Genomic DNA, 144179 nt, shown 5'->3' on the forward strand with positions numbered 1-144179 from the left:
GCCGAATTCTCGTACAAATGACCCAAGTGGAGACACACACTAAAAACCCCTGGCACTCCACGCGACCAAGAAGTTTACTCTTCAGCACGATACGTGGCCTCCGAGCAATCTCCGTAAAGGTAGCGGCAGAATATCAGCGATCGTGCAGGGTTCGGTCGTATCGATTCGACCCGAAGGGAAATTGGGAGTTCGTTCGAACAATCCGTATGCGTACTACGCACTGCACGATTGTGGACTTGTCAGACCATCCATGCACTCGTCCGAATACTCGTATGAGTGGTATGGATAGAGACGCACACCAAGCCGTTGGTCACGCCACGCTACCAAGTACTATACTCTTCAGCACGATACGTGGCCTTCGAACATATTCCTTGTTGATAGCGGCAGAATGATCACGACCGTGCAAATCCTACCGGAGCAGTTATGGGCATTTCGAACGAGAATCACGAAATTTACGATGACGAAGTGTCCACTCGGTACCACGATTACTACGAACGATTTACCAATTCTAAATAATCCGTGACAACTCCGCGATCGCGGCCACAGAACACAAACTGCGTCTTAATCGTCGGCAATGCCACGGCGCAGTTTGCACCTGTGACTCCTCGGTTTGAGGCGCCTACGCGTCGAGGATAGAACAGTCGGTTTGTCTGTTCTATCGGGTCGGTTTGACCCCTCGATCGCGTACCGTGTTTCGCCGACGGGACACTTCGCGAACGCGTGCGGCTAGAACCGCTTCCAGATGTAGAGTGATCTATCTGCGGCACGCATCGACCTCCTTCGATCGGTATCGAGTGGGGATCGACGCGTGCGCATTGCGACAAGTGTCGCGATATCTCGCGGTCCTTTTCTCCGTCAGGACTCGCGGGTTACGTCACCGAGTGTTACGGTGGGGTTGACATCGACGTTCGATATATGGGGTGTATCGATATGTAACCTATACGGTTACAGTTTGTCTGTTGGTCATTTTGTATTGTGTTTTCTGGGGTAATTATTTGCTGTTCTATTGCTGTTTCGGTAGGTTGTGCAGTGTCAGTTTGGTTAATTTCTCGTTGTTTCACTACGTATCTGGCGAATCTGTAAAAGTATATGTGTGTCTCCTTTTTAACTAGGTCTTTCAGTTCGCATGGCCATTGGGTATTGTGGAATTGTAGGTTCAAGGATAATATTTCGCGCTGGTTTTGGTATATTGGGCAATCGAAGATGACGTACCCAACCGAGTCTACCTGTCCGCAGTTGCATGTGTCTGTGTTGATAATTTTCCGCGCTTTAAGGTAGTTTCTGAGCTTTCCGTGTCCTGATAATAGTTGTAGGCTGTAGTAGTCTATTTTTGCCATTTGGCGTTTAGTCTGTCTCTGATGTGTTTAAAGTAATCGTACGTTGTGCGTCCCTTGTTGGAGTTTGTCCATGTCTCTTGCCATGTGTTTGTAATTTTGTCGCGGATTTTCTGTCCAGTTTCGAGGATTAGCTCTGTACAGGGAGGGGTTTCGTTCGGTGAGAAGGTGAGGCTGTTTATTTTCAAGTGGTGGTTTCTTTTGAGGTTAAAGGGGCCGCTTGTTCTTGGATGATCAGATGTATAGGGTGGGCTGCTGCTAGGTCTGTTAATGCGTCTGTGGAGATTGTTCTATAAACCTGGGTAACTCTTAGGAGGGCGTGACTTTGAGCTTGTTGAAGGGTTCGTCTGTGGTAGTTATTTATTCTGTCATGCCAGCCGGCTGCCGCATATGTGATGTGACGTTGCAAGTTCTGCAGCGTCATGGTCCTACCCGTTGCGAGATAGCGAAGGGACCGGACCGCCGAATTTCGTGATAAGCGACGGCTCGTGAGGTTATGGAGCGCTCCCAGGGGAGCTTCCGTATTGATTATCGATCGACGGCAGAGATTTTTCGCGCGTGCCGAGCCCGGCCGAGTTTCAGGGGCGAGTACGACGCACCGACGGATTCCGGGAGGCCAAGAAGGGCGCCTCGCTACACGGGAATTCCCACGACGAAGTATGGCCTATTCCGAGAAAACTACCAAAGTCCTGTGCACAGGTGACAAGGGGAGAGAACGAAGCACCCGGGCCAAACAACCTGGAGGCGACGACGCAGGACAAGAGGCCCCGTCGAACATCTAATGACGAATTTCGCGGTCCTGCCGCCGCCTTACCCCGCCACTTACCGAGGGGCCTCGGCGTGGGGGGTGTGAGCGTGCCGTCTCCGGGGGAGACCGCAGAACGGACCCTTTTGCTTTTCCCGGCCGCAACAGGCGACCGGAAGGTTTTTTTCGCGTGTGGTCCGGGGCCCAAGGACCTGTCGTGGGCACGGCCCTGTATTCGGAGACTTCCCCGTGCGAAGCGCGCCCCGTAGGAAAAATAAGGACTAAGAATAAGAGTGGGGATAACGAGGAGCCCGTCGTCGCGGATCCGTCGAGCGACGGATCACTGTCGCGAGAGCTACCGTCAGTGGCGATCCGTTACATTTCTTGAGACGCGCCGAAAATTCCGCCTTTTTGCTGGTTTGTTGACCGATGTTGCAATTAACTTCTTTCTCAGTACTTATGCGAAGGAGAGCGGAGGTTTGTTTGCTGTCGATTGCGGTGTGCCGAATTGGTTGACTTTGGTCACAACGCTCTTTACGAGGGCAGTCAGTTTCTCTATTTTCTCTTCTGTTGTGTTTGCGGTGGACGACTTCGTTTCATTTACTCGTTTAAGCGACTTATTTTCCTCCTGTAGGCTGGTGATGCGTTCCTTGAGGGTTTGATATTGTTTTTCCAGTGTATTGTTATACGTAATTGCTGCTTCTATGGTTTGTGTGATGTGTATTTCCTCGCCGGCGGATATATCTTTCTTGAATTTGTGCAGAAGGAGTTCGGTTACTGCAGTAAGTTCTCTAAGAGGTGTTAGTTTAGAGACGAAGTTGGTCGTTTCAGTTTCTCCTCTGTTTAGCATCAGCCGCTTTGTCTCGTCGGTGCGATCTTTGTCATGTTGGTCGTCTTGGATATTGTCTCGCTTCCTTTTTTGCTTCTCACACTCGATTTCCATTTTTGACGTCGTATCAGCGCAGCATGTGCTTTGATGCGGCGTTACTTTTTGGCGGTCAAAATGGCGGCCAAGGTGGCGAGGAGCGTACACAGCACAGTTTTTTACTTATTATTTCACTTGCAAGCACTATTTTGTTAAGATAACTGATAGAAGCTGTTAGTCCACTCGCGTATTGCGCGTATGAGAACGGGTGTAGAGATATGCTCACTGTAGTTCGCGCTTTGGCATTATGAAGTACTTGGATGTTGCCCGGCGAGTGCCGCCCAGGCGATGTCGACGGTTTTCCGGTAATAACTTTTGCGTTTTTAGAGTTTTCCGCACGGTTTTTACACAGAACTGTTTGGGATCACAAGGGCTACACACTAGTTATTGATAAATCATTCTTGAGGCACTTTTAACCACTTTAATGACACTAGAATTACGGAGCGACGTGAAGACGCGTCGTTACTCTGCGCCACCTAGCGGTGAAGTCAGTAGATAGGGACAGGTAGTGTTGTAGATCATGAGTCGGGTTGCCCCGGCTGCGCCGTACCTCGAACATACAGTTCATACCGGCTTCTACTTCATATTCGTCATGGCAGATGTTATGGCTCTACTCTCTCGTCGCCTGCCTTTATGTGTGGAGGGACAAGCAACGTCGATTCCACTGCCACCTCGAGTCCAACCCATTCCAGGAACTCCCGCTATAAGCGGGAGGGGCTTGAATCCCGGCCCAAGGGGTTAAGATCCCGAAGGATCTTAACCGCTGGTGGTGTCCAATCGTTCATGCGTTCAACTTCACTTTAGTTTTAGTACGTCTCGCGCGAAGTTCCGGAAGCTCTTGAAGAAAGCTTCGCTTACCAGGAGTGCTTGCTGCACCGGCCACTGGTGACCTTTAGCAGCAGCCTCCTGGCGTAGGAGTTTTTGCGCTTGATCGTACTGCGGACAAACGTACAAGATGTAGCTAGGTGTTTCCACTTCGCCGCAATCGCAGTGTTCGTCCTTCATTAAAGTGAATTCCTTGAGCTTCGCATGGAAGTCTCCGTGTCCGCTTAGGAATTGTGTGACGTAGTGATCGTTAATTACCCATCGCGCGCGGAGACGGTCTGATAGATCGTTGAAGTATTGGAAGGTAGTCCTTCCCTTCGTCGATGACGACCATCTCCGTTGCCTCACCGCCAGAGCTGCTCGCCTTACCTCAGCTAGTGCATCGGCGGGCGTTACAGCTCCGGAAGCCAGACCGGCTTGACTAATACGACATGTCTCAAATTCGATATTAAGTTCTTTTCGTATCTTGTAGGCGCATATTCGCTCCGCTATCACCAAGTCTATCGGTACCGCGCCGGCGATCACGGGGACCGCGTCCGTCGATACCGTTCTATAGGCCTTGATGCAGCCAAGCAGAGCTCTCCTCTGCGCTTTGATGAGAGTTTCTCTCGATACAAAGGTGAGAAGATCTGCCCAACCCGCAGCAGCGTACGCCACGATTGGGACGAATAGACCACGGTACATAGTACGCATGGCCCGGTGTCCCAATCCCCAGTTCGAACGAGCAATCATTGAAAACGCATTACACGTCTCCATAGACTTAGCACTCACATACGCAACATGGGAGGTAACTCCCAGTTGTTTGTCAAAGTATACGCCGAGGTACCGAATGGTATCCTTTACGGCTATACTTCTGCCATCAATCCTCACCACAGGCGGCCTTTCTCTATGGAGGGAGCCTTTTAGCAAGATCATCTCGGTCTTAGGAGCAGATAGCGATAACTTTTGTGATTTGCACCACGCAGAAATCGCATCTGCTACCTTTTGGCCTCTGAGCCGGAGTTCTTTCCTCGTGTTGCTATTGACAAGTACTCGAACGTCATCCGCATAGGCGATGGGCTCGCAATCGAGCCCGGTGTTCGATAAGAGCTGTAGAACTCCGACAAAGACTAAGTTCCAACAGCTTGGACCGAGAATTGATCCCTGTGGGCAGCCTTTGGTTACGACTTTCCTCACTTCTCCGTGATTGGACACTATGGTCACCACACGGTTGGAGAAATAGTCCACCATTAGCCGATAAAGATTGCGTGGACAACCTCGCCTCCTCAGCTCACTGAGGATGCTCGGCCACCAGACATTGTCAAATGCCCCCGAGATGTCGAAGGCGAGCGCCAGGACATACTTATCTTCGCAGCTGGACACCAGACCCCTCAGCTTTACCACGGCATCTTCCGTGGATCGCCCAGGTCTAAATCCGCATTGCCGGCCAGATGCGTATTCCGGGCTTAGGAACACTTTAGCTAAACGCATCGCGCTTGTTCTGGAGTGTCGCTCTCGGACGAATCGTCCGGGATTAACGCATCCAGTAGCGCGGACGCGGTGGACTCGAAGTCCACCGTGTGTCCTTGATTTGTGCGAATGTTGGACATCACTGTTCCAACATTCAGCTTTCCTTGTGTGATCTTGTAAACAAGACCCCACGGTTCTTTGTTCCCCTGCTCGGTTACAAAGTTTTTCCAACTTTGTAGCCTTGCAGCTCGCACGGCAGCCGTGTAGGCTTTTCTCTGCACGAGATACTCAGCCTTTGGTTCTGCCTTCTCGACCTCCGAACATCTCGGGTTTTGGAAGGCGCGCCTACATTTGTAGACCCGCTTCTTCCGTCTCGTCAAATCTGGTGTCCACCACGGGACAGATTTAGAGTGCCACCGCTTGGATCGCATGGAGGATTCACACTCTTGGATAATCGAGAGTAGATTTTCCGTTGACATCGGCTGCAATCACGACTCAGTTATGGTTTAGCGCCGCAAGCACATTCTCCAGTCGAGCTAGACTGGGTTCAATGTCCTCCGAACATTGAAAGTACTGGCTGACTAGGTAGACGTTTCCAAAATTGCCATTTACGCTTACGCAGGAGAAGTGCGTGTCGCACAGATGCGTGAGTTTGACCACGGTTAGATCCCGGTTTATGACAACTGTTGCTGCCATAGATTGGTCTCCTTCCGTGAACACTCCCGCTGTGCCCAGTCCGGGCAATTTGCTCCACCAGCTGTACGGCTCTTGCGCTAGTAACACATCGGATCTCCTGGTATGCAGCAAAGATATGATTTCATCGGTCACGATCCGAGCGCGCTGCACATTATGCTGCATATTATCTGCCTATGAGATCGTCTATCTTCGGTGTGTCTAACCATAATTGGTTCGAGCTACTACTTGCTGTAACGCGACCTGATAGGACTCGCACAGCTTGTCTCTCGACTTGTGGTCGTGCCGCTTGCCTCGATGTTTACAATTGGAGCAAACGGGTCTGCTCTTCTTGTTTTTGCACGAGGCAAAGGTATGCCCCGATTGGGCGCAGTGACCGCATACATCTTCTTTGTGCTTGCATCGTTAGGCCGTGTGGCCGATCTTCTGGCACTTGAAGCACGGAGTTACCGAGACGTAGTCCTGTACATGACAGCACGACCAGCCCATGTAAACTCAGCCTTCCCCACTTTTCAGGCGTCGGCGAACCTTTGGGCTGACTTCGATGACCCAGTTGGCCACCTCACTGCCCTTGGGACCGACTTGAAAGCCGACCTTCAGGTTAGAGGCGAACTCCTTCTGGGTCATTTTAGAGAGGTTTTGCTTCCAGAGACTGGAAGCAACCTCGTCTCTCGTCAACTCTCGAGGAACATCGTACACAATTAGTGACGGGTTCCTTTTGGTTGGCAAGGAGAAAGAGAGTCCTGCATCCTTAAGGCTGCTACTCCCCGTAAAGGCCTGAAGATCCTCTTTGCGTTCCGTCTCGACGACTATGCCACCGGAGTGGATGCGTCGGACCGACTTCACGCGGATCTTCTCCTTATTGGGTTTCACCAAGGAGAGGACAGTAGGCTTGGTCGCTTCGCTGTGCTGCTTCTTGCCCTTTGGGGGGAAGATCTTCACCACATGCTATGGTGGCTTCACCGCGTCTTGGGAAACGTTTTCGACCTTTACCATATCGGCGTAGGGCGATTGCACGCGCTTACCAGCTTGACCGGTCGGCGTTGACCGCGGGGCAGTCAGCGACACAGTCTTTGCACTCACCGCATCTCGAGTCTTCTCTGCTCTAGCCGCTACGAGCTGCCCTTCCAGGTAGCTCGAAGAATGAGCTCCATCACCAGCTCGTTGAGTGCGTTCGCATGTTCGATAATCTTTTCAGCCATGATCTTTGCAACTCGCGATTTCGCGCTCGTGCAAATCTTCGTGACTGATACGACTTCTTTGAAGACCTCTTCTCTCCCGAGATCGAGGGTCCTTTCTTTGGGCCCGGAAGCCGCCTCCTTCGGCTTCCTTCCCTTTTTCATTTTCTTCACCTTGCCTGGTGCTGGCTCGGTGTCGAGTTTGTTCTTGTTGGAGGGGACCGGTTCCTTATCCCCCCTTGAATATGGTCTTCTTGGCGCTCTAGGTTTTCAACCCCGTTGAGCGCCGTGCCATTTTTGTCAGAGACAAGGTTAACACCTTGCCCCTGACCTTTTGAGCTCTTCCCGGACGAAGAGGAAGAGCCCTTCTTTTTTGACGACTTAGTCGTCTTTTTCTTTTCCTCCTTCTTTGGTTCCGAATTTGGCTTCGGTACATCCTCTTTCTTCCCGTCGGCCTCTTCCTTCACATTCTCTATAAGTGCATCGCACCTCTCGAGGGGCACCCTGGGTACAGCTACGACATCGTCGCCTGCTTCCCCGGCCCTCTCGGTATCGGACACAAGGGTGGGTTGGTTGATAACAACCTCTTCCACCTCTGTTGCGGTGACTTCACCCCCGGCAGTGCCGGGCGCTGGATCCACCGACTTTACTCGCTTATTATTCTTTTTATTACCCATATAGCATAGTGTAATTTCATTCCGCTGCGTGTCCCTGCCTCCTCGGACCCTCAAATGGAACCTGCATCCCGCTAGGTTAGGACTTTACCCGGAATATAGTCCGCGGCTATTGGCGCCGATTACTCGAACACCATCCATTTCCTCGCCCAAGCAGAACACCACTCGCTAATAGCTCATGATATTCCAAGCCGATTGACTAAGCATAGGGTTACTTTTCTCGCTTAGCCGCCCATCTAGTCGAAGCAGATGGCCAAAGGTACGTGTTGGCGACGTCTCTCCCGCAGGAGAGGGCCCCCTCAGATCCCAGGATCCTCTTTTCCGACGACAAGGGTCGCCACGCACAGCAAACACATGGACGACGTGGACTTTGAGTGATTGTCTCCTCCACTCCACTGCGCTTTGTTTAGTTCGCTCGACTCCGAAGAGCCTGCCATCCAACGGGACCACGTGGAGGCGCAAGCGCAGCTAAGGCACTGTGACGTGGCAAATTTATCCACGTCCCTCCGATCAAAGATCGAAAGACCGGGCCGCCCTTTGGCAGCACCGTCGCGATAACGGCTGTCGTGATCGATCTCCCTGGGAGCATCAGAGATCCCAGATTGGAGATTAACGCGGTTTAAATGCCGCGCCACTTGGCGCGACGAGAAGTTGCAGGTCCGTGGCCGGGCCCCAGGGGGGCCCGGATTCTTTTCCCTTCTCCCAGGAGCGCGGAAAATCCGAGGAGAAAAGCTCAGGGGACGGCTACAAGGGACACCCTGCAGAAACACATCGGGAAGGACACCGAGCCCGGGTTTGTCAACCCGGAGGCGCCGCACAGTGGGCAATTTGGACGAAATCGGATTCAAAATCAAGGAACTTTCGATAGGAATGAGGTAGAGCGATGAAATTTTTTTTAAATGAAAGCTGAAACTTAGTAGAATATGGGAAATTAGAGAGATGAGGCGGGATGATAGCAGCTTCAATTCTGACTTCTTCAAGATTCCCAGTTCAACTAGATCTTCGGCCGAACTTCGACTCCATACTCCTCGGCAGGATAGCGTTACTGATGTGTATTTCACATCCGATACTGTTTTGGATCTTCGTTGGGTTCCGTAACGAGGAACCTTTAACTTACGATCGCGAAATGTTCAACAAATAAAGTCGGAATTTGTGGGAGAGCTAATTGATTTATTGTACTTTCACAGCGATTCTCGGAAAAGAGGACGAGGGCTCGACGGATTGCCGTGTATATTGACGCGGCTCTCTCCTCTCGCTGAACACCCCGAACTACTCGGTCCGCCCGAAGTGTGCGGGGAGAGAGAGACACGAACCGCGACGACGGCCGAGTCCTCGATACAAACAAAGTTCGGCAATCGCTAATTTGTTGTGTGTGCGTGCGGACGCACAGCGACACCGTACAGCTGATTGCTCGAACAGATACGTTGTACTTCTTCAGCAGCTCGGCGTGTATCGAGGTTCGGTAGTATTCTTTTTTCCTCTCGTGAGCTACAGTGAGGTCGCTCTGTTCTCCCACAATTTGCGCATCTACTACCAACGCGGTATTATCTTTTGCCGCCCCTAAGTCCGGTTTTCTTAGTCCAACACTGGTTTTTATGTGTGGTTCTTCAAATATTGCATCATATTTCTTTGACAGAGCTCGTTTCACATATGATGCTATTGCGTTATGCATGGCAATTCTTACCCCGTGTGTTCTATGGCATACTTGAAGGATATGGTTTAGTGTTTCCACCTCGTCACATCCAGCTCTGCATAGCCGGCTTTCAGTTCTTCCACGGCTACTTCTGGACTTAGTGGGAAGGGTATTGATGCGCAACTTCACCGTATTCAGGTAATCATTCCCAGAGAGGAATCGGGTGCCATCCACTATCCACTGGTGTTGTTGTGGTACATCCCTCGATCTCTTCAAAGCCATTCCATCGCAGGACGAATGGAGCATCATCGCCCAACGTTTCTCTATTTTGTTCTTGTGGTCAAGATCTTCGTTACCATCTCTCAGTCTCCGCTTCGCTCTCGCTATTTCTTGAGCGATAAATGTTGAGGGGTCTAAGGTTCCCTCCACCATGGCATCCAACCGTTGTTTCCTATGGAGTGGCATGAGCCATCTCATTGACGGGATCGAGAGACCGCCGTCTTTAACGTTGGCATGGAAATAAGCGTTAACCAGGACGTGGGGGAACGCCAACCATTTACGCACTGCTCCCCGCACGAGAGCGTCGATCTTTTTAAGCCTGCCAAGGTTGGTGGAACCCAGCGTTAGCACGTGGTATACGCTAGGCAATACGACCACTCTAAGTGCAAAAACGCTTTGCTGGGGTTTAAGCGGTGCCTTGGTCAACTTCTCCAGTGCTTCCAGCAGCTGTTCTTCTGGCTTACACACTGTGCGTCCTTCTGGCGTGAAGGGAACACCCAGATATTTCCACTCGTCCTGCCTCTTCAGTGCCGGTAATGTCCTTCCAGAGCATTGAAATTTGGTGTTACAGTCTACCACAGACTTCGTTTGGTGCGGCACATTCCTAATCGCCACAGTGAATGATTTATTGGCACTGATGTTTTAGCCACACTGTGCGAGGTACTCTGTAGCGATGTCGAGCGATAGCTGGAGGCCCTGCGGAGTCGAGGCGACAAATATTAAGTCGTCCGCAAATGCGCAGGCGTTGTAGTGTTTCCCAGCTATGGTCATTCCCACTTCCGGGGGTATCCTCCTCCGTAGTCCATCCATTACCAAGTTGAATAGTATCGGCGACAGTGGGTCTCCCTGCTTAACGCCGCACGTCGAGTGGATCTTCTCCGACACCCAGTCACCACAGACCAGAGAGGTGGAGCTGTTTTGGTACACATATTCTATGTACGCCACCATTGGGCTAGGGATACCCTTCGTCTTCAATGTGTCAACAATGATCTGATGAGTGACCGAGTCGAATGCCTTGGCAATGTCCACAGAGGCCAGGTATAACGGCTTGAATGTCTGCCTGTTGTATCTCAGCAACATGTCAAACTGAAACGTGTTCTCGGCACATCCATCTACGGGAACAAAAGCTTTCTGTCGTTGGTCCAGAGCAACAGTACTCAGTATCCTACTTGCTAATACCTTGTGGTAAGTTCGTGTTATAACAGATGAGACCATTATTGGCCTGTATTCACCGGGCTCAGCGGCGTTATCCTTTTTGGGGATCAATACAGTTTTTGAATTCAGGAGCCTCTCAGGTACCTTTCCGCAGATCATAAATAAATTGAATACTCGCGAGAGTATTCCAACAGGGACAGCACGTAGTTGTCTTGCTGTGACCATATCGGGGCCGGGTGCGGTGGTCATTTCAGGAAATGCCCTTCTGATCTATTCATTGCCAATCGGACTCCACAAGCAGCTAAGTACTTCTATGCCTTCGCCAACTCCAGGCGTGCTTGTACACTTTCCGGTCATCACAGCTCTCCAGTATGGTGACATTATTGATTCGTCTGTCGTAACGGTGGCCTCCTTGTCCTTTAGGATGGTCCGTAGACATCCACAAGGGTTTTTACGCCACGCTCGTTGAACTCGGGCATACTCCGCCCTACGCCTTTTGCGATTTGAGAGCGTTCCGTCTGGGGCTTCCTTCCCTGTGTGCCTTCGTGTTACTGTCGGTGGTGGGAAGATCTCCATGATGTAGGTTGAGATTTCTTCAAAGAGAACATTAGTGCTATTAGAACTCCACGTGGAACCCTGCACCTTCGAAACGTTCCATTCTTGCCACTGCTTCCCTGATTCTGTCAGCCAGGGGGGTCCCTCCTCACCCGACTGAAGTTCTCCGTCCGCAGTTGGTTGTTCTTGCGGTAGCGTAGTCAAGGTAAGCTCTTGGATGATATCCGCGACTGCTTGCTTGTGATTTTTATAGCGCCGTTGTCCATTGATCGCCTCTAGTTTTCTATTGGGGAAGAAGGGCAACAGGGCCTGGTTGATAAATCGCTCACCTGCGATGGTAAGGTGAGCTTCCTGCCGTGCAAGGAGCGCAGCTTCCTCAGTAGACCAAGGAGCTTTCTTTGTGGTGATGTTTGCCACTTGTTGTTCGTCGTGCCAGCTCTTGTGTTGTCGCTGCTCATGTACACCCCTCCCTCTAGAGGAAGTAAACGACCTATCGCATCCGGACATCCTACATGCGAATGCTAATGTGGGGTCAGCTTGATCGTAATCTGCTGTACCAGAAGTATTAGTTGGGCCAATTGAGCCTGTGGGCCCACCAGCAATTATTTTATTCATCCGAGGCTTGTTTGTGGTTTCAGGGCCAACTAATTTGCGGCCGAGAGGGCTGGCAACCCGCAAGGCCGTTGATCGCAGAGGCAGTTTTTAGCTTCCTCCGAGGCGGTACTAATTGCGGGAACCAACGAAGAGGCAACTGCTTGCTAAACTATGCCCTCAGAAGCAGTTGCGGCGAGCCTAGCTGCTTAAGGGGGCCGGCAGGCATATGGCCTTGACTGTCACGCTATATTACGCTACTTAGAGATTTAGTGTTCGTATCGAAAAAAAGGCTCTATACAGACGTAGCAAAGACATGTACAAACACGGTGGTATGCATTTTTAATTAATTACTTACTTATTTAAGACGTAAAATGTCTAGGAAAAAAGGCATAGCGTAACATAGCGTGACAGTCAAGGCCAAATGCCTGCCGGCCACCTAAAGAGAATGATGGTTGTTACTCCCGACCGTTAAACCCGGCCAGGAGCAACAGTGCAGACCATCATTGTCCCTGCTTGGGGAGCGCGACATTACGCCGCTCCCCCCACTCTGACGATCCGGTCCTCCACCAGTGATCGCAACGCTTGTGGCTGACGTTCACAGGGGGCAGCCCCCCCCCCCCCCGCTAACCAAAGGGTCGGTCCGGCGTCCTCCCACGAGTGGTGCGCGCTCTTACGTCTGCGGCTTCCGCGACGCGCGGCCCGGCAGGGAATTTCACCCCAGCCGGGGGGATTCGGCGGTGGGTCCACCTTACCCGTTAAACCCTCAGGATAGTCACATGAATGGTGATCTTCCACGGCAATGCCTCTCCTTAAGGCGGTGGCCCCGCCGTGCATCCCCTCCATAACTCCGTACGCGTACACGAGATTTGCAAGGGTACGGGAGGCCCGCTCTCATTTGTTAACAATGCAAAAATAGTACTGTTCTGTAGTCAAAATCGCTAGATAAAAGTTCAATCTAGGGTGGAGAGGTCCTCAGAAGTCCTACTTTTGCGTTTTTTAGCCGTAATTTGCAATATTCAGCAGCATACTGCTTGTCGAGTGACATTATCGTAAATATCGAGAGATTCAGAGCTCGTATGGAGTTCGTAGGACCTTTCCTAAATTACGGCTAAAAAACGCAAAAGTAGGACTTCTGAGGACCTTTCCACCCTAGATTGAACTTTTATCTAGCGATTTTGACTACAGAACAGTACTATTTTTGCATTGTTAACAAATGAGAGCGGGCCTCCCGTACCCTTGCAAATCTCGTGTACGCGTACGGAGTTAGGGAGGGGATGCACGGCGGGGCCACCGCCTTAACCCGTCGCATGGCGTTTACGCCTCTCTTGGGAAACGGTTGCTCTACCCCCATTTGTCATAAGCGAAAGGCAACGTTGAGCCTAACGCCTCAGGGTGAAGTCCGCAACGCAAGCTATGACTCCAGATGTTCGGGAGTCATAGTTACTCCCGCCGTTTACCCGCGCTTATTTTAATTTCTTCACGTTGGCATTTACAGCACTGGGCAGAAATCACATTGCGTCAACACCCGTGGGGGCCATCGCAATGCTTTGTTTTAATTAGACAGTCGGATTCCCCTAGTCCGTGCCAGTTCTGAGCTGAGCGTTGAATGGCGGCCGAAGAGGACGACCGTTCTAGACAGAAGCCTCGCAGCAAGGAAGATCCGCGAGAGGCCAAGGCACGGAACCGAGCTCGGATTTCCATCAATGTGTTCACCTCGCCCAGGCCCGGCACGTCAGCCAGACCTGCTTCCCGACCAAGCCCGACACGCCCCGCTCCTCAGAGCCAATCCTTATTCCGAAGTTACGGATCCAATTTTCCGACTTCCCTTACCTACATTAATCTATCGACTAGAGGCTCTTTATCTTGGAGACCTGATGCGGATATGGGTACGAACCAGCGGACACCTCCACGTGGCCCTCTCCTGGATTTTCAAGGTCCGAGGGGAAGATCCGGACACCGCCGTAACTGCGGTGCTCTTCGCGTTCCAAACCCTATCTCCCTGCTAGAGGTTTCCAGGGAACTCGAACGATTATACAGAAAAGAAAACTTTCCCCACATCTCCCGACGGCGTCTCCAGGTCATTTTGGGTTACCCCGACGAACACTCTTACGAGGGCCCGAATGGTATGCGGTTCTGCTGCCGGGTTCCGGAATAGAAAGCGGATTCCCTTTCGCCCGATGGGTGTGCGTGTTTGTACATTTGCTCTTAGGACACCTCATCTACATAGGATTTCTCTTAGGGCTTAGGATCGACTGACTCGTGTGCAACGGCTGTTCACACGAAACCCTTCTCCACGTGAGTCCTCCAGGGCCTCGCTGGAGTATTTGCTACTACCACCAACATTTGCACCGACGGCGGCTCCAGGCAGGCTCACGCCCATACCCTTCTGCGCACACCGCCGCGACCCTCCTACTCGTCAGAGCTTCAGGGAGGACGTTTACGCAAACAGCGCAAACGTCCAACCCCACTTGCCGCTGACGGCGGAGTATCGGCGCGACGCTTCAGCGCCATCCATTTTCAGGGCTAGTTGCTTCGGCAGGTGAGTTGTTACACACTCCTTAGCGGATCACCATCGTTCGAGTCCCAACGTGTACGCTCTGGGTGCGCCTCTCCTCGCAATGAGAGCGAGACGCCCCGAGAGTGCGAGGCCGCATCGTAACGCGGCCCATCCTCCCTTGGTCGACGCAAAGGTACGACCTTCACTTTCATTGCGTCCGTGTTTCAAGACGGGTCCTGAGAGTACCCAAAGCAGTAGCGTCGCTGACCGGTAATTCGAAGCTTGGCCAGTCCGAGGACACCGCCTGCTAACAGCTGGTTAGGCCCGAAGACGGCACCAGGTCCGTAACCGAGCTTGCGGCGGGGCTAACGCACACACATTCGAGAATGGATTGGTTGCGGCCCGATACCGTCAGAGTACCGTCACGCAGCCGGCCAGGCGATCGAGCGTCTGCCGTGTGCGCACGTAGCGACACGACAGGCATCAACTCGGGCCGTAGACCAACACGCAACGGGTCGCGACGTTCTACTAAGGGAGAAGTGCACGACTACGAGACCGGAACATTTGCCGAAGATGGTGTACCCTCACACTGGAAACCACGAAGGCCCATACGGGGTATCTGCGCACCAACGGAAGCCAGCCTCGTCGACGATGAATCTCCCCATTCGATCTTTTGGGTTTCTCAGGTTTATCCCTAAACGGTTTCACGTACTCTTGAACTCTCTCTTCAAAGTTCTTTTCAACTTTCCCTCACAGTACTTGTTCGCTATCGGTCTCGTGGTCATATTTAGCCTTAGATGGAGTTTACCACCCACTTAGGGCTGCACTCTCAAGCAACCCGACTCTAAGGAGAGGTCCTCCCGAACCGCGTACCGGTCGCTACGGGCCTGGCACCCTCTACGGGTAAAGGGCCCCATTCAAGATGGACTTGGACGCGGTTCGACGTCACGGGATAAATGGACCCTCCTAAACACTACATTTCCCAACGGCGGAACCGCGGGATTCAGTGCTGGGCTCATTCCTGTTCGCTCGCCGCTACTAAGGAAAGCCTTGTTAGTTTCTTTTCCTCCGCTTAGTAATATACTTAAATTCAGCGGGTAATCTCGCCTACTGTGAGGTCGCCAAACATGAAAAATAATGTTTCGTATATTTCACCGAAAGCATTAAAAGTACATGAGAACGTACAGAGGAGCACAAAAAAAAATAAAACAAAACCATATGTCTTATGCGCCACACCAAAGTGCCTTTTCTCTATATAATATATAGAGTGATTTCTTCATTTTGTTCGTCGATCGGAAACTCTCGCTAGACGATCAGCCGGTTAACTTTAACGTCCGTCGAAAAGAACTTCCGGGGACTGGACGACCGACAGATCGCGTGGTCTCGCGATCGACAATGAAGAAAAAAAAGACAGGGGGGGGACCGACAAAGGTTTGTTTCTTCACCTTCTCGTGCTCTGCGTGACAACACGTTGGTGACAACGATGTTCGAAAGCCACTCCATAGAGGAGTATATATATTTTCAACACCCGGTGGGGTTTCTCTACTACACTTGACACACGGGGGTACAGAAACGCTGCACGACGCGATATCATCGATCAAACCAAAGAGACACGAGATCTCGGTCGTCATTCAATTCAACGAACATGGCGATGGAATCCGCAACGGATTTGCGAGGACACCCGACGACGGGGAAATTATTCAACCGGATACAAGTACGTGTGCGCATCCCGCACAATGCCAAATGTTGCTATGTCCATCAGTCATCAAAGCGTTCGTAGAACGAGAGACCTCTCTCTCGCGAACTCTAAGAATATGTTTGTCGAAGTCGCTGGAAACGACAACCCTCCGCCGCAATTATGTGTAGAGAGACACACATACACGCACAGACGTATTTTATTTTATATATCTGCCTGGGGCTTACGTTGTACACCACAGTCGCACACAGATTTTACACGGGTGTCCATATCACTTTCTTTATTTGTGTCCCTTCACTGTAGTCTCTTGAGACTCTTACACCTTTCATATACGCATCATTTAGACGACGTCGGGAGTGCGTAAAATGTTCGATAGTGAAACGCTTCTTCCGCAATGCGAATCGTTCCAGAGAGAAGAGAGAGATTTCGATCATCGGAGCGGTGTTTACGGGCGGTCGTATTGTAAATACGACTCACGACGCCGCAAAATACTCACGCAAGTCCGAATGTGATGCAGTCCATTCTCTTTCCTTCTTCTTACGAAACTGTTAGATTTTCACAGAACCGTGTCAAACGCCGACGAAACGCCCATTGTTCGCTCGTACGTAGCATCTTTGCAACCCGACTCAGAAACGTTCTTTGCGCCCTCCACAATTCGACATGGAGAGGTAAGTGACGGCGGGGACTTACAAGAGCAACGCAAGCAGTATTTGGTTACGTAAACGACCCTCAGCCAGGCGTGGTCCAGGAATTGTATCCGTGGACCGCAATGTGCGTTCGAAATGTCGATGTTCATGTGTCCCGCAGTTCACACGTTCACGCGCAATTAGCTGCGTTCTTCATCGACCCACAAGCCAAGTGATCCACCGTTCAGGGTAATCGTATAATTTGATTTATAATCTACATATAATTATGTCTCTTGTTCTGCGGTTCATAAGAACGCCGATACCTGAAAGCTCCAACCAGTGCGCGAAGGAGATTCGGGCGTCGTTTTTAAGGACGACACGATCATCCGTAGAAACGAAAACCGTCAGAGTACGCGAGGCAATGCACACGTATCCGACGGCCGGGCGGAAAATACATTGAAAAACCTTTAAAGTGGAAAACACAGGAGGAGAATTCAGAAAACGACGGGGATCATAGACAACCCGATACTGGATCCCGACACTTCTCCTCCTCTCTTATTGGAGAATGAACTCGATAACTAGCGGACTTCACAGCCGTCTCTGGCCGTGCGCGATCGTTCGTCCCAAGCTCTTGTGCGCTATACTATCGCCACACAGAGAGTAGAGTGTCAGAATCGCACATAGCTTTACGCGAGCTACGCAGCCGGTCCTCTCTAAACACATTTCCAATTGTGCACGGAGAACGATTATTCGATACTAGCGGACTTCACAACCGACTCTGGTCGTGCGCTATCTCATTCGTTCCAAGCTCTTGTGAGCGGTATATTATCGCCACACAGAGAGTAGGGTGTCAAACATCGCACATAACTTTGAAAAGCAAGCTTCACAGCCGGTCCTCTCGAATATACATGATCGTCAACGAACACGCATGCGGCGACGTTTTGTGCTCTCTGTTATACGCGAACTCGATAAATAGAGCGGGACTCACAGCCGGCTCTGGCAGCGGTCATTCGTCCCAAGCTCGTGTGTGCGCTATCGCCACACAGAGTAGGGTGTCAGACTCACGCAGCTTTAAAAGCGAGCTTCACAGCCGGTCCTTCTCTCATTCTATTTCTCAACGTTCGTGAAAGAACACAACGCGTTCACCGCAAGTTTTCCACAGGCTACCCTGTTGTCCTCTTTTTCTCTAGAGGAGAGACAATACCATCGTTTCCAATGGACGTTTCTCGGACATCACAGGCGAAGACCGAGGAAGCGCGATATGTGGATTCGAATCGACGCTTACATCCCTGTTCTTGCGACCGTAATTGTCCATATAATTGTCGAGAGCCTGCACACAGGCAGACCAAAGGCTTATATTATAATATACACGTCTCTTTGACACGAGGTATTTTTATCAAAAAGAACACGATCCATCAGGTGGCGGGTGAAAAACATCGAATCGTAACGACGGGTATTTCTATATTCGTGGTTAAGCTATAACATGCAGCGTCCGACGGGAAACCGTTCCGTATCGATCGTTCGAGTTTACAATGTGAACGTCGGTGACGATTCCCGAAGACCCGAGATACAGTTCTTCGCTCTCACTCCCCAATACAAGTAAACAATGTGATGCTCCACCTACACACAAGCACCGTCTGTTTCCTCGAGTGTCATTCTCATTGAGATCTTTCGTCCCATTGTCGAAAGAGGGCATATATTATATTGCCGTGTTTGTGCACAAATGGTCTGGCGGGCTCTCTGCGCCTTAATTTTGGCCAACAACGTTGCGCGAACGGACGGGAGAATCGTACGCGTTTAGTAACTATGTACTCCGTGTAAAGTAAGCGCGACGACCTCCACACGTAAGCCGTTGCATGGGGAGTAGTTCGTCGCTATACACATCCCCTACTCTTTATTTTCTCATCATTTATTTTCTCATCATACGATGATTACACAGGAGAGTGAATTCCTTTTATAATATCCTTGTACTCTCCGGTTGGTCTTTTCTGTGTGCTTTGAAAGCATTTTTGTATAAATATATGTCGGAGGCTGGTCGGCAGTATTTTCAAACGGTGCGCTCATTGCTCTGTTCACACGATCGGTTCACAATCACACGAACAAATTCCACCGCGGAGGCACAACTCGATCACACTTTAAACAATATAAAATCTCGCAAAGGACTGAGAGACACGTTAACGAGTCCACGGGTCACTCAGAATATCTACGTCTTTACTTTTATGTCTCTCCGATGCGTATCTGACTCCAAAAAATGCGATGCGACTCCGTACGAGGTTACGAGAAGAATGCCACGAGCATTCAAAACAAACAACGCAACGCCGATCGCTTCTTGATATTGCTCTGGAAACCGAGCATGGCCTGTTACGACTCAAATTCGCTCAGGCTATCAGGAGCGTGTAGAGAGATGTACACGACAACAAAAATACAGAAACTATTCTCAAAAATACAAAGACGCTATTTCGCCAACCGTGGTCACGTTCAACAGGGCTCCAGGCCATATTTCCACGGAACCCTATCTCGCATCTCTCTTTCCGCAATCCGCAAAGAAATAAAACAATAAAACAAATGTTATAAGAGAATATTACAACGAGCATTACACGTCGTTGCCATCGGGCTACGTCGCTGCGCCTCGCCCCGACACGGCCCTCCTGACTGTCACACGTCCTCGTGTGCAATTACAATGACTTTATATATCGTCTGTAAAAGAAATATCATCTATGTTTCCCGTTCGTCCATTCTGACAAAATATTGATTGAGTTCTGATTGCCGTGTTCGCCATATGATCTATGCCAAAGCACCATACAAGAAAACCAATTCCCGATAAACCATAATCAAATAATTCGGTATCACAAAGTGAAACAATTCAGCCAAGCAGTTCTGACGCACAGTGAGCTCAAGTCAACAATACCAAATATTTACTGTATCCACTACTGGACACAGTAAAAGAAAAGGAACAAAGCCAACTCATGTGGCAGCCGACCAACCATGTGGTCACACATATCACAGTCAACTCATATGACTCTCGACCAACCATTTGGTCACACATATCACAGTCAACTCATATGACTCTCGACCAACCATTTGGTCACACATATCACAGTCAACTCATGTGACTCTCAACCAACCATGTGGTCACACATCTCAGTCATCAACATGACCCAAAACATCCATCGTCTGCCGTTACATCGCCCCGCCTCCTTTACCAGCTAAACTGGGTTTGGGAATAATGGCTTACGACTAATAAGCACGACGCATGGATTTTTCACATGTTTCTTTCCTCACTGTTGTCATCCCCGACACTGGCACATTCTGCCAATTCAACGTCACTACAATGATTGCACATATCAAGCTCCATGGGAACAGAACTATCAGGCATCAATCTCAATCGCTCGTGAGCATATTTAAGTATTCTATTGCCATTTACGGGCTTCAAACGGTATCTGTCATTAGGCAAAACTTCGATTATTTTATACGGACCGCGAAATTTAGCATCTAATTTCGTTTGATTTCGTTCGTGATTTTCTATAAGGACGTAATTGCCGACCGAAAATTTAATAATTTTTGCCTTACTACTATCGAATCGAGTTTTGTCTTGCACAGCATTTTGATCGATCGCTTGGGTCGCTTGCTCTCTGATATCCGAAAGATCGAGTTCTTCATCCTCATCATTAATAACTGACAAAGATATTGGCCTGGCAACTTTACCTATAAGTAATTCTAAAGGGCTGTGCTTAGTTATACGATTCATTGTACAATTCAATGCAAGTTGGACATCTTCAAGAGACTCTTGCCAAGACTTTTCATTATTTAATTCTACCGCTGTAAGCATATTTTTAAGAGTGCTCATTATTCTTTCTACCTGACCATTAGCACGACACGTACCCGTAGCAATTAGGTGCAGGTCAATATTGTGGGTCTTGCAGAAGTCACGAAAGTTATTATTCGCAAAGCATCTGCTCTGGTCGGCAATGATTCTAGACGGTGCCCCAAATAGATTTACACAATAATTCAATGCTGTAATAGAACTTGTTGCGTCTATATTTGTGGTATGTCGTAAAATTACAAATTTAGTGAGTGCGTCGATAAACACAAATACGTATTCCTTTAGGTTATTTTTGCCACTAAGTTTTCCCGTAGCATCGACATGAATCGTATGCCACGGTATACTCACCTTTGGGATGGAATGCAATTCAGCTTGCACTTTACCTGAGTGAGACTTTAATAATTTACACGTGACACAATTTTCGACAAATTTACGAACGTACTTAGACATATTAGGAAACCAGTAATGTTGATAAACCTTTTCTAATGTTTTGTTCCAACCAAGATGCATAATAGACTCGTGAATATTATTAATTACGGACCATCGAAAATGTAGCGGAACTATGGGTAAATATTGGCTACGATTATTACGTTGTATTTTCCTACGCAAAACTCCGGATTTCAGCAAATATGTTTTAGCAGTATCAGGGTCCATTTCATTGTTTTCCAATTGAGAAATAATTTTATTTAATTCGTCATCTCGTCTTTGCTCACCCTGTAACCAATTTTCTGATATTTCAGCCAAATTAACCCGCTTCTCTTCGACCCGTTTGTGACTGTTCTTGATCGGTAAAGGGTTTCGCGAGAAGAAATCCGCATGACTCATGCGCTTTCCTTCTCGGTATATTATATCAAAATCGTATGCCTGAAGAAATGCCCACCATCTGTGTACCCGCGGTGTGAGATCAATTTTTGTACGCGAGGCTTTAAGCGAGTTGCAGTCAGTGACAACTAGAAATTGTCTTCCTTGCAAAAAGTGTCGAAAATGCTTTATGGCATTAACTACCGCTAACGTCTCCAACTCATATGAGTGATATCGCGATTCAGCGTCAGTGGTTCTCTTACTGTAGTATGCAACCACATGAGATTTATTGTCTACTTTTTGTATTAAAACAGCACCGTAGCCATCCGAGCTCGCGTCAGTGTGTAGTTCAATTGGATATGACGGGTTGAATAACATTAATACCGGTTCATTTGTTAATTTGCCTATAATGTCCTGCCGGATCTTTTCGTGCTGCGGTTTCCACTCTATCTTTCCTTTTCCCGTAGTCAATTTGTATAACAGGGAAATGACCCGAGAAAACTTAGGTATAAACTGCCTAAAATAAGAAGCAAGGCCAATAAATTGCCTCAGCTGTGTCACCGTTGAAGGAGGAGAAGATTCCGTTAACGCTTTTATTTTCCGTGGGTTTGGCCTGATTTTCCCCGCGGTCACTTCAAAGCCCAAATATTCCACACGCGATTTTAGAAATGCACATTTATTCAAATTGAGTGAGAAACCGGCTAATTTTAATCTTTCCAACACTAATTGTAACCTCTCTAAAGACTGCTGTATAGATTCAGCCGGAATCATGATGTCGTCCAGGTAGCATACTACAAATGTGTTTACTAGTCCAGAAAGGGCTTGATTTATGGCTCTCTGGAATACTGAAGGTGCATTACGTAGTCCGAAGGGCATGGACAAATATTCGTATTGACCATCCGGAGTAACAAATGCAGTCTTCTCTATCGAGTCTTTATGGATAGGGATTTGATGAAAACCCGACGCCATATCTAATGTCGTGAAGTATTGTGATCCGCTTAACCGCTGGATTTGGTCGCTTATGAGCGGTAAGGGGTACCTATCGGGAACTGTATTACTGTTAAGCTCTCGATAATCAACACATAGACGATCAGAGCCATCTTTCTTACTTACAAGAATTATGGTACTGGCAAACGGAGAACAACTATGTCTAATTATTCCAGCCGACAAGAGCTCGTCGATTTTGTCCCTTACGATTTGCCTCTCATCAAGGCTAAGTCGATATGGTCGTCGTTGCACAGTACGATTTGGGTCCATTAACCTTATTTGTAACTCTCCCGAATTTACCCTACCCGTAGGTGTACCGATAACAAATGATTCCGAAAATTTGTTCAATAATTCAATTAGTAATTCTTTATCTGAGCCGACTATATATGTGTCAATACAATTAAAATTATCGATCTTTTTGCCAACATCACAAATATTTATTATTCTTTCCCGCTTTAAAATAAAGTTATTCGCCGAAATTTCAACAGAAAACCCTCGCATGATTAAGTCACGACCAATCAAAGTACCACTACTCAAGTGTTCATCCGGCACAACTTGAAAAAGAATTTCAACACTGTGATCTTGTATGATCACCTGGGACAGTATCTGTAAGCTACTCAACACGTTACCGTTGCCAAGACCAATTAACCTTGTTAAGCATTCAAATCGCTTACCGGAAAATTTATTTGCTACAGATTCTTTTATCAAAGAGCATTCTGCACCCGTATCAAAGCAAAACTTATAGATCTCACCCGACTCCGTAAGTTTTGCAGTTATCGGCGCGATACTGCGCAAGTTGATCCGGCGTTCCGTGAATGTCCTCGGATGTGTTTTTCTATCCTCCTTCTTACACTGCGGGGCAATATGGCCGTCCTCTCCGCACTTAAAGCAGGTAACCGGCTTTTTCGGTGGTTTCCGGTTGCTTTCGCTCGTACCAGGCTTAGGTCCCAACACCTTCATAGCTCCTTGGCGTCGACAACAGTCCGCAGCTTTATGTCCTATCTTGCCACATGTAAAACATGTTAGAACACTCCTCGACTTCTTGCTGTCCGACGATTTTGAGTCTCTTCCGTCGGTGGTAGCTGGCCGCTTACGGAAGTCGAAGGCCATGAGCTCTTTTTGTAATGAAGCCCGTGTATTAATATTTGCTGTGAACGCAAGTCGCTGCAGCCGAGGATCTAACTGTACACAATGTGTCAATGTTGAAGCAACAACAATTTGTTCCATTGACATTGATGCGTACAAATTCGTGAATGCTGCCAGTACTCGGTTTGCATATGAAGACATGCACTCGCCTTCTCTCGGTTTTCCCGCGTTGATCCTCATCATTGCTCCAGCAGGGGTTTCGACGGTATCGTATTGCGCCAGGAAGATTTCTCTGAATTCTTTCCAGTTCATTCCCGCGTAATTAACTTGTGACAACCACGCGGATGCGCCACCTTTCAGTGCTCTACTTAATGCCATAATCAATTCGCTGCCTTGTATCGGCCGCTCCGCGAGGCAAACATCTACAGTTCTGCACCAAGATTTTGCACTGTAATCTCCATTGTCCGGATCAAACTCTGGTAAAAATATCGGGGTTGTTGTTGGTATTGATTGCATCACTGTTGGACCTTGCATCCGTCCCAATAGCATCTCGAACATTAGTTTCCAGTTTGTCCCATCGTTCTCTGGCGTGGAGACTTGCGGAGCTGAGTTTTCCCGCAAGAATCCCACTTCTGATGTCGGAGGCTGGTCGGCAGTATTTTCAAACGGTGCGCTCATTGCTCTGTTCACACGATCGGTTCACAATCACACGAACAAATTCCACCGCGGAGGCACAACTCGATCACACTTTAAACAATATAAAATCTCGCAAAGGACTGAGAGACACGTTAACGAGTCCACGGGTCACTCAGAATATCTACGTCTTTACTTTTATGTCTCTCCGATGCGTATCTGACTCCAAAAAAATGCGATGCGACTCCGTACGAGGTTACGAGAAGAATGCCACGAGCATTCAAAACAAACAACGCAACGCCGATCGCTTCTTGATATTGCTCTGGAAACCGAGCATGGCCTGTTACGACTCAAATTCGCTCAGGCTATCAGGAGCGTGTACAGAGATGTACACGACAACAAAAATACAGAAACTATTCTCAAAAATACAAAGACGCTATTCCGCCACCCGTGGTCACGTTCAACAGGGCTCCAGGCCATATTTCCACGGAACCCTATCTCGCATCTCTCTTTCCGCAATCCGCAAAGAAATAAAACAATAAAACAAATGTTATAAGAGAATATTACAACGAGCATTACACGTCGTTGCCATCGGGCTACGTCGCTGCGCCTCGCCCCGACATATATATATTCATGGATCTGGCAGATGTTTAATTTGTAATGATCCTTCCGCAGGTTCACCTACGGAAACCTTCTTGCGACTTTTACTTCCTCTAAATGATCAAGTTTGGTCATCTTCCCGGCAACATCGGCAATGCCGAAACATTGCCGCGTACTAGTACGAAGTCATCACTAAATCATTCAATCGGTAGTAGCGACGGGCGGTGTGCACAAAGGGCAGGGACGTAATCAACGCGAGCTTATGACTCGCGCTTACTGGGAATTCCTCGTTCATGGGGAATAATTGCAAGCCCCAATCCCTAGCACGAAGGAGGTTCAACCGGTTACCCGGGCCTTTCTGCCAGGGAAAACACGCTGATTCCTTCAGTGTAGCGCGCGTGCGGCCCAGAACATCTAAGGGCATCACATACCTGTTATTGCTCAATCTCGTGCGGCTAGAAGCCGCCTGTCCCTCTAAGAAGATTTGTTTGCACGTTGGTAGTAAACACCCACCGACAGAAGCCGGGGGCCTTCGAGATACCATAAGTTACGTCTACTTAGCAGGCTAGAGTTTCGTTCGTTATCGGAATTAACCAGACAAATCGCTCCACCAACTAAGAACGGACATGCACCACCACCCACCGAATCAAGAAAGAGCTATCAATCTGTCAATCCTTCCGGTGTCCGGGCCTGGTGAGGTTTCCCGTGTTGAGTCAAATTAAGCCGCAGGCTCCACTCCTGGTGGTGCCCTTCCGTCAATTCCTTTAAGTTTCAGCTTTGCAACCATATTTCCCTCGGAACCCAAAAGCTTTGTTTTCCCGGAAGCTGCCCGCCGAGTCATCGTAGGAACTTCGGCGGATCGCTAGCTGGCATCGTTTATGGTTAGAACTAGGGCGATATCTGATCGCCTTCGAACCTCTAACTTTCGTTCTTGATTAATGAAAACATTTTTGGCAAATGCTTTCGCTTCTGTCCGTCTTGCGACGATCCAAGAATTTCACCTCTAACGTCACAATACGAATGCCCCCATCTGTCCCTATTAATCAATACCTCGGGGTTCCGAAAACCAACAAAATAGAACTGAGGTCCTATTCCATTATTCCATGCACACAGTATTCAGGCGAAGATAGCCTGCTTTGAGCACTCTAATTTGTTCGAAGTAAACGTACCGGCCCACCTCGACACTCAGTGAAAAGCACCACGATGGGATATTACTTGGACCGCCCCGTGAAGAGCAAGCCCACCGGTAGGACGTACCACATAAGGCCAGTTAAACATCGCGAGCGGTGAACCGACACTGTGACACACAGATTCAACTACGAGCTTTTTAACCGCAACAACTTTAATATACGCTATTGGAGCTGGAATTACCGCGGCTGCTGGCACCAGACTTGCCCTCCAATGGATCCTCGTTAAAGGATTTAAAGTGTACTCGTTCCGATTACGGGGCCTCGGATGAGTCCCGTATCGTTATTTTTCGTCACTACCTCCCCGTGCCGGGAGTGGGTAATTTGCGCGCCTGCTGCCTTCCTTGGATGTGGTAGCCGTTTCTCAGGCTCCCTCTCCGGAATCGAACCCTGATTCCCCGTTACCCGTTACAACCATGGTAGGCGCAGAATCTACCATCGACAGTTGATAAGGCAGACATTTGAAAGATGCGTCGCCGGTGCTAGTAGACCATGCGATCAGCACAAAGTTATTCAGAGTCACCAAAGCAAACGATGGACGAGCGTAGACGCCCGACACCGATTGGTTTTGATCTAATGAAAGCGTTCCTACCATCTCTGGTCGGAATTCTGTTTTGCATGTATTAGCTCTAGAATTACCACAGTTATCCACGTAAATGTGGGTACCATCTAAGAAACCATAACTGATTTAATGAGCCATTCGCGGTTTCACCTTAATGAGGTACGTACTGAGACATGCATGGCTTAATCTTTGAGACAAGCATATGACTACTGACAGGATCAACCAGGGAGCTTCGACAATTGTTCGAATGTCTTCGCCGCCAGCTCTCTGCGAGACCGGTCGACGACACTTTTTCTTCCAATCATATATATATGTAATGTGTGATTGAATTATTTGTTGAACGTCCAAGGATTGTAGAGAATAACAAACAGAAAAGTTTCACTGTAAAAATACAAGAGTTTTTATTAATTAAACTATTTGCCTAAACTATTTACAATGGTTACAAACCTGTAAAAATACAAGAAACAACATTCAAAGTTTGTTCTTCGCAATCTTGTTCCTCGTATGAACCATTCACTCTATTATAAAAGGAATAACTCGTTGGAGATTATTAAATTGGCAATCTTCACACGTGTCTGCCGAATCATTGTTTTTATTTCTCTGCCGCTACTGCGGGCCCTTACTTATCGACTCACTGTATTGAGCGGGAAGATTTAAATCAATTAAGGAGCGCACTCCTTACATATATATATATATATATTTTATACTCGTGCAAATTCTTAGAGAACCTTTTGCACGAGATACATTGTTCGAAATCGCTGCAGGCGTTACCGAGAATCTTGGTAACGCAAACATCATTTCTCTCGCCATATAGTTTTTGCGACCTAATCCGCAGACGAGCGGCCTCGGTGCGACCGTGTCTCGGCGTTGACAATAGCCAGCTGATCGAGCTCGGCGCCGAGACCGGGTGAACGCACTCAGACGTAAACTTTGTGTTTACGTCTAAACGTTTACTTGTCGCGTGAGCCACCGTTCCCATATTCCAAAATATCAAATCCGTCACCCACCGTCCTTGTTTCCTGTGCAGTAGCGGCCGTTAGGGCATTGCCCTCGTGCTCTAGCTAACGTTCGACACTGCCAAATCCTTTGTCATTTTCAAAAACCCCACTCCTTATTCCTTCCGCCGCCGGCGGCCACGCACAGTATAAATAACCCGCGATAACCGCTAAACGGGGTCTTTTGGCATTCTCGATCGCTCGATCCTAGTCTCGCTCAATTTTCGTTTTCTCGTGCGCTTCACGACTCTATCATCTCCCAAATCGTGCGCTTCACGATTTGTGCGTCGCATCTTCACCTGTCTGTTTTCACCTCTTCTCTTGTACATTCCCCACTTTCTATTAATATATTATTTTGTTATTTCATACAGTCCACTGCTACTTTCTACACCTGTCTCTATCGCATCCTATACCTCTTTCCTCTCGCTATAGTTCCAAACATTATTGGTCCTTCGATCCGGATTTCTTTACGTACCATCTCCTATAAATTCCCAAACTCATTCTCTCACCACCGTATCACTCCATCGTCATGGACGCACTCGTCGCGAATCAACACGTGTTGTTCGGGCGCATGGCTCGCACCGGCGACAACCTGCAGAAGCAAGGAAAGGCGAACCTCACCATCGGACTCCTCCAGAGCACTCTGGCCACCCTGGAGAAAAGATGGCAGCAGTTCGAGGAGCACGACGGCCGAATTCGATCCACGGCCACCCCCGAGGACCAACAGAGCGATTACTTCACCCTGGACATCTTCACGGAAGGCGAACAGGCCTACTCGCTGCAGAAGGGGCAGCTACTCGACGCACTGGCGCGCCTCGCACCCACGTCAACCCCTGCATCGCCGAGCATCCCGCCTCCTGCAGCGTCCGGACCCAGGGCACGGTCCTCGCTCCCGCGCATCGACTTACCGGCCTTCTCGGGTCAGTACAGCGAGTGGACGTGGAGTGACGCCGAGAAATTCCACTACCTGTCCGCCAGCCTCAGCGGAGAAGCCGCATTGCTGATCCATCGCATCCCGATGTCGGCTGATAATTTTCATCGGGCATGGGAGCTGCTGGCGCACAGGTACGAGAACCGCCGGCTCCTTGTCGATGCCCAATTCGACATCCTTTACGAGACGCCCGCCTGCACCACACACACCGCCGGGGGATTGAAGCGGGTCCTCGACACCAGCTGCAACGTGGCATCAGTGTTGAACGGCTTTGACGTTCCCGTCGACGACAAGGCCCACTGGATGGTCCAACACGTCGTCCGGCGCCTGGACGCAGAGACCCTGAAGCACTGGGAGACATCGTTGGGGAGCAGCACGGATCCACCCACGCTCTCCGAGCTGCTGGAGTTCCTGGAAACGACGATCCGCACCCTGGAGGCCTGCGAGAGCCGACATGGACATCTCGTACCCGCACAGCGACCTGCAGCGAAGGGAATCAACGCCGAGACACGGTCGCACCGAGGCCGCTCGTCTGCGGATTAGGTCGCAAAAACTATATGGCGAGAGAAATGATGTTTGCGTTACCGAGATTCTCGGTAACGCCTGCAGCGATTTCGAACATACATATATCTTCTCTATAAATATTCAACCTCGAACAAATTCCTTTTCAAATATACCTCTGTGCGTTCTCGGTTTCTCAATTTTATACGTATATCTTGAACAAGACTCTTATCAATACCTATCTTGTTCAGATATTTTACTTGTTCCAACTTTCTTATAAATAATACCTATTGAAACAAGTTTCATACATTCGTTTCATATATAATAACATGGTTTACCTAATCGTGGAAGCGCGTATAGCTCACGCTGAACATCGATCGCGGAAGCACGTAACCACTGCGCTGGACAAAATCGACACAAGTGCCGATGAAGCGCGGACAGGACGCATGCTGGACTGCGAGAAAACATGTTCTTCCGATCGCGCTAGGCATAATCGAAATAGAACACCTCTACTATTTAACGAATTTTTCTCTCTGTATGCAAACATTTTGTGCATCGCACATCTCTATCTATTCTGTCTTTAAAAGACTTAAAATGTTCTCTTTTTCTCTTATATTCTCTTTTTCAATATCTTAGTTGCTCGGACATAAGAGTTGATACTCAGTTAGTACGAGTAAACACAAAAGTGAATACAAGTCACAAACCTCCACTAGGGAGGCTCGCCACATAAGGGCCATTCAGTCTAGGACACCGACCCGTGGCATTGCTGTGTAGAGAATAATCCGATACGAAGCACGGTACGAAACAGTCAAAACCGAAGTCTCGAGGCGCCCGTGACTGCTTCTCGACCGACATCGTAGAATAACCACAGGCGCGCGCTGCACCGACCGACTCGACCGCAGAGAATCGAAGCAGAATACGTTTATCACGGTTGAGACTTGTAGGAAATAGTAAACATACTATGGTCGTAGTTAAAGTAAACATACTAAGGTCCTTCAATGTTATTCAGCATTCTTATTTACTATCAGTATGTTTCCAAACGCGATTCCACTATGTTATATTCGATGACTGAAAAGTGTGATATGATCACGATTTACTGTGAATGTAGAAAAAATGCAGTGCAGGCCCGACTACTTTATGAAGAAAGGTACCCCGAGCGAAACACTCCTTCTAGACATACTTTCACTAATACGTACAGGTTGTTTCGAAGTACTGGAAGTGTACATGCAAGACAGTACAAACGGAAGAATCCCACGACTAATGAAGACAATGAAATTAATATTTTAGCAGCTATAGCTGTCAATCCTCACGTGAGTACGAGAAAAATTGCCCGGGAAGCAGGCATAAGTCAAAGTAGCGTAATACGAATTCTGGCCCGACATAAATTTCATCCGTTCCACATATCGCTCCATCAAGAATTGCACGGGAATGATTTTCAAAATAGAATTAACTTTTGTCAATGGGGATTGCTTCAAAATCATTCATTTTTTTCTAATGTCTTGTTTACGGACGAAGCAACATTTACTAATCATGGCTCAATTAATCTACGGAACGCCCATTATTGGTCTGTGGATAATCCGCACTGGCTGCGAGAAATTGATCATCAAAGACAATGGAGCGTAAACGTGTGGTGTGGTATTTTGAACGACAAAGTAATTGGACCATATTTCGTTAACGGAATGATGACGGGACAGAAATACGCTCAATTGTTGTAATAAGATCTGCCAATTTTGTTAGAAGATGTCCCTTTACAAAATCGCTACGATATGTGGTACCAACATGACGGTTGTCCTGCTCATTATGCACGAGTAGCAAGAGAAACGTTGGATTCTCGATATGCAAACCGATGGATTGGACGAGGCGGAACAGTTTCATGGCCAGCACGTTCGCCTGATTTAAATCCCCTGGATTTCTTTTTATGGGGTCTGCTAAAAGAGACCGTGTACACGGGTGCTCCAACAACAGTTGAAGATATGCGTCAGCGTATCATCACAGCATGTACGAATATCACGTCGGATACACTTATCAGAGTTCAACATTCCTTCAGAGCTCGTTTACAACAATGTATCGACGCAGACGGTCACCATTTCGAATATTTATAAAGTACAGGCATTCTGCTTCCATATTTTAGTTTTACACGTTTTTTCTGTCCTTGACCTTGAATGACCTTGGACTAATTATAGTCACTGAATTCCTAATGAAAGGGACTATCATTGTAGGTGTTTAAAAAAGGGTGGTTCCATTTAAAAAAGTAGACAAGAGAATAGAGAATAATCCGATACGAAGCACGGTACGAAACAATCAAGACCGAAGTCTCGAGGCGCCCGTGACTGCTTCTCGACCGACATCGTAGAATAGCCACAGACGCGAGCTGCACCGATCTACTCGACCGAACCGTCGACTGTCTTATAGATACAGAACGGCCGGCCGGGACGCCGGCGCCGCGCGGTCAATAGCACGCGCGCTTATGGCCGCAAACCGCCGCGGCAACAGACCAACCGGTGGGGCTGTTGGAACTTAGAGCGAAAAAAGTATGAAAATTTTTATTATAAAATATAATAAATTTTAACATTTCTATGTTATTTTACACAAAATATCCAACTTTTCATACACCTTCACCGAACTCTGAAAATTTTTCTTAGTCCCACCGCTAAGAAGAAACTTTTTCCGTATCGGTCCTAGACGATTTTCGACGTGGTATCACTGTAATATAGACGGTTTCTAACAATATATATCATAACACCAAACTCGCTACTACTATTATTTACCGAGTTATTAGCAAATAATGGACGGATGTACTACTCATTGTAATGTCTGGGCGAACTTCGGTTCTAGCAGTTGTGTTGGCAATTGGCGGTTGTAAATGTTGCTCTGTAGTGCTAGGTAGTTTATCCCTGAACGTCTCTGCGTACCGCGGCGTTGGATTAACGGACTTCCCCCCCCCCCTCTGTCCCTATCTTTTGGGTTCACTCAGAGTCCTGCTGAAGGGAGAAGGAAAAGACGCGAAGGACCCAAAATCATACCGACCCATCTGCCTCCTCTCTGTAGTAGGGAAACTATTCGAGAAACTCCTTAAAAGGAGACTAGACCAGACCGCAATGGCGCCCGGGAGAATTTCAGAACGGCAATTCGGCTTTATGCCTGGAAAGTCGACGGAACTCGCAATCGTAGAGCTCCGTCGCATGGTAGAGACAACAGAGCATCGGAACGCAATAGCACTGCTCTTCGACGTAATCGCAAGTTACTTCGACGACCGCAGAGTAAGCCTCGCAATTGGAACAGAGAGGATCTCCAAGCGCGCCACTAGAGGATGCCCCCAGGGCTCTGTCCTCGGACCGGCGTGCTGGAACCTCATGTTCGATGGTCTCCTGAGGCTGCTCGAAGCCTCAGTTGAGAATAAATTCATAGCGTACGCAGACGATCTACTCGTACTCGTAACCGGCAATAGTAGGAGAGACCTAGAGATCGAAGGTCAACGTATCGTCGACCAGATCCTAGGCTGGTGTAGGGCGGCGAAGCTCGAGTTGTCAGCTCGCAAAACAGAAGCAATTGTGCTTAAGAGCAGCTACATCGAGCTTCAAAGAATAGGAAGACGAGGAGGCACGCGCCCAGACAGGAAACGAAAAACCGTTCGACCTCACAAGGCGAACCTGGCAAGTAGGCCACCGACCATCCGAATAGGGGAAAACGAGCAAGGCATTAAATTCAAGTCCGTCGTGCGGTACCTCGGCGTCCACTTCGACAGGAACATGGGTGTCCAATCCCATTGCAAGTACTTACGCGACAAGGTCGGGTCGCTCTTCAAGAAATTCGGGAGACCCGCGGGACGCCGGTGGGGACTTAGATTCAGCACCCTCTCCGTGATCTACCGTGGTGTCTTCCTACCAGTGGTAACTTATGCTGCCGCTGGGTGGGCGGACCGGTGTAAGGAGAAGGACCTGAGAAGACTCAGGTACGCACAACGAAGAGCACTTGTAGCAGTGACCGGTGCCTATAGATGGGCGTCGTGGGATAGCGTGTGCGTAGTGGCTGGTGCGGTCCAGATCGACATCCTGCTGAGGCAGCGTAGGGCCCTCTTCGACACGCGAAGAGGGAAGGACGCCAGGTTCGGGAACATCGTCGTTCGCGCGAGAGACGACGACGCGAGAACACTGCTGGGGAGCGAGGCGACCAACGTGTGGCAAACTGGGTGGACGTCTTCCCGCCGGGGCCGCACAACATACGCCTTCTTCAGCAGCATCGAGGAGCGAATGGCAGCAGAGTGGATGAGGCCGAGTCACCACGTCACGCAGGTGCTCACTGGTCACGGCGACTTCGGGGCGCGCCTCTTCGCGTACAGAGTCGCCGACAACTGTAGCTGCGTCTGCGGAGACGAGGAGGACACGGTGAGCCACTTCCTCCTCGAATGTCCACTATTCGACCCGCAGAGGGAGGCTCTGCGGGACATCATCCCTGCCGGCGAGTGGAGGTGGCCTGAGGCGGCACAATACTTCGTGTCGTCGCCAGAGGCATTCTCTCTGCTCGTCGATTACTGTCGCGAAGCCCTCTGGCTAAAGGGCTTCATAGGCCACTAGATAGGCCGAACAGGCATGCGAGCGCCTTAGATATAAGATAGACTTCTCGGAGCGTCCACCCGAGCTGCATCGTAGCGCTCGGGCATGGCATGGCAGACCAGCAACGCTTCGCTGGCAACTGCCGTGCCGGACCCCAATAGGACCCCCACTAATGAAAGTCTTACACTTACAGGGTCAGGGTGTGCGTGCGAGCGGCACGCAGCGAGTTCGCCTTCCCGTGGTTCCCCGTGAGCGTAGGTGACTGGACGCGGAGCAATCCACGTCCAGCCATCTGCGGCCAAAGAACTCGTCCACCGCATACGTCTCGGTGGCACTGCTGGATTTTTCCATCGCCCCTTCTGCTCGACAGTGGTGTAGCGAAAAAGTAGATATAAATTTTCTGTTGCGTATGCCTTAAAGGCGAGGTCACATATCCGACGTCACCATCGAGGTGGCCGGATTTACATTAAATGTCCCTATCTTTTGGGTCTTATAAGCGTCAGGGACTTATATCATGGTAAAACCCTGTCGCACCAACCCCTCCTCCACGTGGTAGGACCTGGACACCATCCGGGTGACTAACGGGGCTCTGGTAAAGAGAGCTCATGCGTGAGTCTTCGCCCCGCGACAACCGCAGCTCTGGGAAGAGAGCTCTTGCGGAGTTGTCGCACCGCGAAGACCGCAGCTCTCAGGGAGCTCTGCGTGAGTTGTCGCTCTGCGACAACCGCGGATCTCTCATAAAGAGAGTTCTTGCGGAGTCATCGCTTTGCGATGACCGCGGCTCTCAGGGAGACCATGCGTGTGTTATCGTTCGCGATAACCGCGGCTCTCACCCGGAAGACTTCCCTCTGCCGCGACGACCCACCGGAGACATCCGGTGGTATGTTGCAGAACGGGAGAAACGGGGGGCTTGCCTTAGCCGGTCGGCCCAACGGGGAGGCGAACCCCTTTTTTTTGTTTTTTTTTATCGAGAGGAAATGTTTTATACATACCCCGACTCCCTGGGGGAAGTCGGGGTTATGTGGGATTCTCCCCGGAGGATGAACCCCCGGAGACTACCCACTAAAAACTCACGCCCACCTAAGCTACACGGGAGGTGCCTGGATCACGCGAATACTCAACAGGACACCTCCCAGCTATCATCCTGCCCCGGGGGATGGGTTAACCTCCCCCACTGCCTACGCTATAAGACCCCGGGCGGAGGGACCCGCCCGGTGTCCCCATCCCTAGAGCCTTTGGATTGGGCTTCCCGAGCCCCAGCTCGGTCCACCCACAGCTCCCGGAGTTTTCGTGCCCCGCTCGGAGCCGGTATCCCGAAGGAACCAGCCCCGGCCGAGGCAAGAAGACGCCGCCACCGGAAGGAAGGGCCGTCGGAGGCGTGATCTGGCACGCCCCGACCCTTCCTTTCCTCACAACCCCCCACGTATCCCCCTCCCCAATCGGGGAGGGACGGACCGACACCCCCCTACACCGGGAAACTAACCCGGGGGGTGTCGGCCTATCACGGGGGGAGCTACGCTCCCCCCCCCTCCCGGGGGCCCGGGGCAGCTCACACCCCGAGCCCCCAAGTACACCGCCCCCAGTTGTGGGGGCATAACAGGGCGCGGGGAGACTCCCCGCGCCAGACCCACTCCGCCCCCCACCACCGGGGGCACACGTTGGCGCGGGGGAGACCCCCGCGCCCTCCCTACCCTCTCCGATCCCCCTCCTGGGGGGCACACGTCGGCGCGGGGGTCGTCCCCGCGCCCACACCCTCCTCGCGGTTCCCGGGCCCGCTCGGCGGCCTCCTTCTGGGTCATTACTACCTCACAGAAGGAGGCCACCGCATTCCACGACCCCAGGCTGCCGACCATGTGGTCGACCACGGTCGACAGCGCGAGGTCCCACCCGCCCACTGCGGCTCTCAGGACACGGCGCGGCCCGGCCCAAGCAGGGCACTCCTCCAGAGTGTGCCGCGCCGTGTCGACATCTTCGCCGCAGTGGTGGCACTGCGTAGTCGGCTCCCGCCCCATTCTATGCAGTGTAACCGTACATTCCTCTTTCGACTTCATTGGTTTGATTTATCCCTGTCCCGACAACTCAAGGGTTATTTATATTAAGACACGGGGGCCGGTTACTACCCCCAATTCCCTACGCGTGTAAATTCGAAGGAGATGGATTCGTGCCTCCAGGCACTGGAAAGCGGCGAGGTTTGGACGAGACAAATAAAGCTTGTAGACAAATTACTGGTAAAAGGGCAGTATATTCTTGGAAGAAAAATTTATATTTTGACGAGCAATCTCTCCGGTATGCTCGGCGATGAGCTATTTGTTTACAGGACGTCCCGACGTACGGGGCAATAAATTCCTCTAGGACGACGCGCTGAATACCGCGTATCGGTAATCCGTACCGAGTTCTCGCAACACGTAAACGCGCAATATATGCCGTATTACGACGCACGCAGTTCGCTCGCTTTGCCTCTACACCTGGTTTTAATGAATGAATTTAACGATTTAAACGTGTATCGCGCCTCGCGATATGCGAATTCGTGACCTGTCTAACCAACCGTGCACCCGGCCGCGAATGCGTACGAGTAGTCCGGTTGGAGACACACACTAAAAACCCCTGGCACTCCACGCAACTAAGAAGTTTACTCTTCAGCACGATACGTGGCCTCCGAGCAATCTCCGTATAAGTAGCGGCAGAATGACAAGGATTGTGCAAGGTTCGGTCGTATCGAATCGACCCGAAGAGAAATTGAGTTCGTTCGAACAATCCGTATGCGTACAACGCACTGCACGATTGTGGACTTGTCAGACCGTCCATACACTCGTCCGAATACTCGTACGAGTGGTCTGGATAGAGACGCACACCAAGCCGTAGGTCACGCCACGCTACCAAGGACTACGCTCTTCAGCACGATACGTGGCCTCCGAACGTGTTCCTTGTTGATAGCGGCAGAATGATCACGACCATGCAAATCCTACCGAAGCAGCGATGGGCATTTCGAACGAGAACCACGAAAGTTACGATGACGAAGTGTCCACTCGGTACCACGATTACAACGAAAGATTTATGAATTTTAAATACCCGTGATAATTCCACAGAACACAAACTGCGTCTTAACGGTCGGCAATGCCACAGCGCAGTTTGCACCTGTGACTCCTCGGTTTGAGGCGCTTACGCGTCGAGGATAGAACAGTCGGTTTGCCTGTTCTATCGGGTCGGTTTTGACCCCTCGATCGCGTACCGTGTTTCGCCGACGGGACACTTCGCGAGACGCGTGCGGCTAGAACCGCTTCCAGATGTAGAGTGATCTATCTGCGGCACGCATCGACCTCCTTCGATCGGTATCGAGTGGGGATCGATGCGTGCACATTGCGACAAGTGTCGCGATATCTCGCGGTCCTTTTCTCCGTCAGAACTCGCGGGTTACGTCACGGAGCGTTATGGTGGGGTCGACATTGTAACCGTATCGATTACATGTCGATATGTATCGATCGGGCGACGTGCCGCATGAGCAACGCGGACCCCCACCACGACGTCCCTGGTCGTCCTGTCATCCTTCTCTTAAGGAAGGATCGCAGGATCCCCCACTAATTAGCGTGCGCGCGCATCGATCCCCACGCAATACGGATCGAATGAGGTCGATGCGCGACAGAATTAGGCCACTCTACGTCTGGGCGCGAGCTTGTTCGGGTTCGGGAATTTCGGGCTGTTCGGTACGCAGCGAGCGAGTCAAACCGACTCAGGGGCGATACAGTCAAACCGACTGCGTTCCTTCGTCTCGTGATATCCTCAAACTGAGGAAGTGTCGTATAAACCGCACGACACGGGTCCATAAAGTTCTACGAGCGGCAATCATCGGCCGTAGCGATTAATCGAATAATAACTCCAACGAGACGAGGGAAACAGCATCGGTCTCGAGTCGTACTCTCCACAAAAGGAAGTTAATTCTCAAGTTCGTTCGGGAAATTCGCGATACGGTAATCAGAGTAAGTACGGTTAAAGTCTTTCCACCGATACCGGATAGTCTCCGAACCCACTGACTAGTGACGACGGAGGCGATCCTCAGGGTCGGGTGTCTGACCGACGCCTTGTACGTGTCTTCATTCGGGCACTTTTCCTGCGTCAGCAGCGAGTGCTCGTATGCTACGACGGCTCACGTTCGTTCGGGAAATTCGCGATACGGTAATCAGAGTAAGTACGGTTAAAGTCTTTCCACCGATACCGGATAGTCTCCGAACCCACTGACTAGTGACGACGGAGGCGATCCTCAGGGTCGGGTGTCTGACCGACGCCTTGTACGTGTCGTCATTCGGGCACTTTTCCTGCGTCAGCAGCGAGTGCTCGTATGCTACGACGGCTCACGTTCGTCCGGGAAATTCGCGATACGGTAATACGATTAGAGTATCAGAAAGGGACCCAGACGTGGAGCCAGGATAGGGCTCGGGCAACTGCCTATGCGAAGGCACGATTCTACGAAGTCACGATCGAATAGGCGCGAATTGCGAACAGCATTGATCTCGCAACCGTCGTATTGCGATTACTGTACATATAAAGATTGCGATTACTGTACATATAAAGAATAACAGAATATATCTTACTTCTACCTCCAACATCGTCTCCGAATGATTCGAAGTAGTTTGAACCTCTCCGTCTTCCAGTGCCTGGAGGCACGAACCTTATCTTACTAGGGTTGTAACCGTCCCTATCTATCTAGCGGAAGCTCAACATTGATACGATTTCTCTCACGTGCCTTCTTCGTGTGGAGGCGACAGCGTGCGCGTGGAAAGACACGGCAGGAACACAAAGAAGAAGAAAAAAACGGTTACAACATCGACGTTCGATATATGGGGTGTATCAATATGTAACCTGTACGGTTACAGCAGGTACTCTCCGAAGCAACCGTGGCCGGAGAGCACCTGCGTGAGGCGGAAGGTCAACCTTCCCCGCCTCCTGCACCATATATAAAATATGGGCAGGAGGGCCCGGACAATCGGACGTGTGGAGGGCGCCAACAGCGATAAACTTTCCGTCCGGGCCTGGCGGGAGGCGAACCCCTTGAACAAACCCTTAACCTCTAAGCTGAGAACGCGGCGAGAGAGGACCCGTGTTTTACACGGGCGGTCGGTGGGTCCATCGACCATTAGCGCAAACCTCAGGACACCTGGCGAAATCTTGAGCGGAAAAAGCCTTCTCCCCGGAAAGGGCGTCACCCGGGGAGCGACTGTTGTTCGTCCCAACTCGTGGGAACAATTATGTATAAACTGACCAAAACACTCAACAAAACGAAGAAGGCGGGAGACAAGAAAGGAAAGAAAGGAGGGAAGAAGGCGAAAGTGAAGAAGAAAACGACCCAGTCACCAGAGGACACAGCTAGTGACTGGGATGACGGAATGGAAGATATATATTCAGGCCAAGACATAGACGAATTTTATTCAGACGATGCGTGGGCATGGGAAATTCCCACAAATAGAAAAAGGACCAAGCCCTCAAGTGACTCGGGCGATGAGTCACGAAAGAAGCAGCTGAAAGAGATTAAGATAGAGTTGGAGAGGATAGAAGAAGTGGAAGTGGACACCGAGGATCTTCTCAGAAGGTTCCTCAAGGGGCTTGCAAAGCCCCAACAAAGTAGAGGTGAAGAGCTCCTGAATACCCTAATCAAGGAGTATAAGGAAATGGAGACGGAAGGCAGGCACTTCCGAATCGAGCTCCATAAAGAAAATAAGGCGCTAAAAGCGCAACTAGATGCACAACAGGAGCAGAGCTCCGTACAAGACAGTGCAATAGTAAAAATAACGGAGAAGCTCAATGAGCTATCGGCAAAGATGGACAACCTTATGTCCGAGAGGAGTCGCGGCCAAGAGGTTCAACCCTCCAAACCGCTGCTCTACTCGGACATAATTAAAGCGAACAAAACAACAAGGCAAGTGGCAAAAAAGACAACCGTTAAGGAGTCCAAGCCAGTGGCAGCCATCTACCCTGCAAAGGGTAGCAAAATAAAAACAAGTGAAGAGACCAAGAAGCTCCTGTCGGATTACATTAATCCGACAGAGCAGAAAATAAGGATCCGGAATCTGAGGAAACTCGGAAACTCCGGAATCCTTATCGAAACAGACACAGCTGGGGACCTTGAGCAAGTCCTCAGCAACAAGGAACTACTCAACCAAGTAGATATTGGCCCTCTCCCCAAGAGGAGACCAAAAATTATAATATTTGGAGTCCCCTCGGAGACATCTGAGGAGTACATCCAAAAGGCAATTAAAAACCAGAACTTGGAACTCGACCCAGAGGCAAAGTTAGAAGAGGAGTTTAAACTCCTCTTCAAGACAGGAAGAAAAGATAGAGAAGTCACCAATTGGGTGGCCGAGGTCACACCGAAAACCCGGAAAATCCTGCTGAGCAGGAACCGGGTATTCATTGGATTCCACGCGTACGGACTCAAAGATTACATTGCTGCGAGTCGATGCTTCAAATGTCAATCATTTGGGCACGTCGCAAAGCATTGTAAGGCGAAAATAGATACCTGTGGCCACTGTGGCAAAGACGGGCACCAATACAAGGAGTGCCCGGACAAACAAGAGAAGCCAACCTGCATTAATTGCAAAAGAGCAGGCAAACCAGCCAATCATGGCATAAGAGAGAACAGTTGCCCGGCATATAAGCACGCAATAGAGAGATGCCTCAGTCGCATTGACTTCGGTGACGAGAGGAAAACTTGAACACGGACCAAGACACACAACCCTGACGATGCATCGCAGGTAATACCCAGGTATTCGAGATCGTAGGGTTTAACAGGCAAGTACGGATACCATACCGTCGCCGCAACCTGCTAGAGACCGAGCGCTAAGCTGGTAACTCCGCCTCCTCGTGGCCCCCGCTGGTAACGCTCCTGGGTCGGCGCAAGCTGATTCGGTAGCGGCTAAGCGAGTTACTTCCCGTATGGGACGGTCTACCCTTGTGATGACCCTTAAATGGTGAACGAGGGGTTTTTCCAAGCCCAGTCCACAACATCTAAGGACTTGTCTCCCTTTGCAGCTGTTTCTTAAGGCTAGTACCCAACACCTGCTGTAGTAGGCATAGCCTGGAACGGCAGAGCGAGCCCCGGCTCCTATTAAGCTCAACCTACAATAGATGTCCCTATCTTTTTTCGAAAGGTATCCAGGTCTTACCACGTGGAGGAGGGGTTGGTGTTTACATTAAATGTCCCTATCTTTTTTTGGGTCTTATAAGCGTCAGGGACTTATACCCCTGGCCCCCAACACCTCCTCCACGTGGTGAGACCTGGATACCTTTCGGGTGACTAACGGGGCTCTGGTAAAGAGTGCTCTTGCATGAGTTTTCGCGTTGCGATGACCGCGGAACTCACAAAACCGGAAGATTCCTTCTGCCGCGACGTCCCACCGGAGGCAGCCCGGTGGTATGTTGCAGAATGTGAAAAACGGGTGTCTTACCTTCACCGGTTGGACCAAGGGGAGGTAATCCCCCTTTAACAAACCCCTACCTCTAAGCTGAAGACCGCCGAGAAAGAGGTCACGTGTGTAAGAGATTCGATGCTTTCTGTCTGGGTTTTATTATGCAACTCACGCTGTTCCGTCACGAAGAATAAAACGTTCCGTCGAAAAACAAAACGCTATCGCCAATCGAGCGACATCGACGCGGCTCAGCGTCTCGCGCAGAGAAGCGAAGCCGCTCACGCACACGTGCATCTCGTATTACAGTTCGGCCCTCCTGACATGGTTCGGTCCTGGAACTCGCATTCCCCTAGATCGCGCCTCTCACGCTATATACAAAGCTATCGCATATACACACAAACGTTTATACATACTCAATACTATATTCACACGTGCATTCTCGCTCTCTTTCAAGTTCAGATTTCACGCCAGGGCCGCATATTTTCAGCACTCCACATTCCTTCATACGGTCTAACTGTGCCATCATACTCATCCAGAGATCTAATTACATATCTATCGTTACGCAATACTTTCACAACTTTATACGGTCCTTTCATATATGGAATTAATTTCTTTTGGTGCTCCTAGCTTATTCTCAAAATTTGTAATCATGACATAACTACCTTCCTGAAATTTGTGTGGTTCTTTATAGTGTTTATCAAAATAATCTTTATTATACTCCTGGGAGCGTTCTATATTTTGTGCCGCTTTAGTTCCATCCATCTCAAGATCACGCATTTCTATATTTACATCCGATTCTAAATATTCCGCTATTCCATCGATTATTTTTCCTTATTGTTTCACGCCGAATAACAATTTACTTGGTGTCTGACCTGAGCTCTTATTGATAGTATTATTTATTGCATATTCAAGGTCACTAATAACTTTATACCAACATATGTCTTTTTCACTATCCGTCAGCTTTTATAGCATCGGACCTAGGGTTCGATTAATTCGTTCCACCTGCCCGTTCGCTTTGGGTGTTGCTGTCGCTACTAGAATATGTTCTATATTATTGTCTTTCAAAAAGTCCTTAAATTCTGCCGAACTAAAACATGTTCCTCTGTCTGAAATAATTACGCGTGGTCTACTGTAATTACAAAAGTATTGGCTTAAACAAACGATTGCTTCTTTACGGGTTGTGTTTTTAACCGGATATAATTTTACAAATTTTGTGAATCCATCCACGGCGAGCAAAACATATTGTTTCGACAAACGCTTTTTATCTATCGGTCCATAATGATCTATGTGTAACTGTACGAATGGTTGTTCTCCCTTTGGTATACTGTGAAGTCTGCCTTCACCTTTACCTGTTTTCGGTGAACATGCGATACATGTTAAACAATTACTAATATATTCTTTCACCTTCTGATTTAATTGCGGCATGAAGTAGTTCTGCGATATCAAATTACAAGTTTTTTCCACGCCGACGTGACCAAACTCGTCATGGTATTTGTGCATAATTTGATTTCAGCGGGTACATAAAAACGTAGTTTATCTCTTACTTTACGATACACAATCCCACCGCGCATTTCATATAATTTATCTTCCGATGACTGTAACTTACTTTGTAATTCTTTTATCGCACTGTCTTTTCCTTGGCTCAACGCAAGATTAGTTTCTAACGAATTCGCTTCAACAACAAGTACACTTTGTATCCTACTAAACGCGTCTACATGCTTCATTCGTACGCCTAGTCTGTGTTCCGTTTTATAATCATATGCTAATAGTTCCATAGCCCATCTTTCAATCTTAGGATTTACGTGTCTTTTTACTATTTCGGTCGAACTTATCGGCACTCGGTTTGCCAGAATTATTTTTTCGTGGTAATAGTCGGTAAAGCTTTCATCATACCTCCAAACTCTGTCTTCAAATTTCTTTCTTCTTACCAAGCAATCTGTTTCACGGTCATACATCTTTCTCATCATTCCAAGGAGATCTTCAACTGACTGCTTTAAGTGATCTGTTTCTGAATGAAACCAACGTTGTGCCTTTCCTTTAATTTTTTCACTCATCATCACCTTAGTTTCCTCGTCAGTCAATTTGTATGTGTCTTTCAACAGCTGCACTTGATTCTCCCAGGCTCTGAATGTTTCATGCGTTCCATCGAAATCATTCAACAAATTGAAGATATGGTTCAAGCTTAGTTGTCGGACAGTGTTTCTCTCCCGCGGACCTTGATTGTCATTATTTCCATTTGAATTTGACATTCTCATTCTGGCTATTTCTTCTCTCGCTGCTTGCAGTTCTCGTTTCAATAGTTTTGCTTCACGTCTTGCGATTTCTGCTTCCTATTCTAAGATTTCCTTCTCTCGTTCTAAGATTTCCTTCTCTCGTTTCGTCAGGTTACTGCATTCGTCTTGCTCTTCATCTTCGTCCATGTTTGGGTGGCTTCCAACAGCTTCCATCCACTTTCCTGACGGGTCACTTTCCAGCAATCTGTTGATCAATTCTGTCTTTCGTCCACCGGTTGGTAAATTCATTTCTCGCAATATCTGCTTCAGGGTTGCGAGTTTAAAAGTATGTGGATCACTTATATCCATAGTGAAATCTTTCCGCAATTGTACACTTGCACTTTCTTCGATTCTTGCTGCACTATTCTTTCAACGATCAACAGTAAAATTCTTTCGTCTTTCACCAGCACGCACAATAAATGTATTTTTCTTTTACACTAATCGTTCACAATTGCAAAGATCACAATTGCAAGGGTCACAATGCCGAGGGTCTCGAAGTTCACAACCTCGAAGGTTACTATCCCACTTCTGAAAATTGAAAGAGATTCGATGCTTTCTGTCTGGGTTTTATTGTGCGACTCACGCTGTTCCGTCACGAAGAACAAAACGCTATCGCCAATCGAGCGACATCAACGCGGCTCAACGTCTCGCGCAGAGAAGCGAAGCAGCTCACGCACACGTGCATCTCGTATTACACATGTCTCCATGCGAACACATGGCGGCCGGAGGGCGCATCGGCCACTAGCGACTAACTTCAGGAAACCAGGCGAAAACCTGTAAGTAATAGCCTTCTCCCAGAAAAGGGCGTCACCCGGGGAGCGACTGTCTTTCGTCCCAACTCGTGGGAACAACTATGAATAAACTGACAAATACACAAAACGAAGAAGAAGGGTGTTAAGAAGGGAAAGAAAGGAGAAAGGAAGAAGAAGGCGAAAAATGGAAAGACCCAGGCACAAGGTGACACAGCTAGTGCCTGGGATAACATGATGGACTCAGGCGACTCTCAATCGGAACTAGATTCCAATGAGATCGACCTGAACAACGTTCTCAACATGCTCAGAGAACAAGGCAGAGAGAGCAACTAGTGGAAGACCCAAAAGACCCGCGGGAAGCGGCATAAGCCGGCATTTTCAAGTGACTCGTGTGACGTGTCACACAAGTCCAAATAGCTCAAGGAGATTAAGGCCAAGCTGGACAGTGACGACGACGAAGTCGAACTGGCCCCCCCCCCCCACCGACCGGATGGCATAGTGGTAACAGGGGTTGTAACCGTGTTATTAGATCTATTCCATCTTCTTTCGAGTACGTTAGCTAATTCTATGTCTCTTTCGTTTTTCGAGATTACCTTTACCGTCTCGCAGGGCCGATTACTACCTTAATCTCTCTAAACTCGCAAATTCCCGAGATAGAATGGATTTGTACCAACAGGCACTGGAAAGCGGCGAGGTTTGAACGAGTTAAATAAGATATTAGAGACCCAAATAGAGTAGCAAAAGAAATATATTCTAGAAGGAACTGTATACAAGTTTGTATGGCAATAAATTCCGCCGCGGTGACGCGTAAGACAATGGACGTCGGCCTTCCGTGCCGAAAGTTCGCGACGCGTAAACAGCTCGCTACAAATACGTGACTAATGTTCGCGGTACGCTCGCTCGACTGTACGCCTGGTTTCTGAATCAACTTAGAATGATCACCGAGTATGGATAGCGCTTCGCGATAAAGCAGTACGTGACCCGTGTGACCATCCCTGCACTTGGCCGAATGATCGTACGAGTGGTCAGGATGGAGACATACACATAAAATCGCCGTCACTTCACGCTCCCAAGGAGTCTGCCCTTCGGCACGTTACGTGGCCTCCGAGCAATCTCAGATACAGGAGGCGGCAGAGTGTCAGTGACCGTGCAAAGTCCGATCGCTCTAATCTGACCCGAAATCCGCCATCGAACGACGTCGTACCCGTCAGACCATCCAGGCACTTGGCCGATACTCGTACAAGTGGCCTGGGTGGAGACGCACATTAAACCTTGGTCACTCCACGGGACGCACGAGTCCTACCCTTTGACATGATACATGGCCTCGGAGTGTTCTCGGGTACCGGTCACGGCAGAGTGCCCACGATCGCGCAAGGCTCGATCGTCTCGATTCAGTAGAGACGCACACTAAACCTCGGTTATTCCACGGGACCCATGAGTTCACCCTTTGGCACGATACGTGGCCTCGGAGTGATCTCTGACAAAGGTCACGATGGAATACTCGGGATCGTGCGATGCTCTATAGTACCGATTGGGGGAAGACTCGCACTAAACCTCGGTCGCTCCACGGGACCCAGGAGTCTACCCTTCGGCACGATGTGTGGCCTCGGAGTAATCTCTGATAAGGTCACGACAGAGTAGCCGCGATCGTACGAAGTACAATCGCCTCGAATTTCTGTCGAGACCCACACCAAAACCTCGATGATTTCACGGAACCCAGGAGTCTACCTTTTGGCACGGTGCGTGGCCTCGGAGTAGACTCGATTAAGATCACGACAGAAAAACCGCGATTGCGTGAAATGAAATAGTCCCGATCTGCACGAGACCTACAGAAAACCTCGGCGATTCCTCGGAACCCAGGAGTCTACCCTTTGGCACGAATCGTGGCATTAGAGTACGCTCTGTCGAGGTTTGGAAAGAACAACCGCGATCATGCGATGATTGACTGTCTCGCTTCAATCCGTACGGTACGCACAGTATCTCTCAAACGATACTTCTACGTACATTGTAATTATGCTTTAACCCTGAACGACGAGACGAATTTACTCTGTCTGTTCGGCGCGACGATCATTCGCAACGCGACGCGTTTGTCCTTCCGTGAGCCGCAGTGCTCAAACTTTACAAATTTGTGTCATACGCACACACGGCGCTTTCTACTCGCCGTCGCTTCCCGCCTTCGCGGCTTGCTCGATGAAAGTTACATATATTTACGAATTAAACACTTTTCCTAACTGATTCTCGATATAAACGATTTTCTAATTCAATATTAGAACGTGTGGAAATTGTATAATTGTTTTGACTACTACGCGGTCGCGACCAAGAGTCACGGAGCTTTATAATAACGTTTCGACAGTGCCACGGCGCGGTTTGTGCTCGTGACTCCTCGGTTTGAGGCGCGTACGCATTGAGAGCAGGATGGACGGTTTACCTATCTTTGCCGAGTCGGTTTGACTCCTCTAATGCGTACCGGGTTTCGCCGAACAGACACATTTCGCGAACGCGTGTTTCCCGGACCGCTTCCAGACGTAGAGTGCTGGATCTGCGGCTCGCATCGACCTCCTTCGATCGTTATCGAGTGGGGATCGATGCGTGCGCAACTCGAACAGTATCGCGATATCTCGCGGTCATTCTCTATGTCCGGACTCGCGAGCAACGTAATAGAATATTGTGGTGGGGTCGATATCGCTGTTAGATACACGCGATATATCGATGTGTAACCGACGCGGTTACAAGGCGCTTAACACCTCCGGAAAATTACGAAGGTTCCTCAGATCCTTGGGACTTACCACGTCCCAACTGAGAAACGGCGAAGAGCTCCTTGATACCCTAATCAAGGAGCACGACCTGGAATCGTTGGAGTCGGCCGAGTGTACAGTTGAACTGGCCAGAGAAAATAGAGAATTGAAGGCCAAGTTAAGAGAACGGCAGGAAGAGAATTCCGTAGAGAGAAAGATAAACGAGCTATCTGAAAAAATAGATAGTCTCATGTCTGAGAGGAGTCGCGGCCAGGAGATTCCACCCTCCAAATCGCTGCTCTACTCAGACATCATCAAGGCAAACAAGACAACAAGGCAAGTGGCCAAATAGACTCTCGTTACGAAGTCTAAGCCAGCAGCTGCCATCTACCATATAAAGGGCAGCAAAATCAGGAGTAGCGAGGAAACAAAGCAAGTACTGTCGGATTGCATAAATTCGACAGAACAGAAAATAAGAATCCGGAACCTGAGGAAGCTCGGGAACTCCGGTATTCTTATAGAGACCGAAACAGCTGAGGACCTTGAGCAAGTCCTCAGCAATAGAGAGACATTGGTCCCCTCCCAAGGAGGACACCAAAGATTATAATATTTGAAGTCCCCTATGAAACATCAGAGGAGGACCTCCAACAGGCAATCCTCAGGCAGAACCTCGAGTTGAACTCGGAGGAGGAATTAGAAGAGGAGTTCAAACTCCTCTTCAAAACAGGGAAGAAAGACAGAGAAGTCGCCAACTGGGTGGCCGAGGTCTCTCCAAAGACTACATTGCTGCGAGTCGTTGCTTCAAATTCCAGTCATTCGGGCACGTCGCAAAGCATTGCAGAGCGAAAACTGACACGTGCGGGCACTCTGATAAGGACGGACACGTATATAAGGAATGTCCGTCGAAACATGAGAAGCCTACTTGCATAAACTGCAAGAGAGCAGGCAGACCAGCCAACCATGGGCTGAGAGATAAGAGTTGTGCGGCGTATAAACACGCCTTGGAATTATGCATTAGCAGAATAGACTTTGGCAATGAAGAAAGAAGGCAAAATGAGAGGAAGGCATAAATAACCCTGATGATCCGTCGCAGGTAATACCCCAACATCTGGGTATTCAAGATCGTAGGGTGAAATAGGCACGAGAACGGCTACCACACCGTTGCCGAAACCTGCTAGAGACCGAAGCGCTAAGCTGGTAACTCCGCCTCCTCGTGGCCCCCGCTGGTAACGCTCCTGTGTCGGTCCAAGCTAACACGGTAGCGGCTAAGCGAGTTACTTTCCGTACGGGACGGTCTACCCTTGTGATGATCCTTAAATGGTGAACGAGGGGTTTTTCCAAGTCAAGTCCACAACACCTACGGACTTGTCTCCTTTCGCAGCTGTTTCCAATGGCTAGACCCCAACATCGCCGGTATAAGACGCATATGACGACTTCGGTACGGCAAGAGCGAGCGTGGCTCTAGAAGCTCTATCTGTAGACAATAAATGTCCCTATCTTTTGGGTCCTATAAGCGACAGGGACTAATATTATGGTAAACCCCTGGCCACCAACCCCTCCTCCACGTGGTGGGACCTGGACACCTTCGGGAGACTAACGGTGCTCTGGTACAGAGAGCCTCTGCGTGAGTTTTCGCTTTGCGACAACCACGGCTCTCACAAAACCGGAAGATTCCTTCTGCCGCGACGACCCACCGGAGGCAGCCTGGTCTTACCTTCACCAGTTGGACCAAGGGGAGGTAATCCCCCTTTAACAAACCCCTACCTCTAAGCTGAAGACCGCGGCGAAAGAGGTCCCGTGTCTCCTTGCGAACACGTGGCGGTCGGTGGGCGCACCGGTCACTAGTGGCTAACCTCAGGACACCTGGCGAGGTCTTGATTGTAGAAGCCTTCTCCCCGGAAAGGGCGTCACCCGGGGACCGACTGTCATTCGTCCCAACTCGTCGGAACGAATATGGAAATTCAGAAACATACAAACAAAATGAAGAAGGAAGGAGGGAAGAAGGTAAAGCAAAGTTGAGGAAAAGTGGTGACAAAAGCGAGCAATACAGCAAAGAAACAGCAAGGCCTGGACTTCAAGCAATCAGACGCTGAGTCTGAATGTAACACATACCTCGGCTCTGAACCAGATTATGACGATAACACAGGAGAGATGCGAACAAATCACGACTAAGAGCATGCACAAAAGACACCAAAAAGGCAAGAAGCGGAACAATGAGGAACGCTCCAGTGACTCGGACGAACCGCTCGTGTCGAGGCCCAAGCCTCCAAAAGAACCAAAATGCGTGGTTATCGACGATTCGGAGCACTCGGATGATATGAACACCTCGAACCAAGAACAGGAAAGCACAAGCCACAATCCATGTGACAAACTGCGACGGCTACTCCGCAGTCTGGCCCTGCCAAAGGAACAGCAGCGGGCTGCCGAAAACGTAATCTCAGAAATCGAATCCCAAAACATGGCAGCAATCACCCGGGACCGATCCGAAGTGGCAGACCTAAGAAGGGAATTGGCAAAGAACCGTCTAGAATTGCAGACAGGAGTACAACTACTCCAAAAAGTAAAGACGATGGAAAGCAATTTTAACATGCTATCCGAAAGCTGGATAGCCTGACGGCATCAAGGCAAAACACCGGGCAAAACACCCAAACCAGTATCATATTCGTAAATAAAGAAAACAAACCGCAACACAAGAGCCATCACGAAAAGGACCGAAATAAAACCGGCAAAACCAGTGGCAGCTATCTACCCTGGTAAAGGAAGCAAGATCACCAGCAGCGAAGAGACCAAGAAGGCTCTAACTGACTGAATCAACCCCAAAAAGCAAAAAATCAGAATCCGGAACCTGAGGAAAATCAGGAATTCCGGCATTCTCATACTGTTTGCGCTTGGCGAAGATGCGTGGATAGCTGGAGCTATCCTGACGAGGATATTCAGTGGGAGTGTTCGTAGGAAAGCAGGATCACTGATCACGTATAAAATGTCTTTATTGTGCAAACGGGTCGCGATGCTCACGGATAAAGGGCAAGAGTCCCGCGATAGGCACGAGAACAATAGTTGCCGCAAATTTATAGAGAGCGATTCACAGAACGCGATAGGCGCGGTTACACTGTCGTTCGCGATGATATTCGAGCAAAGAAAAGCGCTTGTCGCCGTTGCGTGTAAACTGGTCGAGGTGTCGATCAAGAATGCCCCGTTATAGTCGACTCGATTCGTAATCGTAACGGTTAGACGTGGCGCTGTTGATCGATACGCATGATCGATGCGTGGATCGAGCCGTGTTTGTATGGTGCGCGAGCTGCCGAAATTTTAACGGCTGATTCCTGAACACATAGGAACAGAGACCCATGAGGACCTTGAGCAAGTCCTCAAAAACGATAAACTCAAAGCAAAAATGGAAATCGGTCCCCTCCCCAAAAGGAGACCAAAAATTATAATATTTGGAGTTCCCTCCGAAACCTCCGAAGCGGAACTCCTAACAGTCATAAAGAGACAAAACCTCGAATACGACACAGATGAAAATGCAGAAAAGGAGTTTAAGCTCCTATTTAAGATAGGTCGAAAGGACAAATACACCATAAACTGGGTGGCTGAAGTATCTCCAGAAACAAGGACGATCCTATTAGGAAGAAACCGAGTCTTCGTGGGGTTCCATGCCTACGGAGTCAAGGACTTCATCACAGCGAGTCGTTGCTACAAATGCCAGTCATTTGGGCACGTCTCCAAACACTGCAAAACTACGATAGACACATACGGCCACTGTGGCCAAGATGAACATATATAGAAAGAATGTCCAAATAAAACAAGTAAGCCCACTTGCATAAATTGCAAGAGAGCGGGCAAGCCAGCAAACCATGGCTCAAGGGAAGAGAGTTGCCCAGCGTACAGGCACACATTAGACTCAAGGGAAGTAACAACGACCCACAAAGTGTGTCAAGAGTCGGATCAAATAGGTAACACACCAAAAAGCCTAACAAAATAAACATTGCTCAAATCAACGCTAGGAACTCTAGAGTTTTCATGGAAAAATTAAGGCATATAGCTGATAAGGAGGAAATTGACCTCCTAGCAATACACGAGCCCTACTCATACACGAACACATATAATATCAACAGCATGGGCAAGAATACCACAGTAGTAATAGACATCAAGCAATTCTCCAAAAATGTCTGAAAGAATACAACAAAAAGCGCAATTATTGTTGTTTGGGATTGGCGGAGCGTGACGTGCGAACGCCGCACGGTCATTGGTTCTTAGCTCGTCTTCGCGAGATCGCGGGTCGATTCTCAGCGCCCCGCGTGATAGGCCGTCACCGTCGGATCGATTATCGACGCGATAATAGATATTCTATTGGCCCGTGTTCAAATTCGGCAAGTAATCGTTCCGGCGGTGCTAGGAAACCGCTCGCCGATCTCCGAAGCATTCATTATTCTATCGTTCTTCAACGCTCTCGCAAGCAGTTCGGTTCGGTTCGGTTTCTCTGTTTTCTAAGGGCTTCGTGCGTCGTGTGACCCGTCCTTAGAAGGGGTTAATCTTAGCGTGATTCTATTCTCGATACAGGGAATAATCAGATTAGCTGTATAATTCATACTGTTTATTTTGTGTACGTATACATTCTGTGTAGAGAACGTTCGTGTTGACGAACCGCGAGCCGGTAAAATAAAGTGTTCTCGTGCAATTCCGAGTTTTCCTCTAACCGTGCCCGCCTACACAGTGGTCCTTCAACCCTTCTATATTAAAGGCTCGATCCCAAACATTTGGTCCTTCGAGCCGGATACAGTGCTGCAGTGTGCTAAAACGAAGGCAAATTAGTTCGTCGTGACCGTTGCTCGCGTTTGAAAATTCGAGAACAACAATGGCTGACCTTCTGGGAAACCAAAGGCTCCTCGCTCATCGGATCGGCCGGATAGTGATCAACATCAAGAAGCGTGGACAAGCCAACATAACGCTTGGATTTTTGGAAGCCGGGATGAGCACTCTGGAGGAACTCTGGAACAATTACCAGCGGGGAGACGCTGCCGTGAGAGCCGCCGCGGAGTCGGACCCTAAATTACGGGAGAGCTCCTACCTTAAGGACGACGAAGCTGAGGAGGTACAAACGACCTTCATGGAGCAATCTGGATTGCTCCGGGAAATGATCTCAGGGCTCAAGGTCGCTGCCGCTATCAAGGAGACCCCGGTTTCAAATCCAACTGCCACCGATGCGAGCTCCTCTAGGTCGCGCGCCGTGTTGCCGAAAATGGCTCTGCCGACCTTCGACGGGCAATACAAGGAGTGGCCCTCCTTCCGCGACTTGTTTACGTCGCTCATAATAAAGGACTCCTCTCTGTCCCCGGTTGAACGGCTCCACTACCTGAAAACATGCATGAGGGGCAGCGCCGCCTCCTTGCTAAAAAATATCCGGACGACGACCGATAACTTCTCCATAGCTTGGGATAAGCTGGAGAGCCGATTCGAAAATCGGCGTCTGCTAGTCCAGTCGCAAATCCGACTGCTGTCACAGATCTCTCCGGTGCGCAAGGAGTCTTCCTCCGAGATGCAGCGCCTATTCGACGAGACCTTCGATGCCGTCGATGCTCTCGCCAATCTCGATCGTCCTGTCACCAACTCCGTCGACTGGATCGTCGAGTTAACCGTCGACCGGCTGGATCGCCAATCGCGCCGGAAGTGGGAGGACTCGGTCAAGTTTTCCAGGGAGATGCCGACTCTGGAACAACTCAAGGAATTCTTAATCGGACGCATTCAGGCCTGCGAGGCTTTAGAGCCCACTCCGTCCGAAGGAGCCTCACCTCGAAAGGGCACTGCGTCCAAGGGCTTCAAGGTGCACCAGGTGTCTCCGGCTAGTGCCGCCAGGCGGTCCTGCAGCCTCTGCCAGGACCAACACTATATTCAAAACTGCAGGCAGTTTCGAGAGAAGACTCCCGCCGAGCGGAAGGCCACGGTCCGAGCGCTGAATCTCTGTTTCAACTGCCTCGGTAACCATTCAGCGCACGACTGCAAATCTACCAAGCGATGTCAGAGGTGCGAGGGCAAGCACCACACTATGATCCACGACGCGGATTCCCCGGCAAGGGAGAGCAGCCCGGCGGGAGCCCTCGTGCAGCAGGTATCTACGCCGGTGAGTAGTCCTTCGGTGATTCTTGGCACCGCTCGCGTCTCGGTTCTAGGCCCCCACGGGCACCGCAGCCTGGCCCGCGTCCTAATCAATCCCGGCAGCGAAGTCTCCCTGGTCTCTGAGGCGCTGGCGCAGCGGCTCGGCCTTCGGAGAAGCCAAGCCCGGATCCCTCTTCGTGGCGTCGGGAGCACCAGGGCGCAGTTCACTCGGGGGAAGACGGAGCTGGTCATCGCCCCGCTTCGAGGACAGGATCGACGATTCCGGGTCCCAGCTTACATTCTCTCCGAGCTCTCCAGCTACCAGCCTCGCAACCTGCCTTCCCCCTGTTCCTGGCCTCATATCCAGGGGTTGAATCTTGCCGACCAAGGTTGGCACCAGTCCGACCCTGTCGATATTCTGCTCGGAGCCGAATCCTATGACCTCGTGCTGCTTGAGGGCGTCAAGAAGGGTCCTCCTCACACTCCAGTCGCGCAGGAAACGCACTTCGGTTGGATACTGACTGGCGGAGCCGGGTGCTTCAATGGCAACGGACCGGGGAGGCGGGTCGAAGCTCCAGTGCATCACTGCAGGGTCGACCGCGAGCTCATGGCCTCGCTCACGAGGTTCTGGGAGCAGGAGGAAGTCGAGGCGTCGATTCCAGGGACCGAGGATGACATCCGAGCCGAAGAGCACTTCACTGCCACGCATCTTCGCTTACCCGATGGTCGCTTCATGGTGCGGTTACCCTTCAAGGCCACACCCGAGCTGGGAGACTCCCGACGTACTGCCGTTCGGACGCTGGAGGGACTGGGCAAGAAGTTCCGGCATTCGACGGAATTCGAACGAGCCTACCGCGACTTCCTGGATGCCTACGAAGCTCTGGGACACATGACAGCGATGAGATCCTCTTCTTCCCGGCACGGCTACTACCTCCCTCACCACGGCGTGCTGCGGGAGAGCAGCACTACCACCAAACTTCGGGTCGTCTTCAACGGTTCTAGGCCGACCACTAACGGGAAGTCGCTCAACGATTTCCTTCTCCGGGGCCCCAACCTTCTGCCCAATCTGGCGGATGTGCTGCTGAGGTGGCGACGGCATCTGTTTGTATTCTCAGCTGACATCGAGAAGATGTACAGGCAGATTCTCGTCCATCCTGAGGATCGGGGGTGGCAGCGGATCGTGTGGCGACCTGAGCAGAAGGAAACCATCAGGGATTACGAGCTCAACACGGTGACGTACGGACTCGCCTGTGCACCGTACCTCACCATCCGGTGCCTGCATCAACTCGCCCAGGTGGGAGAGCAGATCTATCCACGGGGTTCGCAAGCAGTACTGCGGGACGTCTACATGGACGACGTCCTCACTGGAGCTGACTCCCTCCCAGAGGCGCGACTCAAGCAGCGAGAGGTGCGGGAGCTCCTCATGGCGGGCGGATTCCCCCTGCGGAAGTGGGCATCCAACTCTCGGGAACTACTGGAAGGACTCTCCAACGACGAACGGAAGGGAATCGTCGAATGGGACTCGTCTTCGTCTCACAGCGTTCTGGGTATCCGCTGGTGCCCTTCTTCTGACTGTTTTCAGGTCTCTGCGGCTACTTCGATTCGGAGGGATCGACACACCAAGCGAGCTGTGCTCAGTGGGACGGCTCAGCTCTTCGATCCGCTGGGCTGGGTGGCACCTGTAACGATCGTAGCAAAGGTCCTCATGCAGTCGCTGTGGCTTCTAAAAATCGACTGGGACTCACCTCTACCGGACAAGGAGGAGCTTATTTGGCAGAAGTTTCAGCAGCAACTTCCTGCCTTGCGAGCGGTTCGCATTCCTCGATGGTTCGGGATCAACCGCTCCACTCAGACTCTCGAGATCCACGGATTCGCTGACGCCTCTGAGCGCGCTTATGCTGCCGTGGTTTATTCACGCGTGGTCAACGAAGAAGGGGCGGCTACCGTCTCCCTAATCATGGCCAAATCCCGGGTGGCTCCCTTGAAACGAGTGTCTCTACCTAGGTTGGAGCTCTGCGCCGCCTTTCTGCTGGCTCGACTCGTTGAGCACGTCACCAAGGTGCTCGAATTGCGGGATGCCGAAATCCACCTCTGGTCGGACTCATCTGTGGCCCTCAGCTGGATCCAGGGCCATCCCTCCCGCTGGCCGACGTACGTGGCGAACCGGGTTGCCGAAATCCAAAGGACGATGCCTCTCGCCAAGTGGCACCACGTTCGAAGTGCGGAGAACCCTGCTGACTGCGCTTCTCGGGGGCTGTACCCATCTGAGCTATCCAACTTCGACCTATGGTGGCAAGGACCCGAGTGGCTTTCGTCCTCCGGCCACCCCCTCTCAACAAGGGACCAGGAAGCGAGCGACGAGCACCAGGAACTGGAGGTACATCACGTGGTCCGTGAGGTCGAGACGAGCTCGTCGTGTCCCTTAATCGAACGGTTCTCCAACCTGGCTCGCCTGTTCCGAGTCCTGGCATGGTGTCGGCGGTGGAGAGCTGGAAACCAGAACGAGGAATCAACACTCGCTGCCTCAGAAGTGCGAGACTGCCAACTCACCCTGTTGCGGTTGGAGCAGGCTGCGCACTTCGGGGAAGACATCAGGGCACTGCTGGCAAACCAACCGCTACGGGCCAAGAGCAGATTGGCCAAACTCTGTCCATTCCTGGATCCGGACAGAGTACTGCGCGTCGGAGGCCGCCTCCAGGCGTCCAACCTCGCCTACGACGGGAAGCATCCAGCCATCCTACCAGACGACTCTCACTTGGCACGGCTCTGGGTTGACGCGGCGCATCGTCGATGCCTTCACGGGGGGACTCAGTTGACTCTCGCCACTCTTCGTCAGGAGTGCTGGATCCTGAAGGGTCGTCGCCTGGTCAAGTCGTGTATCCGACATTGCACCACGTGTACCCGGTGGAGAGGGCAAACAGTCCAGCCGAAAATGGGAAATCTCCCGTTAACAAGAGTAACGCCTTGTCGTCCATTTTTCAGATCCGGTATTGACTACGCGGGACCGATACAGCTTCGAGCCGGGAAGGGTCGTGGTCAGCGCACCTCGAAGGGTTACATCGCGGTGTTCATCTGCCTCGCCACGAAGGCCGTTCATCTGGAAGCAGCTTCAGACGGTTCCACCGAAACCTTCCTGGCGGCACTACGGAGATTCATGGCTCGGCGAGGTCGCTTCGCCGAGCTCTACAGCGATTGCGGGCGGAATTTCGTAGGAGCGCACAACGAACTACGGGCTCTCCTGCGAGAATCATCGAAGCAGAGCGGAGGTCAGGTCGCCGCCGCCGCCAGGGAGGGCATCACATGGTGATTCAACCCTCCTTCGGCGCCGCACTTTGGTGGCATCTGGGAGGCGGCGGTCAAGTCCGTCAAGCACCACCTTCGCAGGATCATCGGGGAGCAGCGGCTAACCTTCGAGGAGCTGACCACTCTCCTGACCGGCATCGAAGCCTGCTTGAATTCTAGGCCGTTATTACCGTTGTCCGACGACCCTGAGGATCCAGCGGCGCTGAGCCCGGGTCACTTTCTGGTTGGGGAACCCCTCACTGCGATCCCCGAGCCCAGTCTCGAGGACCTCCCCGTCTCTCGATTGTCCCGTTGGCAGTTAATCCAGCAGATGCAGCAACATTTCTGGAGACGCTGGTCGCGGGAGTACTTGAACTCTCTCCAACCTCGAGGCAAATGGCACAAGGACAAAACACCGCTCAAGGCCGGAGTCCTGTGCCTCATTAAGAGCGAAATCCTGCCGCCCACGCAATGGCCTCTCGCTCGCGTCGTACTCGTGCACCCGGGACCAGACTCTTCCGTTCGAGTCGCAACCGTGCGCACCGCCGCGTCGCAAATGCTTCGGCCGGTGCACAAACTCATTCCACTGCACTTGCCGGACGATGAGCGATAAACTGCTGGGGAGGCCTCGAGGCGGGGCCGATTACGCGGATCGTGCCATCCGCGTCTGTAAATTTTGTACATAAATTTAGGTTAAGTTGCTTAGTTGTAAAATCACGGTCTCGTTTCACCACCACATTCATTAGAATACGTTTCACTCACCTCATTATCTCATAACATCAATTGTAAATTCACCTCACGCATCTGGCACTGTACATTCATCACTGTACATTATTCACTCGCGATCATAACTTCGGATACTACGTTGCACTTTTCCCAATTCACTCATTCTTGCTCAGTTTCGTCAATGAATGACGAGGCGGGCGGAATGTTTGGGATTGGCGGAGCGTGACGTGCGAACGCCGCACGGTCATTGGTTCTTAGCTCGTCTTCGCGAGATCGCGGGTCGATTCTCAGCGCCCCGCGTGATAGGCCGTCACCGTCGGATCGATTATCGACGCGATAATAGATATTCTATTGGCCCGTGTTCAAATTCGGCAAGTAATCGTTCCGGCGGTGCTAGGAAACCGCTCGCCGATCTCCGAAGCATTCATTATTCTATCGTTCTTCAACGCTCTCGCAAGCAGTTCGGTTCGGTTCGGTTTCTCTGTTTTCTAAGGGCTTCGTGCGTCGTGTGACCCGTCCTTAGAAGGGGTTAATCTTAGCGTGATTCTATTCTCGATACAGGGAATAATCAGATTAGCTGTATAATTCATACTGTTTATTTTGTGTACGTATACATTCTGTGTAGAGAACGTTCGTGTTGACGAACCGCGAGCCGGTAAAATAAAGTGTTCTCGTGCAATTCCGAGTTTTCCTCTAACCGTGCCCGCCTACACAGTGGTCCTTCAACCCTTCTATATTAAAGGCTCGATCCCAAACAATTGTCTTCAACCCTAATCTCACAGTACTGAAGCTCGAACAGTTCTGTAACACGCACTTCACTTGCGTCGAGGTTACAGCAGACAAGAAGAGGTTCTATTTTATATTATATGTATTATAACCCTACATACACCACTTGGACAACATCTTGCAAAATCTCAAAAGAGAAAGCATTATAGTCCTCGCCGATGTGAACGACAAGTCAGTCCTGTGGCTCAACCCAGAGACTGACAACTGAGGCCTAGACATGGAGGACCTAATAGCCCAACAGAATCTGCACATAGCAAACCTACCGTCAAGAGTCACGACCTTCGACAACGACCGAGGGAAGTCTAATATAGACGTAACCCTCGCTATTCACGCATGCATAAATGACATACATAACTGGCACATCCATGACAGAGTCACGACTAGCGACCATAACCTAATCTCCTTCAAGCTTTACGCGCCAGCAACCACAGAACACACAGCGTAAACAAACCGCTTCAACCTGAAGCGCGCAAACTGGGAGAAATTTGATCGAATCCTTCAGCCCACAGAAATCAACCCAGGCACAGCGGAGTCCACCCCAGAAATGGCAGCCCAACAAACCAACCACCTTGGAAGGAAATTAATCGCCGCTTGTGCCAGATCCATCCCACGAAAAAGCAGATTTAAAAAATCAGTCCCCTGGTGGAACCAAGACCTCGACAAGCTCAAGAAAGAAGTGCGTGAACTCAGACGGAAGCTCCAGCAGTCCAAGTACGCCACACAATAGGACAGACTTAAAAAACAGTACCGAAGCACCAGAAATAAATATAATGCTCAAATCCGGAAGACCAAGCTAAACAGCTGGCGCTCCTTTGTCGCAGCGAAAGGAAACTCAGACCCATGGGGAATCGTGTATAAACTGCAAACAGGCAAAGTCCAGACAGCCAAAGCCTGCAACAGCATAACAGGCAACGGACATCAAACCACCACCTGGGAGCAAACCAACAAACTTCTACTAGACAGCCTTGTTCCAGATGACAACTCAGAGTACGAAACGTTGTGACAACAACAGATCCGAGCTAGTGCCGTGTCTCCTCCAAACACCGAAGACACACCGGCTTTCACGATCTTAGAAACTCGCAATGCAATAGCCAATCTGAAAAACAGAAAAGCCCCAGGATTGGACCTCCTGGAGGCAGAAATTATCGAGAAGGCTTGGCCCAAGCTTCAAAAAGAAATCACTCACCTGTACAACACATGTATCTCCTCTGGCTCCTTCCCAGAAAGATGGAATAAAGGAGTAATCAGGGTTCTCCTCAAAAACGACGACAAAGATGCGTCAGACCACAAGTCATACAGACCTATCTGTCTGCTACCAATTCTGAGTAAAGTCCTGGAGAAGCTGATAGCGACTAGGCTCTCTAACACTCTGGACTCACATCCGCATTCAGCCAAGCAACAATTCGGCTTCCGGAGCGGCCGCTCAGCGGGAGAAGCAATCAGCAAAGTGCGACAGACAGTAACACAATATGATGAAAAATACGCAATAGCCCTACTTTTCGATATATCAGGTGCCTTCGATAATGTATTGTGGCCGACTATACTCCAGCACCTAAAAAAGAGGAAATGCCCACACAACTTATAAAAGCTTACACAAAGCTACCTCTCGAATAGATCGATGCTGATACACGATAAAAACTATAAAATCTCCAAGATAGCCACCAAAGGATGCCCTCAAGGCTCCGTTCTTGGGCCTAAATTCTAGAACCTTATTTTCGATGATCTACTAAACACCATAGCAAGGAACAATATTGACAACGTCGCATATGCAGACGACCTACTAGTGATCATACCCGGGAACTCCAGACTTGAAATTGAAAAACGAGCTAACACCGCAACGAAAATAATCGCTGAATGGTGCAGCAAGCACAAGCTGACGCTGTCTCAGCACAAATCATAAATGATACTCCTAAAAGGACTACTGGATCTTAGAAGGCCACCCACTGTCAGAATCGGAGGCACCTCCATAGCCATGAGAAGTACCGTAAGATACCTAGGTATTCATTTCGGTACAAGATTCAATGTAACACCACACGTACAACATATAACACAGAAAAGCAAAATCATATTTCACCGATTCGCACAAGTAGCGAAGTCCTACTGGGGACTCGACTACAGAACAATGATGACTATGTATAAAGGCGTCTTCTTAGCCATTGTGTGCTACGCAGCCGCTGGTTGGAGCGATAAGCTGAACGTACATCACATTAGAAAACTCCAAACTGCACAGAGATTGCCCTCCTCAGGGCCACAAGAGCCTACAGAACAATCTCCAATGAAGCGCTCAGAATAATAGCAGCCGCTCCACCTATCGACATAGTACTATCAGAAAGGAGAGCGATATAGAACATCAGGAAAGACCTAGAAGCCAAGATTGGGGACCAAGTGTTCAAACCCCCCAGCTCACAGGACCAGGACCTGGGGCAATTGGAGATAAAGAACATAATAACACAGATAAAAAACCACTCAATAGTCCTATGGCAAAACAGAAGGCACCGGGCGCACCTAGGATTGTTCACCAAGGAGTTCTTCCCCCTATGTAATAAGCAGACTGAATGCAATTCATGTGAGCTCAGACTTTTACACCTCACAGCCTCTCTCAGGACATGGGAAGATAAACAGCAAACTGAGGAAACTGAACCTCATAGACTCCAATCTATGCAGTTGTGGTGAACCGGAAACAGTACAACATATCATCTTCCACTGCCCGAACAACAATCAGGAAAGACAAACACTGACAAACGAACTAAACGAGCTTCAGATCACGTAGCCGTGTGACCTTCATAAGTTAATAGACGTTAAGACTTTCAAGCACTTCAGGAGATTCGCAACCGGCACAATGAGATGCAAAGAGTAAAACCAAAAATTTAACGCAAACTGATACCAGAGGCAAACGGGAACAAGACTTGATGAACGATCAAGCTACTTCACCCCGACAGTCACACGCAGGCAATACCCAGGTATTATGACTGTAGGGTGCAATCGGCCCAAGAACGGCTACCATACCGTTGCCGAGCCTGCTAGAGACCGAGCGCTAAGTTGGTAACTCCGCCTCCTCGTGGCCCCCGCTGGTAACGCTCCTGTGTCGGCGCAAACTGACATGGTAGCGGCTAAGCGAGTTACTTTCCGTACGGGACGGTCTACCCTTGTGATGATCCTTAAATGGTGAACGAGGGGTTTTTCCAGGTCAAGTCCATAACACCTACGGACTTCTCCCTTCGCAGCTGTTTCCTTACGGCTAGACCCCAACATCGCCGGTATAAGACGCAATTCTTGCGACTTCGGTACGGCAAGAGCGAGCATGGCTCCCAACTCTCATATGTAGACAATAAACTGACCCTATCTTTTGGGTGGCGGGGACAGCTTTGGGCTTTCTCACGGGTCGATAGGAGCACCTCTGGCAGTCCTAACAGACCGTATTGCACTCACAGAGCTGCCGAAGGTGGACCGGTGGCTATGACCAAGAAGTGAGTACGACCGGCAAAGTCCGGTCGAGACGTAGCGGCGAAAGAAAATCTTTCGGCGTAGCGCGGGCATGAGCGTATACTGTGGTAATAGCGCCACAGACGTTACTATTTCTATTTGGGGAAAAACAACACGCCGCTAGAAATTAGAAGAAGAGAGGCTTTTTACGATGCGCGGGCATGAGCTCGAACTGTGATGTAACCATTGCAGGGATGCTACATGTCCGCGCTATTGCTATTTAAGGGAAAAAGCACTACGCTGCTGGTGCGGGAGGGGGGGGGGGAAGAAAGCTTCTCAGCGAAGCGCGGGCATGAGCATGAACTGTGGTGTACAAGTGCAGGGACGCTACATGTCCTCGCTATTGCTATTTAAGGGAAAAACACGCCGTAAAGTAACACGTCGCCAACATGTCGCCAGCAGGTGTAGCGCGATGAGTGATAGTAATACGTCGCTACAAATGATGCAAAACGAAACGGCACGAAAAAAAAACGAAAATGAAGCAAAACGCCGCTACAAAAACACAAAAACAGCAAGCAATACGCGTCTAAAATACATGCTCAGGGATGGGCTCCGGTCCCCAGAGAAGCCGAAGCTGTAAAGGGACACTAAGTGTCCTAGCTGTGCTTGTGCTTCCACGTGGTCCCGCTGGATGGCAGGCTCTTCGGAGTCGAGCGAACTAAACGAAGCGCAGAGGAGTGGAGGAGACAACCACTCTAAGTCCACGTCTCCCACGTGTTCCACCGTCGTTACGCTCCCAACAGGCGCGAGCACCGGCACCGTGGTCCACGGATGGCTGAAGAACTCAGCCGCAGAGCGGCCGCGGCCTCGAACCCCCTCGCGAGTCAAAAGCAATACGCTGCTGACCGATGTTCGGAGCTCCTGCGGAGCCGCTAAACTACGGTTGAGATAACCTTAGCTGTCCACTGGCTGCCAGGAAATCCCACCTGGCACGCCAGAAACCCTGTCGAAAGCGGACCACCGCTGACCGAGACTCGGAACTCCTGCGGAGTCACTCTGTGACCGCGGTTCCGAACTCTATCGAGAGTCTAGCGGCGGACGGGGCTGAACCGGGCCTGATCATTCATAGCCGAGGCTTGCGGGGTCGCGCTGAGACTGCGGGAAGAGGGCTCCATCGACAGTCATACGACGAGTAGTACTTGGGCTTAAGACCGAGGCTACGGCCTGCTCCAGACAGGAGAAAACCTACCAATACTATCCCCAACCCTATCCCGACCAAACTACCCCAAGCCGACGTACCGCATCCGCCTCCCTCTGGCGTTCCAACGGAACGAAAGAAGGAGACAAGCGTCGAGGCAAAACCCATCGGGACCGGTATCTTTCAAACTCCACTCCTCGAATAGTTGATGAGGTGACGGGACCGGGGGACCCCCCGTGCACTAATGCTTTTCTTTCCTGTTCCAGCCGACCCTGGGAACTGGGGGTTTATCCAGCCACTATAAAAATTTCAAAACATGATGGTTTCTCCAAGTTCAAAAGATTCCGTAGGTAAACTAGACACCCATTCGCATCTGCGGGAGGAGGCTGGACTGGGGGAGACTATCATGGATGCGGTGAGAAGATCTCGGCCGGCAACACGTCGCCCGCCAGAGACACGAGGATAACGTGGGACGCAAACGGTTGCACCACTTGTCGAGACGCGAAACCGTCCGGTGACGCGCTTGATGACCGCTGCTCTCGCGAGTCTTCGACACCGCGAACCCGCTCCCGGGCGGGTCCCCTCCTCATCCGCGCCGACAGTGGTGCGGACCCAACAAGGTCGCAGCCTTCGTGCTGTTCAAGTCCGCCTGGTAAGGTGCGACGATGCGACAAATAGGAAAGTAGAAAGCGTTAGCCCCGCGAATAAGTTGGTGCCCGCGTCGACCAGGGCTTCTATGCCCGCAAACGTTCCGTCTCCGCCCGCGATCGAAGCCCCAACCCACACGAACGTCCCGCAAGGAGAAAGGCTCTTGGAGCCCGCGCCCGCGACAGCGACCACGGGAATTAGGGTGATGGAGCTGAACATGCGACGTTCGGCTGCAGTGACAGGCGAGGTGCGTCAGCTTATTTCCGAAAAGTGACTTGACGTCCTGCTCTTGCAGGAAGTATACGTCAGAAAGCAAGGTACAAGCAGTATCGTTTGTGGCTTAGGAACCGGAGTGAGGATAGCGGCTGTGCACTCGCAAACACCGTGGGCTGCAGTAGCCGTATGTACCCCCCGCTTCGATGTAGTCCTCGTCTCGCAGCTTAGCAACGCCCACTGTATGGGCATTTGGCATGGAAGTTGTGAATGATGCTGCCCAGCCACCGACCTCCTGGACGGCATAAGGTTCGACGTAACCTTGGCGTCGCCTTCCATGTTCCGACTCATCCGGGGATTCAACGTCAGGTGCGATTGGACGACCAGCGATCACAACGCCATGGACATCAGGCTGAGACTCCCGAAGGTCTTAGCGGCAGAGCGGAGCGCCGCGAACAATTGATTCGATGTTCGTCGGGCCGATTGGGAACGGTTCGTCGAGAGCCTGGCCGATCTCTCTCGATCGAGGCTGGACAATTTTAGACTGGAGTCCGCGGACTGCACCGTGTCTATGTCACGGAAGAGAAAATTTAGAAGGTCCAACCAGTGGTGGACAAGAGAGCTTACAAAGCTCAAGAAGGCCGTATACCGGCAAAGACGTGCCTTCCAGCGGGAAAGAGACGAGCCAACTCGGCTCCAGAAAATGCTGGCTTACCGCTCTTCTTTGCGTAAGTACAGCAGGGAGGTGAAGAAGGCGAAGATCGAGAGTTGGCAGAAGTTTGTAACGTCGCACGGGAACTCGGAACCCTGGGGCATCGTGTACAAGCATCAGGCGAAAAAACTCCGAGTTGAGAGCGTGCTTAGCACACTTCGGCAGGGTAATAGATGCACGATAAGTGCAGCAAAGACTGCCAGCCTACTGCTGGTAGCACACGTCCCCGGAGACCGGGAGGAAGCAGACACGCCCGAGCAGCGTGTAGTTAGGAATGGCGCACGAATCGCGCCCAGCACGGAAGACACCTCCTTATTCATCGAGGAGGAGGTCAAGAAGGCTGTATCTACCTTTGGCAATAGAAAAGCACCAGAGCCAGACCTCATTGAAGTCTGTGCGCTGAAGGCAATTGTTGCGACAATCCCCGGTCAGCTGGTACGGCTCTTCAACGGGTGCCTTCAGTGGGGCGTCTTCCCTTCGGCTTCGAAGGAGGGCCCACTCAGAGTCCTGCTGAAATATGAGGGAAAAGACGAGAAGGACCCGAAATTATACCGACCCATCTGCCTCCTCTCCGTCGTAGCAAAACTATTCGAGAAGCTCCTTAAAAGGAGACTAGATCAGACCGCAATGGCGCCCGCGCAGATCTCCGATCGGCAGTTTGGCTTCACGCATGGAAAGTCGACGGAGCTCGCAATCGTGGAGCTGCGTTGCATGGTCGAGGCTACAGAGCACCGGTATGCAATAGCGCTGCTATTCGATATCTCTGGCGCCTTTGACAACGTCTGGTGGACCCTAGTGTTAGACAGTCTCAAGGAGCGAGGCTGCCCGCGGAATGTTTTCGAGGTAATCGCAAGTTACTTCGACGACCGCAGAGTAAGTCTTGCAATTGGAACAGAGAGGATCTCCAAGCGCGCAACTAGAGGATGCCCGCAGGGCTCTGTCCTCAGACCAGCGTGCTGGAACCTCATGTTCGACGGTCTCCTAAGGTTGCTCGAAACCTCTGTCGAGAATAAGTTCATCGCGTACGCAGACGACTTTCTCGTACTCGTCACCGGCGATAGTAGGACAGACCTAGAGATCGAAGGTCAGCGTATCGTTGACCAGATCATAGGCTGGTGTAGGGCGGAGCTTGAGTTGTCAGCTCGCAAAACAGAAGCAATCGTGCTTAAGAGCAGCTACCTCGGGCTGCAAAGAGTAGTAAGGCGAGGGGGTACGCTTCCGGATAGGAAACGTAAGGCCATTCGACCGCACAAGGCGAACTTGGCAAGTAGGCCACCGACCATTCGGATAGTGGAAAACGAACAAGGTGTTAAATTCAAGTCCGTCGTGCGGTACCTCAGCGTCCACTTCGACAGGAACATGGGTGTCCAATCCCATTGCAAGTACTTACGCGACAAGGTCGGGTCGCTCTTCAAGAAATTCGGGAGACCCGCGGGACGCCGGTGGGGACTTAGATTCAGCACCCTCTCCGTGATCTACCGCGGAGTCTTCCTGCCAGTGGTGACTTATGCCGCCGCTGGGTGGGCTGACCGGTGTACGGAGCAGGACCTGAGAAGACTCAGGTACACGCAGCGCAGAGCACTCGTTGCAGTGACCGGTGCCTACAGATGGACATCGTCGGACAGCGTGTGTGTAGTGGCTGGCGCGGTCCCGATCGACATCCTGCTGAGACAGCGCAGGGCCCTCTTCGACACGCGAAGAGGAAAGGACGCCAGGTTCAGGAATATCGTCGTTCGCGCAGGAGACGACAACGCGAGAACACTGTTGGAGAGCGAGGCGATCAACGTGCGGCAAGCCAGGTAGACGTCTTCTCGCCTGGGCCGCACAATATACGCCTTCTTCAGCAGCATCGAGGAGCGAATGGCAGCAGAGTGGATGAGGCCGAGTCACCACGTGACGCAGGTGCTCACTGGTCACGGCGACTTCAAGGCGCGTCTCTTCATGTATAGAGTTGCCGACAGCAGCGCCTGCGTCTGTGGAGACGAGGAGGACACGGTGAGCCATTTCCTCCTCGAGTGTCCACTGTTCGACCCGCAGAGAGGGGTTCTGCATGACAACATCCCTGCCGGCGAGTGGAGGTGGCCGGAGGCGGCACATCGCTTCGTGTCGTCTCCAGAGGCATTCTCTCTAGTCTGTAACCGTACATTCCTTTCTTTCGACTGCGTTGATTTGATTTCTCCCTGTCCCGACGACTCAAGGATTATTTATGCTAAGACACGGGGGCCGGTTACTAACCCCAATTCCCTACGCGTGTCAATTCGCGAAGGATATGGGTTCGTGCCTCCAGGCACTGGAAAGCGGCGAGGTTTGGACGAGAGAAATAAAGCTTGTAGACAAATTACTGGTAAAAGGGCAGTATATTCTTGGAAGAACTATTTCTATTTTGACGAGCAATCTCTTCGGTATGCTCGGAGATGAGCTATTTGTTTACAGGACGACCCGTGATCTCTCCCGACGTACGGGGCAATAAATTCCTTTATAATGACGCGCTGAATACCGCGTATCGGTAATCCGTACCGAATTCTCGTAACACGTAAACACGCAATGTATACCGTGTTACGACGCACGCAGTTCGCTCGCTTAGCCTCTACACCTGGTTTTTCAATGAACGATTTTAACGATTTAAATGTGTATCGCGCCTCGCGATATGCGAATTCGTGACCTGTCTAACCAACCATGCACCCGGCCGCGAATGCGTACGAGTAGTCCGGTTGGAGACACACACTAAAAACCCCTGGCACTCCACGCGACCGAGGAGTTTACTCTTCAGCACGATACGTGGCCTCCGAGCAATCTCCGTATCGGTAGCGGCAGAATGACAAGAATTGTGCACAGTCCGCTCGCTCTAATCCGACCCGTGTGCCTGACGCAGTGACGGTTGAACGACTCGTTTCGACCTCGTAACCGATCGAAGGCGATCCTGTCAGACAACCCAAGTATTTGGCCGAATTCTCGTACAAATGGCCCAAGTGGAGACACACACTAAAAACCCCTGGCACTCCACGCAACTAAGAAGTTTACTCTTCAGCACGATACGTGGCCTCCGAGCAATCTCCGTGTAAGTAGCGGCAGAATGACAAGGATTGTGTTGGGTTCGGTCGTATCGAATCGATCCGAAGGGAAATTGTGAGTTCGTTCGAACAATCCGTATGCGTACTACGCACTGCACGATTGTGGACTTGTCAGACCGTCCATACACTCGTCCGAATACTCGTACGAGTGGTATGGATAGAGACGCACACCAAGCCGTAGGTCACGCCACGCTACCAAGGACTACGCTCTTCAGCACGATACGTGGCCTCCGAACGTATTCCTTGTTGATAGCGGCAGAATGATCACGGCCGTGCGAATCCTACCGAAGCAGTGATGGGCATTTCGAACGAGAACCACGAAATTTACGAAGACGAAGTGTCCACTCGGTACCTCGATTACGACGAAAGAGTTATAAATTTTGAATAACCCGTGATAATTCCACTGAGCACAAACTGCGTCTTAAGGGTCGGCAATGCCACAGCGCAGTTTGCACCTGTGACTCCTCGGTTTGAGGCGCTTACGCGTCGAGGATAGAATAGTCGGTTTGCCTGTTCTATCGGGTCGGTTTTGACCCCTCGATCGCGTACCGTGTTTCGCCGACGGGACACTTCGCGAGACGCGTGCGGCTAGAACCGCTTCCAGATGTAGAGTGATCTATCTGCGGCACATATCGAGTGGGGATCGATGCGTGCGCATTGCGACAAGTGTCGCGATATCTCGCGGTCCTTTTCTCCGTCAGGACTCGCGGGTTACGTCATGGAGCGTTATGGTGGGGTCGACATCGACGTTCGATATATGGGGTGTATCAATATGTAACCTGTACGGTTACAAGTCGTCGCCTACTGTCGCGAAGCCCTATGGCTAAAGGGATTCATCGGCTACTAGGAAATAGCCAGATAGGCATGTGAGCGCCTTAGACTAAGATAGACTTCTCGGAGTGTCCACCCGAGCTGTGTCGTAGCCCTCGGACATGACACGACAGCCCAGCAATACTTCGCTGGTAACTGTCGTGTCGGACCCCACTAATACAAGTATTACATTTCCAGGGCCAGGGTGTGCGTGCGAGCGGCACGCAGCGAGTTCGCCTTCCCGTGGTTCCTCGTGAGCGTAGGTGACTGGGCGAGGAGCTATCCTCTCCCAGCCACCTGCGGCCAAAGAACTCTTCCACCGCATACGTCTCGGTGGCACTGCTGGATTTTTCTATTGCCCCTTCCTCTTGGTGGTGCAGCCGCGAGGAGTAGATACAAATTTATTGTAGCATATGCCTTAAAGGCGAGGGCGCACATCCGCGTCACCGTCGTGGTGGCCGAATTCACATTAAATGTCCCTATCCCCCCCCCCCAATGGAGCGCCACCTTGTCGTGGTGGGGGGGGGGGGCACTAAGCCCGAATGATCTCTGAAGATGTGCCGGCGGGGACTTCGGTCCCTGGCAGGTTCTACCTAGCCGAAGTGGTTTAGAGTGACGGGCCCGTCAGAGAGCGCACCCCTAGTGCCTCGAGCAGCCCAGCTGCTCGGGGCCCTATACCGTAAACCGGTGGTCATGTTTTACCGGAACGGGGGTCTTGCCTTAATCGGCTGGACAAATCCCTAACCCTAAGCTGAGGTGGGTACATCAGCCGCGAGCGTACCAACCTCTGGACACCTGGCTCCAGTTGGATATAGCCTTGCCTGGGTAGTAGGGGCTCTGCCCAGGTCAACATTATTTCCCGCCGTACTCGGGGGATTGGTATGGAGACTAACGGAAACAAAAAAACAAACAAAATAATAAAAGTAGAAGGAGGAAGAAGGGGAAAGGGCTTAATAACGGCTCTAAGAGGCAGAAGATGAATGGAGAGGAAAAAAAGGATGATGGGTCGGATAGAGAACAGTATGTTTAAATTTAAAATTAGTTTAAAATTTAGTGGACAGTGTGAGTGATTTGAGCGTGGGTGATAGTTTATCGGGAGGTTTAGGAAGAGAGGAAGAGGATAGTATGGCTTGTATGGGAATGATTGGTGAAAAATTAAGGAGATGTGTGTTAGCGGAAGCAAATCGTGTGTCTAAGAATGTTTGTGAACAGGTGTTGAATTGTGTGAGTGAATATGAAGAGTGTATGATGAAACTGATCTGCGAGAATGAGAGACTGAAGGGTAGGTTAGAAGCATGTGGGAAACGTGCGACTGTGTTGGATGAACCTCCTCGAACGTATGCGAGAGTGGCTGGTTTAGAGGTAAGGGAAGCGCGAAGAATGAGTTTGGATAGAGTGGAAGTAGTGAAAGATAAGAAGTATGCTATGGTTATTAGGCCCAAAGATGTTAATGTAAAGATGACTAGTGAGCAGGTAAAGGAAAAGGTAATGAAAGAAGTTAGTACGGTATTGGATGTAAGAGTGAGAGCTGTGAGAAGGATTAGGAGTGGGGGTGTGGCAATTGAGACGGTTAGTGAGAAGGAATTGCAGAAGATAAGAGGTTGTGCTAAATTTAATGATGTGGGCTTAAAAGTTGAATTGCCGAGGATAATTGGGCCGAAAATAATTCTATATGATGTGCCTAATGATATGAATGGTGAGGATTTTTTGAATGAGCTGTATGAAAAGAATCTGAGGGAATGTGTGAGTAGGAATGAATTTGCTGAGCGAGTAAAGATTATAAGGAGAATGAACAAGAAGGATGCGGATGTGGGAAATGTGATAGTTGAAATGAATGTGAAAATGAAAAACATGCTTATGGAACAAGGACGTGTGTATGTGAAATGGAGAGCATGCAAATTTAAAGAATTTGTGAGTGTAATGAGGTGCTTTAAGTGTAGCGGATTCGGACATATGGCGAGAGAATGCGAGGAGAAAGAAAATTTGTGTCAGAAATGCTGCGAGAGTGGACATGTGAGATTAAATTGTGTGAGGAATGACTTTGTATGTGGGAACTGCCGGATAAAAGGAAATAAGTGTGACCACTCGGTTATGTCGGATCAATGTCCGGAATATGTGCGTGTGATAGAGAGAGAGAAAATGAGAATTAGTGATGACTGAGTACGTCCTGAATATGATACAGTGTAATTGTCAGCGAGCGTATTCGGTTATGTGCTATTTAGGAGTTGCTATGAGTGAGAGGCGAGTGAGTGTGGCACTGCTACAGGAACCGTATGTAGCGGTGGATGGATGCGTGAAAGTATTACCTAGAGGTATGAGAGTGTTTGCATGTGATGAAGAAGCGGTGAAAGCAATTGTTATTGTGAATGATGTGCAAATTCAGTCTGTATGTGTGAGAGAATGTACGAATGAATATGGAGTATGTGTATGGTTGAAGGAGATTTTGGAGAAATATATGTGGTGTCCATGTACTGCAGGTGTGGCCAAGAGATTGAGCCTTACCTGGAGTACATGGACAAGGTGCGCGAATGTTTAAGAGGAAATAAAATATTGTTTGGGATGGACGCGAACGCGGTGTCCCCCTTGTGGTTTAGTAAGAGTGGCGGCCGCTCAAGGGAAAGTGAAATGCGTGGACGAAAATTAGAGGAATGGGTAATAGTGAATGGAATGGAGGTAGTGAATGAACCGAGTGAGTGGTACACTTTTTCGGGCCCGGTCGGACAGAGTGATATTGATGTGACTTTGGTGAATGATGGATCCTCTAGGTGCCAATTTGAATGGAATGTCGAATGCGAGTGAGGAATTAGTGATCATAATGTTATTAGTATGAAAGTGATGGGTGAAAGGGAATGTACGGAAGCGTTGGATACAGGGAGGAGATGGAGATGTAAGGATGTCGATTGGGACGGGTATATGAGTGATCTGAGGGCAAGTGCAGTAGCGAGTGAACAAAATAGGTTGAATGATATGAATGTGAATGATATAGTGGCAGAGGTGGTCTCATGGATCTATGAAGCTAATGATGGGAGATTGAAGAAATGTAAGAGAATGAATGTGAGATAGATTGTGTGGTGAACGAAAGAACTGGAGAGAATGAAGAAAGAAGTTAGGAGGAAGCGAAAGAGTGTACACAACGCTAAGCGTAGAGGTGAGAGTACGCATTAAAAAGAGTTGGAATATAGGAGATATCTAAGTGGGTATAAGAGAGAAATGTGCAGGGTGAAAGAAGAGAATTGGAAACAATTCGTGAGTAAGGAGAGTAAGATAGATCCATGGGGGTCGGTGTATAAGATCTGTAGAGGCAAGCGTGGAAATGAATGTTTGAACGCGATGAAGGTGGATGGCAGAATGACAACCACATGGCGCGAAAGTGCAAATGTGTTGCTGGATCGTCTCTTTCCCGCTACGGAAATGAATGAGGAGGAAGGCATAGTGGATAATGAGGATGATGTTGTAAATGACAGATGCTTCGAGTTACAGGAGGTGAAAGATGCGGTAAAGGATATGAAGTCGGGGAAAGCGCCAGGGTTGGATGTTGTGAATGCTGAAATGATGAAGAAAGTATGGAGTGCGATACCAGAATGGGTGAAAAAGGTGTATGATATGTGTTCGAAAACAAGTACATTTCCGAATGAATGGAAGAAAGCGTGAGTAATAGTGTTATTAAAATCTCCGGAAAAAGTTAAATCAGATCCTGGGTCATATAGGCCAATAAGTCTGCTGTCGGTGATGGGAAAAGTATTAGAATGTATGATGATTAGGAGATTAGAGAAAAAGACGGAAAGAAGGATGAATGAAGCGCAACATGGATTCAGGAAGGGCCAATCAACGGAGACTGCTTGGGCGAAAGTGAAAGAATACGTGGAACAGAGTGAATGTAAGTATGTTTTAGGTTTATTTGTAGACTTTAAAGGCGCATTTGATAATTTGGAGTGGCGTAGAGTAATTGATAAATTAAGAGAAGTTGAATGTGAAGAGGTTGGGTTATTGATGGTGTGACGTGGCAAAGTTGTCCACGTCCCTCAGATCTTAGATCGAAAGACCGGGCCGTCCTTTGGCAGCATCACCGCGATAACGGTGGTCGTGATCGATCTCCCTGGGAGCGTCCGAGATCCCAGATTGGATATTGACGCGGTTTGAATGCCGCGCCATTTGGCGCGACACGAAGTTGCAGGACCGTGGCCGGGTCCCGGGGGATCCGGATCCTTTTCCCTACTCCCAGGAACGCGGAAAACCCGGAGGGAAAACGTTCGGGGGACGGCTACGGAGGACGCCCTGCAGGAAGTCAACGAGGAGGACACCGAGCCCGGGCCTACCAACCCGGAGGCGCCGCCGAGGAATTACGGGTCTGAGGCGTACATCCTCTCGACCTCGTCGCCGCCTCGTCCCGAAAAGCTACACGCACCCGTCGAGGGAATGGCACGCTGTCTGTCTCCAAGGGAAGCGGCCAATCAACGCGTGTCACCAGGAAAGCGTTAGCCGATAGATCCGTAGCCGAGGGCCCCGTACCGCCGGACGCGGCCCTGACGCGCGAAAGCTAGCGATAGGTTCGAGCGTCGCGCGGGAGCAGGGAAAAGTAGGATAGTGGGGGACGCCTCGCTTCCGCGTTGGCGAGTCTTCGCGAAGTAGGTCACTGTGCTGCCGAAACGAGTCCGGGGTAGTCGCTTTACGAGTGCGTAAATCAGATAGTCATTTTTGAACATCGTCACTGCTGCCGAGACGTAGGGGTTGAAAGAGCTGCCGAATCCCTAGGAATTAAAGCCGCTGAGGAGTCCAGAGCTGCCGTAGAGGGAGACCGAAGCGACTAGGAGACCACGTACCGCGTGGTAAGTGCCGACCAGGTTTTTCCGCACCATTATGATTTTCGCGTTGGCTCGGTAGCGTTTTTGCGAATCGGCCGGACTTCGAGTCGAATTTCAGACGTGACCTCACTCGCCGTGAATCGCGATCGGGATAGAATCGAGAAGGGGGTGAGGCCGTCGGTCGGTGAACGGACGGGGGGCCCGTATCGTTACCGATTTTTGGCGAATCCAATCTGGGGACGTCCCACGGTGGGACGACGCGACGAAAACCGTATCGCCGTTTCCGGCTAATCCCGACGGCCACAGTCATTTCGAATTTGCTGCCGCGTATACCATCGGAACCCGGTCGCTTCTCGACCGGCTAATTGTCAAGAGAGGCTGCCGTACATCGCGCCCGCGATCGAGTTCGACACGTAGGAAAGCATACCCGGGTGCAAAAAGCGCGAGCGACCGTCTACCCGTCGTACAAACTTGTAAAATCGCGCGGGCTTCGATTACACCGCTGCCGGGCGATCCCGGCAGCCCCTTGTAAAGAACCGGGAAGAAATAAATGTTAACTCGAAGCCCCAAACTCGTGTACGCTTCTTTGTGAGAAACCTTTCCGCCGCGGGAAACGTCCCGCATCCCCTCCGCGTAGAATCCTGGCCCAGGCTGCCGCTATTCAGGCCCTCGCGCGGTTCTCGTAGGTTCGGCAGAATAATTAGGGTCTCGCGTTATCTTCGAAATTGTTCGTGTGACACTTGCGAGTGTCTGGCGCCCGTTTCGAGTCCCGAACCCGGTAAAGTCTTCCGTCGGGGAAAAAGTCGAACCTACGGGATACCGTTTGTCACCGGGCGAAACACGTTCCGCGCGGCCGAACGTGCCTAACCCGTCGTGGCCCCGGTTTTCTTCCGTCGGACGGGTCGGAAAACCCGGGCCCCGTGACAATGGACTATTTGAAGGATCGAGTGGTATGTATGACTGGAGTAAATGAGGTGGTATGGACGAGAGTAGAGTGTGGATGTCCGCAGGGTTCGATAAGTGGGCCATTCATATGGAACTTAATGATCGACGATCTGCTGTGGCAGTTGAGCTATGGAGGGTGTAAATGCGTAGCGTACGCGGATGATTTAATTCTTATTCTGGAAGGGCGTAGTCGTGTAGAATTGGAGAGAAAGGGAACAGAATGGATGAAAATAGTGAGTGAATGTTGAAAGAGAATGGGAGTGAGTGTATCTGAGAGTAAGAGTGTACTGATGGTAATGAAAGGAAACTTTGCTATATCTAGAAGCCCGAATGTGCGGATGGATAGGAGTGCCATTGAGAAGGGTGGAAAGTGTGAAATATCTGGGCGTGTGGATGAGTGAGAGATTGCGTTTTGAAGTGGATTTAGTACATTTACAAAACAATTAATTGAGGATTTTCAAGTAATAACTAACTAGAATTTGTTTCTCCGAAAATCAAAAATTTTCGTTATTTATTTTTGTACATTAGGTTACTATTTACACTATATACACGCTCAACTGAAAATCAAAGAAACGACAATTAAAGATAATTAATTTATCTTTCTTTTATCTGTACTCCTAACTTCTTTCTAACGGTTCTACTCTGAGTACTACTAACGGTCAGTTTTTCACACGTGCCCTATTTTATATCCCTCTTCTCTCTATCTCTTTCTAACGGTCGATCTTATAGATTCCCAATTGTTCTACATTCGCACTCGCGGGAGACTCGACACATTCGACTAAAGAAAGTACACTTTCTTTACATATTTAATTAGGAAGATTATTGGTGTGGTTGGGCAAATGAGTAGAGTGTTAATGGGGTATGAGGAAAAGAGGAATGAGAATAATATATAATGGGTTATTTGAAGCGTGTGTGATGTATGAAGCGAGTGTCTGGTATGATGATGTTGTGAAGTTTCAGTACGCAAGGGATTTGATAAATAGATGCCAACGGCTGGTCCTGTATGCTTGTTTGAATGTATGTAGAACTGTTTCAACGGATGCGATGCAGGTCCTTATGGAGAGCAGAAGAAGAGGGATGATGTGGCGCTGGATGAATGGAATGTGTATAGGACAGAATGAACTGGTGAATGATGGAGAAACGGATGGATTGGAAAGGAAAGAGGCTGAACAGTTTATGCGGGGAAAAATTTTTCAAGAATGGCAGAGGAGGTGGCATGGAAGCATGAAAGGGCGTGTTACGTATAATTTCACTACGAATGTAGGTTTTGCATGGAGGAATGTAGATTTTGAGCCTGGATTGTATGCATGTTTTCTTATGACTGGACATGGAAGTATAAATGATTTTTTGTGGAAGAGAGGATTGAGTGAAACTAGGATGTGTGGCTGTGGCGATGAGTATGAGGACTGGACGCATGTGTTGGCTAAGTGTGTTTGCTATGAGGACTTGCGAAACCTGAGTGAGTGTGGTGTGGGAGTGCGCGACGATGGAACTGTGGATGTGAGTGGGGTACTGGGAAGTAAGGCGACGTATGAATGTTTTTGTTTAATGGCGAAAAGTACGTTTACGAGACGTAGGGTGAGAATGAGTGAAAGAATGAATGATGGGTGATGCCTGGTGTGCAGAGGCGCAGGGACGACTCCTGCAGGCTAAAAGGCCGGCTGGGTACGGGCAACCGGATCCAGACGGCTGATTCCTGCATGGGCCTTTGGAGGGTAGCGTCTCCACGAAGCTGAAGCGTGGGCTTACCAGATCCGGGAGTGTAGGTCCCCAAACTGGTATGTAGACGACGCTACGAACGATCCTAACAGTGATCTAAACTGGTACCGCGGGGATCGGGTGCCCCTGGGGCTTATGCCCCAGCCCGGTCGTGGGTTGGCCATCGCGGGGGCAGTGTTCTGAAGCCAAATGTTGGCTAGGAACCCTTGGGGTTCCGGCGGGTGAGCTGCGTCCCAACAACTCGGGTACCGACCTGCTTAGTCGGTAGAGCGGGGAAAGGCGCTCGGCAGCACCGGTTGTCTGCTCTAGAGCCCTACAGCCTAGGAGCATACCGGTAGTTCCGTCCTTGCGACGGAACGCGCTGATTGGGCGTATTCCAATCCCATGCCCATGGGGGCCGGGTGGGTAGACCTTTTGGGCAGGAACCGCCCGTAAAATAAACATCAAGGACTGTCCCTATCTTTTTTTTTTTTTTTTTTTTTTTTTTTTTTTTTTCTTTGCGATAGCATGTATCGCGATGACAAACCACTAGGAAGCGTATTTACCGAGTTATTAGCGATCCGAGTGACACCCGGGCGTACTATATTCTGTTCTACCAGGTTCACGGGTAAATGGCGGTTGTAAATGATGCCGCGTAGTGTTAGGTAGTTTATCCCTGAACGTCTCTGCGCCATTCATTTTTGTATTAACAGTATTCTCACTGTCCGTATGTTTCAGTCTCTACCGACCGCCCGAAGTGAACGGACGTGCGCCGCTCCGCTCCGTGCCCAGGTATAAGACTACCTGCCCGCCGCCACCTTGTGCCGCACACCTGCCACGTACGCGACGCGTCCGAACGTGAATACGAATTCCTTTGTGAATCCTGTGCGAACTCAGTGCTTTCCTTCTAATATTTTTGCAAAATCGTGGACTTTTCTTATAAGCAATCGAGCAAAAATTAGAAATATTGCAGCCTCCTGCAACCGAGCGTCGAAAAATTCACCGCGAGTGAACGAAGTGACGCCCGCCGCGAACATAGAGTGAAACGTGAACTTTTATAAGAGATCGTGAGCTCAAATCTAGTGAAAATAAAGCAGCCTGCAGCCCGAGAGTGACAGCTGCCCCTCCTGATCACCGTGCAGCTGCAGTCAAACGCGCCATGAGCGCACCGCCGCCCACCAAAATGAGCGACAACGACGAGGACTTCATCTTCCCACGACCGGAGAGGAAGAAGAAAAAGAGGAAAAAGAAGCACGAGGATGCAGACCCCTCCAAACGGACGAGAGTCCAGAAAAAATCTGACGATGCTGACTCGTCGGACTGCCCCAGCACGGCAACTGACGCCTGCAGCAAAGTCAGCGGCCCCAGCACAATGAAGCTCAAAAATGTAAGTAAAGTGCATGACACCCCTGCTCCCAACAATACCCAAGTGCCGAAAAGACCTTCGACATCCAACTGCGTCCGTGAAGCTTCTAACCTCGCGGCAGAAATCCTGAACTTCTGCCTCGAAGAAAGGAACAAAATCGGCAAAATACAGATCACCGCAATAATGGAACGCGTCTCAGATCTGAATCGCATCGTCGCGAGTCTGGCCCTTGAGAATAATTTCTTGGCCGGTTCCCTTGAGACTTACCAAACGCTTCAAACGCGCAGTGCCCAGAATCCCCGCGTTCCTCCCCCCACCCCCGCGAACGCTGCCTCTTCTGCCCCCGTTACTTCCTACGCCAGCATTGCTGGCAAAAATTCCCAAGTGAAGCGGCGTACCGACGCCACTAGCTTGGAAATTTCCAACAACTTGGGAATTCCCACCGGCTTGGGAAATTCCCAGGAACCGCGTACCTCTCCCCGCGTGAATGCGGTCCCCGCCCCTCCGCAACCGCTGCTAGCGCCTAACGGCGTAATCCCTCTACCCAAGCCCCGACTCGCGCAGCAGGTCATAACTGCTGCAAAGTCCATGCCGCCCAAGCACCAGGTCATCGTGACCCCCATAAATCCCGTTGCCGGAGACTCCACAGCCGTTAAGCGGCTTATCTTCAACAACGTGGATCTACGAAAAGCCCAGGTTGGGATTAGCTCGGTTCGCCCCACCCGGGATGGTGGTTTTATTATCGAGACCCCCAATGCTAAAGACCTCAAATTATTCACCGAGAATGACGGTCTCCGTAAAGCCGGTTTCAATATCGCGTCCCCCAAATCCGAGCTCCCCAGGATTATCGTTTACGATATCCCTAAAGAGCTCGAAGCTGATGAAATCGCGGAACATATCCGGGCCCAGAATATTCACTCCTCCCCTATCACCGACAAAGCCACGTTGCGTCCCCTCTTCAAGGTAGGACGCAAAGATAAAGAAGGAAACGACTGGGTAGTCGAAGTATCCAGTTGTATCCGCGAAACCCTCCTCCCCAAAGAGAAAATATATGTCTCCTACTCTAACTGCCGAGTGGCTGACTATCTGGTCGCCACTCGTTGCTTCAAATGCCAAAAATATGGCCACGTAGATAAAAATTGTAAAAGCACAGAAATAGTGTGCGCCTTCTGCGCCAAAACCGGGCACTCCACAAAGGAATGCCCCAACAAAGAAACCAGTCCCTCCTGCGCGAACTGCCGAGCCCGTAAGCTCCCCCATAACCACTCGGCAGGTAATAAAAACTGTCCCTCGCGTTCGGCCGCCTTAATACAAAAGGCAACCCGGATAAACTATTCATGAATAGTTATTCCCTCCGTTCCGGTCCGCGTCCCCCACCCGTAACCCCAACCCAACCATCAACCGCTCCGACAGACACGCACACTGCAGAGTGCATCCAGTGCATCCCATTATTAAAAATTGCGCAGATTAACATGCGGCGATCCCGGATAGTGGCATCTGAGATGTCTCACATGCTTAACTCCGGAGAAGTTGACGTTATTCTAGCGCAAGAACCATACAATATCGGTGGAACAATCACGGGATTTGGTCCTCAGAATATCGCGATTATCGGTGCCCCGCGTGGCGGAGGTTCCCAAGCCGCGATAATCACTAAGGGCTCCACCTTCACAATTCTCAAGCTCGCACATCTCTCCGACTCGCATACCGTCGCCGCTGAAATCTCAGGTCCCTTCGGACACCTCTACCTCGTCAGTAGTTATTTTCAATACTCTGACTCCATAGAAACCGGAATCGCGACTGTTCAGAAAGTCCTTGATGCCTTGCACGATAAGCCAATAATCCTGGCCATCGATACTAACGCTAGGTCCCCTCTGTGGGATGATCTGCCCTGGTTCATCCCGAAAAATAGTACCCACAGGTCAAATATCCGTGGCCGTGCCTTCGAACTCTTCATCTCCCAAAACAACCTGAAAATCATAAACACTCCCGGACAACCCCCCACCTTCCGTAATCACAAGGGTGAGTCTAACATAGACGTCACCCTTTTTTTTTTTTTTTTTTTTTTTTATCGTGAGGAAATGTTTTATACATACCCCGACTCCCTGGGGGAAGCCGGGGTTATGTGGGATTCTCCCCGGGGGCGAGCCCCCGGAGCCTACCCACTAAAACCTCACGCCCACCTAAGCTACACGGGAGGTGCCTGGATCACGCGAGTACTCAACAGGACACCCCCCAGCTATCATCATACCCCGGGGGAGGGGTTAACCTCCCCCATTGCCTACGCTATAAGACCCCGGGCGGAGGGACCCGCCCGGTGTCCCCATCCCTGGAGCCTTCGGATTGGGCTTCCCGAGCCCCAGCTCGGTCCACCCACAGCTCCCGGTGTCCTCGTGTCCCGCTCGGGGCCGGTGTCCCGAAGGAACCAGCCCCGGCCGAGACAAGAAGACGCCGCCACCGGAAGGAAGGGCCGTCGAGGCGCGATCCGGCACGCCCCGACCCTTCCTTTCCCCAAACCCTCCACGTATCCCCCTCCCCAATCGGGGAGGGACGGACCGACACCCCCTTACATCGGGAAAATAACCCGGGGGTGTCGGCCTATCACGGGGGCAGCTATGCTCCCCCCCGGGGGCCCGGGTCAGCTCACACCCCGGGCCCCCAAGTACACCGCCCCCAGTTGTGGGGGCGTAACAGGGCGCGGGGAAACTCCCCGCGCCAACCCCACCCCGCCCCCCACCACCGGGGGCACACGTTGACGCGGGGGAGACCCCCGCGCCCTCCCAACCCTCTCCGCCCCCCTCCTGGGGGGCACTCGTCGGCGCGGGGGTCGTCCCCGCGCCCACACCCTCCTCGCGGAGCCCGGGTCCCGCTCCCGGGCCCGCTCGGCGGCCTCCTTCTGCTTCATAACATCCTCGCAGAAGGAGGCCACCGCCTTCCACGACCCCACGCTGCCGACCATGTGGTCGACCACGGTCGGCAGCGCGAGGTCCCACCCTCCCACTGCGGCTCGCAGGACACGGCGCGGCCCGGCCCAAGCAGGGCACTCCTCCATGGTATGCCGCGCCGTGTCCACATCTTCGCCGCAGTGGTGGCACCGCGCAGTCGGCTCCCGCCCCATTCTATGCAGGTACTCTCCGAAGCAACCGTGGCCGGAGAGCACCTGCGTGAGGCGGAAGGTCAACCTTCCCCGCCTCCTGCACCATATATAAAATATGGGCAGGAGGGCCCGGACAATCGGACGTGTGGAGGGCGTTAGCATCGCCCTCCACTCCGATAAACTTTCCGTCCGGGCCTGGCGATTCTGGCCCTCGAGCTCCTCCTCCTCCTCGCGCGTGAGTTCCATCCCCGGCGGGCGGCGGAAGGAGCGGGCGACGTGGTATAACCTCGCCCGCTCCGCCGCCACCACAGTGAAGGGTGGAATCACGGCGAGGAGTCCCGCCGCCTCGGTGGAGATGGTGCGGTACCCCCGTATGACCCGCAAGGCCAGCCGCCGCCGCACTCTTTCAAAGAGCTTGCGGCTGGGCGTGCTGGCCTCGAGCGAGCGGTGCCACACGGGGGCCCCATACAGGGCTATAGACCGCACCACCTCCACATAGAGGCGGCGTACTTTCACATCCGGCCCCCCGACATTCGGCAGCAGCCGCGCCAATGCGGCTGCCGTCCTCTCTAGTCGGGGGGCGAGGAGCTCGAAGTGTCCATCAAATCGCCAGCGGCCGTCTATGATCAGGCCCAGGTACCTCATCCTGGGCCCGATCGCGACGGAGGTTTCAGCGACACGAATCCGGAGATCCTGACCACGGGGTAGCCGCCACACCCGAGGCGAATACAACCAAATCGCCTCGGTTTTTGTGGCGGCCACGGTCAGCCCCATTCTCCGGATTCGCCCGACCACGCAGTCCAGGGCGGCCTCTCCGAGGTGCCTGGTCCTCCTCCAATCCTCCCCCTCGGCATAAACCAGGGTGTCATCTGCATAGCAGATGACACCCGTATTCGGGGGGAGGACAACCCGCAGCACCGCGTCACATAGACGTCACCCTCAGAACCCCTGAAACCGAACACCTATCCTTCTCCTGGAAGGTCCTGGACGGTAGGACTTCCAGTGACCATAACGTAATCCTCATTGAAATATCCGGTCCACCCCCTGAGAATATCGCCTGCACCACTTCCATGCTCCCCGCCCAGGGCAGATTCGCATGCCACAGAGCCAACTGGGACAGATTCATCACAGAATACACACGACTTCTCCCCGAGAATGCCCCCACATTAGAATTCACGTGCCGCGAAGACGTCCAAAGGGCCATTACTCACCTGGAGAGCGTCATCTTGACTGCGTCAACGATGTCGATCCCCAGGAAAAAATGGTACCCCAGAGCCGTTCCCGGATGGACGGTCGAACTCACGCGATCAAAAAGAAACGCCTACCGCCTCCGACGTGCTTTCCAACGCGAGAAAGATCCGGCCCGTAAAGAAGAAAAACGCCGCGCATACTCGCAGGCCCACAAAATGTACAGAAGACTCTTCCGCAACTCCGCTAGGAGCGGCTGGAGGGAATTCGTCACACGAATGGGCCTCGTAAATCCCTGGTCTGTGCCATACAGAGCCGTCTTCGGGAAAAATATCCCCCCGCCGTTACTTTCATCAGTTCTCCTGAACGACCGCCATACCGACAATTGGAAAGAAAGCGCAAGCGCGCTACTTGCAGCCCTCAGCCCAGACGACTCAGATCCCGACAGTGAGTCGCACGCCATAACGCGCCGTAACTTCAACATCGCGATAGACACTAACGATGCCCCTGACTTCGATATCCATGAACTGGGTGTAATTATTAACAAACTCGGCAACAACCGCTCCCCGGGACCCGACGGTATCGAAGTACCCGCCCTAAAAAAGGCCTTCAGCCTATCGCCCAACGTGTTCCTAAAAATATTCAATGGTTGCCTGAAGTTCGGCCTCTTCTCATCAACATGGAAAACAGGCAAAATTAGGGCCATCCTCAAGGCCCCTGATAAACCTGAGACCATGCCCTCCTCTTATCGACCTATATGCCTTCTGCCCGTGCTCGGTAAGGTCATGGAGAAACTTATCGTGTGCAGCATCAGGGATACAATATATTCCCCAACATTTGCCTCCGAATCACAGTACGGTTTCAAGCACCGTTGCGGAACGGACGACGCACTCCATAGACTTCAGGAGATCGCACACTCCGTAAGAACAAAGCACGCGATCGCGCTCTCCTTCGACATCAAGGGCGCCTTCGACAACGTATGGTGGCCCGCCGTAACGGCTGAATTACGCAACCGCGGATGCCCCAAGAACATCTATAACGTAATCCTGGATTATTTCAAAGACCGACAAGTAATCCTTACATCCGAGTACACCACAGTCTCCAAAACCGTCACCAAAGGATGCCCGCAAGGGTCGGTATTCGGACCCTCCATTTGGAATATCCTCTTTGACACCCTACTACGCGAAATAACTACAATAGAGCGCACCCACACCGTGGCTTACGCCGATGACCTACTGGTCGTCGTCGAAGGGAACTCCCGAAGCTCCATAGAAGCGACGGCCAGGGTGGTTGCCGGCGTGATCCGGGGCTGGTGCCAACAATGCAAGCTCTCTCTATCCCCGCATAAAACCACGATGCTTCGCGTGAGCGGAACATTAAATCTCCTTAGACCTCCCGACATATCAATAGATAATACTCGGCTTCGCTTCGCGAAAAGCCTTAGATATCTGGGCGTGGTGTACGGACACTCGCTAACAGTGGCCGAACACGTAGCTCATATCACGGTCCATGCGAAAGCAAAGTATAATGCACTATCTGCCTTGACTGGATCCAAATGGGGATACGATTTCCGAGCCCGGACAATCCTTTACAAAGGCATCTTCCTCCCCATCATCACCTATGGTGCGGTTGGCTGGGCCCACAAGCTCAGGCAAGCGCACACTTCCTCTCTAATCAGTGCGCAGCGCGCCGCTCTCCTCAGAGTATGCGCTGCGTACCGCACAACCTCCACGGATGCACTCTGCATACTTGCCAATCAAATCCCCCTGGACCTGTACCTGACAGAGAAGCGCTACCGCTACTTTGTCAGGAAGGATAAGCCGTTCAGATACAGCGGAATAACATTCGACCCCGCCAACCACGATGACCTGAGGCAGCACCGAGCGGAAACCCTCAGCGCACTTCGTGCACACTCCACACAGACCTGGCAGAACAGATGGATCTCCTCGACCAAGGGAAGAGTCACCTTCGAGTTCTTCCCGAACTTGGCCGACAGATCCAAATGTGAAGCCCCGATTACGCATTACACGGCTCAGTTCCTCACTGGCCACGGCAACTTCCGTGCGAAGCTACACCAATTTGGTCTAGCAGATTCGCCGGAATGCGCCTGCGGTGAGGGACCTGAGACCTCCACCCACGTCCTTCTCCACTGTGAGCATCACGCCAGGGCGAGAGAGCCGTTAAAACTCGCCGTAAACGCTCTCGGCCTCCGATGGCCCCCACCCTCTCCAACCTTTGTCGGTAAAGAAATACACGCGCAGTTCGGAGCTTTCGCGCGCGAAGCGCTGCAGCGTCAAGAAATACAACGTAATTAGCCTCCACCCCTTGCCCCCCCCCACCCCCCGACGTGCTCCCCCCACGCAACGCCAGCCCCACTAACAAAAACTTTGCATGCCCCATTTCAGCAATTTGCATGAATTAGCTCCTACGGTTTTGCAGAACCAAAAGAGGGGTGGCTAGCGATACCGCGCCCCCGTCCCTCGACTTCTGGTCGCGGGTCGGGGGTTCGATGCGCAGCCTCCCCTCGAAATGGACCACCCGAGTCCAAAATTCGGTACCTCGGGGTTGGGGAGCCCGGTGGCCGGCGATTGGCCAACTAGGTTTCCGTCGGCCGCCCCCCAACAACGGCGTTGGCTTCGAGGTGGCAGTGGTGTCTGGCCCGGACAGTCAAGGGTACGAGTCGGCGTTTCTATTGCGGGGCGCCCGGCGCGATCGGATCCGTCCGGTCCCGTCGTGTGTCTTGGGATGAAGCGTCGGCTCAAAATCGGTCAGCTAGAAGACCGTACGCCACCAGTAGTGGGGTGCAACTGCAAAATGCACTCCAAACTGGTACTCAACCTAGGTTGAGGTGCGTTGATCGTGCATCAAAACGATCCCTATCCCTGCGTTCCGAACGCCTTTAGGAACAAAGGGGAGGCGTGTTGGCCAACAGGCTAAGGTACCGCCTTTGGAAGAAAACGTAGACACTGTCCGTATGTTTTTTGTGTATGCCCTTATGGGCAAAGCAGCGTAGCCGATGTTGCCATTGCGGTGACCGGCTTCGCACATTTGGCCGTATGTTTTTATACTGAATGCATGTCGGTTGCGGCGAGGACGCACACTCGACGCCGTCGCTACAGCGAACCTTCTTTTTCAAAGTAGCAGCGGCGTAGTGCTTTGAAATTCGTACGCATTGTCAAAGTAGCAGGGGCGTAGTGTTTTGAAAAAAAATTATAAAAAATTAATAAAAGAAACTGTTTGAGACTGGCGCGAGCGCCATATTGCCTCGCCGTTTGACACGAGCAGATGGCCACAGCGAATCACACCATGGCTAGCGCGACCCCGCCGAAACACGAGCAAACAGCTGCCGACGAGACTCGCGCGGGAAAGAAGCGAGACACGCGATTGGCCCCAACTCAGTCTCGAACCTTCTGGAACGTTCTCGAACGAACAGCTGGAACCACCGGTGCATGACGAACTTCCCGAAGGATCGAGACAATAAAAGCGAGAGAGACGGTCCTCTCGCCCTCTTTATCAGAAACCGCTCAGCTGTTCGTTACGTAATCGCCTCATCATATTTAAAACCACGTGGAGTTACATTAGCAGTTTATTGAATTCTTATAGTACATTTTCGCGACAACCATTGTATACGAGTGCGCAAATACAGTTTAATTTATTGTAGATCTGTGAAGCATAAATTACCTTCCATATCATCCATTCGTCTCACATTCAAATCCTTCCGTTGCATTCACTCTTTTCCATCGCTCCTTCAGGAAATCCTTTCAATCGCATTCTCACCTCATACATACACACAGGCATTTTCCCATACTCGGTCGACCAAGACCGCTCGTACACAGAAACAGTATATTTCTTTTATTATATATGCTATAATAATATAATAGCTATTACTATAGCTAGGGGCCTCGTCTAACCGACAAGACGAATCTCCAAGCATAGGGCTGAGTCTCAACAGATCGCAGCGTGGTAACTGCTGTGCCTAGTACAACACCCCGCCCGGTACCTAAGTCGTCTACAGAGGATTTTGAGTCTCGACGTCGAACTTGGAATACCCATGATCGACCGTTAGAATGCCGTGTCCGTCGTGTCGGAGAGATCCCGACGACGGGTACAAAGACGTCCGTACGGCAAAATGGGGCCAGTGCGATGACCGACCACGAGGACCATGCCACCTAGTAGTGTCACAATGTTTTGAGCCTTTCGACCCACACGAAACTCCTTAGGAAATATCGTTGTCTCCTTTGACTAGAGGCGTTTAGGCATAATCCCACGGATGGTAGCTTCGCATCACCGGAATCTCGACCGAGTGCGTGAACCAAATGACCGAGCCTGCGGTTCCTCTCGTACGGAGCAGGATTACTATCGCAACGACTAGTCATCAGTAGGGTAAAACTAACCTATCTCACGACGGTCTAAACCCAACTCACGTTCCCTGTTGGCGGGTGAACAATCCGACGCTTGGCGAATTCTGCTTCGCAATGATAGGAAGAGCCGACATCGAAGTATCAAAAAGCGACGTCGCTATGAACGCTTGGCCGCCACAAGACAATTATCCCTGTGGTACCTTTTCTGACATCTCTTGCTGAAAACTCTTCAAGCCAAAAGGATATATAGGCCGTGCTTTTGCAGACTCTATGCGTACTGAACATCGAGATCAAGCCAGCTTTGGCCCTTTTGCTCTATGCGAGATTTCTGTCCTCGCTGAGCTGGCCTTAGGACATCCGCGTTATTCTTTGACAGATGTACCGTCTCAGTCAAACTCCCCGCCTGGCAGTGTCCTCGAATCGGATCACGCGGGAGTATTGTCGGCGATCAGCCGTTAAGCTTCACACCCCTATTACACGCTTGGCTCTAGAACACCGTGACAACCGGGTCATAAGACCTAAGATAGGGACATTTAATGTGAATCCGGCCACCACGAGGGTGACGACAGATGTGCGACCTCGCCATTAAGGTATACGCTACAATAAATTTGTATTTACTCCTCGCGGCTGCACCACCAAGAGGAAGGGGCAATAGAAAAATCCAGCAGTGCCACCGAGACGTATGCGGTGGACGAGTTCTTTGGCCGCAGGTGGCTGGGAGAGGATAGCTCCTCGCCCAGTCACCTACGCTCACGGGGAACCACGGGAAGGCGAACCACACCCGACCCTTCCAGGCGATGGAATTTAAGGAGGGAAGGAGAGGAATGATTTGGAAAGGGGTAGCGGCGCGCCCGGCAGGATTGCCGGACGCGCCGAGCAGGTTTGGCAGAGGTTGGACACTACCTTGCCGTTTCACCCTACGAAGTAACAGTACGAGCCCGGGGGCCGGTAGCGCCTGCTGGTGTCGTAGGGTGTGCCTACTGTCGGTCGAGTGACCTCGGTAGGTCAAGCTGGCGAGAAATTTGTTTTCGCTATACACAATTATAAAACGCGTTTCTCGCCTAGTACCATAGCTCCGGGACTCGGTCATCGAGCAGGTCGCGAAGCCTCGGTCACCGGGTGTGACTCACGAAGGAGCTTCGGCCGCATAGTGACTCAGGAAGTCACAGGGCTATTAGCGTCCCAGCCGTCTTCGGGCAGCTTCGCCGGAGCACCGAACTCTCATAGCGGAAAGAGTCCTGGTCTCCAGGTGCCCTCTGGCTGAATACTTCAACAGTTGGGAACTATGGCGCCGGTCGCGATCGCGCACGGACATACCGACTTTGACGGCACTCTCGCAGGAGCACCCCTCGCTTCTCTTGCAACCTCTTCTGACTGGTTTAGTTTTCCGCAGGACTTTCGCACCAGTCACCAAAGAGGCCTTTTGCCGAAGGAGTGAGTCAATTGATTCACCGATGACGCGGACGTTGATCGTCATCGGGGACCCCAGTCTTCAATCACTGGTGCTCGATTGGCGAGGGGATGCCGCGGTGTCGTCTCCATTGGTACGCCCGCGCGCGAGCATGCACGGCGCTCTCGTAGGAGATCCCGTAGGCTTTTAGCAGAGCCCCATTAGTCACCCGAAGGTGACCAGGTCCTACCACGTGAAGGAGGGGTTGGTGCGCCAGGGTTTACCAAGATAAAAGTCCTTGACGCTTATAAGACCCAGTAGGCCAGAGGTAATCTCGTTAATCCATTCATGCGCGTCACTAATTAGATGACGAGGCATTTGGCTATTTTTTTTTATGGAAAAATGCTTTATGCACACCAGGTATGCGATCGTACCTGATAGTGTGGGACTTTCCCGTCCTGTTGGGTGTACCCACTAAAACTCCATCGTATTATGCCTGAGACTGCAGGCAATACAGTATTTGGAGTCTCCTTGCTTGCTTTCATCCAATTCCCTCTCGGTGTCTTCTACCAAACATGGTGGTCAGTTTGTTGAATTTCCAGAATGCACTTAGCCCTCCGATCAGGGCCGTGTTGAAAGGATCTTCAGTTCCTTCTTCCGTATTATACCCAGATCCAGAACGCTCTGCGCGGAGTGGCTGCTCCATATTCCACGACACGAGAGTGTTGCTGTTGTAAAAACAACATCTTTCACCACATAACGTGCTACGATTGCGTTCTTTAGTTGGGTGTAGTATTCCTACTTCTTCTTATGAGCCAGCTTCAGGTCAGTTTGCTCGCTTACCACTTGGGCGTCAACGACTATTGCCTATTCGCCGCGTTTAGCTATTAGATCTGGCTTCCGCAGCCCCTCTAGTGTTATGAAGCGTGGTTCTTCATCCACCCTTTCACACTTGTGATCTAATGCTGCTCTCATGATGTACGACGCGATGGCATTGTGACGCTCTATTCTGGCTGCATGTGTTCGATGGCAGCATTGCAGTATGTGGTTGAGCGTTTCAATTTCGTTGCAGCCAGCTCTGCAAGATCGGTCTGATGTTCGACCTCTCGATAATCTAGACCTTGATGGCAAGGCATTAATTCTAAACCTTATCATATTTACAAAATCTCTTCCAGTTACAAACCGGGAACCATCGGTTACCCAGTGCTGCTGTTGTGGCACCTTCCCTGAGTCTTTGAGCGCCATACCGTCACATGAAGAGTGAAGGAGTCTTGCCCATCTCTGCTCCAAATCGGCGGTGTTCTTGAATTCTTGTGGACCGTCACATAGCCTTCGTTTGGCCTTAGAGATTTCTTGGGATAGATAAGAGGAGGTTTGCTGTCTCCCGCGAGCCAAGTTTTCCAATCTATCCTTTCTTCTGAGAGGCATGAGCCATCTCATCGATGGTATGGAGAGTCCACCGTCTTTCCCTTTTCTATGCACATAAGCGTTTACTGTGTCATGCAGAAGCCCCACCCATTTCTTAACAGCCTTTCGCACTGTGCCATCTACTTTCTTAAGCTTACTTAAGGAGACATTTCCCAGGGTCATTAGGTGATATAATCCAGGCAGGACCATAGCCCTGAGAGCGAGAAGGCGTTGCTGAGGCTTCAGTGGAGCCTTAGAGAGTTTGTCTAGTGACATCTTGAGCGGGGATATGTCTTCGTTTCTTGAGCATCCATCAGGTGTAAACTGGACCCCCAAATATCTCCATTCGTCCTCTCTGCGTAGCGCTGGTAGCTTGTGTTGGAGACAGTCAAAAGTTATTTTTGCGTCTACCACAGACTTTTTACGTGTGGTACGTTCCTTAATGATACCGTGAAGGACTTAGTAGCGCTGATATTCAGTCCACACTGTGCCAGGTAATCAGTGACTTTATTGATTAGCAGTTGGAGCCCAGTAGGTGTTGACGCTAGTAGGATCATATCGTCCGCATATGCGAGCGTATTATAGTGGACTCCATCGATATCGACACCCACGTCGGATGGTAGAAGATCAAGGAGTTCATCAATAATCATACTGAATATTATAGGGGACAATGGGTCGCCCTGTTTAACTCCACATGTGGGGTGTATCGCGTCTGATTCCCAATTATCACACGCTAGCATTGTCGTACTCGCCTCGTAAGCCGTCATTATGTATTTTGCAACGAGACGTATGTGTCTCGTTGCGAACGAAGTCGTACCTTGGCCCGCACCAATCACCGTCTAGGACCAGCCGCGCGCCAATCCGCGAAACCGGCCCGGGCGCGGACCAATCGACGTGCGCCGAAGGCACGCGAACGAGCACACGAGGTCCGCGCTCGGGCTATAAAGATCGCGACGGAACCACCCGAGATCGGAGTTGGTCTGGAGCAGCTCTCGGGCGAACACCCGAGCCCAGATCCTCTCGCAGCCGCGCGGAATCGTGCTAGCCTCGGTATACTATCGGGCGAACACGCCGAAGCGCTGGGATCGGCCGAAGCGTACGTGGGTTTACGTCCCATACGTCGAGACCGAGACCGCGATCAGGTTCTGGTAGGCAGTCGATCGACGGCCTGCTCTTTTCAGAGCACCGTAGCTTCGACACTCCGGACCGTCATCCCCACCACGAACGCTTAACCTAAAAGTTACGAATGCAGTTTCGTAATGAGTGGTGAATTTTCTATAGACGGGGATCAGGAGACACGCCTATCAACCCAGTCTCGGGGCCTTGCCCGCATCATTCTCCCCATCGTCCGGTGGCAGCAGAGGGATGCGTTTATGCACCGGCCGGAGAAATTGCGACGTGGCAGTGCGAACTGTAGCGACTTGAACGGAAGCGTCTGGTCCCGGGTGCACGTATACGACGCGAGCGAGTGGCCATTGCGTGGGCGTTCAGCTTCTGATAAGCCATAGGACTCCGCCTGGATCCGCGTTTTGTCCTTGTGGCATTTGACTCGAGATTGAAACGAGTTCAAGTACTCCCGAGACCAGCGCTTCCGGAAATGTTGCAGTATTTGCTTGGCTAATTGCCACCGGGATAATCGAGATGCGGAAAGGTACGCGAGGCTGGGCTCAGGGATTGCCGTGAGGGGTTCCCCGATCAAGAAGTCTTCGGGGTCGTCAGCCAAAGGCAACGAGGGCCTTTTTTTTTTTTTATCGTGAGGAAATGTTTTATACATACCCCGACTCACTGGGGGAAGCCGGGGTTATGTGGGATTCTCCCCGGGGGCGAGCCCCCGGAGACTACCCACTAAAACCTCACGCCCACCTAAGCTACACGGGAGGTGCCTGGATCACGCGAGTACTCAACAGGACACCTCCCAGCTATCATCATGCCCCGGGGGAGGGGTTACCCTCCCCCACTGCCTACGCTATAAGACCCCGGGCGGAGGGACCCGCCCGGTGTCCCCATCCCTGGAGCCTTCGGATTGGGCTTCCCGAGCCCCAGCTCGGTCCACCCACAGCTCCCGGAGTCTTCGTGCCCCGCTCGGAGCCGGTATCCCGAAGGAACCAGCCCCGGCCGAGGCAGGAAGACGCCGCCACCGGAAGGAAGGGCCGTCGGAGGCGTGATCCGGCACGCCCCGACCCTTCCTTTCCCCAAACCACCACGTATCCCCCTCCCCAATCGGGGAGGGACGGACCGACACCCCCCTACACCGGGAAACTAACCCGGGGGGTGTCGGCCTATCACGGGGGGAGCTATGCTCCCCCCCGGGGGCCCGGGTCAGCTCACACCCCGAGCCCCCAAGTTCACCGCCCCCAGTTGTGGGGGCATAATTACCCTCCGCCCCCCACCACCGGGGGCACACGTTGGCGCGGGGGAGACCCCCGCGCCCTCCCTACCCTCTCCGCCCCCCTCCTGGGGGGCACACGTCGGCGCGGGGGTCGTCCCCGCGCCCACACCCTCCTCGCGGTTCCCGGGCCCGCTCGGCGGCCTCCTTCTGGGTCATTACTACCTCACAGAAGGAGGCCACCGCATTCCACGACCCCACGCTGCCGACCATGTGGTCGACCACGGTCGACAGCGCGAGGTCCCACCCGACCACTGCGGCTCTCAGGACACGGCGCGGCCCGGCCCAAGCAGGGCACTCCTCCAGAGTGTGCCGCGCCGTGTCGACATCTTCGCCGCAGTGGTGGCACTGCGTAGTCGGCTCCCGCCCCATTCTATGCAGGTACTCTCCGAAGCAACCGTGGCCGGAGAGCACCTGCGTGAGGCGGAAGGTCAACCTTCCCCGCCTCCTGCACCATATATGAAATATGGGCAGGAGGGCCCGGACAATCGGACGTGTGGAGGGCGTTAGCAGCGCCCTCCACTCCGATAAACTTTCCGTCCGGGCCTGGCGATTCTGGCCCTCGAGCTCCAACTCCTCCTCGCGCGTGAGTTCCACCCCCGGCGGGCGGCGGAAAGAGCGGGCGATGTGGTATAGCCTCGCGCGCTCCGCCGCCACCACAGTGAAGGGTGGAATCACGGCGAGGAGTCCCGCCGCCTCGGTGGAGATGGTGCGGTACCCCCGTATGACCCGCAAGGCCAGCCGCCGCCGCACTCTTTCAGAGAGCTTGCGGCTGGGCGTGCTGGCCTCGAGCGAGCGGTGCCATACGGGGGCCCCATACAGGGCTATAGACCGCACCACCTCCACATAGAGGCGGCGTACTTTCAAATCCGGCCCCCCGACATTCGGCAGCAGCCGCGCCAATGCGGCTGCCGTCCTCTCTAGTCGGGGGGTAAGGAGCTCGAAGTGTCCAGGCAACGAGGGCCTGGAATTGAGGCAAGCTTCGATACCGGTCAGGAGCGTGGTCAGCTCCTCGAAGTTCGGTAGCGGCTCGCCTATGATCCTGCGGAGGGGATGCTCGACGGGCTGGACGCCAGTCCCCCTAATTCCGCCGAAGTGTGGAGGCGGCGAAGGATGGATTCTCCAGGTGATGTCCTCTCTGGAGGTTGCTGCGAATGGGCCTCCCATCTGCGTCACGGGTTCTCGCAGAAGTGTCCGGAGTTCGTGATGAGCGCCTATGAAGTTCCGCCCGCCGTCGAGGTACAACTCAGCGCAACGGCCTCGCCGGGCTGTGAATTGCAGTAGAGCGCTCCGGAATGTGTCGGTGGACCCGTCGGGCGCAGCCTCCAGATGAGCAGCCTTCGTGGGGAGGCAGATGAAGGAAGCGATGTACCCCTTCGAGGTATGCTGACCACGTCCACGACCGGCTCGGAGCTGGATTGGTCCCGCGTAGTCAATTCCAGACCTGAAAAAGGGACGACATGGAGTTACTCTATGTAACGGGAGATTTCCCATTTTAGGTAGGGCCGTTTGTCCCTTCCAGCGTATACTAGCGGTACAATGTCGGATACAAGCATTGACCATAGGACGATCCTTCAGCTTCCAGCACTCCGGGCGCAGCGTGGCGGGCGTCCGTAGAGTCCCCCCATGGAGACATCGCTTGTGAGCAGCGTCGACCCGCACCCTTGCGCATTGTGAGTCGACTGGCAGCATGGCGGGATGCTTCCTGTCGTAGGCGAGGTTGGAAACCTGAAGGCGGCCTTCAACGAGCAGCACTCCGGCTAGATACTGGAACGGGCTGAAGTGGAACCCCCTGCCTTTGCCCTGGACGGGTTGGCTCTTCAGAGGAGCCCGAATCTCCGCAGCGACGTGTGCCGCCTGCTCCAGCAGCACGAGGGTGAGTTGACTCGCGTGTACGTCGGCGACTGTGAGTGTTGACTCTCCGTGTTGATTCCCAGGTATCCAACGTCGACACCAGGCCAGGACTCGAAGTATGCGAGTCAGGTTAGAGAACCGCTCGGTCAAGGGGTATGACGAGCCTTCTAACCTGCAACCCACGAAATGGACTGTCGGTTCCGTGACCTCGTCGCTAGCTTCCTGGTCCATTGCGGCAGGAGGGTGGCCTGATGAATAAGGCCACTCGGGTCCTCGCCCCCACAGTTCGACGCTTGGAAGCTTCGAGTTACATCCAGTAGGTCGAGCAACGAAATCCAGCAGGTCGAGCACTGGGTGGGCGTGCTCGACGAGTCGAGCCGACAGGAAGGCGATGCAGAGCTCCAGTCTGGACCGCGAGGCTCGTTTAAGAGTCGCCACCCTGGATTCGGTGACGATTGGTGATAGGATAGCCGATCCCTCGTCGTTGAGGGTGCGAGAGTACTCCCCGGCGTAGTAGGCACTCTCCGGTGCGTCTGCGCCTCCGTGGATATCGGGAGCCTGGTTGGGCCCGCTGAGTTCGAGCAATCGAGGAAGGCGAACTGGTTGCCGTGCAGGCAATTGCTGCTGGACCATCTGCTCGATAAGTTCCTCATGGTTGCGTAGAGGTGCATCCCAGTCGATCGGGAGGACCCACTGCGATGGCTTGAGAACCTTGGCGATGATCGTGAAGGGAACCAACAAGCCAAGCGGTTCGAAAAGTTGCGCCGTTCCGTTGAGCTCAGCTCGCTTGGCGCAGCCAGTGTTCCGGGTCGACGTGAACGCGGAGACCTGAAAGCAGTCAGAGGAAGGGAGACAGCGGATACCTAGCGCGCAGTGCGACGTAGGCGAGTCCCATTCGACGATTTCCTTCGGCTCGTCGTTGGAGGGTTCTTCCAGGAGTTCCCGAGCGTTGTCTGCCCACTTCCGAAGAGGAATTCCGCCCGCCATGAGGAGCTCTCGAAGTTCCTGCTGGTTCAGCCGAGCCTCTGGAAGGGAGTCAGCTCCGGTGAGGACATCGTCCATACAGATGTCCTTCAGAACGGCCGGGGAACCACGTGGGTATCGCTGCTCTTCCTGCTGAGCAAGTGGATGGCAATTCTCGAAGAGACCTTCCATTTCGTCGCAAACGACAGGGAAGTTCTCGGCAGTCGTCGCGATGTTCTTCAGAAGGGAGGCGGCGCTGCCCTTAACGCCAACCTTGGTGTAATGGATACGTTCTACCGGCGAGAGAGACGTGTCCTCGGTGCTGAGCGACGTACCCACATCGCGAAACGAGGGCGAGTCCTTGTACGGACCGTCGAATGTCGAAAGAGCCATCTTAGGCAACACTGCGAGTGACCTTGGGGAGCTCGCCTCGGCGGCCGTTGCGTTCGGATTTGAAGCTTTATTAACGGTAGCGGAGGCCTGGAGTTCCGAGATCATGTCTAGCAGCAATCCGGACTGTACGATAAAAACCTGCTGAACATCGTCGTATTCGTCTGCCTTGAGGTATGGATCTTCCCTCATTTTAGGGTCCGTCTCCGCAGCGATTCTCAAGGCAGCATCTCCTTCCCGGTAGTCAGCCCACAGCTCTTGCAGCGTCTCAAGGCCAGCTTGCAGCACTCCCATCGAGCTGTTGGCCTTTCCTCGTTTCTTGTGGCTCACTACTATTCGGGAGATCCGTTGGCCGATGATACGTTGATTGCTCACAAGGTCAGCCATTGTTTTCTTTAAGCGTTCAAACCGAGCAACGGTTAAGATGTATTAACTTTGTGAATTTGCAGTGGACTGCAGCACTGAATCCGGCTCGAAGGACCAATGTTACGGATTGGGACGGAAAATAAATTATGCTGTACGGGACGAGCACTTTATTCTACCGTCGAACGGCCGTCACTTACACTGAGTAAATTTACAAAGAATATGTACAATGTGAAGCCCACCGGTTGGACTTCAGGTTACAATAAATGTATGAAACCGAGAGAATTATGATTATTCTCAGCTGAGCTGAGGAGAATCCCGAAACCGAATTGAGGTAGCTAGACCGGTCCCACGACGCGCGACGTCTGAGCTACTATTTAACGATTTGAGAGAACTATTTAGCGATGTTGCCGTTGAGAGATGAACTAACGATCTGATCTTTGGCGAGCCGCGAGCGGTTTCCTATCACCGCCGGAACGATGACTTGCCGAATTTGAACCCGGGCCAATAGAATGTCTATTATCGCGTCGATATTCGATCCGGCGGCGACAGCCTATGGCACGACTCGCCGTCGATCGACCGTCGATCTCGCGGCGACACGAGCACCCGCCAATAGTGGGGCGGCGCGGTGGATCTCGCGTGCGAGATCTGTCGTCACGCGCAGCCAATCCCAAACAGGCCCGTTCGAAGCCGGATGGTAAGCAGTTGTGCGAATTCTCTCGCAGCCGACAAGAGATAAGAGTGCAGTAAATAAACGCGACTCGAATTGTGCACCTTGGTCCGTTGTTGTTTGTGCATCTTGGACTTTTGGTGCGCCATAGCATCCGAAATATTATGTCATAGAATAGCGAAATCCAAGTATCAAAAAATGCACGAGCGATGGTCTGAGCGGATGTCTCAGGAAGTGGAACAGCCTCGACCCATCGCGAAAAACGATCAATCATTGTTAACATGTACTGCATACCATTCCGGATTGGAAGTGGACCAACAATGTCCAAATGAACATGGTCAAATCGACCGTCAGGAGCAACGATTTTGTCTGGCAACACTTTCACATGCCTGGAGATCTTGGACTGCTGACAGTCCACGCACTCCTTGCACCAGCCCTGAACATCGCGATGCAAGTCAGGCCACACATATCTGTGTCTTATTAACTTATCGGTCACTTGCGGACCAGGATGCGCAGGCAGATGAAATATGTTAAAGACCGTGCGATGCATTTTCGCAGGAATATATGGCCGAATGGCCTCCGCTGAGATTCCGTAACTAATCGTATCACAACCGTAACACAAGGGAGTGAGCGGTTGACTTGCGGAGTTCCACCAGTTCACCGTCCTCCTCCTGACTTTTCGCTAAGTCCTTCAAATTAATTTCGCAGGGGAGTCGGAGGGACTCCACACGCGACAAGGCATCTGCGACTACATTATCCGGGCCCTTCACATGCTCATTGCGCGATGTAATACAGCTGGCGCGAAGAGGCTTTCTCGGGACGCTGTGAAAACGCGTACGATAGAGGCTTGTGATCGGTTGCAATCTTAAACTCACGCGCTTCTAGCAGGTACGAGAAATACTTGATCGCCTCGTAGATCGCAGTTAATTCCCTATCATATGCGCTATAATTGAGTTGCGCAGGGGACAACTTCTTCGAGAAGAAGGCGAGGGGCTCCCAGGCCGGGCATTGATTCGCAAGAGGATGATTCCTCTGCTCGAGGACCGCGCCTATAGCAAAATCCGACAGAGGCGATCTGAGCACGCGTGGCCGACAACGTAAACAACGGCGCTGCCGTAGCTTCGTTCGAATGTCTCTCTGACAGGCATCATGCGGCCGAATAATGCAAAATGTTGCTCGGCAACGCAAAAGTAGGACCTGTCTGGTGGCGAGCGCTCTAGATTTATCCTTCATCTACCGCTTTTGACCACTGACATGCCCCATCTTTGCATTATCGAGCCATAAATTGCCGCCTCTCGAACCCTTGCAACCTTGTACGATCTAGCGTTGTGTGCGGCACACCATGGCACACGCACACGGCACGCACACTGTGGCGGATCAAGGCCACCTGGGAAAGCTGGACCTTAAGAATTGCTTAACTCCGAGACGGCGAAATTCCTTAACTCCATCACCCACTGTCTCCGCGCGGGTTGGAGCTCTCAGTTTTTTGATGCTGAGAATTCAGCAAACTTGGGGCATCCAGGTCTACAGGACGTAGAATTGTGCGGGTAGCGCGCATGCGCTCTACACAACGCACCTTCCCTGGATGAAAAAGTAGAGGGTTGATTCGGTGGAGGTATACTCCGGAAGGGTCGCGAACGCGACGGCGAACGCGCAGCAGAGCGCGCGCGGCCAGAACCTCTACTGCACCCAGAAGGGGCGTCTAATTTCGACATAATCGATTTCAATAGCAATTCTATTCTATGAAGCGGATTATCCGAAGGTCTCGAGGGAATCGAAGTGTCCTGAGAACACAAGGGAATTGAAGTGTCTTGAAAAGCAACACTTACTCTAGGCACATTGCCTGAAATGGCAGCTAATTTGTCTGCTATCTCTGCCAAATTGTCCAAATCACTACATTCGGTGGCAACAAGGATTTCACGCTGATGCTCGGTCAGCTGCTCTAAGAAAATCTGTTTTAGCATCGAATCGGTGCATCTACACGTTGCATTCAATTCGCGCAACTGCCTCAGAATTTGCGAGGGACAACAGTCTACATTGACCTGCCCTCGAAGAAGTTTTCGAAGCTTCTCTTCATCAGAGGAAGCATAGACCTTAATCAGCCTCGCTTTTGCCCTCGAAAACGGGTGAGGACAGGGGGAGTCCATCATGACAATGTCACTGATGTTAGCCATGGAGTCTTCATCTAAAGACATGGCAAGATAATCAAACTTTACCGTTTCGGAATATACGCCTAAACGGCGTAACGACGCTTCAATCTGGTGAAACCAGAGAATGGGGATTTTCTTCGAAAAAGGAGGAATTTTTGGAATCTTCGCTACCGCGACCTGGGTCACCCCTATCTAACATCGAGGCTTTAAGAGCAGCTAATTCGCGACACGCCTCTGCTAGCTGCGATGCGAGCAAAGCGGTCGCGTTGTTCTCGGAATCGGAACTTGACATCATGATTGCAATATGCAACAGTACCTATCCTAACCTTACGCACGAGCGTATCACAGCCTTTCTAAATTCGCGCACAGGCGCGTTACAATTTTTGCACTAAAAAAATTATCGCGACGGAAACGCGAGCAAGCAGAGTAGACAGACTTTGAAATTCCAACAATGGAAATTGCTTCTAAAGCATTAATACAATGACAGAAATATTCGCGGATGACGCGGATACGAAAGCGATCGCGTAGCACGCGCGAACTGTCATGCGAATTACGAACCTAACCTCTAAGTGGAACACCGCGAGCACACGCAATTCGAGAAACGTGAACATATGCACACAGGTTACGCAAACTTCACGCAGTTCAGTGTCTATATAGCATCGCACGCAGACAGTCACAAGGCACCGGTGTCGATGTACGGTGCGGCTGATAACACCTCAAAGACACTCTCGCTCGGGAACAGGGCCAATGTCGAGGTGTTGACAACAAAATTGTCCTTGGCAAACAGCGACCAGCAAAGAGAAAACAGCAACGGCTTGGCACAGGCACGATGCAGGAATCGACAACACACGTTGTCCTTGCCCGCGACTTAAGGCGAGGAACAGCTTGTAACCGTACTATTCGCTCTATTCTATCTTCGTCCGATTACGTTTACTAACTCTACCTCTACTTCCATTCTCGAGATTACCTTTTACCGTCTCGCAGGGCCGGTTACTACCCTAATCTCTATAAACCCGCAAGTTCGCGAGATAGAATGGATTCGTGCCTCCAGACACTGGAAAGCGGCGAGGTTTGGACGAGTTAAATAAGATATTAGAAACCCAGATAAGATAACAAAGGATGATATATTCTGGCAAGAACTGTACACGTTAGTTTGTCCATAAATTCCACCGCGGTGTCGCGTGAAAGAATGGGAGTCGGGCTCCCGTGTCGAAAGATCGCAACGCGTAAATAGATCGTTTACAATGCGTGAAGAACGCTCGCGGTACGCTCGCTCCACTCTACGTCCGGTTTTCGGAATCAATTTAGAATAATAATCCAGCACGGATCGCGCCCCGTGATAAGCATTTCGTGACCCGTCTGACCATCCCTACACTCGGCCGGATAGTCGTACGAGTGGTCAGGATGGAGACAAACACAAAATCGCCGTCACTCCACGCTTCCAATGAGTCTGCCCTTCAGCACGTAACGTGGCCTCCGAGCAATCTCAGACAAGGCGGCGGCAGAGTGTCAGTGATCGTGCAAAGTCCGATCGCTCCAATCTGACCCGAAAACCGCGATCGAACGACGTCGTACCCGTCAAACCATCCAGGCACTTGACCGATATTCGTACAAGTGGCCTGGGTGGAGACGCACACTAAACCTTGGTCACTCCACGGGACACACGAGTCTACCCTTTGGCATGATACATGGCCTCGGAGTGTTCTCGGGTACTAATCACCGCAGAGTGCCCACGATAGTCCAAGGCTCGATCGTCTCGATTCAGTAGAGACGCACACTAAACCTCGGTTATTCCAGTGGACCTATAAGTTCACCCTTTGGAACGATACGTGGCCTCGGAGTGATCTCTGGCAAAGGTCACGACGGAATATTCGTGATCGTGCGATGCTCTATCGTACCGAGTCGGGGGAGGCTCGCACTAAACCTCGGCCGTTCCTCGGAACCCAGGAGTCTACCGTTTGGCACGATTCATGGCCTCAGAGTATGCTCTGTCGAGGTTTCGAAAGAACAACCGCGATCATGCGATGATCGACTGTCTCGCTTCGACCCGTACGGTACGCACAGTATCTCTCAAACGATACTTTTACGTACCCAGTGATTATACTTTAACCTCGAATTAGAGTCTGTATCGCGAGACGAATACGTTGTGTCTGTTCGACGCGACGATCGCACGCAACACGACGTGTTTCTATTTCCGTGAGACGCAGTTCTCTAAACTTTACAAAATCGTGTCGAATGGACACACGGCGTTTTTCAGCTCGCCGTCGCTTCTCACCTACGCGACTTGCTCGCTGCAAGTTACATTCACTAGTAATCGGAACACTTTTCCTTTATAATTGATAATTTTAAACACTTCTCAAAGCAATATTTGAACGCGTCGAAATTCTACAATTCCAATTGACTACTACGTGGTCCCAACCGAGAGTCACGGAACTTTACAAAAATGTTACGACAGTGCCACGGCGCGGTTTGTGCTCGTGACTCCTCGGTTTGAGGCGCGTACGCGTTGAGAGTAGGAAGGACGGTTTGCCTTACTCTGCCGAGTCGGTTTGACTCCTCTAACGCGTACCAGTTTTCGTCGAACAGACACAATTTATTAATGCGTGTTTTCCGGACCGCTTCCAGACGTAGAGTGCTGGATCTGCGGCTCGCATCGACCTCCTTCGATCGTTATCGAGTGGGGATCGATGCGTGCGCAACTCGAACGGTATCGCGATATCTCGCGGTCCTTCTCTACGTTCGGACTCGCGAGCAACGTAATAGAATATTGTGGTGGGGTCGATATCGCTGTTGGATACACGCGATATATCGATGTGTAACCGACACGGTTACATATTACCCCCACCCCTACTTTCGAGATGACCAGTGCAGCACGCAGTATAGATGCCTGGTAATCTCGAACCCTACCGAACGCGAAGAGAAAAAAAAACGAAAACCTTAAACTAAACGCAGTCTTTTTGTAAAAATAAACTAAACACAATCTTTTACGTTAACCAAGCCGCAGTACGCAGGAAAGAGAAAGAGAAAAGAAATGTACACCTCTTCGATTACACTGTACAACGTAACAGAAACGCAGATCTTGAAAATAAACTGAACGCCATCTTTCATGTTAAACCAAAACGCAGTAACTTGAACGCAGTCTTCTGTATCCTCTAAAAAAAAAAAACAAATACTTGTTCAATAATTTTTCAAAACGCAGTTCTTTTTCAAAAATAAACTAAACGCGATCTTTTATCTTAACAAAACAGTCCGTAAAAAAAAGAACACTTTTTCGATCGATCTATATAAGTAAGATGCAGTCCTTTAAAGTAACAAAACGCAGTTTTTTTTTAAAAGCAACCAAAATGTCTTTTGTCTCAACTGAAACACAGTCTTTCATGTTAGCGACAACGCAACCAAAACGCAGTTAGTAAAGAAAAAAAAAACAAGGAACACTTTTTCGATAGAATCTTTGCAATAGGCGAAGCGCAGTCTTTTTAAAAGTAACCAAGGCGTCTTTTATGTCACCATCCACGGTGTTCGTGGGTGGATCTATCCCAGAATGGGGGATTTCTGCTCGAGGTTGGTCGAACCGAAAGAAAACTAGCTTTTTGAAAAGTGAACACGTGGTGTGGTCGTGTCTTTATTATATTCACGCGGTCGCGCACTTAATGTGAACGTATGTAACTTTGCGGTTGACAATAAAGGTGGTTGGAATAACCGGTTGGTTTAACTAAACCTTCAAAATACAAAAATCGGTCCGCGTGCGTGGCACAAGGCAAAAACTAAGTACAATTGGTCGCACGTGGTTTCTCTAGAACGACAGAGACGGAAATGAGAGCGAGACGAACGCGTAACGAGCCGACGTTCGTCTTGCCTAGTCTTGGGGGAGGGGACCACCGGCCTAATTAATTGGCACGCGTGTATGCGCTCGCACGGGAATCGCGAATTGCGAAGTCGCGGACTCGGCCGAGCCGACGAATCGCGTCATTACGTTCGCGACGGCTGATCCACCAAACCGGCGCGATGTTCAAATCTGAACACACGGACAAACGAAAAAAAAACAAACACTTGTTTAACAATTGAAAGAAGGGGAAAACAAAAAGAGAATTTTTATTCTTATGCACTTCCCTCTTTTGAGCCGACCGCACATTTCCTTCTCCCCTTTTGGGGATTTCAATAGCTTCTCAATGAGGCTTTCCGTCATCGAGAGCAAGCCCAACGGGTCCCGTGCGTTGACGTCCGGCACCTGGAGCCGCAGATCTGGATCCAGATCACACGAATCCCATGAAAGGTCCGGGTCCTCGGTTTCCTGCTGCGGTGGCTGGTGCTGCGGTTCTGTTACCTGAGGGATGACCTCCCAGGAGAGTTCCATTTCGGCTGGGGCCGCGCCTCCTGCCACTGGTGTCCCATGCCGTGTCGCATCGGGGGCGGGTGTCGTTTCCGCTTGCGCGGTGCCCCGTCCGAGGCCACCCCAGCTTCTGCGGGCCTTTTCCGGCCCTCCTTTTCGCGTCTGGGTCTGGGCTGGAACCCGGCTGACCGTGGCTTAGGACGCCAGGCCGTGTGTGTATCTCCGCTTCCGCCACCGTACTGTTTTCCACGGCCTTGCGGTGATGGTGGTCAACTCGTGGGGTGGCGGGGCGCGGAATATTATGTCCACGCCGGTTTGGGTTGGTCGGCTGACCATTGCCCACGCCGCGTAAGCTTGGTTGCCGGCGTCGGTGGTAGTACGTCTTCCATGAAGTGTTTCCATGTCGCTTACTAGTTTGCAAATGAGTCCTTGCCGGCGTTATCCGTCATATTTATGTCGGGGTGGTTGTGGGGGTTTCTTAGTATTCCCCAACCGGCTCGACCCTGATGAATTGTACTGCGGATGTCTTGTTGACATCTCGCTCTCTGTCTCGTTGACGGTAGTGCCGTAAACATGATGCGTGGAATGTGCCTCGGATTTCCTTCGTGTTAGGTGTTTTCTACACGTACGTCGAAGGTCCTTTTTTTCGTACTACCTTATAAGGACCTTCGTATAAATGGAAGAATTTGGCTATTTCTCGGTCGGTGGCATTCGATACCGGGTTGGTTTTTACCAGCACGTGGTCACCCAGTTTATATTCTGTAGGTGTTTTTCCAGAATTGGCTCGCTCGCACCGCTTCCGTGCTTTGTTTGTCATCTGCCGGAGCTGTAGCTTGGCGTGATGCGGCTCGTCACCTGTTGTCCCAATCTCGTTGGTGTACTGGAACCACTTTGCCCACGGTCGTATAGGTTTTTTCGTCAACAGGAGTTCTGTTGGCGTGAACCCTGTGCTGTCGTGCACCACCTCGTTGCAGCAGGTTTCGATGACGTCGATCCACTTGGCCCAGGAAGCGTGTGCATGGGCCGCCAATGTGCGAATGATCCGTCCGTTCTCGCGGTTTACCCCTTCTATCGGGTTGCTTTGGGGGTGTCGGATGGGGGAGAGGACGTGATGGATTCCTTCCCTCTGTAGGGCTTCCGTCCACTTCCTCGAGGTGAATTGCGTCCCGTGGTCGGTGATGATTCTTTTGGGTTTCCCGTACATCGGAATGTACCGCGTGAAGATTCGCGCGAGTGTTACGCAGGTAGTCGCGTTTCGCATGGGATACAATTTTACAAACTTCGTGAACAGTTCCTCCACTACGAGAATATATGTGACCCCCCCCCCCCCCCCCCCCACGCCCCTGATATAGGCAACGGACCGTAGAAATCTATAGACAACACGTCGAGCGGACACCTTGGTATTATACTTTGCATATCGGCATCGGTCGCGTGTGTAGGAATTTTGACTCGTTGGCACGTATCACACGTGGATATCAGTTTTCTCGCATGTCGATGTAGTTTCTGCACATTCGGATATGAGTCTTACGGTTTTATCTCCACCGACATGCGCGTAAACTTCGTGTATCTCACTATGAGATCGTCGCGCAAAACTGCGGGGATGACCGCTCGTTCCCCACTACTGTTGTTTACATGATACAACGTGCCATTATATAGACGATATCGAGATTTTCCGTTAACGCCTTGCTGTCTGCACTCTTCGCTAATGCGACGCAACTTTTCGTCCTTCTGCTGCCATTCAGATAGCCGCTTCAGGGCCGTCGCTAGGGCTGGTGATATTGCACGGGCAAGTGCGGTCATAATTGGTATGCAAGTTTGTCGATCTGCCCTTTCCCCACTGGGCATGTTATGCATTCGACTCATGATATCTGCCGGGATGTTTTCTTTCCCAGGGCGGAACTGTATTTCTATATGGTAGTCTTGTATAGACAATATCCATCGAGTAAGGGTTGATTTAGCAGCTTGCTGTTCATGAGGAACGTTATGGCTTTGTGATCGGTGAAGAGTACGATCTTAGCCCCATACAAGTACGTCCTAAGCTTCCCTAGCGCCCATACTATTTCCAGGTGCTCTTTCTCGGTGGTAAAATATGCCAGTTCCGGCCCTTTTAATGTTCGGCTCGCGAAGGTGATTGGTCTTAGTTCGCCGTTCGCGTTATTTTGCTCAATTACCGCTCCGATTGCCGACGAGCTTGCATCCGAAGATAGGAAGAACGGTTTACGCGTATCCGCGTACTGTAGTACAACCTCGGTACAAAAGGTGTTTTTTATTTTGTCGAGCGTCGCTTGCAACGTTTCGTTCCATGTCCAGCGGTGTCCCTTTTTAAGCAGGGCGAGCAGTGGTGCCGTTGTCTCGGCATGCTTATCAGTGAACTTGCTATAATAGTTCACAAGCCCGAGGAAACCTCGTAGTTGTTTAACGTTTCGAGGAGATGGAAACTCTCGGATTAAGGCGAGCTTTTCGGGGTCTTGTTTTAGGCCTTCTGTCGACAATATGTGCCGGAGGAACTTTATTTCGCGCCTCATGAATTTACATTTCTCGAGGTTTAGCGTTACATTATTGTCCCTTAGCCCTTTTAATAGGGCGGAAAGATGTTTGATGTGTTCCTCGAATGTTGTAGAGAAACAGAGGATATCATCGATAAAATTGACGATGTATCCATCCATGCCCTCCAGAATCCGCCTCAGCGCTCTCACTAGGCTTGCGCTGCTTGTCTTGAGTCCGAAAGGTGTCACTACGTACTCGTAACACCGCCCATGGTACAAGAAAGCCTTGTATTTCCGTGAGGTCTTATTCAGGGGCACTTGCCAGAAACTATTGGTCAAGTCGAGGCTAGTCAGATAATCTACTCTCTGGAAGCGTTGAAAAATCGCATCTGGAGTCTCCGACATTTCGTGGTCATCTACAAGGTATTCGTTTAATTTCCTCGCATCGAGACAGAGCCGTAGCGTCCCATTTTTCTTCAGCACCGGCACCACCGGGTTCAAGTACGGGCTGGTGCTCGGTCGGATGATATCGTTCTTTAACATTCTTTGAATTTCCGCATCTGCCGCTTCCATATGCTTTAGCGGTATCGGATACGTCCGGTTGCAGTACGGCTTAGGAGTTTTCACGTGTAAGTGATGCTCGTAACATTCTACTCTTCCTATTTTCTCCCTCCATACTTCTGGAAAGGCCTTGATGACACGAAGCAGTGCGGATTTCTCTGCTGACGTCGCAGGCACGGTTTTTAGAAGGTGAGTGAACGTCTCGCTCCATGTCTTTTTCAGCTCGTCGGTTTGTTTCGTCGCTTCTCCCACCGTTCTCATCATGGGATCTGCTGGTTCTGTTTCTTCGGTCATTTTAATTGTAATTTGACCGTCTCTTGTGATTAACGAGGGCGACTCTTGCTGGAAATCTACCGTAGCCTGTGCCCGTCTCAGCGCGTCGACGCCGAGAATCATCTCGCAAATCAGTCCTGGAACGACCACTGCCGACGTCTCGATCGTCTTGTCGTTATAGCTGAGAGTCCGGTGGGACGCAATTTCCGGAAATTTGCGAGACAGTCCCGTACCTCGTGGCGGACATCTGCGACGCGTTGTGCGTGCGTCTTTGCATCGCGGTCCAACCGTGCCTCTATTTCACGTCGAAAATCGCGAAACTCCGCGCGGTATTCCGTTACCCCTTCGTATAGTTCCTCGACTCCGACTTGGGCGTTCAGCCGTTCTTGGAGCATTCCAATTTGCTCTTTCAACCGCGAAACTTCGGCCTGCAGATATGGGTGATATGGGCACGAACCGGCGCGACACCTCCACGTGGCTCTCTCCTGGATTTTCAAGGTCCGAGGGGAAGATGCGGACACCGCCGCAACTGCGGTGCTCTTTGCGTTCCAAACCCTATCTCCCTGCTAGAGGTTTCCAGGAAACTCGAACGCTTATACAGAAAAGAAAACTGTCCCCGGATCTCCCGACGGCGTCTCCAGGTCATTTTGGGTTACCCCGACGAACACTCTTACGAGGGCCCGAATGGTATGCGGTTCCGCTGCCGGGTTCCGGAATAGAAACCGGATACCCTTTCGCCCGATGAATGTGTGTGTTTGTACATTTGCTCTTAGGAAACCTCATCTACATAGGATTTCTCTTTGGGCTTAGGATGGACTGACTCGTGTGCAACGGCTGTTCACACGAAATCGTTCTCCACGTCAGTCCTCCAGGGCCTCGCTGGAGTATTGGCTACTACCACCAAGATCTGCACCGACGACGGCTCCAGGCAGGCTCACGCCCATACCCTTCTGCGCACACCGCCGCGACCCTCCTACTCGTCAGAGCTTCAGGGAGGACGTTTACGCAAACAGCGCAAACGTCCAACCCCACTTGCCGCTGACGGCGGAGTACAGGCCCGACGCTTTAGCGCCATCCATTTTCAGGGCTAGTTGCTTCGGCAGGTGAGTTGTTACACACTCCTTAGCGGATTCCAACTTCCATGGCCACCGTCCTGCTGTCTAAAGCAACCAACGCCTTTCATGGTATCCCATAAGCGTCGACTTAGGCGCCTTAACTCTGCGTTTGGTTCATCCCACAGCGTCAGTTCTGCTTACCAAAATTGGCCCACTTGGCACTCTGATCCAAATAATATCTCGTGGTTTCATTGATCCAAGCAAGCCAGAGATCTCACCCATTTAAAGTTTGAGAATAGGTTGAGGTCGTTTCGGCCCCAAGGCCTCTAGTCATTTGCTTTACCAGATGAGACCCGCACAGGTTCACCAAAGAGAACGAGCAAGTGCCAGCTATCCTGAGGGAAACTTCGGAGGGAACCAGCTACTAGATGGTTCAATTAGTCTTTCGCCCCTATACCCAGTTCTGACGATCGATTTGCACGTCAAAATCGCTACGGACCTCTATCAGGGTTTCCCGTGACTTCGTCCTGACCAGGCATAGTTCACCATCTTTCGGGTCACAACGTGTACCGAAATGTTCTCGCGATGAGAACGAGACGCCCCGGGAGTGCGAGGCCGCATCGTAACGCGGCCTATCCTCCCTTGGTCGACGCAAAGGTACGACCTTCACTTTCATTGCGCCTTTAGGTTTGCATGTCCCAATGACTCGCGCACATGTTAGACTGGGGGTGTCCCACTTGGACTCCGACCGATTGGACACGTCCCGATTGGACTGTCCCGATTGGACGCGTTCCTTTTGGACGCCTGGCCGATTCGACTCGTGCCGTTTGGACGCCGTAGCGGTTGGATTCATGGCGTTTGGACGCCGTAAATTTTATAATCATTGCTTTTCGAAGTCTACATATGGTGATATTAGATTGTCAAATATATGGTTAAATATGATTTGGAATCTGTTAAATTTGGATCTGAATTCTTATTTTTGTGGTTATGGTTAGGGTTAGGGTGGGGGAGGGGAACGAGGGGATATGGGCTTAGTAGTGGTGACTCGGATCCACTACTAGGTATGCCACAGTGGTGGTGATCATATTCCTAAAATCCTCTACGCTCCACCTCCTCGTGGTGGTCCCTGGGAACACACATAGTTGTGTGTTGCTAACGGAGCGAGGGGTATTCCGCGGGAAGTAGTCCCAATGATGTGTGAGGCGATGCCGGCGGGGCCTTCGGATCCTGGCAGGGCCTCCCTTGCCGGTAAGGCTCACACGGAGGGATGAAAACCGCGGGCTCTGTGTCCTGCGATAACGACCGGGGAGGTCGCCGCAGGGCCCCATACCGTAAACCGGTGGTCATGTTTTACCGGAACGGGGGGCTTGCCTTAATCGGCCGGCCTGCGAGGAGGATAAACCTCTATAAAAAAGTCTTTATTCCCAAGCTATCGTAAACGTGGCGAGGGGGAAACTCCCGGGCTAGCACCGGGGGTGGGCGGTGGATGCACCGCTCATTAGCGTTTGTACATCTCGGGATACCTGCCGACCTCCCGTTGTAAATAGGCTTGCCTGGGTAGTGGGGGCTCTGCCCAGGTCGACATCATTTCCCGCCATACTCGTGGGACGAATTATGGATGCTATTATTAATAAAAACGTAGAGGGCAAGGAGGGGGAACCACACCCGGAAGTGATTGAGGGGGAGCTGTGGTGGCACCAGTGCCACCACAGGTTATGGGGCCACCGGCCCCAGTGGCTGGAGACCGGCCCAAAGCCAAACTGGTCAAGGGATTGGCGGGACGCCTCGGGCTCGACGTGTAGGGGGACCGTAGGTCGGTGGCGTCGATCGGGTCGATCATGTCGACCAGATCGGCCATTTCGACCCCCTCCACCAGCGGCGCGGGCACCTAACGTCCGCTCACCCCGACTCCGGGGAGAGCGTCGCCGACCCCGTCGGATAAGCCGGACAGGCTGGACGAGGAAGTCACCTTCTCCCGGCTCCCCCGCACGGAGGTGAGAGGCATGCTCCCCGGGGAGCTAACAGCTCTCCTCGTGGGGCTGGCCCGGGAGAACCGGGAGATGGCCGAGAGGAGCCGGAACCTGAAGGGAACCTTCGTAAAGGGCTTCCGCGACTCCTCGAATCTCATTGAAGAGGTGGCCAATGAGATCGACTGCAGGGGCTTCCAGTGGGGAAACACCGCGGTTGGCTCTGGCCCTTTGCCGCCCGCGGGCCCGAGCCCGGGGGAAGAACTTCTGAGGGAGCGCTGCGCGGCCCTTGCGGGAGACCCGCGACTCCCTCGAAGCCATCAGAGGGGAGCTGATGGCTGTCAAGCGGCTGCGCGACGCTCCCCCCTGCCGGCACCCGCTGTCGTCGGGGATGCCACGGCGCCCGCATCGGACCTGATGGTCCAGATGCGGGCGCTTATGGAGGCTGGGCTTAGCTCCATCCGCAATGAAATGCGGGTGGAGCTCCGGCGTGCGGTCGCGGCCGTTACCCCGGCTGCGGGGGCGTGTAAGCCGCCCCGCCCGTCGCCTCACGTGCCGTTGGCCCCGCCGAGGCCTGCACCTGCGCCCACGCCGCCGACACCGACCCCCGGCCCGGTGCCGGGGGGGGGGGGGCTGGGAAGGGCAAGGGCAAGAAGAAGAAGGAGAAAAAGAAGAAGGGCGCCACCGCCGCGGGGAGTAGCGGTTTTGCTGCCCCTCCGGCGCCGCCGGCGACCCCGCGCCTGGACCGCCCCCGGCGCCTGCACCGGGCGCCCCTGCTAAACAGGACACCTGGGCGGATGTTGTCGGTAGGCGGGGCGTCTCCGCGGCCAAGGCCGCTGCTAAGGCCGCCGCCCAGGTCGCGGCGGCCATCTCGGCTGGCACCCCGAAGGCTAGGAGGGCCGCTGTCCCCGCCTCGAAGGGCGGGAAATCAGCGGCCAAAGTCAGGGCCCCGCCACGCTCCGCAGCAGTTACCCTGACCGTCCCGGAGGGGAGCGCGGCCTCGTATGAGGAGGCCATTAGGAGGGCCCGCCAGGGCGTCGATTTAGACGCCCTCGGCATCGGGGCCCTCCATTGGAAGAGGGCGGTAACCGGGGGCCTCATTATTGAGGTCCCTGGAGCCGATGGGGGCCCCAAGGCCGATGCCCTGGCCGCCAAGATGGCCTCCGTCCTGGGGGGGATGGAGGTGAAGGTCTCCAGGCCCGTGAAAAAGGCGGAGTTTCGCCTCACGGGCCTGGAGGTTTCCGTAACCACCCAGGAGGTGACGGAGGCGGTGGCTAAGGCCGGGGGCTGCACCGCCGAGTCCGTCTGGGTGGGGGAGCTGAAGGCTCCGCCCAACGGCCTCGGCACCATATGGGTGTAGTGCCCGGCCGCGGCGGCCCTAGCCCTCGAAAAGGCGGGAAAGGTACGCGTGGGGTGGTCCACCGCCCAGGTGGTGGTGTTGGCGCCACGACCGCTGCAGTGTTTCCGCTGCCTGGCCTTAGGCCACGTACGGCAGCGGTGCACTGCGGAGGTCGACCGCAGCGGTCACTGTTACCGTTGCGGTGACTCCGCCCACCGGGCGGTGGAGTGCAAGGCGCCGCCCCACTGCGTGGTGTGCGTGGCCTTGGGGGGACCGGCGGGCCACAAGGCGGGGAGCAAGGCGTACTCCCCGCCGCCAAAAGCTAGGAAGGGCGCAAAGGGGGTGGGCGGTGTGCCCCCCCCCCCCCCAAGCCGCGGCGAAGAAGGGCTCCGGGGGCGCGCCGACCGCTCCCCACGCCGCCACTTCCAAGGAGGTGGTGGCCATGGAGGTGGAGGCGGCCCCAAGCGGGACCGCGGAGGGGACTACCGCGGGGGCCCAATAATGGCCCACACTCCGCGTTTGTCCCCTCTCCCGGTACTCCAGGCCAACCTCAACAACTGCCTCCGGGCGCAGGACCTGATGGTCCAGTGCCTGGAGGAGTGGGGGGTTGGCCTGGTCGTCGCCGCGGAGCCGTACAGAGTCCCGGACCATCCACACTGGTCCGGTGACGTGGACGGCTCCGTGGCGATATGGTGGCGTCGCCACTCGGCGACTATACCCCCCTGCTCCGTGGTCGAACGGGGCAGGGTGATGATTATGGTGAAGTGGGGAAGGCTTCTGGTCGTGGGGTGCTACAACTCACCCAGTTGTGAATCCGCCGAACTCGGGATGTTCCTGGACCGGCTGGGGCTAATGATAGCCCCATATATAGCCGGTCCGGTGCTGGTCCTGGGGGACCTCAATGCGAGGTCCACCACCTGGGGTAACCCCGGGACCAGCGCCCGAGGCGGAGTCCTGGAAGACTGGGCGGAGGGGATGGAGCTCCGGTTGTTAAACCGGGGCTCCGTGCCTACGTGCGTGAGGTGGAATGGCTGGTCCATAGTGGACGTGTCATTCGCGACAGCCGCCGCCTCGCGCCGTGTGTCCAATTGGCGGGTCTGGAGTGGAGAGACCTTGTCGGACCTCAGCTACGTCCTGATGGACGTGGCTGTGGTCTCGGACTCGCCATTAGACACGCCCCTCCGACGTGGCACCCCGTCAGCGCCCAGATGTGCGCTGAAACGACTGGACGGGGACCTCCTGAGGGCCGTGATAATCGGCTCCGCCTGGCCTTCGGCCAGGGAGCGCGGAGTAAATGAGGGGGCGACTTGGATCCGGGGCACGTTGCAGATGATCTGCGACGTGGCGATGCCCCGGGTCCGAGCTCAGCCCCTGAGAAAGTCTGTTTACTGGTGGTCGGGGGAGCTGGCCGAACTTCGCAGTTCGGCCGGCCGAGCCCGCCGCCAGTACACCCGCGCCCGTCGCCGCCATTCCCTGGGCGGCGACGCGGAGCCAAGGGTCGCCGAGCTGTACAGGGAGTACAGATCGGCGGCCGTGGCCCTCAAGCGGGCGATTGCCGCTGCTAAGGCCAAGGCCTGGGATGAGCTCCTGCTCACCCTCCGTGACGATCCGTGGGGACGCCCGTATAAGGCGGTGCTTGGGAAGCTCCGCCCCTGGGCGTCCCCGGTCACGGAGAGGCTAGACCCGGAATTTCTGGGGCGCGTTGTGAGTACCCTCTTCCCCCCTGGTGATGGGAATGAGGGGAGGAGGGAGCGCGCCCCGGGTCCGACCATTGAGTGGTCGGACGAATTCCGGGTCACCGAGTGGGAGCTGTACCAGGCCGTCCGGGAACTCCGGGCCAGGGGCAAGAAGGCCCCTGGCCCCGATGGGGTTCCCGGTGGTATAATGGCCTTAGCTCTGGAGGTCCTCGCCCCGGCGTTCAGGAGCGTCATGGACGCGAGCCTGCGCCGGGGAGTCTTCCCCAAGGAGTGGAAGGAAGCGTGCCTGGTTCTCCTCCAAAAGGAGGGGAAACCCGCAGAGCCTCCCTCTGCATACCGGCCGGTTTGTTTACTCGACGAGGCGGGCAAGCTATTCGAAAGGATAATTGCCGCCCGCCTCGTCGAGCATCTGTCGCGGGGTAGTCACGACCTGAGCGTCAGCCAGTATAGATTCCGGAGGGGGCGCTCCACAATTGACGCCCTAGAGCGTCTGCGCCTCCTCCGTGAACGGGCTGTCGCTCGGGGCAGGGTGTTGGTGGCGGTGTCGTTAGACATATCTAACGGCTTCAACGCCCTGCCCTGGAAGGAGATAGTGGGGGCGATGGAACATTTCCAGGTGCCCCCCTATCTCCGGGAGGTGGTCGGCGACTATCTCCGCGACAGAAAGGTGATGTTTACCGGCCGGTATAACATCGTCTACACGAGGGAGACGCACCGCGGCGTTCCACAGGGGTCGGTCCTCGGACCGCTCCTGTGGAACTTGGCGTACGACGCGGTGCTGCGGCTTGTCCTCCCCCCAGATACAGATGGTTTATGCCGAGGGGGAGGACTGGAGGAGAACCAGGCACCTGTGTGAGGCTGCCCTGGACTGCGTGGTCGGGGGAATCCGGAGAATGGGGTTGACCGTGGCCGCCACAAAAACCGAGGCGATATGGTTATATTCGTCTCGGGTGTGGCGGCTACCCCGTGGTCAAGATCTCCGGATTCGCGTCGCTGAAACCTCCGTCGAGATCGGGCCCAGGATGAGGTACCTGGGCCTGGTCATAGACGGCCGCTGGCGATTCGATGGACACTTCGAGCTCCTCGCCCCCCGACTAGAGAGGACGGCAGCCGCATTGGCGCGGCTGCTGCCGAATGTCGGGGGGCCGGATTTGAAAGTACGCCGCCTCTATACGGAGGTGGTGCGGTCTATAGCCCTGTATGGGGCCCCCGTGTGGCACCGCTCGCTCGAGGCCAGCACGCTCAGCCGCAAACTCTTGGAAAGAGTGCGGCGGCGGCTGGCCTTGCGGGTCATACGGGGGTACCGCACCATCTCCACCAAGGCGGCGGGACTCCTCGCCGTGATTCCACCCTTCACTGTGGTGGCGGCGGAGCGGGCGAAGTTATACCAGATCGCCCGCTCCTTCCGCCACCCGCCGGGGGTCGGAAGCTTTTTCGGAGTGGAGGGCGCTGTTGGCGAGGAGGAAATGAGGTGGAAATGTATCTGTTTTATTCTACGGTCGCATACTCGTATTTATCGTTTCGAGTGAGTTTAAGGTTTGCAGCTGGATCTTTGTTTAAAGGGTAAAACGAAGGGTTAGACCGGGTGTTTCCTATCAGAGACTATCTTGACAAAACATTCCAGAAGGGAATGTTTTCAAGATTTCCATAACAAGAAATCGTACGGTGCTGTTACTGAATCATGCTTCGTGCCAGCTGCGTCCAGCCGGAGTACAATCATTAAACAAGGGGCCTGTTGGGACGCTTTTCGTTCTCAGAAAAGAGATTAGAACTTCTAATCGAAAGAACGTGGAGAAACGTCTCCATACGTGACATACATATAATTATATATACAGGGTGGCCCACATAACTCTGAACAGCTCTATATCTCGAAAACTATGCCATCGATTTTAAAGTTCTTAGTCTTAAATTGCATGGAACTGAAGGGCCTTTCTGACTGCATAAACTTGAAGTGGCCTCCCTTCCCTTTTAACGGTGGAGGGGAGGTACCTTTATAATTTTAAATGGAACCCCCTATAAAGTGTTACATATTTAGATTCTACAGGAAAAAACAAGTCAATTTTGTCTGAAACATTTTTTTGTCAGATACTTCCATGATGAGATATAACAGTTTGAAGTTTCGAGTTGTAGGTATTTGAAGCGCTCGGAAATAGCGTTATGGAATTATACGCGTTTGACCAAAATGTTACCTCAATATTTTTAAAACATTAAAAAAATATGGTTAAAATCACATGAATAAACCATATCAGAAATTGAAAAAATAAAGATGACGTATGGAAAAAAAACTTTCCCACCGACGGGATTCGAACCCCAGCGTGTCCGCTCCGTAGTCCGACGCCCTAACCGCTGTGCCAACCGGCGATGTTGTAAACGTTACGAACATTCTGGTATATACCGCACAAAATACAATCCATTTTTTCTCTTAAAACATTTTGTTAGAAATCTAGACAGGAGACTGAGGCACGGAGTGGCTCAGGATCGGCAGGAAAGTGATATAGGCAGGTGACTGGAGAATGGATGTAAGAAAGGTGCGGGTGGAGTAAATTCTGAGTATAATGGAAATTAAATATATTGAAACAATCGGTAGATACAGAGGCACGTACAATGAGTTGAGACGTCGTCACGAAAATACGTACTAAATGCGAAGCCCGCGAGTAGAGAATTGTACAATACAGCGATCAGTTGATCGTATAATAAGGCGCGTAAACTACGATGATCAGTCGATCAGAAAGTTGCCAAAGGACCCCGCGCTGGGGTTGTCGCGGGTTATTTATACTGTGCGGGGCCACCGGCAGCGGAAGGAATAAGGGGTGGGGTTTTTGAAAATGACAAAGGATTTGGGAGTGTCGAGCGTTAGTTAGCGTACGAGGGCAATGCCCTAACGGCCGCTGCTGCACAGGAAACAAGGACGATGGGTAACGGATTTGATATTTTGGAGTATGGGAATCGGTGGCCCACGCGACAAGTAATCCGTCAGACGTAAACATAAAGTTTACGTCTGCGTGCGTTGACCCGGTTTCGGCGCCGAGCTCGATCGGCTGTCTATTGTCGCCCGAGAACCGAGGCCGCTCGCCTGCGGATTGGCGCAAAAACTTTATGATGGGTCTATTTGTGTCGCACGGTTTCTTGCGTTACCGGGAACCCCGGTAACGCCTGCAATGATTTTGAACACATTTCTTAGGTCAAACACTTACTTCTTTCAATGTAATAATGTTTAAAATGACTTAATATATACCTGCGATAAAACCAACAAGTGTAACTTTCCTCCTAATAGCAGAAACGGCGAAAAAATTCGGTTTTTCTTGTTTTGACAAAAAGTGCCCACAACAAAAAATCTAAAAAAATTGACGACACTGCCTGTTATGGTACTTTATCGGGGCACTAAACAGCAAAATAGCATGTTTTCATATTTTTGAGAAATGTACATTTTTCCGATTTTTTTTAGGTTTTTCATTTTTTTCGACCACAGTTTGCAAGAAAAAAATCTGAAAAAATTCTCAAAAATCTCTCTTAGGATCCAAAATATGCCACATTTTTTTCAGAATTTTAGGAAGCATTAGAGTGTGGAAAATGCGTGCGAAAGCGCGAAATCTAATTTACCCTGTAACTACCCTCACGGGCAAGATAGAGGGTTGAAATTTTGCTCAGAGGGGTTTTTCTGGGTCAGCTTTCGAATGGTTCATTAATCATTGAAAAACCTCTAAGGGCAGTTTTGACCATCTTAATCGGCTAGGCCCTTTCCACAATTCTTCACGCAGCAAAACGTTGAGTGGCATTTCTCCCCTCCCCGTTCTCCACATTTCGGTGGCCTTTGGGAGGCTGCAAGTTCGTTAAAAAAACATTTGCATAAGTCAGTAGGTCAGACCATGTTCACGTAAGAACAATTTTACACGCTAATCGTTGAGATAGAAGCAATACTCAATTCACGTCCTCTGACACCTATATCCTCTGATCCCAATGATTTCCTGGCACTATCATCCAACTATTTCCTTATAGGTGAATCATTAGCTATCTTACGGGAGCACACGTTTGTCGACATACAAGCAAACAAGCTGTCACTTTGGCAGCATATCCAGTAAATTAAACAACATTTCTGGACAAGATGGCAGACAGAATATTTACAAGAGCTGCATATCAGCTACAACTGGCACATTGAAGATGCCTCGAACGTTAAGGAAGGAACTCTTTTTTTCTTCTGATCACAATGTTCTTGTCGATAGCTTCTCGAAAGCAAAGCACGTATTTTTGTTGCGTCTTATGGTGGACATAGAGAAGGCAATCCAGTCAATGGAAAGATTTTAGATTTATTAATTCATTGAGTAGTTAGACGACATTAACAACATGAATGTATCATTGGACGTAGGCGCTGACAGATTTTGGACTAACGATCAAGTAGGGCCTCGAGTTTGTTCCGTGTCTCGAAGGGAGAATTGCAAAATGACCTTACCAAAAATGTAAGTGAGGTCTCACTTCTTTCACTTTGAAATCTACTTGCGCAGCCAACGGTCATATCGCGTTGCAATGAACCGATTCTCGTCCGATCAACGAAGTTAAACACATTCGCCCTCGAACCCTCGAAGGGGTAAGACGTGCCCTTGTGCAGCCTTCCGACGCAGGTACCCGCGTGGTAGCGAATAGCAGAAAGCTTCCAAGTGTCATCGCAGTCGAGAAATCGTGCGTGCAAATTAGTGCAGTGCTCTCGCTAAAGTGAGTGTACCCAGCGGGGTAACCACAAGTGCAATATAGGGTCACACCCATATTACAATACAGCAGGACAGTGAGTGCCAAAAATCCGAACCAACAGCACAATAGAGCGTGAGTCCCAGAACCACGTGAGGGCGGGCGCCCCAACAAATGCATCTAACAGCAACCCAGCGCAAACAGACGAAGTCACATCAAACTCCAAGAGGTACTCACTAGACACAATGAAGATAGCCCACCAGGACAGAGCAGACACACGCAATTCAATATGCTGCTTCCCAGACATCATAATAGAAGACCCGAAAACAACATTGCTTTTAAAACAGCTCAATAAGAACATCAGATCACAGAGACGCCTCAACCCAGCTCCAAATATATCAAAAAGAAAAACAACACAGATAAAAACACCATCCAACATTGTAGAAATGGGCAAAATAAAAAAGTCGCTCACCCCCACGCAAACACAAAAAAACCGAAGTACCAGCATCGAACCATCAAAGCAGCCAAATGGACCATCTTTTAAAATTACTAGAAAACTTAAATGCGACAATCGCAAACCTAACGAAACAGCTAGAGGCAGAGCGCAACAAGAACAATGCGGCAACACACAGCAGATTCGCAGACAAATTTGCTGTACTAGAAACCAACATTGAACCTAACCCATACCCGGCTTTACCTGAGCCATGCGTCTCCAAGAGACAAAAGGACGGCACCGTAGCAGGACATAAAAGACCCTGCCCAAGCACGGACGCGAATAAAACCATAAAAAATCAGAAAAGGAAACACAACACACGCCGAAGGAACAAAACCATGAGCTAAAGCAACCTCCAGATGCCCCAAGGTCAGCGGAAACGGCAACGACGGCAGGGACCACCAACGAAAAGAACCAGGTGCATCAACAACCATCCCAACAACTGAAACAAGGGCTGCAGCGGCACACAGCAGGAAAACTCGACCCCAGGCCACCCCAACCGGCACCAAACTCAGGTACCGATAATTACATCAAACAACGACAGCGAGCGTAGCCATAAGCCCCCCCCCCCCTAATTACAATTCTCACAAACACAGTAAAACCTCCCTAGTAGCACAAAATATTGTATAGACATTCATATGATATTAAAAAGAGATCCAATCTGTTTTTAATATTCAAATATATGTACAATATTTATTTTATATTTAGTAACAAATATTTTTTTTCAAATATAGGGGAAATATATATTTCATGTTACGAGAAAAATATTTTTTTCTAAATGTAAAATGAATGTTTATTTAATATTGAAAATAGAATATTTTTTCCTAATGTACAGGTAATATTTATTTCATATTATGATTAAAATATTTTTTTCTCAACATAAAATGAATCTTTATTTGATATTGGAATTAGAATATTTTTTGCTAATTTTCAAGAAATATTCTATATTTATCAAAAACAAAATATTTGTTTCATAATATGGAAGAAACACACATTTGATATTATGTGAATAAAATAGTGGTTTGAAATATAGAATAAATCTTTATTCAATATTAAACGTAAAGTATTTACTTTGAATATACATATGTGGTGCGTGCCACTTTATTCGATATTTTACTTTATAAAAACATTATTTAATTATTTAGATTTTCTTATTCAGGAATTTATGTATAGGGCAGTCGCAAACTAGAGTTACAGTCGAAACTAGTCAAATTGACCACAGTTTGATATAAAAGTTTTGAATAAAAGTGTAGGAGAGATAGGTGAGGATGCTTGAATGTGTGTGTGTGTGTGTGTGTGTGTGCGTGTGCGTGCGTGCGTGCGTGCGTGCGTGCGTGCGTGCGTGCGTGCGTGCGTGCGTGCGTGCGTGCGCGCGCGCGTGTGTGTGTGTGTGTGTGTGTGTGTGTGTGTGTGTGTTGGCCATCCGCGGATCGTCCGTTGGCGAGCGCGGCGTTGCGCGATTGACAAAAGGCGATCGACGGAGGTTTGGTGGTCGACGTCGATCGAAAAGAACGCAGTCTCTACGAAACCGTGTATCGAAGCAAACGATTATAATATCAAACTTACAGTTATCCGAAGAACTCGCCAATTGCAGTTTGATACTGACACGACATAACAGTTTGTGTAATAACGTACGGTATATGGTTGTACAGTGTATTCGACACTTGCATTTCGTTGTTTGCAGAAAAGGTAAGTACATTTATGTAATATAAGTACAGTGACTCCCACTAATATTCGGACACTCTTAAAAACACCATAACTTTTCAAATATTGGACTATGCGATTTGGAAAGCTAGAGCAATTAGTTTACTACAGGATGTGAAAAGAAATTTTTTCAAAAATTACATTTGATCGGAATTGTAGAGGAAATACTAAATGTTGCATTTTACAACTTTTTTATGCGGGCCTATATTGAAATTTTGAAAAATATGTTTTGTAGATCTGTGTGGGTTATATGCATTGGGAAAGTTTCATCGAAATCGATTGATGGGTGGGAAAATGACAATCATTGAAAGATGTAAGAGAATTCTTAGATTTACTGCTGTTATAGGCCGAAAATCTGCAATTTTTACCATCTTTAAACGCTTGTAGCTCATTGCAACGTCGACTGATTTTGACGAAATTTTCAGGATATGTTTAATTGAAACAGATCTACAAAACGTACTTTTTTAAAATTTCAATATAGGCCCACATAAAAAAGTTGTAAAATGGACCTTTTAGTATTTTCTCTACAATTCCGATCAATTGCAATTTTCGAAAAAATTTCTTTTCTCATCCTGTTGTGAACTAAGTGCTCTAGCTTCCAAAAAAAGTTTGAATCGTATAGTCCAATATTAAAAAATTATCGCGTTTTTTAGAGCGTCCGAATTTTAATGGGAGTCACTGTATATGTCATATTGTGAAGACTTGTAATTGAAGTTTTCAAGGATAGTTTTTCATACAACATTCAGTTTGCAGGTACACAAATTTGACAATGGCCGAAAAACGATATAAAAAATATAAATTTATAAAGAAACAAATAGCTTTGAATTTGAATCAAAATCAGATGAGTCTCGACACAGTAGAAGAATCAATTGGAATCATACAAACTAATTCACGAACGATTAATGATCCCTTCATATCTGATGTGAATCAACCATTTGATCTTCAAATTAGAAATAACACAAATTACACTATAGATGATGATACATGTACTGCTTTCCGAAATTTGAAATTAGTTACGTTTTTAAAAACATGGTCCCTAGAAAATAAAATCAATCATTCGCAACTAAATAGTTTATTAAAAGGCTTGAAGGACATTTTTCCTGAATATAAGATTCCACGCGATGCACGAACTGTATTAAAGACTAAGCGCTCATCGAACAATATTACAGAAGTTATTAGCAAAAAGAACACAATAGCTCAATATTCATATTTAGGTATAAAGGCGCATTTATTAAGTTTGTTAGAAAATGCAAGTATTTTGACGGAACTGAAATAAACATTTACGATTCCATTAATTTTTAATGTCGATGGTATTCCACTTTCAACAAGTTCAAATAAACAGTTTTGGCCCATTTTATGCAAAATAGTAGTGAAATATTGTACGGTGTCCCCTTTTACAATAGCAATATATTATGGTGTTACGTTCCGAACAATTATTATTAGTTTTAAAACCATTTTGGCTTTGTCCGTCGGTAGCACTGTGATTGATAATTCTTGTAATTGTGGGATTTCCCTAATTGATCACAGTGTGGCCTTTGACGTTGTATAGCATTCTAGATTATTCCGCGTTAAATGTATTTATGTAACGAATACCCTTCTTGGAATCAACGCCGTCCGGAAACGTTGCTATGTTTAAGTATTTAGATTAGGATAAAGGCAGAGGTAACGATGCCCGCTCGTCACCTTGTTAGTATTAAGCGACCTCGTCAGTCGGGCCATAACATAAGGCGAATATACCAACGGTCGAGGAGAGGCTGGCTTGCGTGGTGTAGAATATGGGAACGTAAGGGTGTTCGGTAATTCATTGCAATTGTGGGATCACCCTAACCGGACACACCAAACGTTCGACTCAGGTATATTGAGCGTTCAAGGTTCTTTATGTTTACACGGGCTACGCCGATCGACGACCGTTGGCGGCGCGTACGAAGGAAAGAAAGGAGTGCGTAACGCGCGTGATTGGGCCATCGAACTGAGACCCAAATTTAATTGGCTAGGTGCGTAGAGAGGGGAGCTGGCCAGCGGGCCGAGCTAGCCGAAACGCGACGAGGAATGTTCGTTCTTCGATGTACAAGCGCGAGGTGCGTATCGTCGAATCCGTGAGTTCCGTATTAGGCAGAGTTTCGCATCAGGGTTTCCATAACGCCCGGGCGGAAAGTCCTAGTTCTCTCGTTAAGTAGTTGTAGTTCAATTTGCCTTTCCGAGCCATGGTGCTCGTAGATTAAGTACAATTTTAGTCTTTTGATCTTAATCTCATTAGTCCCGCGTCAGTCCGATTCGCGTGACAGTGTTCGTTTGGCGTTGGGTTATTTTGTATTTTAGCTTTTAGGTGACTGTTTGCCAGCGGATTGTATTTTCACTCTCACTCTCTTTCGACGGTCTTAATCCCTATTATTGTGTAGAGAGAGAGATATTGTTATCGGTGAGTGCTTTCCGTTGTTCTTACATTTGTGATATTCTTATGTTGTATTTTATTCAAGTTGTAATATTGCTGATTGTTCGATCGTGGCCTTGCCGGTCCTTTACAACCGTGCGGGTGATATAGCTGTACGCTCGATTGTTTCTCTTTGTTTTGCGTGAATATATACATCTATACATGGTTTGTTAACTATTCGAACCCATAGTCTTTATTTAAAGCCTCCTGTTCCTTTAATGCTTTGCTCGTCGGGGAAGCAGTGTTACAGAGGGGTGTAATTCTTAGACAATTAGAGAGATCCCGCGCTCTCGGTTTAGGATAGTGTCCTTCCGAGAGGCCGCGTAGTCGTCACAATGGCGATGCAAAACCTAATTCCTTGATTGATTATTTAAATGATTTTATACATGAATTGAACGATATTTTAGAATGTGGATTATCTTACGATAATGGTAATATTAATTTTGAAGTAACTGTTGTATGTTTCACGTGTGATGCACCTGCAAGAGCATTTTTAAAAAAACATTACAGGACATACGGGTTATCAAGGTTGCGAAAGATGTACAGAAACGGGTGAATATTACAAAAAACGAATGATTTATGTAGAACATAACGCTAGTGCTCGAACGCATTTCGATTTTGAAAATTTTCATGACATTCGTCACCATCAAGATAATCAAAGGACACCTCTGTTAAATATAATTAAATTCGACATAATACAACATTTTTCTTTGGACTATATGCATTTATGTTGCTTAGGAGTAATGAAAAAATTACTCGGTCATTGGTGCAAGACACAGCTTCGAATGTCAGATAAAAATAAACTATCAAAGAGAATGATATTTTCAGCAAAATATGTACCAAGTGAATTTAATCGTAAACCGCGACCCATATCGGAGCTACGGAAATTCAAAGCTACAGAGTTCCGACTATTCCTTTTATACTTGGGACCCATTCTTTTGAAACAAATTCTTCCAGATAATTATTATGATCACTTTTTGTTATTTCATGACTGTTTTGGATCTTCGTTGGGTTCCGTAACGTTGGAACCTTTAACTTACGATCGCGAAATGTTCCAGAAATAAAGTCGGAATTTGTGGGAGAGCTAACTGATTTATTATCACCGTCACTGCGATTCTCGGAAAAGAGAGCGAGGGCTCGACGGATTGCCGTGTATATTGACGGGGCTCTCTCCCCTCGCCGCGCACCCCGAACTACTCGGTCCGCCCGAGGTGTGCGGGGAGAGAGAGACACGAACCGCGACGACGGCCGAGTCCTCGATACAAACAAAGTTCGGCAGTCGCTAATTTGCTGTGTGTGCGTGCGGACGCACAGCGGCACCGAACAGCTGATTGCTCGAACAATGCTGCTATTAGAATTTTATTACATAATGAGTTATATCCAAATCCAGAGTGGTTAAACACAGCTCGGGGATTGCTATTCAAGTTTGCACATGATTGTTCAGGTCTCTACGGCAGAGAATTTTGTATATACAATGTTCATGATTTAGTCCACATTTCAGACGACGTAGAAAACTTGAAATATTCTTTGCAGGAATTAAGTTGCTTCCCTTTTGAAAATTATTTAGGGAAGTTAGTAAGCATGCTGCGTAGATGGAATAAACCTTTAGCACAAATAACAAATAGATTATCGGAAAATGGAATACCTACAGTCACTAAAAATATTAATACCCAAATAAGAATTGCAACACACAATAATAAAAAAACAATACAACTTCCTAATTTTAAATTAAAAGCTTATGGATTTAGTGACCGTTATGTCTTTTTAAAAAATGGCCATGTCCTACAAGTCACAGACATATTAGAAAACACAATAGTTGGGAAATTATCAACGAAATTAAAAAATTTTTATAAACATTCTATTAAATCCAAAATAATAGGATTATTTAAATTTGATAAATTCGCTGATGAAATTGTATCTTACGAACTATGTGAAATTTTGAACAAATCATTTGTAGTTAAATTCCATTCATATTTCGCAGCATATGAGAGAGAACTGCTTCATCTATATAATTAATCTTGTAACAGACCTGGCTGCGCCAGGCCTGTTCCTAACCGTACGCGCCCCGAACTCGAACCGCCCCGAACACTACCGACGGATACCGAGATCCGGCGGTACCTGCGAGCGCCCCCCCCCCCCCCCCCCGCGATCCCCGCACCACCGAACCGATCTTGGCGGGAACCGGAACCCGCCATGATGCGATACCGTCGCACCGGATGCGTCAGGGGGAGCAATCTCCCATGTATAATGTGTGGACATTAGCAGTGCCACCTAGACCCATTCCCTCCTGACCTCAACTAAAAGCTATATATATAGCTATACGATTCTACAAACATACACATACGCATATACACATACACATATATCTACTGTACAGTACGATTACTACATAAATTTAGAAGTAAACTTAAGGATATAATATAAGGATATAATATAAAGGATATAATATAATAAAAGGATATAATATGTTTTGCAACAATACATTATTTTTACAATATTTTATTTCAAAACATAATAATACATAATTATACATGTAACAGATAATTACATATAATATCAAACTAATACAAATGATAATATCTTCATCCACTTATTTTGTACACTCTTTACACTTGCTGCTGCACTGCTCTGCACCTCACTATCCTAAAACAAACTTTAAAAAATTTTATAATTAATGCACAAAGTAAAATTCGAAAAATAAGCTCAGAAATAAGTTCACCGAGTTCGCTCAATTTTGAAAAATTATTTCTAAAATTGATTCGACACTGAGCAAAGTTTTTTTCAATATTTTTTCAATATTTCCTGGGCTTATTACTCGAATTTTCAATACACTTAAATTTTTGTCTTATTAAAACAATATGAAGAAGGTTTTGAAGGTTATAATATCACAGTCCGCAACGAGTCACACGATCATTCATGCCATGCAGCAGTGGTTTTGGCAGGAATAGTAGCGTCCAATAGCAGGAAAGATTGGAACATCAGTCACGTCCAATCACGTTTAATCATGTGATGGCTGTGAACGTGGTGCCATCTAAGCTCATTCCCTCGCAAGTGAACTAAGCGGTCCAAGGTCATACATAAGAGTTTCCTCCCCCTGGGATGCGTGACGACAACGGAAAAGCCGGCCGCGAACCGTACCGCACCGCACCCCCTCGCCTAGCAGACGAGAGAGACGAGCCGGAAAACGGTCTCTTTGGCTTTCCGCCACGCTCGCGAAAAGACGTACGTTCCGATCCGATTTCTAGCCGCCGATACCGACCGCCCGATCACGACCGGAATCGTCCTTTTGCGACGCCGAGAAGCCGCCCGCTGAATACGACTCGCGAGAGTGTATTTATACCCGCGAAATTGTAATCGCGAGTGTGCCGAATTTTTCCGCGACCCGCGAACCCCGAATACGCCGCTGCGTACTGGACCACCTGGAGGGCCGACCCGAACGCCGAGCGATCGAGGACCGGAACCAGGGTAAGTAACCTTCTTTCCCGTTAAACCCGACATCTCCGCCTCCACCCTACACCCTCGGAGAGCGAACCACCCGCGACCGGCGAAACGCCGGCCGTCCTGGGGCACGGGCTCTCCGTCCGCCGAGGTAGCCCTGGTCCGGATACGCCGCTGCGTACGGCCATGACCCCGCCGTGATACGAGACCCGAATCGCGACCGCCGACCACCGAAACGCGAAGCCGGGACAGTGACGAACATTTTGAATACTCGTGTCGTTAATCACCCGTGCTCGACCGTCCACGTCCCGCCGTAACCCTCGCGTTATCCCGCCGCGAACCCTGGCACGGCGAGCCAAATCCGGCCGCGACGAACCCGTTGTATCGAGATCCGCCGGGAAACGGACGCGTTACAATCTATATTTAACAACTTTATTTTAAATTAGATATTAGCTGATGTATTAATAAGTTTATATTTTTAAGGATTGTTTCATATCATTTTTAAAATGCCACCAAAGAGAAAATCGCACCACGATACAGAATCAATAAGAAAGCGAATTATTTTCGAACCGTCCGACTCATCTGATTCCTCAAATGAAAGCCAACCAATTGAGCGATCGCACATACAAATACCAAGTAAGTCGGAAAATAAACAAAAATCAATATATAAAGTAACCAATGATCATATACTAATATAATAAACATAAGTGATAATAATATTTTGTGATATTCTACACAGATGTACATCGTGCAACGAAAAAGGACGAGGGTCAATTGGCCGCATTAAATCGGCAATATCTAGACTTAAAATACGATGTTCAACAAATTTTAAATAAATTAGAGGGGATTGAGAGGTTATTAAACGTTACAGTAACGGCTGGAAGCAACCATAGCGAGATAGAAAATAATTTTCTGACTCAATTACCGTTAGAATCTATAAGTAGCATCAATGAGTTTGATGCGATTATATCAGAAAATACAGAAAAATTTAACTCGCTGGTTTGTATTTGGAAATATAAACATTATTTGCATTTTTATATAATTTCTGAAATATATTGTTACGAGCCAGGGCTGCGAGCAACGCGAGAGGCCGGTGAGGGGTTGTTACCCCAGGAATATGGTTTCAATTTGTTAGTTAGGTACGCGGACGCACCCAATGCGAGATCGGGGAGCCGCTAGGATAGTTGACGTCGAGGACGCACCTGATGCGAAACCAGGGAACCTCTGGGAGGTTGGAGTCAAACGCAGACGCACCCGATGCGAAACCGAGGAGCTAGTAGGAGGATGAAACTTCGTGAACGCACCCAATGCGGAATCGGGGAGTCACTAGGAGAGACACGCGGCGATCCCGATTTAAAAGGAAGGTGGATAACTCACAGACGCACCTGATGCGAGACCAGGGAGCTGCTAGGATACGGAGGAACCCAATGCGAAATCAGGGTTCCGCTAGGATGGTATAATTTTTGTGGATGCACCCAATGCGAAACCGGGGAGCCACTAGGTTGGAGAAATCTTCGTTGAATTGAATCTAAGATTAGTAAGCCTCGTAACTTATATATAATTTAATTGATACAATCCGAGCGGTAAGATTGTATCATGTGGGAACGTTCAATTATTAGATTAGGATATCAGGCAATAATTAAAGGTTGTAGATTACGCGAGTTAACAAACAAGACAAATATATTCTGATTTGGAATAGTTACAAGTGTAATTGTTTGTGTCGCGAGTGGATGTAGATAAGTGTACAATTAGAGAAATTGTTACCTATGACGCACGGTGTTGACGCACTGGCAATGCGGGGTTAGATAGCGATTGTTGAATGCCAAATAGAATATATACCGAACTAACGGAATCTATAAGGTTACGAATTGATTCGAAAGGGATTTTAACCCGATCTCACTAGACTTGACGCGACGTGACTGCACGAGTACTGAACCGCGTCTGAATCTTGACTGAACCGCTTCTCGACTAACCAAAGAGGATGCAAATTTTACGGTCGCATACTCGTATTTGTCGTTTCTAGTGAGTTTAAGGTTTGCAGCTGGATCTTTTGTTTATAGGGGTAAAACGAAGGGTTAGCCAGGATGTTTCCTATCAAAGACTATCTTGACAAAACATTCCAGAAGGGGATGTTTTGAAGATTTCCATATTAGGAAATCGTACGGTGCTGTTACTGAATCATGCTTCGTGCCAGCTGCGTCCAGCCGGAGTACAATTATTAAACAAGGGGCCTGTTGGGACGCTTTTCGTTCTCAGAAAAAGAGATTAGAACTTCTAATCGAAATGAACGTGGAGACACGTCTCCATACGTAACAATATATGAATTTTTTTACTTTATATTTGATTCATAGTATTTTTGCTTAGTAAGTGGTTCATATTTATAATCTGTAATATTGACATTAAATAAATAATGACATATATTTTTCACAGGTACAACTGTTATATTTAGTTGGTGGAGACACCAATAAAAAAATTATTTATAATATGCTCCGCAAAGTATTAACGAATCAAGTAGCCACATATTATTCCGGGCAAGGACGGAAGCAAAAATTATCCTTCGTTAATTTAAAATTATATGATGCTGTAATGAGTTACTTTTATGTGGTATTGCCTATTACCACAAACTATACGTAATATATACATGTATGTATTTTGTTTCATTTTTAGTTTCACAGCTGCCACAAGAAGAAGACAAAAATCAATTACGGAGGTAGAAATAAGACAATGCGTGTCTTTATTTTTAGCGACAGCCAAGTCTAGGCTGTAATAAATAAATATATGGGTATACACACTTACATAATTAAATAAATGTTAAATAAATATACAATATCATAAATCCGTATTCATTATTATGTCAATATCATTTGTCCCTTTGCCTTTTTTCCCTTGCTTTTTGCGCTTTCCTAAATTCAATTTTCATAGTAAGTCGCATACTTTGATTATAATAAAAAATCTTAAACACTAAAGTTCTATAAGATTCTGTTCAGCTTCTTCCAAACTTTTGAAGTGTAGTATATCTATTTTGCGCCACTTTTTAATAAAATTAAACAAAATTGAAATGGGTAGGCAATATACTATGCTATATTATTTTATTGTTTTTACTATTCATTATTTTATGCTATATTATTTTTATACTATATTACTACAATATATTTTTTCACAATAAACTGTTTTTGTTTATTTAGCAAATATATTGTATGCGTTTCTATGCTTACGTACGATTGAAGTACTTAAGAACATATATATATATGTATATATTTGTCGTTAATATACTAATAATACTATATATATAATAATACTAATAAGTTCGATTTTTACCTAAACAATTTTTTTAACAGAAGTTTATCTCTCGTAATAATTATATGATTTGATATGATTTGAGTCTTTATAAGAACAAAAAATAATGAATGTAAGACTGTAGGTTCGCATGGCTCAGCGAGGAAGCACATCATCAGAAGGCCAGTACTCTGCCCTACGACAGTGATCATCTCGCTATTTCAATGAAGTTCCAACTTCCTTCCAACACCCTTTCAACCACCATCCCTGAACCTATCAAATTAAACTATAAATCCACTAAATGGAAGAACTTCACTAAATTCTTAGACCGCTCATACTCTAACACCATCCCATCAGACCGCAATCTCACTATCACTGAAATCGACAACCACTTGCTATCCATCACAGAAGCCATCAGAAATGCAATCAACATTCACACTCCACATTTTAAATCACGCAACAACACTACAATATATATTAACAAAAAAATCACACAACTCCAAAAATTCAAAAAAACACTAGTAACTATCTTACACTCTCTCCACCTAACAGACCCTTACTCACAACTATACATAACAAAAATCGCCAAAAACACGCACAAACATCTCATAAAGAAACTCCGCTCCGAATTCACCAAATCAATAAACAACTACTGGTCAAACATAATTAAACAAGTCAATCATAAAAATCCAGAATCGTTTTTCCCAAAAATCAACGCTATATTCAGGCGTAAACCACCTTCAAACATTGAGGAAATACACATTAAACAAAGCGACACCACACTACTCACCAGAAGTAATTGCAACCCTGTAACCCTTCAGAAATCTAACGACTCGTATATCCTAACCTCAGCAACTGACAAACTTAACGCTATTGGTGCTTATTATGAATCCATCAACTCCCCTCGACATTTAAACAATGAAACACGACTGAAAGAAATTGTTGACAACACTGCTCACACTCTAACTCGCGAACTTGCAACGAACCGACTCAATATGACCACCATTACTCAGTTTACGGAACACAACAACGCCAAATGCCCCGACGACTCTAACTTTGAAATTTCACCTTTCTGCAACCCCTTCATCCTAAACACAATTCTTAAAAAACTCCCCAACAAAACCTCCGTTGGAACAGATCGAATCCCCCCAATTGTTATCAAACATCTACCCGAAAAAATTATCGTACACTTAGCAATTCTTTTCAACAATGCCATTAATAACAACTACTTCCCGAAGATTTGGAAGACGGCCAAAGTTCTCCCAATTATTAAAAAGAATAAAAATCCTACCGACCCAGCTAGTTATAGACCAATAAGTCTTACTCCTAGTCTAAGCAAAGTCTACGAAGCCATAATTAACAATAAGATTATACAACACTGTAACACACACAATATTATCCCGGATTGCCAATTCGGGTTTAGACACAGACTCTCTACAACTCATGCCATCCACAAATTCATATCAGACATCAATTCCAGAATTTGCAATAATCAATTGGTAGGTGCAGCTCTTCTAGACCTCGAAAAAGCTTTTGACTCGGTCTGGCTCAACGGCCTCCTCTTTAAACTCCACCGCAAAAACTTCCCTAAATGGCTCACACTAACAATACTGGATATGATAACAGACAAAAAGTTCATAACTTGGAACGGTAAAACAACATCAACTCTAACTTTCCACATTTCTGAAGGATTACAACAGGGCACAGTCAATTCACCAATCCTATTTAACATCTTCACAAGTGACCTACTAAAAGCATTTGACTTTAACAAACCAGACAGGGCAGCTGTACTGGCCTTTGCCGACGACCTTGTCGTTTATGCCAATAGTAATCGCGTAGCTTTAGTTCAAACAAACCTAGAAGCAGCTGTTAACAAAATTAACAATTATTACAGCGTTTGGAACCTCCGCCTAAACCCCCAAAAATGCGAAACCATCCTTTTCCGGAAACCACTCCATTATCTCTCCTCTAACATCAAGGCGGGTAGTAATAAATTCCAAATCGCTACCTCCATACCCGGTACCTCGACTATGTGCAAAATACCTCACAAGAAAACAGTCAAATACCTCGGGGTACACCTAGACTACCTCCTCCGAGGCAACGAACATATCGCGATTCAACTCGCTAAAGCTAATGCGGCCTTTAAAGCCAACAGTCGCCTATTCTACAACAAAAACCTCACCGGAAAAACAAAAACTATCCTATATTTATTACTAATTAGACCGATAATTTCCTATGCGGCCCCCATCTGGTGGAATATCAACCATACTACGATGGAAAGACTAAGAATCTTTGAAAGAAAATGTCTTAGAGCTTGCAATAAAATATACAGATCAGCAAATACAAATTGGCAACACTACACGAACAATACTACTCTGTACAACACAGCAGACATTCCCAGATTCGACTCATACACAATAAAACTGACCAGGGATTACTATAGCAAACTCCCACACATTGCAAATACTATCACAAAGGACTTAGCGAACCCCGACGAGACATCAACACTCCTCCAACTACACACAGGATACCTCCCCCCGCAGGCCTTCATTATCTGCGACGCATTAGGTCTTATTCAGGACCAAAACAATACACCCATCCTATATCACTGGCGACGAAATAAAGCCGACAAAAGGATTGCGTTTAACATCCAAGATACCACCGACCATCTCGAAAGATTTAAATTCTCCAAATCCCTTCCAATTCGTGACCGACTCAATTTTGATCGCCTTAACTTCAAGAAATATTGGTGGCTATCCACCAATAGCCCCCACATATCGGCCCTTTGCGACCGCAAAAGCTCAACACCCCGTTAATTTTGAGAACCAATTCCGGCATACGCCCTGTACATAGTCTTAGAGTAAGATGTAAATAGCCGTATTTCCTTTTCTTTTTCTTTCCTTCTTTCTTTTTCTTTTCTCTTTCTTTCACCCTAGTTTGTAATCTAAATTTAAGTCTAACTAATAAGTATTCATGAGAGCGGCGTTGGGGTTTTCGTGCTGCCTTAAGCAGTATATTTTTCTCCCCAATAAACACATACTCCAAGATCGTACCTCGCAACAAGAGCCACACGCACATAGCACATCATAGTACCATAATTCCTCACTTGTAAGCAAATGAATATGTACGAGAATTGCCGCCATGCAATCACATACATATTAACAACATAAATATATTGGTTAAGATTTATATGTTTATCATGGTACCAGATTATAAAATACTGTACTTGTAATAAACCAATAAACATTTTATTCAAAAAAAAAAAAAGGAAGCACATCATCAAGTAAACGGTAAGTCCCGAGATCGAATCCCCGCCAACTGCATAAAAATTTCTGAATTGGAATAAGGTCCTTTCGAAGACAAAGTGGAACATTCCCTCAAGCAGTACATAGAAAGTATACATATGTATAGATTCTAATTTTTGTTACAACTTTTTCATAAATTTAAAGATTCTATTGTATGTTATTTGAATATTGAATTTTTATTTTTAAAATATTGGATTCATATTTTTAAAATATTGGATTCATATTTTTTAAATATTTACTTTATATTTTTTAAATATCTAGTTTATATCCCTTGAATATTTACTTTATATCTTTTAAATATCTCGTTTATATTCTCTGAATATTTAGCTTATATTTTTTAAATATCTATATTATATTCTCTGAATATTCAGCTTATATTTTCTAAATATTCAATTTACATTTCTTGTACATGTATACAATATTTAGATCTAATATTTACCTCATATTAAAAAGTGTGACTTAAAAAATATTTTTCCAATATTCGAAAAAAATATACATCCAATATTTTGTGCTACTAGGGCTATAATAACATCCCTAAAACAAAAAATTACAAATTTTACAGTAAAAAGAATAAATAACAACAAACGTACACTACAAACTCACACGCTAGACAACCACAAAATAGCATGCGAATATTTAAAACAGCTAGAAATACAGTTTTTCACATACACCCCCAAACCAGAAAAAAACATCACAATTCTACTAAAGAACATTGAAGGCAATTTCGAACCCTCCGAAGTCCTAGAAGACCTAGTCAATAGAAACATACCGGGCGTAACATTTCTCTCCGTAAAAAGATTTACAACCAAACGAGCTTTAGACGAGGGCGGATCCCTACCCATTTTTATTGTACAGCTAGCAGCGGACAGCAAACTATCAAACCTGAGCCAGGTAAAAACCATTTTACACACGTGTGTAAAATGGGAAAAAATAATAAAAAGGGACCGCATCCAATGTAAAAGATGTCAGCGCATAGGGCATGCAGCATCAAACTGCAACCTCAATTACAGATGCGTAAAATGTGACAAACAGCACAACCCTGACGAGTGCCAAAGAACAGCCGCCTCCCCCCACCGAAAAAACCGAAACCCCCCCGTTCTGCGTAAATTGCAAAAGCCACGGACACCCCGCGTCATACAGAGGCTGCCCAAAACTGAAAGAGATGAGAGATTCAATTACTGCCAAAAAAGAGGCACAAGAAGCTATAAACGATAAAAAAAACATTATCAAATCCAACTTTGTCAAAGCTGGCATTTCATTCAGCGACGTAGCTTTGCACAACAATATAAAAAATTCCACCATTCAAACCTACACAGCTCAGACACACAGCATAAACACAACACCCACCCAACAAACACATAACACACTACTCGATCAAATAAAAACAATAATAGACACCGAAGTCAATACACAAACATCACACCTTCTCGGACTAATACAAGAAAACAGCAACAAAATTAACACAATAGCGCACGCATGAGACTTAGAATAACAAATGGCACACAACACAGCATACATCAACACAGCCATGACAACACACCCAAACACCACCACTCATCAGACACTAAAAATAATTGAGATAAACGTTAACTCTCTCATCTCTAACGAAAAAAGGGCAGCCCTCACAGACTTCCTCAGTGCGCACGAGCCAGATGCGGTCCTCTTGTGCGAAACGAAATTAAACCAAAGACACCGCGTTAATTTTAAAAACTACCATACGATAAGAAACGACAGGCCAAACTCTAAACAGGGTGGAAGAACAGCAATTTTAATTAAACGAAACATTAAATTCAAAACCATCCAGCTAATCAGTGTCAACTCCACAACGCTAGAAACGTCAGTAATAAAAATCAAAATCTGTCAAAAAAACCTCTTCCTAATATCAGCATACGCCCCCAGCAGCAACAAAAAAGAATTCACAGCAGAACTCAACGCAATATTTGAGCAACTAGAACTTCATAAATCAAATAACTACAACGTTCTGGCAGGAGACTTAAACGCCAAACACACCGACTGGCACAACAAAACAAACAACAATAGAGGTCGCACACTTAAAAAATGGCTAAAAGATAACGAGATACAGCACAGAGTCACCCTCATTAACACTCTATTACCTTCCTACCCAACAAGCGGTTCATTCATCGACATCTGCCTTACCGACAACAGAATCAAGTACCACAGACTCCCCGCTCCCGGAAGACTCAACTCACGCGACTACGACAGTGACCACAGGGCTACAGAAATAATAATAACACTCGACTCAGATGATCCACTATTAATAGATGAACCAACAGAAACTAGTAAATACAATTTCAACAAAGCAGACTGGCACGACTTCCAAAAAGACTTACTAACCAGGGACAACACACAAATTCCAAACACAAGAAACTTAACAATTGTCGAAATTGACAACTACATAGACACACTAAACGCTAGCATCAACGCCGCCATAGACAACACAATTCCACGAATATCAAATGACTACAACTCGACAGACAGATACATCACACCGACCATAAAAAATCTAAAAAAACTAAAAAGCATACTATTAATCAGACTGAACAGAATGACAGCAGTCAACAACTACACCACAGCATACGACACACAAATAGAACTACTCAAATACACACTAAAAACAGTCAGAATAGAAATAAAAAAAGCCTTCCATAGATCAGTAAGCGAGTATTGGCGAAAAAAAATAGAGAACATTTCCACACATAACACAAAAGAACTATTCCCCTCAATAAGCACGATATTCCGCCCAAAAGAACAGAACATCATAAACACACTAAAAATACACAGCAGCAACACAGAGTTATTAGCAAACGCAAACATAGACAGCAAAAACACACAAAAAGACGAAGAAGACAACTTAATAATCTCGGTCACATACGACAAACTGAACATACTAGGGGCACAGTTCGAGAGAGCCCACACACAGAACCACAGCATGGGTAAACCACGACTAACAGACATAATCACGCAGAAAATAAATACTCTAAAAACAGAAATAGTCGAAGACAGACGAAATAACATAACAGTATGCACATTCTCTGACACAAACAAAGCCGACAACCCAAACACAGACGAAACACCGACAGACTTCTTCACCTCCACGTAAGAACTGAGCATCATCGTGAAAAAACTTAATAACAAAAAATCATCCAGCTTCGACAACATTCTGAACATCATCCTAAAACACCTACCACCACGCTTCATTTACAACTACGCGATAATCTTCAACAACTGCCTCAATAGAGCACAGTTCCCAGCAGCTTGGAAAACAGCAAAAACAATATGCCTAAAAAAAAAGACAAGGACGCAAGCAACCCAGCCAGCTACAGACCTATAAGTCTCCTGCCGAACATTAGCAAAGTATTCGAAATAATTATCAACAACGCAATAGAGGCAGTCTGCGAAGACAAAAAACTCATTCCGGATACACAATTCGGCTTCAGAAGGCACTCAACGGTACATGCCATATCAAAATTTACGTCAGATATCTGCTGGGCGAGAAACGCGGGTGACTGTGTAGAAGCAATATGTATTGACCTAGAAAAAGCGTTTGACACTGTTTGACTGGATGGTCTCTTCTTCAAACTCTTAAAGAAAAATTTCCCAAAGCACCTCATAAAAGTTTTATGGGACATGGTGCACGCGAAGAAATTCCAGGTAGCAGAGGGACCTAACATCTCACCACGCAAATTTGAAGTCCGGAACGGACGTCAACAAGGAGCGGTCAATTCCCCCATCCTGTTTAGTCTTTATATGAGCGACCTGCTAACAATGTACAACCTAAATAACAACAATCAAAGGGGAGCAATAGCTTACGCGGACGACTTACTGATCTACATTAGCGACAACAAACCCTCCATAGTACAGACAAAACTACAAGACCTATTCGACAAAATACAGGACTACTTCGACTTTTGGAAACTAAAAATAAACACAAACAAATGCGAGACAATCCTCTTCAGACCGTACATTTCTAAATACTCAGACGCGAACAATGACGTACGTACGAACGCCAAACATTTCCACATACGGAACAACAAAGACGCTAACATTAAAATCCCCCACAAAAAGGTTGTGCGTTATTTAGGAGTACACTTAGATTTTAAACTAAACTATAACGAGCACGTCAATCTACAAATTAGCAAAGCGCAAAAAGCATTCGCAGCCAATAGAAGAATCTTTAAGGGTCGACCCATACAAGACGGGTCTCAGCGGGACCGGGAACGGGGCACGTTTTCCCTATGCCATACAGACTTGAGAGGCGCTCAAGATGCTCGCAACGAAGGCCAAGTGCCGCGCACCACGGGGGTTAGCTACCAGAACCCCAGCACCGTTTACTCCCCGCATACCCCTGAGGATCCTATGGTAGAGCCGACCGGGCCCGGCCCGGGGTTTCACGAAATATTCTTGTGAAGAATACTCAGCGATCCCGGTCGCCGTGGCGAAGGGAGAAAAACATTATAAATGTTTGTAACGTAAAGGATTGCGGTGGTTGCGGAATGACAGGAGTCGGAATATCTGGAGACATAGGATATATTTTCCAAACGCGTTAGTACAAAGGATGAGGAGATAGGTTTTGTTATAAAATAGATTCTTTCAAAAGAGTGAGAGACAAAGCTAGCAACGATTAATTTAGGAAAAGATTTTATATAATACGCGATACCACCATCGGGCGTCCGGTTTATTTCAACCGTACTCTCCCTCTGGGAATACGATGACGCGGTTTCGCCTGTTTTCTCATGTCCGATCGGCGGCCAGCCTTCATGGCCGTCCTCTCCGAAACGTACAGAGGAACCGGGCGTCCCTACTCTCAGGCGGCCAGGAAGCTACCCTGTTCTTTCCTCTCGGCGGGCGGCCGGCCTTCATGGCCGTCCTCTCCCGTGTATCCAGAGAGGCGTCCAGGTGCAACCCCTGTCCTCTCCTGGGCTGCTGGGCGTCCGATAGCATTGCTTCGTACTCTCCCATCCTGTAGGCGGCCGTGGTCTCACCTCGTCCTCTCCTACAGGTGCAGCAGGAGTGCTTGCTCCGCGGTAATCTACCGATATTTATATGGACTCGTTGCTATCTTTATCAATAACGCGTTACTAGGGGTCTAGAAGGTTCCAGACCCCGCGGTTCCCCTTGAACCGCCGGCCGCGCTGCCTCGGCGCACTTCTTCTGTTACATCGGGGGGGGGGGGGTGACGAGGGGTCTTGACGCTTTATTGTTTCCTCGTCGCGTTACATGTTGTATTATTTTAAAAACTACTTCACCGATGATGATGACCTATCAATCGAATCTCAATGGATTTTCGATGTTTTAAAAATTGTTGGTTTTACAGACGCGTAAAAATACGTGTCACCCTTTTTTCATTATATTATCACGGTTCTTTTAATATAATAGTTACAGAGCAGTACTTCGATGCTGCCACTTTGAAATTTTGGTTTTTAATTTATGGAGCCTCCAAGGTTTCAATCAGGTAAAACCAGGTAAGGACGCGACGTTCGGCGATTCAAGTAGCCAATTGTAAGTGCACGACTGATCGACCGCTATTCTCCGACAGGTTTGGAAAAACCAATGTCCTCTGTGCAAATGATGGTATTCACCTTTCCTGTACACTCCGACTGCACAATACCCCAATAAAATACGGACCTCTTTTCCTGTTTTCTTTCTCGTTACTACGTGAAAGTTTCAATTTTAGGACAAACTCTGCCGACCCCCACTTCAGAATGTTTAAAGAGCATTATAAACGTTGTATTATTTTAAAAAATGAGGTTATAGCCCCAAGTGTCCCCTCTACAGACCTGTTTTTAAGTAAGTGGATACTTCAAAATTGACGAAACTAAATTATTTCAAGTGAACCCGGGCCCGGGAGGCCATAGGCCTAACAGCCTCCCGGGCTCTGCTTCTACCGTGCGCCAACCGTGCTGCTAGGCTATGTATCGCGGAGCAGCGTTCACTTCAAATAATTTTAATTTCGTCAATTTTGAAGTGTCCGATTTTTTAAAAACAGGTCCGTGAAGTGAATTTCTCTAACAATTCATAATTGTATTAGATCATGTGGCAGTCGCATATGTACATGGTGTAAGGACAACAAGTACAGCTGCTCGGTTGTTGCTCGTAACCGCACGTCTGCCGTCAAAAAGAAGGCAATGTCGCGGTGCAGCGTACACTTGAAACCATTTTAATTTCGCCATTTTTAAAGTGTCACCATTCTTGAGAAGCCCGCCGTTAGGTATGCCTATCCCCACCACTGCTGCGCCCGTAGTCTCATTGTTTTGGCTTCGACGTCACCCGCTACATAGTATGTGTGACCGCTGTAGCCAATATCTCGACTGTAGCCGAAAGTACGCGTGAAGCGAGGCCTGTCCCTTGCACTCTGATCCAATCGGCCGCGCATTCGTACCTATGCTCTGTCCAACGAGACCAAGGTAGTGAAGCACCCAGCGTGCGTCCTTTGCTAATTGTCTTGTAAGGGTAACTTCAACTCTGTCGCACTCGAGCGCCTATGTTTACGTCTACTGTCTCGTCTCGTTGGACAAGATGTAGATACGCCATCGCATTCCTGCCAGGGAACCTTCCATCTAACCACGTTTAGACCATCATGGACAAGAATTTAGGAGTTTTCCATATACATACATTTTTTCGCTAGCGACCCTTACTTCAGAATGTCTAAAGAATATCCAGCAATTTTATGAACCTAAAATAATGAATAGTACAATAAATAGTTTTGCGGCTCCGCGAATTAAAAAACGAAATTTCAAAGAGAAAGATGAAGAAACGTAAAATAGACCAATATTTATTCAAATTTTTTCCCACTTGAACCAGTGGTAAAATTTGCAAAACAAAGATATTTCTAATATTTTTTAATTAAGAAATAATCGGAAATCGAAAAGAGCCTGCTGCTCGGGCGCCAGGCACCGGAAGGGTGCCACGCGAAACGCGGACGAAGTCCGCCCTTAGCCGAAGCTGGGGGCGGGGGGAGAACCTTCGGGAACCGCGAGAATGTCGAGAGGCGCGAAAAGGGTCGGGGGTTCGGACACGGAAGGGAGCGAGGACAGCCCTCACGGCAGGGCGGATCGCGCAGGTGAAAAGATCGATAGTCGGGCTGGGCTCTACAATTTTATTGGCGTCGGTTCTTACAAAGCCGCGGCCACGTGGCCGCACCCGAGAGCCCGCGCTCTTCGTACAAAGTTTGCGATAAGGTGGAGGGTTCGCAACGCGCTGTTGTCGATCGGTAAAATACGCCGCGGGGGTGCGGTAGATCGGCACGAGAATTGCCCCTCGCCGAAGCGAGAGATTCGCAAAATGCAGGTGGTCGGCGCGATTAGGGTATGACTGTCGCGGCGCGGTTTCGGTTCCGACGGACGGCGAACGCTCGGCGAAAACTTCACGATAGGCTATGCGACGGCTCGATAGGAATAACGCGAGAAGTAACGTAACGGACGGACGGTTGCAAACGTTAACGGCGGCAGCTCCTCCGAGGAAGACTTCCGCACGACATTTTTCTGGGCACTCGGTGCCGCGGCTCAAAGTACCGATGAATTCGGTACGAGCGGAATGTCCGAGGCGAGAAGGGCCCCGGCACGCGAAAACTCGGGGAACGAGACGCGATATTACGCGCCCGACGGGCGATCCGCGAGCTCGCGTTGCCGCGAGGGCACGGAATCGTCGTCGGCCTACCTCGTCGGTTCCCCGGTAGAGCCTGGTGAACCAACTCGCGAAAAACAAACGAATAAGGTCACTTAGGGGACTCACCGTTCCTCTCGAAATAATCCCGCCTACGGTCGCGGTTCTGTCCGTCTCGCTCGGGATGGTCTCTCGCGAAGTTTTCGCCGAGCGTTCGCCGTCCGTCGGAACCGAAACCGCGCCGCGACAGTCATACCGTAATCGCGCCGACCACCTGCGTGCCGCGAACTCCTCGCTTCGGCGAGGGGCTATTCTCGTGCCGATCTACCGCACCCCCGCGGCGTATTTTACCGATCGACAACAGCGCGTTGCGAACCCTCCACCTTACCGCAAACTTTGTACGAAGAGCGCGGGCTCTCGGGTGCGGCCACGTGGCCGCGGCTTTGTAAAATCCGACGCCAATAAAATTGTAGAGCCCAGCCTGACTACCGATCTTTTCACCTGCGCGATCCGCCCTGCCGTGAGGGCTGTCCTCGCTCCCTTCCGTGTCCGAACCCCCGACCCTTCTCGCGCCTCTCGACATTCTCGCGGTTCCCGAAGGTTCACCTCCCGCCCTCAGCTTCGGCTAAGGGCGGACTTCGTTCACGTTTCGCGTGGCACCCTTCCGGTGCCTGGCGCCCGAGCAGCAGGCTCTTTTCGATTTCCGAGAACCTTCGAGAATCGGTTAGTACCGGGAGGACCGCGTATTCATGGCCGTACGCGGCCCGGCCTCTGAGCCCATAAATTCCCGGAGTGGACCCCGCCCCCGCCTTCCCACGCGGCGAGTGGAGGTCCACGTTACAATATATAATTTACATACAATACAAGGATGTATGATGTTTCACCAAGGGGCAGGAAGGTTTCCTATTTCCATAGTATTGTAAACGGGAGATACCGATAGTTTACCTAAGGAACCGTGAAGGCCCTAAAAACATTTTTTTCGTGCCATGCACAGCAGGAAACTGTCAACGCGCTCCCGAAAGGCCTTCTGGAAATGGTCAAACGCTCGAGATAATGACCCAGCCGGGGCGAGCAGAAATATAGTTTGGAACACTGAAGCCCCGTCGACTCAAACCCTACACCCTGGTTTCGAATCTAGCGGCCAAAGGTCCCCGGTCCCGTCCCGGTCTTGTGTGGGCCGACCTTTACTCGAAAGACCTCAACGCGGACGTCAAACTCCTCTGCTACAAAATGTTCATAAAACCAATCATATTTTACGGATTCCCCATATGGTTCAATATAAGCGCCAGCACCATGGAGAAAATCCGTCTCCTAGAATGGAAATGCATCAGATCCTGCCTAAACGCATACAGAAAGCCAGAGTCAAATTACACTAAGTACATAAGCAACCACAACCTCCTACGCAAAGCAAAAATCCCCAGAGAGAGAGAGAGAGAATAGACATATACATGCTAAAAGTAGCCAGAAACCACTGGGCAAACACCCGCAAAATACACAACAATAGCCTAATTTTCAGCGCAACATACCCCTCTATACCACGGAAACACGAGACATACAGGCTATATTCCGCCAGAAGCCTTCACACACCTAGAAAACGCAGGACTCATACAAAACACACTCGGTCACCCAATAATATACCACTACAACCGTAAAAGCTACAACAAAACAATAACCTACAACAATAACATCAGCATTGACGACCCAAACATGCGTTTCCGACACAAACTCACAAAATACGACACACAAGACGAGCACAGAAAAGACACAGAAAAATACTGGTGGCTTGACGACCCACCTTAAGCAGTGCAATAAACGAACCAAAGACACGTAGTATAAGTAACAGTAAACAATAGCCTTAGCCGCAACCATAAATTAACTTAAGCTAAGTGTTTTAGATTTCTGGGGGATTTCAGTATTGAAATCTTACCGGTCAGTCTAAGATAAATGCGAATGCTAACGATCGACGAAACTCTAGGTGATCAGGCGGGATGGGTTTGAATCACGTAAGAACTGTCGGTTGTAGTGTCAATAGACGAACTGATCGATCAGCAGGTCGCGTCGATCCGCCGCGTCCGCCCCCCCCCCCCCGCCGCACCCGCGAGGCTCGAGCTGCTCGATCCACCCGTGGCGTTCGCGGGGAGCGAGAGGCGCGGTGCGGGGACAGCAGCGTGCCGAGGCCGATCGATAGATCGTTGTCGTTGTTTATTTTCGTGTTTCGTATACATTGTGCATTGGTATAAAATTGTACGTTGTAAAACTTGTTATAATGAGATGAGGAATTATGTACAATGGATGTATAATGAAATAAATCTCTAACACTAAGTATAATGTTAAGGCCTAGAGCACACCTGGTTCAGGTGAAATCCGCAAAAAGTGTAACCAAGACGGCATTACACAGTAGAGTGTAAATCATTCACACAAATATTGTAACCCGCAAAAAAACCAAAAATCCCATGTACAGTGTCCTATTATCTTTTTGTTCAACCGTGCCCCACTGTACATGTTCAACCCCGTTAGTAAATAAGCAGAATTAGTCTTAAGCTCCACATGTCAAACGTGCAATAAGTGCAACTAATAAATGCCACCCTTTAAACCGCGCATGACCGGACTGCCGGTCCTTTAGTTTAGTACATAGTATTATTATTTTGTTATACTTTTTTAGCGTTTTTAAGTTTACTGTGCCGCTTTGTAAATATGTACTCCTTCGTCTTTTTTCTCCCTGATTGTTTTCTTTTGGCACAATAAACGCTTTGTTAAAAAAAAAATCGAAGTTAAACAGCGTTGAGCCAGTACTGGTCAGTACTTGGATGGGTAACCGCCTGGGAACACCACGTCTTGTTGGCTCTCTTTTTTCCTTCTGATCACAATGTTCTCGTCGATAGCTTCTCGAAAGCAAAGCACGTATTTTTGTTGCGTCTTATGATGGACATAGAGAACGCAATCCAGTCAATGGAAAGGTTTTAGAGTTATTAATCCATTGAGTAGTTAGACGACACTAACAACATGAATGTATCATTGGACGTAGGCGCTGACAGATTTTGGACTAACGATCAAGTAGGGCCTCGAGTTTGTTCCGTATCTCGAAGGGAGAATTGCCAAATGACCTTACCACAAATGTAAGTGAGGCCACACTTCTTTCACTTCGAAATCTACTTGCGCAGCCAACGGTCATATCACGTTGCAATGAACCATTCGCACAGTGACCGTCGAGCAGGTAACATCGGAGAGTCAAAGTACCGAATCGGCTCGGCAGCCCAGACAAATTCGAACACTGTGCGTGCTTTTCCACAACCTACAGTTCAGTTCAGTGTGGAAAAATTAAACTGCAAGTATTAATTGTTACTAACAACGAAAATAAAATTCAGGAGACTACCTCTCCTAAGCCATGCGGCTCCGCCGCAGACAGCCAAGTCGCGGTGGACCTCGCTGATACCATACAAAAACTGATTAAAAAAGAAAAAAACGGAAAACTCAGTAATACGGACGTAGAAACACTTCTGCAGAAGCCCGGGCTAATAAACGCCAAAAGAAAGATGCTAACGCCACAAATAGTATCATCAAAAATTCCAAGAAATGACAACGGAACGAAGGATAAAATCAACTTAATCGTCCCACACGCAAAAAAGGCGCAAGCCACAACATCTACGAATGAAGATATACTAGCTGAGCTTACAAAACAAAATGCCCTACTCCGACAACAAAACGAACAGCAAAAATTACAAATACAGGTCCTGCAAAACAGACTAGATACGTTAGAAGCAAATTCATCGTATGCTTCGGCATCAAAAATAAGCAACAGCGGTGAAAAACGCTAACACCAGGTATGCCCGTACCTACAAGGAACAATGGTCACTCGGCGCAAGGGACCCCCCACCACGACGAGTCACGCAGCAAGGCGAGCAATATGCAGCCCGGAAGGAAAAACCAGGAAAATCGGCCGACGGGCCCACATGAAAGGAGACCCAAACATCCCAACAACACAGGGTAATAAACAGAATCCGTCGCCCATCATCACCCAGGAACAGAAGACCCAGCAACCCCCAAGGCCCACACCACGCGGCAATGAACACAACGCTTCAAACAAAAGGCCACCACCAATAAACATCCTACTACAGGACCCCAAGGACACCATCAATTTATTAAAAGCGAATAAACCATAAAAAACACAGAGTACAACTAGACAACTCCGAAAACCTAGATAGAATTAAAGATATTTTAAACAATAATGCGATTACGCAATATTATACGTACACGCCAAAATGGTTCAAAAATCATAATTTCTTAATAAAAGGATTGCCCCCATCTTTCTCGGAAGAGGAAGTAATGGAGGAGCTGAAAAGAACCGCCGGTGATAAAATTAAATTCACTAAAGTAATTAGGTTTACTACAAACAAATCTGTAAGGGAACAACGGGTATTACCGTTATTCCTAACACAAATTGAAGCAAATAGCGATCTTTCAATATTAAAAGACATAAAATATATATTACATCACAAAATCACTTGGGACAAGCTAAAAGGCTATTCAATTAAACAATGTAAGCGCTGCCAACGTTTCGATCACAGCGCAACAAATTGTAACTTAAAATATAGATGCGTCAAATGCAATGTGAATCACGCTTCTGGGGAATGCGCAGTCAAAAAAGCTACCGCTGACCCCTCCGACCCCGCTAGTACCCTCCCTTACTGTGTTAACTGTGAGACCTTCGGACACCCAGCCTCGTACAGAGGCTGTCCAAAGGTTAAAGAATTAATGAGACAAAGAAAACACGTGATCGCAGAGCCACAGAACAAAACACCGGTCAGACAATTTAAGCAGTCCTTGACACAACCAGGGATTTCCTACGCTTCTATGGCCTCAGGTCGATTAAGCGATGGACGCACTCCAGTATCGCCACCAAACCCCCAAATCACCAACCACACCGAAGACAACACGAAAATCTCCCTGTTAGAGTCCCGAAAAAAGAGCCTTGAACACACACTCTCGGATCTTACAAATAAGTTTGAGCTTCTCAGCACACAACTGAACCATATAATTGTAGCACTCAGTAATGGCCCTTAACCCATATGCCAGAAATCCAATCAACTGCCATATAAAGGTTATCTCCTTAAATACAAACTCCCTCATAAGCAATTTTAAAAGAATAGCACTCCTAAAACTAATAGAAGAAAATAATCCCGATATTCTACTTCTAAACGAAATTCACCTCAAACAAAAACACACATTCTACCTTAAAGACTACCATATAATTAGAAATGATAGACAGACTGACAAGGGCGGAGGCACCGCAATAATAATAAGAAAAAACATACGTTTCAAAACAATAGAGTTTAAAAGACAGTCTGAATTAATAGAGAGGACCGCTATCCAACTAAACCTAAATAACGGCAACACCCTCCTGCTGGCTGCTATTTACGGAAGAAAAGGCAACACATCAACATTCATAAATGAACTTAACAATCTTTGTACACATCTGAAATTAGACTCACCTGAGACGTATTACATAATAGCGGGCGACTGGAATGCCAAACACACAACTTAGAACAATAAATTCAATGACGAGAGAGGGATCGCACTTAACACATGGATTCACGACCACGACATTGAATACAGATTAAAACTACTCCATACTAGGGCTGTTACTTTTCCGAAGCTTCGACACTTCGAAGCTTCGAAGGATTCGAAGGAACGAAGGGACCTTCGAAGGTGATGAAAATCGAAGCTTCGCACCTTCGAACCTTCGCACCTTCGAACCTTCGAAACTTCGACACTTCCAAACTTCGAACCTTCGATTCGTTTCCAGTTAATGAATAAGAGTTACAATGTTGTTCCGTTTCTCAGAGAAGGCTCCCGTAGCACAAAAATGTTGGATAAATATCTTTATCAAATATTGAAAAAATATTTTTTAAGCCACACTTTTTTTAACCATTTAACATTTTTTAACCACAGAAATAGAATATTTTTTCTAATATACAGGTAATATTTATTTCATTTTATGATAAAAATATTTTTTCCTTTTCATAAAATGAATCTTTGTTTAATATTAGAAATAGAATATTGTTTTCTAATGTACACGTAATATTTATTTCCTATTATGCCCAAAAAGCCGTTACTCTTCGTCAAAACATTTAGCATTTTATTGACCCATTATCCACATTTGGCAACCAGAAGTCGAGCCATCGTCGAGTCCTTTCTTTCCGCTTTCTTTGTTCGAGTCAAGGCGCTTTTCTGATGTTTAATGGTTTTATTACATTTTTTACGCCATCCATCATCAACTTCACTTCATCATCAAACACAGTCCGCAAAACGGTCATCATCGCGCTTACGATAAACGTATATGTAAAAGAAGCTAGAGAGCGAATTATGTAGTGCAGAAAATATTCATCTTACATATTGTAAGAGCGCGCGATTTCATCGATTCGTTAGATTTGGCGGGAAACCATCGAGCCTTATATGGTCATGGGAATCGCCAAATGACCATATAAGGTAATAGGGCAGCGAAAACGTCGACGGAAGATTTGACAATCGCGACGGAAGAATTGCCGATCGCGATTCTAGGGAGAGATTGCAAATATATAGAGCGCGGCCGCGGGCCGCGACACAGTTCGCCGGACGATCAGAGCGTATTTATGTACAAACGTGAATAAATAAAGTTTCCATCTATTACAATATTTGTTAAGTATTAAGCAGATATAAAAGGTAAGTGTAATATATATATATATTTTTTCAAGCATTTTTAATAGTGTTATTCTACGCGGAAACGCACACTTTTTGGCGTAACTTTTCGAATTTTATTCGAATTCGTTCATAGGTCACTGTTTGGCGTCGACCGAAGGTCGGAGTCGCCGGGGGGCCGGG

At 49.5% G+C, this 144179-nt stretch overlaps 1 protein-coding gene, 1 long non-coding RNA gene and 2 other non-coding genes across 4 annotated transcripts; 2 read left to right on the forward strand and 2 right to left on the reverse strand.

Annotated features, from left to right (window-relative positions):
- The first annotated feature begins 13474 nt into the window (after positions 1-13474).
- Positions 13475-105848, forward strand: LOC143363349 (uncharacterized). Its single transcript, XR_013083803.1, has 2 exons — positions 13475-14578; positions 105417-105848. It is a non-coding gene; the product is annotated as an uncharacterized LOC143363349 (long non-coding RNA).
- On the reverse strand, positions 16956-17110 carry LOC143363350 (5.8S ribosomal RNA). Its single transcript, XR_013083804.1, has one exon. It is a non-coding gene; the product is annotated as a 5.8S ribosomal RNA (ribosomal RNA).
- On the reverse strand, positions 24847-26766 carry LOC143363351 (small subunit ribosomal RNA). Its single transcript, XR_013083805.1, has one exon. It is a non-coding gene; the product is annotated as a small subunit ribosomal RNA (ribosomal RNA).
- A 24812-nt stretch (positions 105849-130660) lies between the features above and the next one.
- LOC143363333 (uncharacterized) lies at positions 130661-133050 on the forward strand. The gene is made up of 4 exons (XM_076803928.1): positions 130661-130712; positions 131585-132380; positions 132501-132815; positions 132867-133050. Exons 1-4 carry the CDS (start codon positions 130661-130663, stop codon positions 133048-133050), a joined length of 1347 nt encoding a protein of 448 aa, XP_076660043.1.
- Positions 133051-144179: the final 11129 nt, after the last annotated feature.

Source organism: Halictus rubicundus, unplaced genomic scaffold, assembly GCF_050948215.1.
Source record: "Halictus rubicundus isolate RS-2024b unplaced genomic scaffold, iyHalRubi1_principal scaffold0035, whole genome shotgun sequence".
Taxonomy (NCBI): Eukaryota; Metazoa; Arthropoda; class Insecta; order Hymenoptera; family Halictidae; genus Halictus; species Halictus rubicundus.

Excerpts from the sequence above, each read along its gene's own strand:
- LOC143363333 (XM_076803928.1), top strand. The coding sequence starts at position 130,661 with ATGTCAGCGCATAGGGCATGCAGCATCAAACTGCAACCTCAATTACAG. Across the intron at positions 130,713-131,584 it reads GCAACCTCAATTACAGATGC|CATACGCCCCCAGCAGCAAC; the intron begins GTAAAATGTGAC and ends TCCTAATATCAG. Across the intron at positions 132,816-132,866 it reads ACAGACTTCTTCACCTCCAC|CTTCGACAACATTCTGAACA; the intron begins GTAAGAACTGAG and ends AAAATCATCCAG.